A 144,179-nucleotide genomic window follows, 5' to 3' on the forward strand; every position below is an offset into this window, starting at 1 on the left:
TACCTTTTCCCTGGATCTTTCGGAACGTTTGATCTCAGAAAATGAGACGGCGGAAACTCCAGAAATTCTAGTTTGTATCCTAGAGACACTGTGGAGATTACCCATCTATCCTGAGTTTCCTCTCGCCAGACTTCTAAGTCTTCGCCCAACTCTGGGGGGGGGGCGCCTCTTCAAAATGAGGCTTTAGAATTCTGCTTTGCAGATTTCCGGCCCCAGGTCTTCTTCTGTGCCTGAGCCTGACCCTGAGGTTTTCCTCTAAAATCTGACGGTGGAGGCCATCGCCACTGCCTAGAGGCGGATCCCCCTGGCGCAGGGGAAAGAGTCAGTTTAAATGAAGGACGTTTATACTTTCATTTGATTGGCAGAAGAGTACTCTTCCCACTAGAAATCATTTGGATGTATTTGACCAAATCATCCCCAAATAGTCAATCCCCATGAAAAGGGAATTTAGTCAGAAGACTTTTTGCAAGGTGCTTCGGCTGACCAATATTTTTAACCACAGGATCCTACGCGTGTACTAGCACAAGCGCAAGGCGGGACACCTGGTGAATAGAGTCTTTCATGGCGTCTATGGGAATACATAATGCCTTTGGTAGTTCGGCCAAATCACGGGCCTGTTGTGCAGAGACCTCCTTAAGGGCCTGTCTAAACTTGTCCTTTAGGGACTGACAGATGCCTATTGCAGCGACTGCAGGCTGAGTAACGGCCCCTGCCAAGGAAAAAGAGGTTTTTAACAGGAATTCCAACCTTTTATCTGTTGGATCTATAAGCATTTGTGCATTGTCTACTGGGCAAGTTAGACTTTTATTCACACTGGAAATCGCAGCGTCAACTGCTGGTACATTCCATTTTTTGGTGAATTTTTCCTCCATGGGATAGAGAGCTGAGAATCTCTTTGGAGGGGGAAGTGCTTATCCGGGTGATTCCATTCAGCATAAATATGTTTTTCTAGTAATGCAGGTAGGAAAGGCATGAAAAGGCTGTGAAGGTTTTAAGGAACCTAAAGAAGAAACAGAACTTTCAGCTGACTCCGTTAAGGGTAGCTTGAAAGAGGAATGAACCATCTCCGTAAGAGATTGTACCAGCAATTTCTCAGATTGCGATGCTGAAAAAGGTCCATCCACTGTTGTCTCCTGCAAAGAGGAGTAATCGGTTTGCTTTTCCTCCTGATTGCCTGAGGGTAATATCTCATCCTGTACCCAGTACTGTTCCCTTGGTAGGGGGTCTGAGATGGGGGATCTAACACGCTTCCTATCCCTTTGGATGGAGGATGCGATTAAAGCTGCTAATCTTCCTTCTAGGCCCTGCAGGGCGGAGGAAAATGCATCTTCAGTCACGTATGCAGGTGCTGAGATGTGAGAAGCAGCTGCACCACCAATTGGTTCCAAAGACTCACCCTGGCTTGCCACAATTGGTATTTCAGGAGAGGATGGCAGGGTGGAGGCACGGCTGGAGTTCCCAGCATCTGGGGGTGGAATTTTTTATACCTTTTTTGTGGTGTCTTTTTTGGAAGTCGTAGTGCTAAGCACAAAAGCAGAGGCACTAAGTAAATGCACTATTTGCTGAGCAATAGTCTAGCAATACAATGCCGCTATATAAAGTTCAGCTTGGTGCTGAGTAACAATGTATTTCCTGTACTGGAAATGCCTGCATACATCCCTTACGTACCCCAGCGCTCCTGTGAACTGTGTGTCAGACTTCCACCTCTTCAGTTTGTATCTGATAGAGCTCTTTTTTAATGAAGCGTCTGTTTTTAAAAGCCTCAGGTGCGAGCTCTGCTCGCGTCCCCAGCGCCTGCGCCGTGTGCTCCACGTGGATGCTACGTCCCTTACATGGCGCAAGTGGAAGACTACATGAATACACATTTGGTTCGCTCACCAGTATAATCTTGATTTTATTGTTAATTGACCTTTCTATATGATTGTAGTAGATTTTTCTTGATATGTATATTCCTGTATATTTGTACCAATAAAATTGCTTTTTATTTTTACTCCGTTGCCTTCAAAGTCCCACCATTTCTTGAGGGGTTATTTCCTTTTCTCCTTACGTCAGGGATGGCGGCAACTCTTGTGACATAATTGGATGGTACCCCCTTTTTTGATCTTACATGGCGCAACGCCTAAGCCATGCCCCCCGCCACTAACCAGCCCCTCTCCTCTGTTTTAAATTGACACCAGTCTGCGCGCGCGTGGACGGCATTCAGGTCTGTGCAGACCCATAAGAGAGGAGGCTCTGTCCTCATATGTATGAACAGGGCTGGGGAATAAACTTTATGGCCATGTGGGGGATATTTCAGCCGTTTAGGCATGCAAAAGATTGTAGGAAAAAATACACACAGGGAAGCCGGGGGGGGGGGGGGGGGGAGAGTACCAACCACTGTTTGTACCCCCCAACCCCATTAGTTCCCTCAGGGGGGAGAAGAACATGTGCCTTGACCTGAAAAGGTGCTGCAAACTTTGTTCCTGATTAAAAAATCCCCCCTGCTGCTGCTGAGACCACACACCTGCTGTTTTAGCTGGACACTGAGCTGACTGAGAAGCAACGTATCAAGGTATGTGCATTTACTCCCTCTAGTGGAGCTTTAAAGGCATGACAACATTTTACTCATGGAAGAAACAACCATAGGTGAACTTTTTACAGTTCCTAGGCTTCTTCCCTTACCTTATCCTCGCTGCAGTATACTGCTGTAACAGACAGATCCAAACTTCACCCATCATGGCGGGCTGTGTTTAGCAAACCTTTGAGCTGGACATTTTATAGATAGGCAACGCCTATCCTCATATTATTAATTTGGAACCACTAATCAATAACTACTGCAGTAGGGAACAGACACAAAAGATACGCTCAGCATCTTTCCAAATAACTGTTCTGCTTTATTATGACGCAATTGAAGGTTTTTATACACATGATTACGTAGGTATCACATCAATATTACAATTGTACGTTTATGGTAACAAGGGGCGTTACATAGGCAGGCTAATTCTAATCAGAACTTGAAAGAATGCAAAGTACTGAAAACATTATTAGTGACGTGTGCACAGCGAGGGCAGTGTGCAATTCATACAAAGTAGAATACAATTATATACAGAACTTACAAATTTCCATTACACCTTCAAGGACCGGGTCCCATTTATAGGGGTTCCACTCCCTTGGACCTGTATTAGCACCCCACCAGGAAAAACTATAAGTAATGTAGCATGACCAAAGCCCTGGGTCCCGGGGTCCAGCCCTGCAAAGAGAGGCGTTACAAGCAAAACCTTGTGCTTCGTATACAAGGCCCGGGTACCATCCACCTTGGCCTCAGTGGCACTTTGGACGGATCCGTTCTATAGAGGCTGTTTAAATCCAGCAAGGATCCCTCCTGGAGCTTCTCAGAGCACATCTTCACTCGTGACCAACACCTTAGACACTGGCGAAAAAACTGAGGTACTGGAGGGGTTATATAGGGAGTGAGCTTCCTATATTGGGTATACCAGTGTCCATCACCTGAAGGTGACTATATAGCCACATAGTGATTACTATGGTGCTCTGTGTCCCATGATGTATGATAAAGAAAGTTAAATTTTGGTCGCATCTGACCGGAGCACATTCTTCCACATGTTTGCTGTGTCCAATACATGGCTTCTCGCAAACTGCAAACGGGACTTCTTATGGCTTTCTTTCAACAATGGCTTTCTTCTTGCCACTCTTCCATAAAGGCCAGATTTGTGGAGTGCATGACTAAAAGTTGTCCTGTGGACAGATCCTCATACCTGAGCTGTGGATCTCTGCAGCGCCTCCAGAGTTACCATGGGCCTCTTGGCTGCTTCTCTGATTAATGCTCTCCTTGCCCGGCCTGTCAGTTTAGGTGGACAGCCATGTCTTGGTAGGTTTGCAGTTGTGCCATACTCTTTCCATTTTTGAATGATGGATTGAACAGTGCTCCATGAGATATTCAAAGCTTGGGATATTTTTTTAAAACCTAACCCTGCTTTAAACTTTTCCACAACTTTATCCCTGACCTGTCTGGTGTGTTCCTTGGTTTTCATGATGCTGTTTGTTCACTAAGGTTCTCTAACAAACCTCTGAGGGTCTCACAGAACAGCTGTATTTATACTGAAAATTGATTACACACAGATAGACTATTTACTAATTAGGTGACTTCTGAAGACAATTGGTTCCACTAGATTTTAGTTAGGGGTATCAGAGTAAAGGGAGCTGAATACAAATGCACGCCACACTTTTCAGATATTTATTTGTAATAAAAAATTGAAAACCATTTATCATTTTCCTTCCGTTTCACAATTATGGGGCACTTTGTGTTGGTCTATCACATAAAGTCCCAATAAAATACGTTTTTGGCTGTTACATGACAAAATGTGGAAAATTTCAAGAGGTATGAATACTGCTCAGGGTAATGTGATGAAAACGAAATTCAAAGAGAAGGGTTACCCAGTTGACTTGATTGAGGAAGCGTTTATCTCTCAAATGGACTTGCTCCTTAAAATTACAACTGACAAGGTGAAGCAATCTGAGAACACGGCCAGATTTGTAACCACATATAACGACAAGTACAAGTCTATCTGCTTATTTGCCTTTCCGCAAATTACTTTTAGGAAAAAAATCGCACAGCAAAGAACATTCTAGCTCCCAGTAAAATGGCAACCCTGAACAAGAAACCTTTGTTCGATATAAGATCGTACTTTGACCATAAGATAGGCGTCTTTCAATGTCATAAGCTAGGTTGCCTGACTTGCCAGTTCATAACGGAAGGTAGTACAAATATTATGACAAACAATGGTAAAAACTTTCAGATTAAAAAATTCATTACTTGTTCAACTGAATTTGTGATTTATGTTCTACGTTGTTTGTGCAAGATGTTATATGTCGGACGGACTATACGTACTTTAAGAACAAGAACTGGTGAACACCGGAGGCTTATACACAAAGTGTGTGATAAACATAGCGTCCCATGTCATTTTGAAAAAAAAACATAAAAAGGATATTAAATGCCTCAAGGTTTTTACCATCGAGGCTATTCTGATGGGCACACTCACGGCCAATGAGAGATTTTCTCTCCTTTGCAGGAGAGAATTTTTTAGATTTTTATGATGGGGTCGCTTTCGCCCCATGGCTTAAAGTAAGCCAATTTGGATAGGGTCCGATTGACCTACCAGCGTGTCTTTAGAGTATGGGAGGGAACCATAGTATCTGGAGGAAACCCACACAGGCACAGGGGGAACATGCAAACTCCAGGCGGATGGTGTCATGGTCGGGATTCGAACCGGCAACCCTTTTTGCTGCTGGGTGAGGGTGCTAACCACTTCACCACTGTGCTGCCCATATGACTATTACATGCATTCATTTGTGTATGGGTCATGGGTATTTATTTTTTCCCTTTATCATGTTATTATTGTTTCTGCATAGGAACCATTGTTTTTGATTGTTTGTTTTCTTTTCATATATATGACAATCACCTTTATTGCTCCACAACAATAGATAGTTGCTAATTTATGGCCTTTTATGTCTATTCTGATGTTTATGAATTGTACCACTCATATGGAGCTTTTTATAGCCTACCCCTTCCTCAGGCTTGTAATTGGCGCCCTCTCTCTATATCTAGCTTCTGTTGCCGTCCTGGCCGTGACTTTGACAAAGCGCATGTGCGCGAAACATGTAAGTCACGGCAACAGAACAGTGGACGCCTACACAACTGACTTCAGGACACCTTTCCCCTTCATCTCCGGCACAGCAGTGACGTCACAGAAGGCGCATAGGCACGCTGAGAATATCGACCATGCTCGGCTTGGTTGTTCCCTATGGGGCCGTTTACATCACACAGGTTGTCTTTGTATCCATCCTGCTGACCACCATCCACCTGGAGCTGGCAGGCTTTGCCAGCTCCCGGTACGCTTCCCCTCTGGGAACTGAATTATCTCCCCTCCATTTCCTTGGATGGTGATTGATGTTCACACCATCTAATCGTTTCCCCCTTGACTGTTCAACCATTTAACTTTATGGAATAAATAGCACTGTTTATCTATACAGTACTACATTGGAATTTATTTGATCATTCTTTCAGAGCACTGCATTTTGTGTTTTTTTCTTTGACTGTTGCATCTCTTTCCATGCTGTGCTGGCTGCACTGGGTCTTATCCACTAACATATAGTTACATACTAGGTGAGGTTGAAAAAAGACACAAGTCCAACCTATGTGTGTGATTATATGTCAGTATTACATTGTATATCCCTGTATGTTACAGTCATTCGGGTGCTTATCTAATAGTTTCTTGAAACTATCGATGCTCCCCGCTGAAACCACCGCATGTGGAAGGGAATTCCACATCCTTGCTGCTCTTACAGTAAAGAACCCTCTACGTAGTTTAAGGTTAAACCTCTTTTCTTCTAATTGTAATGAGTGGCCACGAGTCTTGTTAAACTCCCTTCTGCAGAAAAGTTTTATCCCTATTGTGAGGTCACCAGTACGGTATTTATATATGTTTATATATGTTCAGTGCTTGTAACTTTTCCTCATAACTAATATCCTCCAGACCCTTTATTAGCTTTGTTGCCCTTCTTTGTACTCTATCCATTTCCAGTACATCCTTCCTGAGGACCGGTGCCCAGAACTTGACAGCATATTTTAGGTGCGGCCGGACCAGAGTCTTGTAGAGTGGGAGAATTATCAGGTTTTATCTCTGGAGTTGATCCCCTTTTTAATGCGTGCCAATATTCTGCTTCCTTTGTTAGCAGCAGCTTGGCATTGCATGCCATTGCTGAGCCTATCATCTACTAGGACCCCCAGGTCCTTTTCCATCCTTGATTCCCCCAGAAGTTCTCCCCCAGTGTATAGATTGCATTCATATTTTTGCCACCCAAATCCATTATTTTACATTTTTCTACATTGAACCTCATTTGCCATGTACTGTAGTTGCCCACCCCATTAATTTGTTCAGATCTTTTTGTAAGGTTTCCACATCCTGCGGAGAAGTTATTGCCCTGCTTAGCTTAGTATCGTCCGCAAATACAGAGATTGAACTGTTTACCCCATCCTCCAGGTCGTTTGTGAACAAATTAAATAGAATAGGTCCCAGCACAGAACCCTAGGGGACCCCACTACCCACCCCTGACCATTCTGAGTACTCCCCATTTATCACCACCCTCTGAACTCGCCCTTGTAGCCAGGTTTCAATCCATGTACTCACCCTATGGTCCATGCCAACGGACCTTATTTTGTACAGTAAATGTTTATGGGGAACTGTGTCAAATGCTTTTGCAAAATCCAGATACACCACGTCCACGGGCCTTCCTTTATCTAGATGGCAACTCACCTCCTCATAGAAGGTTAATAGATTGGTTTGGCAAGAATGATTCTTCATGAATCCATGCGGATTACTGCTAATGATACCGTTCTCATTACTAAAATCTTGTATATAGTCCCTTATCATCCCCTCCAAGATTTTACATACTATTGATGTTAGGCTAACTGGTCTGTAATTCCCAGGGATGTATTTTGGGCCCTTTTTAAATATTGATGCTACATTGGCTTTTTTCCAATCAGCTGGTACCATTCCAGTCAGTAGACTGTCAGTAAAAATTAGGAACAATGGTCTGGCAATTACTTGACTGAGTTCCCCAAGTACCCTCGGGTGCAAGCCATCTGGTCCCGGTGATTTATTAATGTTAAGTTTCCCAAGTCTAATTTTAATTCTGTCCTCTTGTTAACCATGGAGGTGCTTCCTGTGATGTGTCATGAGGATAAACACTGCAGTTTTGGTTACTGAAGCCCCTCGATTCCCTCATGAAGACTGAGAAGAATAAATCCAATACCTTCACCATCCCCCCATCCTTTGTAACCAGATGTCCTTCCTCATTCTTTATGGGGCCAATATGGTCTGTCCTCCCTTTTTTACTGTTTACCATGTGTCTTTCGTGTTCTATCTTAGCCGTCCTTATTGCACTCTTACATTTCTTGTTGCATTCTTTATAAAGTCTGAATGCTGATGATGATCCCTCAACCTTGTATTTTTTTGAAGGCCTTCTTCTTTGCTTTTATATGCATTTTTACATTAGAGTTAAGCCATCAAGGACTTTTGTTCGCTCTTTTAAATTTATTACCCAATGGCATGCATTAGCTAATGCCCTTATTTAATATGCTCTTAACGCAAACCCGTCTCTCCTCCGTGTTCTTTGTTTCTAAGATTGTATCCCAATTTATGCCTTCTAGCAAGGCTCATAGTTTACGGAAGTTGGCTCTTTTGAAATTCAGTGTCTTTGTATTCCCCTTATGTTTTCTATCTGTGTGATTTATACTGAAGCCAATTGACCTGTGATCGCTGTTACCTAAATTGCCCCGTATTTCCACATCTGTGATCAGGTCTGTATTGTTGGTAATCAGTAGATCCAGTAAAGCTTTATTTCTAGTTGGGGCGTCTACAATCTGACCCATAAAATTGTCCTGCAAGACGTGTAGGAACTGGCGAGCCTTAGATGAATGCACGGTTCCCTCTGCCCAGTCTATGTCTGGATAGTTAAAATCCCCCGTTATGATAACACTTCCCATACTTGCTGCTAATCCAAATTGTGATAGGAGATCTGACTCCCCTCCCTCCCTCAGGTTAGGGGGCCTATAGCATACTCCCAGTATTATTTTCTCCTTAGCTTCATCCCTTTGGCGCTCTACCCATAAGGATTTCACCTCCTATCTAGCTCCCTTAGTGATGTCATCTCTCACACTCACTTGTACATTATTCTTGATATATAGGCATACCCCTCCCCCTTTTTTACCCTCTCTATCCTTGCGATAAAGGGTATACCCTTAAATGTTTGCCAGCCAATCATGAGAGCTGTTGAACCAGGTCTCTGAAATTCCCACAAAATACAAATCCTCCTCGTACAACAGTATCTCTAGTTCACCCATCTTGTCGGCCAGGGTTCTGGCATTGGTGAACATGCCACGTAGTTTAGACCAGTTACATATTATCCTCTTATTGGGTGTTCCAACATCTTATCTGATTACTCCTCATCAGAGCACTTTACTTGGCCCCTAGACTCGCAGCGCTCCAGGTGTTCTGTCTTTTTTTCTACATAAAGATTGCCTAGGCTATAAGAAGACTGCCAAGACCCTGAAACTGAGCTGCAGCACGGTGGCCAAGACCATACAGCGGTTTTGCAGTACATGTTCCATGGTCGACCAAAGAAGTTGAGTGTACGTGCTCAGCGTCATATGCAGAGGTTGTCTTTGGGAAATAGACGTGAGTGCTGCCAGCATTGCTGCAGAGGTTAAAGGGGTGGAGGGTCAGCCTGTCAGTGCTCAGACCATACGCCGCACACTGCAGCAAATTGGTCTGCATGGCTGTCATCCCAGAAGGAAGCCTCTTCTAAAGATGATGCACAAGAAAGACCGCAAATAGTTTGCTGAAGACAAGCAAACTAAGGACATGGATTACTGGAACCATGTCCTGTGCTCTGATGAGACCAAGAAAAAAAACTTATTTAGTTCAGATGGTGTCAAGCGTGTGTGGCAGTAACCAGGTGAGGAGTACAAAGACAAGTGTGTCTTGCCTACAGTCAAGCATGGTGCTGGGAGTGTCATGATCTGGGGCTGCATGAGTGCTATCGCCACTGGGGAGCTACAGTTCATTGAGGGAACCATGAATGCCACCATGTACTGTGACATACTGAAGCAGAGCATGATCCCCTCCCTTCAGAGACTGGGCCGCAGGGCAGTATTTCAACACGAGAATGACCACAAACACACCTCCAAGACAACCACTGACTTGCTAAAGAAGCTGAGAGTAAAGGTAATGGACTCACCAAGCATGTCTCCAGACCTGAACCCTATTAAGCATCTGTGGGGCATCCTCAAACGGAAAGTGGAGGAGTGCAAGGTGTTTAACATCCACCAGCTCTGTGATGTCATCATGGAGGAGTGGAAGAGGACTCCAGTGGCAACCTGTGAAGCTCTGGTGAACTCCATGCCCAAGAGGGTTAAGGCAGTGCTGGAAAATAATGGTGGCCAAACAAAATATTGACACTTTGGGCCCAATTTGGACATTTTCACTTAGTGGTGTACTCACTTTTGTTGCCAGTGGTTTAGACAATAATGGCTGTGTGTTGATTTATTGAGGGAACAGCAAATTTACACTGTTATACAAGCTGTACACTCACTACTTTACATTGTAGCAACGTGTAATTTCTTCAGTGTTGTCACACAAAAAGATATAATAAAATATTTATTGATAAAAATGTGAGGGGTGTACTCATTTTGTGAGACACTGTAGCTCATGCAAATCCCTATTTACTGTAATAAACTGAAACTCAACTAAAATAAATAAACACAAATCATAATATGTATTCATCCTGTTACAGTCTATTTTTCTAGCCCAAATAAGGCCCGAGTTGAGAGTCTGAATGTCTGGTGTCACACCCCAGGTAGTAGAGGTTCTGTGCCTTGAGGTACCAGCTCACTGTAAATGGATTACAAGTACCTAAAAAAGGCTACAGTATAGTTTGTTACAGCCATTATAATTGACACTCGTGTTTAATGACAGACAAAAGGTCCATACAATGTTATAAGCAGTAGATGTTCATTATGTGTTAGATACATGTATTAAAGCGAATGTGCAGAGAAAAAAAAAAAATTATCTGCATTTAACAGTGGTTCCAGCCAAAAAAAACAAAAAAAAAAAAAAACTGTCAGGCAATTGTATAATGTGCTAGTATGCATTGCATACTAGCACATTATGGAATACTGACCTTAGAACAAAGCCCTCCTGCTGTGCGCTGTCACCGTTGAGAGGGCTGACACCTTCCCCCAGTCTATCTTCCTGATTCTGGCAGTGTGATTGGCCAGAGTCGTGATGACGTCACTCCAGCGGTTCTGGAACGAAGCCCTGAAGTTCCAGCAAGGTATACAGGACCTTCAGAGCGCATGTCTGAGCGGTGATGTCACTGGCTGCATATGAGGTGAATAGCTCCCAAATGGTGCATTCATTTTATGTCAGTGGTTCTCAACTCCAGTCCTCAGGACCCACCAACAGGCCAGGTTTGCAAGATAGCTGAAATACATCACAGGTGATATCACTTGCTGCTCAGTGATTGCAGTTTTCTAGTCTGCAACTCCCCAAGGTAATACTTAAAATCTGGCCTGTTGGTGGGTCCCGAGGACTGGAGTTGAGAACCACTGTTTTATGTACAGGTAAGCCTTATTATAGGCTTATTTGTAGGTAAAAGTTACCATCGCTTTAAGGCTGGAAAAACACACCTTTGGGATTTTGTAATCGAAATTAATGGAAATACATGTCACAACATGCATGTAAAGACGCACATTGAGTTTCGATTAATTTCAATGGTAAACATTACAAGGAAAAAAAAAAAAAAAAGAAGCTGTGTTGTCAGCAGGCTGCTATACCTTTCCAATTCTGTAGGTTGTGTACATCAAACTCCCCCCTTCCCAGTAATATGGTCAAACAATGCACCATTTAGTGTCCAGGATATTTGGTAAACATAAGCTATAGATTGTACTATAATTTATCAGATATTTTTGTCTTGCAGACTCTAGATCAGTGGTTCTCAACTCCTGTCCCCAGGGCCCACTAACAGGCCAGGTTAGCAAGATAACTGAAATACATCACAGGTGATCTCATTTGCTGCTCAGTGATTGCAATATTCTAGTCTGCATCTCCCCAAGGTAATACTTAAAACCTGGCCTGTTAGTGGGTCCTGAGGACAGGAGTTGAGAACCACTGCTCTAGATGAAGATTATTCCAACCTACCTTTGAGAAACCAACATTTTATCAATACAGCTTTTCTTTAATGTGCACTTTGTGATACATAAAAGCATATTTTAATAAACCAAGAGCCTGTGTTCTGGTGTTTTGTAACAATATATTCTGTTCACCATTTTATTTTTTTAAATAATTTACATCATTTTATATTAGTAAAACTGATTACAATTAACAGTGAACATAAAGAGAGAAGTTTCCAAAAACTTGTGTCTTGTTTAAAAAAAAAAAAAAAATGTTAAATGTGCATCTGGTTTTGTGCTTCTCATTTCACGAGATACTGCCTAGGAAGGAATGATACATAGGCTGCACTTGGCACAAGATGAATAAATAGCCTCGGCCTTAGACTGTAAACTGATTTAATTGTACATCATATTTTAACATATCTGTAAAATTGATATAAATTTCCAGTACAATATAGGCACATCACTATTGTTTTTTCCTTCAACTTATTGGAACACGAAACTAAATATTTTTAGCATTACAAAGATTGGCTACAGCAGGACATGGGAGTTAATGTGTGTGCAAACAATGTACAACATACAAATAATGGATTGCTATTTTAGAAACTAACAGTATAAAACACATATTTAATAAAAAGATTTTTCCATTTCTTTATAGCTATTATTACAGGTTTGTCTGAAAACATATCAATCCTATTGTAAATAAAGAGGTGCAGTGTGTACAGAAACATTGCTATTATAATCCGCAAAAAAAAAGCATTACATGGTGACTTAAAAAGGATTTTGGTGACAAGAATACATTTTCCACTCAGGCTTTGTTGAATTCTAGGCCTAAAGCATTCTGGGACTAAACAGCTCTTTATTCTTGTCCATGCATTATAGTCACTGCCACTCTGATCATCAGAGCACAGGGAGAGTTATTCCTGAAGATGGAGCAGAAATTTGCATTCATTACTTAACCTATCCTAGAATCTGGACAACTTCTCTCCACTTTCATGGCCCACCATATCCACCTATTTTACAAATAGGACTTATAGGTCTTTTCAATTACCTGGGTATGGTTTTCCACTCTGCCTCTAATTAAACTTGACTGTCATTTATGTCTACACTAACCTGTTCCAGGCCAACACCTGACTGGCTGCTATGAAGCATAAAACTACCATTTTGTGCTCTAGTAAAGTGTATATATGTTTCAGTGACTTATAAATCATGCATTCATGCATTTGGGGCCTGGTAAATTGTTAACTGTTTTCAGATGTTGAACTAGAGTCAAAATTGTAAATATACTGTCTGCCACCTTTGTGCTGATTACTCCCCATGCCCTGTCATGTCTAACATCCTACACCAGGACAAGTCACCCCAATAGGGGACACAAATTGCAAAAGAAATACTGCCACAAAGGACACTGTCTGTCTGTCTCCACGGGTAGTGTTCCAGACTTGTTTTGTCTAACCCTAAAAAATAAAAAGGAAGTGAGGAGAAATCTCCCTAATTGCAGCCCTGGCAATAAAATGTAGGCAGAGCTTGTAACCCTTCCGCATTCTATTCACAAAAAAAGGAGGGAGCTGAGCTTTAGTCAACATCAACTTGTGAAGTACAAAATGATAAGCAAGCCTGAGTGTTGCCATAAGGATTGTCCCAGTTAGACATTTCCCAGACACAGAGGACTCTGTGATTTCATCCGAGAATAGGTTAGCAGCCTATGCACTACACTGTCAATGTTTTAAGGAGAGAGAACTGCACTGAAGAAAACTGGCTGTTTTATAGACACACACAGAGTAAAAAAACACATTATAATTAGCTGAACAATCTAATATAAAGAGATATGCTAGTAAAACATGTTCCAATGGTGGGGATTTACTAAAACTGGTGCACACAGAAATTGGTGCAGCTGTGCATAGTAACCAATCAGCTTCCAGGTTTTATTGTAAAAGCTTAATTGAAATTGACGTTAGAAGCCGATTGGTTACTATGCACAGCTGTACCAGATTCTGTTTGCACCAGTTTTAGTAAATCTCTGTGAATGTGTCCATTTAGAGGGATCTGACTATACACATAATTTCTCTACACGTCAAGACAAAAAGTGTAAGACATATTTGTTTTTATTCAATGAACTAGGGCAAAAAAAATAACTGTGCTGATTTACAAAGATCAGTAATCTACTGCAGTTAATTCTAAGCCATCTCTTTACCTGACTGCAGTAACCTGAAATCTAACCGACTGTTCTGGATTACAGCACATTGTAAATCATCACTGCTTCCGGCACTGATTTACTGAAGTAACACAATTGTGGAGGACAAGGTCATGGTTCAATAGTCAGATGTCAAAATGGTTCTTTTCATATATTATAGGGTACCCAACTCAAGGCATGTCCATGCTTCAGAAGAAAACGTGAAGGGGAAAAAAGCCAAGAAAACATTCAGGATGAAGGACACATGTTTAGTCACTGCCATTACAAAGCTTCAGTAGGATTTTCCTGTAATCTCCAGATGTGTCACCCTATAAAAGAGAAGGAAAGATGTACAAATTGTTTCTATGCAGATTATCTCAAAAATCCCTGCAGGATAAAGATATATACATACAAACACACCTTAAAAAAATCCCCTTTCTTGCCATACTATTAGACCAAGTATAGTAGAGAAAAATAATTATTTTCAACCCCAGGGATGACAGTTCCAAAATAATTATCATTAAACAAGATTCATAGAACAGACTCACAATGTAATTGAAGTTTTGGAACATGATATAATTTAAATATAAGGACTTATTCTGCATATGCCTTTATGAACTGTGCTTTACCATCAATTGTTATGCAGCTTCTGGATTAACAGAAAAGGATCTTTGCAGTTACTATACAGTTCTAGTTTTTACACTGCACTGCTGTGTGCACATTTCAGAGTAATGTGTTAAAAAGGTTGTAAACCTCCACAGGGAAGTTGTACCTATAGGTAAGCCTAGAATAGGATACCTATAGGTATTGTAAATATCTCCTAAATGTGCGCCGTTCAGGAGATATTTACTGTTTACTGCGCTGATGATGTAATCGGCACATGCGCTCTGAAGGAACGGCCTCCCGTGCAGTTTTTCAGGCAAGTGTGCCGTGACCGGTGGCGCACGGGAGTGACATCACGCGCCTCCGGCCAGTCACAGAGCCGGAGTCCGCAGCCCCAGAAGGAAGACGGGCGAAGATGTATGCGGCCTGTAGCGGGGACGACGATGCATACTAGCACATTATACCTTTACTTTGCGGGGAAGAAGAAAGGAAGAAAAATCCACCAGGGTTTACTTCCTCTTTAATATCAATGCATACAAAGGTCTTACCGTGATATCTGTGTACAGTGACTTGCCATACATCCTCTTGTACTCCTGGCGGATATCCAGCAAATCTACTTCGCTACGGGATACCATGATACGAATCAGGGTTTTATCTTTTGTCCCAGCACCCTGCACACAAAACAAAGATAAGTCAGGTAAAAACTTTTCCTTACACACCACTGACTATATGACGAAACCATAGCATACTATACTATTTTCCCACACAGCACTGTCACATTTCTCGTTTAAAGCGGAGTTCCACACAAAAATGAACTTCCACTTTTTGGAATCCTCCCCCACTCCGGTGTCACATTTGGCACCTTTCAAGGGGGAGGGGGGAGCAAATACCTGTCTAATTTTGCTCCCACTTCTGGGCATAGATACCCGCGCCACCCACGGGTATCTACGCCACTCCCCCCCCCCCCGCTGTCTTTTGGGAGACACAGGAGACAGCAGGGACCAGTGGGAACGCGCAGCGCCAGTCGCGCATGCGCAGTAGGGAACCAGGAAGTGAGGCCGCAAGGCTTCACTTCCCGATTCCCTTACCGAAGATGGCGGCAGCACCCGAGAGCGGAGGGACAGATTGGCTTCGGGTGCCGGCTAGGGCTGAAACAACTAATCGATTAATCGGCAACTAATCGATTATGAAAATAATCGATTACTATTTTCATAATCGATTAATCGGCCAGTAACATAATGGGGTTAAAAAAAAATAAAATGAGCCCTTTATAGTACAAAAAGAGCAAATAATCGCTACTGTAAATACTTTCACAGTTCTACAGTAAAAAAATGAACCCCTTACAGTAGTGATTATCTGCTTTTTTTTGTACTATAAAGGGCTAATTTTATTTTTTTTAACCCCATTATTTTACTAAACGTCTTAGACCTGGTTCACATCGGTGTGTGTTTTTTGGTGCTTTTTGCAGAAACGCACTACAGTTCATTTACATGGTTTCCTATGGGACACGTTCACATCTATCCTTTTTTTCAGCCGCTGCATGTTTGGAAAGGGTCAGGGACTTTTTTTAAACGCAAAATTGTGCTTTTTTGGTTCAATATACTTCAATGGAGAAGCTGCAGAAAAGCATGTAATGCGTTTTTGCAGCAATTTGTGTTTTTTAATCTGCCCAACAACAAATTGGCCAAAAAAATGCAAAAACGCAAATTGCAGCAAAATCACGTGTGCAAAAATCAAAAAGCACTGCAGAAACAGATCACAAGCAAACTGCATAGGTGTGTACCGAGCCTTATGCTGGCCACACTGATCAATTTTCAGACGAGAATATTCATACAAAAAATCTTTGTACATTCGCTGAATGAAAGAATGCTGTTTGAAATTTTCACTTGCTTTTAACATTTCTGTTTAAAATGAATGTAATCTCTGAATGAAAACCACATACACTGTCTGAAAATTCCTTTGACCAAGAAGTTTTCTATTATTATTTCCAAATTTTCCCGTCGCTGTGGTTGAAAATGAACGTCAATTTGACCTCACTAACAATTAGAAAATCGAAAACGAACGTTCTTAAAATTACATTTCTTTTTTGAAGGAAGACATTGTTTGTTTTTTTTTAATACAAAAATTTGATCTCTGAGTCTGATATTTACTCTTTAATAGTATATACAGTATATCTCTTCTGTCTGTTATTCTCAGAGTAGATTAGAGATTTTGCTCTCTTAACCATATAGTTGGTTATTTATATTTACCACTGCATAGAGATATTTAAGAATAAATTGCCTTTTTTAAAAAAAAACTTTACATATTAACTAAAATTATACACCTCACTTATTTTTTTTGATGTTATTAACCGATTAATCGAAACAATAATCGGCCAACTAATCGATTATGAAAATAATCGTTAGTTGCAGTCCTAGTGCCGACATCGCGGGCGCCCTGGACAGGTAAGTGTCCATATTTTAAAACTCAGCAGATGCAGTATTTGTAGCTGCAGACTTTAAAAAAAAAAAACGGCGGAACTCCGCTTTACATAAAACATATTTTCTTATGCATAGCTAAAAAGTTATGCATAAGAAAATATGTTTTATGCATAGCTAAAAAGCTAGGCGATCAGGCTCCTGTATGGATAATATAAAGGTTCGTGAGGGATCTGTTAGATGGTAATAAATAGTTGAGGATATCTGTGCTCCAGTGAAGGATCTTTGTTTGGAATATCTTTGTGTGACTTACCTTCATTGCCTTGTAGAGTCGTTCTGCAAAGAATGCTGGTGTGTTTTTAAGGCATTTTACTGAAAAAGACAAAGTATGCTCAATCAGTATCCTGAATAGAGTTCTATGCTAAATGTGTCATGGTTATTATAGCCTTTTATAGACAGAGTTATCTGGTAATCTGAAAATGTGTACATGCCACAACAAATTACACGTTGCAAATATTTGGTATATAGTTTATTACCAACATGATTTATATTGTTGAAGCTAAAAAATAAAAAAAATAAAAAATGGTGAATACTGTTATTTATTTACAAAGAGACTCTGTCACAGGGGGGGCATTTAGAGGTGCACATACCTGTAGCAGTCCCCCCAATCCTTTCTGCCATGGCCAAAAGCCGGGTCCTTCTGCCAGGTACAGATCTAACTTCATACCAGCAGCAGATCACACCCCTACCACCCTAGACAGAGACACCTCTACATCTGTGCGTCAGTAACCCTTTGAGAATGCTTATATTACCAACCTACGAACCTAGATTTTATATATGGTTTAATACAAGTTTGAAATGTAATTCTGAAACTACTTTATTGGCTGTTTTACCGATATATTTTTCATACTGTGGTGATTGAGCAAAGCACAAACAAAATGGAAGATTATCTTTGAAAATAAACTTTGATTAACTAAAAGCTTCATTCAAATGCAGTATGATCCTTTATGCAGAGGCACATATTCGTGGATAATGAATATTCGTCCATTAAAAAAAACAAATATTATATGTAATACATCAGTAGAATATCTATTTAATTTAACAGTGTGTCCAATGATCATACCTTACCTTGAGAAAAGAAAAGAGACAATATGATCATGTAACAAATAAATACAACAGCAATGAATGGTGAGAAAAAGTCTCACACTAAGGGCTTGTACACACCGCCTTTAAATGGCAACGCTTGGCTCCTATTCCTGCTACCAGCCAAGAGTCCCTCAACACCTGCCCTGAATGTGGCTCAGTACAAATGTGTGCAGCTTCTATACTGTATGTAATGTTCAGGCTGCTCTGAATGTGGCTCAGAACAAATGTGTTCTGCTTCTAATACTGCATGTGATGTTCAGGACGCTCTGAATGAGGCTCAGTACAAATATGCTGCTTCTAATACTGCATGTGATGTTCAGGCTGCTCTGGCCATTTGCATTCAGTGGCCGTCTGTACAAGCCCTTACAGAACGCTAAGCAACATTCATAAAGCCAACTCCAGAAAACAGAATTTCTCTTTTTTGTCAAAACGACATTTCTATAGTTCTAATACTTATAATTTGGACACTGGCAATATCTTGTTTGGATTTAGCACAGACACTGCAACAGAGAGGGGGAGGATTTCTATACAGTTTCTATCCATAGATAGAAACTGTACACATAGAAGTGTCATAGCCAACAGCAGCCTCTGGTGCTAGATAGAAGCCTCAGAAGTTATAACTGCCAGGAGAGATTCATTTTAAAAGATATAATGTTCTATAACTTATACAATAGGAATGCAAGGGCTAATAACCAGCATACAAATGACCTTGGTGTTCTAGTCACACACACATTTTTCATTACTAAGAAAAGATGAATATAGAAATGATGCATCTTTTGGATCAGTGCTGGCTTTATAAAGGCCACTTAACATGTCACTACAACACTGCAAAATGGATTCAAAGTGACGTGAGTGAGCTCGGAATTACCAGATATCTTCAGGAAGCTTATAAACAATTAAGGAAAAAGGAGAAACAATCCACATTAGCATCAACAAAAGCTGTAAAGAGATCAGCAACAGCACAAATAGAAGTAACCAGAGTGCACAATATAATGATGATATTATACAGAAGGTAACAGTACATAAAAAGAATTGTATAGCAGGTGCACACAGGACAATGTAGTTATACAGAGACACAAATTCCAGACATATGGCCACAAGCTAAGCTTGACTGGCATTCCACCGCTCTGCAGAGTATTCGGGACGTCAAGTGGCAATGTGTAGAACTAGGTCAAGCCACTTACCTACTGCAACCATTCCTCTCTCCAGATCCCCAGACATTTCACGGCAGATGCTCTTCTCCAGCTCTCGGTTGTACGTTCTCTGGTATTCATAACACACTAAAATAAAAAAATTACATTCATTAGTTTTATACCTGTAATATATATTTTATACTCTATAATAATGATAATTTATCATCATTGTTCAAACCTGGATTGCTGAGGTCTAGTGTGTGGTTTCCCCTAAAAAGGTCCAACAATCTAAAAGATCACACTCCTCTCATTTAAAATAAATGTGTCAAAAAAGAAAAATACCCTCACTCATCGCCCTCATTCTGAGCCAAATACTCTCTAGTGTCTATACTTACCTTACTGCTCTGAGAAGACACACAGAACAGGGCTCAGCCCCACTCCCTCCTCACTCACTGGCTCCCGGCTGCTGTCTCTCAATGTCTGCCAGTATTTGTGTTGTATTGCTAAGGTAAGAGTTGGGGGGTGCATGCAATATTTTTTTATTAGCCTTCATACATAGAATATTAACTATTATTATAATACAGGGTTTATATAGCGCAACAGTTTGTGCAGCCCTTAACAAAATGAAGGCAGACATTACAGTTACATTACAATTTGGTACAAGAGGAATCAGAGGGCCCTGCTCGTTACAGCCTACAATCTAAGAGGGAGGGTCAATTGATACAAAAGGTAATAGCTGTGGGGGATGAGCTGATGGAGAAAGTAAAAACGTGCACTAGTTAGAAGTAGGATAGGCTAAATTTAAAGACAAGGGTTTTTAGGGATCGTCTATAGATGGATAGATTAGGGGACAGTCAGACAGATTGGGATAGGGAGTTCTAAAGAATGGGAGAAGCTCTGGAGAAATCATGGGGGCGAGCATGGCAGGAGGTGACAAAGGAGCTAGAGAGCAGGAGGGCTTGGGAGGACCGAACAGAGCGGCTTGGTTGGTATTTTATGACTAGGTTAATGATGTAGCTGGGGGCAGAGTTGTGGGTGGCTTTGTAAATTAAATTGTTAGTACTTTGAATTTTATTTGTTGGGTGAGTGGCAGCCAGTGGAGGGATTGGCAGAGATGGGTGGAGGACACTGAATAGTTGGTAAGGTGGATGAGTCTGGCAGGAGCATTCATTATGGACTAAAGGGGGGATAGTGTATGTAAAGATAATCCAACGAGGGAGTTGCAGTAGTCGAGGTGAGAGATCACCAGGGAGTGAATTAGAAGCTTGGTGGTGTCATTGGTTAAAAAGGGGCATATTCTAGAGATGTTGCGGAGGCTAAGGCAGCATGAATTGGACAGGGATTGGCTGTGGGCCTGAAAGGACAGTTTAGTCTAGGGTTGGACTAATAGTTGTGCCACTGATTGTTGTGCCATTGATCTTGACAGAGAAGTCAGGGGAAGGGGCATGTGGGGGAGGAAATATTAGGAGCTCGGTTTTAAATAGATTCAGTTTGAGGAAGTGGTGTGACATCCAGGCTGATATGTCTGTTAGTAAATCAGTGATGTGTGAGGAGACTGATGGGGTGAGCTGAGGGGAAGAGATAGATTTGGGTGTCATCGGCATAAAAATGGTAGCAGAAGCCATGGGAGACTATCAGCTGACCCAGGGAGGACTTGTAGATCGAGTATATAGTCCAAAGACAGAACCTTGGGGGACTCCAACAGTAAGAAGAGTTGTAGAGGAGGAGTGCAGTTGTAAGTGACACTGAAGCTGTGATGAGATAGGCAAGATTCGAAACAACGGAGAGTGCAGCCATGCAGACCAAGCAAATTTAGTTTTTTGAGGAGAAGGGGGTAGTTTACTGTATCAAAGGCAGCGGAGAGGTCCAAGAGTTAAGGCCCGTACACACGATTCGAAAATCAGATGGGAAAATTCCTACGACGAGCTGTCTGCCGATTTTCGGATTGTTAGTACAGTGCTTTCGACAGCCAATTTCACTTTTTCATCAGACAAAAGCTGGATGAGCAGAATAGTAAATTGTTGATGAACGGCAGCTCAACGTCTGATTTTCAGTTGGTCAGTACAGAAATCATCACACAAAAGTCGAAAGTACAAACACACATGATCGGAATCAAGGAATTTCCCGGAAGAGTTCAGTCTTGTAAACTACCAATCGTAATCTAGAATTAACATTCGTGATGCGGCAATTGATGAAATGTTGAAATGCAGCACACATTCTCATCTTCTTTAATGGCATAATAATGAAGCTGCTTTGCTGGCGATACTCATGTAGTTATGCCAAACGTATTTTAAAAGACATTTGTTTTGTAGTGATATAAATAATATTTATAAACTGAATTTACCAAAAGAAAATTATAGATGAAATAGTGGCGCTAATCCCCAGGTGGGCAGATGCCAGACACTCTTATCCAGCCAGTGAGCTGAATACAGACATGACTAGAAAAAAAGTGAAAAAACATATATTGCTAAATATCCCAAAAAGTAAAAATTAATATTAAATAAAATAAAAAATTCAATATGAGCTAATATAAATTATAACACTCAGTGACAGTGATATACAAATATATAAATCCAAGAAAAAATATATAATGAAAATTGAGCACAGTAAATATCTATAAAGTCCAGAAACCAATCAATCATGAAAAATAATCGTGAAAATATTTGAAGAAAGTCCAAAAAAAGGAGTGAGGGTGACTCCAAAACTGCTCAGCTGTGTTTTCAAACATCCACCACACCTCTGTGACGTGAATCCACTCCCTGCTGAAATTCAAACTCACCAGCTGTTAAGGCCTCTCACTCTCGTGTTTGGCCTGACAGAGCCTCTAACCCACTTACATGGGGGTTAACATGCGAGCATACACCTCCACTGCTCCATAGGAACACCGCTTTTCTCAGGTTGGTAGTATGACGTAAAAATAAAAGAAGCTCCAATAGTGTAATCTCGTTTAAAAGATTTAATCACATATAAAACAACTTGTATTGAACTCACATTTAAAATAAAATAACAGGCAAGTCACTTCACGGCAAATGGAGAACTCCCACAGCACAGCAAGCAATAGCAACTGAAATAACAACAGGCAGGCAGGCCACGGCGGACCCAGGAGGTGTGTGTGCTCACGTTCGTCTCACCCGTCCGCAGCACTCGTCCCTTCACTGGAACTCCGCTCTGTCCCCCTTCACTCCCTCCTCTAGCACTCATGTGAGATCGCCGTGTAGCTACGCCCCGACATGTTTCATCATAAAGATTTAATCATGGGGTTTGCACCTGGTTATCTCCAGTTTCCAATATAAATAATATTAATATTATGGTTGTTGTTTGGTTTTTTGGGGAAGTTACCACAACACCATTATCCCTGAGTTTTTATGATCAAAGATACAACTATGTTGGTGTCCCTGTTTTTAATGCAACTGCTTACTCCCAAACTGTCATTTGAAGATCAGGAACGATCTGAAAACCGCGAATCAACGATCACCAAACGTCTACCAACAAAAAATTAGCAGAAGGGGCCCAAAGGGTGTCGCTTGAGAAAACAACTCTCTCTTTATACATTTGTAGAACTTCACTACGTTCGTGTTTGTTGAACGACAATTTGCGGATAGTTAGTATGCTAGACAAAATCTTGCACACGCGCTTTTGACAAAAATCAGTCGCTCGGTCATACGACAATCGAACTGTGCGTACGAGGCTTAAGAGTACGGAATAATGACGGTTGGTTTTAGCTGTTAGTAAGTCGTTTGTGAGTTTTAGGATAGCAGTTTCTGTGGAGTGCTGTGGACAAAATCCAGACTGAAGGGGATCAAGAAGGTTATTCTCAATGAGGTGGGCGCTCAGTCGGTTGTAGACTAAATGTTCAAGGAGTTTGGAGGCAAAAGGGAGTAAGGCGATGGGTCTTAGACCCCATACACACTATTCGATTTTCTGCAGATTTTTGTCTTCAGATTTACCAAAACCATGTAGTGCAAGGGCCTGCCTGATTGCATACAAAATTAAAACTCATTTGACCTCATTTTATATGGTATTGGTAAATCTGAAGACAAAAATCTGCAGAAAATCTAATAGTGTGTATGGGGCCTAAGACCCATCGCCTTATTCCCTTTTGCCTTTAGGTTGTTAAGATTGGTGTGGTCCAGTGAGGCTTTTTTGGTATGGGAGTGACTAGTGCATGTTTTAGAGGGTTGGGGAAGATGCCAGTAGAGAGGGAAAGGTTGAAGATAGGAGTTAAAGAGAACGTATGAAGGTAAAAACCTTCCGCCTTTAGAACAACTTTAAGCAGCCAATTCCCAGCACTGTCACAGGGGAGCAGAAAGCATGCCATTTAGTAACCAATTGCTCACAATACACAGCACTTTCAATTGCTGGCTGCAGGTGCAGTAACAGGGATCTAAGTGGTGAGGTAACTACTGTAATGGTACAGACATCAAAGGGTCTATAGCACAGACTAGGGTGGCTTTATTTTCACTATAAAATGTACTATGTACAGGGTCATCCCTTTTGGGTCCCAAAGATTAGATCCAACAGAAAAACAAAAACGGCCAACACAAGAGGTCTATTTGTAGCACTAGAATGCTTCCAATTCAGCCATCACAAGAGCAACATCACTGTTACAGCAGGAAAAGTTACAATATCAATGTAACATTTCAGGTCTAGGACTGACCATTTTCTGATAGCTGTGGACTTGGAAATCAGTCATGCAAAGATCAATAAAGTTGGAGCGATTTCTGCTTTAATATTATTTGCTCCCATAATTTGTGCTGGCCATTTTCTGTTGCTGGTCCAAGAAGTATGACATATCTGCAATGATTATCTGGTGGATGTCTTGAAATACAACTGCAATACAGAGATAATCACTTTGCTATCTAAATTGGTTTTACATTTTAATCCCAATATGAAAATGATCATGAAAAAAGGCATACAGCATCATAACCAACCTTGTCTTATTTTGCTTAGTTTACCTAGGGTTTATTATTGCATCCACTGACACAAATGTTGGGGATCCCATCACTGCGTCCACTGACACAAATGCTCGGGGTTATTGTACTCCAAATTCTTCAATGTGCATTGTGATAAGCTTCAAAAAATGCAGTAGGACCAAACTTTCTGGGTGTTGAGGTGCGTTATAACCCATTCATTTTGAATAGACTGCCTAACTTGATGCAATGAACACAAATTCACTGCTATTGTGCGGCCCTCTGGAAGTGTTGGGAGCCACACCACACTTGAGATCTTCTATAATTTTCAAGTTGACCACCACTGTCCTAGATGGACCAAGTATCCATATTATTACCACAGTATTACCAGGTAATCTTTCCAGCTACCAAGAGATCTTTAGCCTACATCAAATGTCTGCAGACAATTTTGTCTCTCGATATAGAAGCTTCTGTGATTCATGAAATCTGCTCCTATTAACATTTGCTAAGCTAGAAGGCTGGCCATTGGCTAGGCTGTATTTGTAGGAGGAGTCAGGGCCATATAATCCCCCTCCTCCCCTGCATACTCATCGGCCAGCGTTTCCGGGTTAGAATAGCAGTCGGCGTGTCATTTCCGGTTCCAGGTCAGGCTTAGGACGGCGTCTCTGGCAGCAGCACGAACGATCTACCATCCATTCGGCGTGTCTGTAGGTCTGTATATTTTCTGGCGGTCTGTCCGCAAGGGGAGCTCAGGTCTGACACAATGCTTTTATCCCGGACCATGCATATGTCGGCTTTCCCGGGTATCGGACAGCGGGCATTTTTTCCAGGGAGGAGGCTCCTCTCATCTCCTGCTTTCCTTGGCTGGTGGCACGGCTCGGTCGCTCGAGTTCCGCTATGAGTGTTTCAGCAACGGTGCTGCGGTCTGATTAAGGTAGGTGTGGGGCCAGGATGGCAGGAGGAGGGGGAGGAGGCATACCAGGTGCTTACTATCAGAGGGTCACGAGCGCTGAGTTGCCAGGATCTGTAGGGTGGCTCTGTCATAATATGCAGCAGATCCTCTTACCTGCTGAGGCTTTTAGTTCCACAACTGGTGGCCTCATCCCAGCCTCATGGGCTGCCACATCACGCATATTCAGTACAGTGTCACATATCACAGCCTGGTCAGGCATGCTCAGTGTTGGTGTTTTTACAGTTTACCCAGTCACCATAGTCTGTAAACATTGTATGAAACTCCTTTCATTGCTTAATTTTTTTCTTACAAATATAGTGTGGTTATGGTATGTCATGGGGTTGTGCTGGGTTAATTGCCAGCCTCAACTGCACTAGGGTCCTTAGGTTGCAATTTCCGGCTTGTATTTTCCATCACTTGATTCCGTGCTTACTTCATGGTGTTGTTGCAGGTGGATTCTACACTTTTCATTCAGGAACGGCAAGGTGTGTTATGCGTGTCTTTACGCTCAGGGGTCATAGCTAAGGGCATTACATACCAGGATCTGTCACATCTACAGATCCGTGCGGGCTGAGGTTTCGTTTTTAATGATTGTAATTACAATCTTTTCACCTGCACAGCATACGTCACATCTGCACGTCACATACATTCCAATTTCTGCCTACCACGGTCTGTAGGTACCAAGCCCTGAGTGTTCGTTTTTAATTGCCTGTCTCAGCGCGGCAGGTTACTCAGGCTTGTTTCATACTCACGTAGGGGGTAACGGTCATTAGAGTCACTCATGCGCGGTTTCATTTCTCGACAGTACCACTCATCATTTCATAGTCATGGGTTAGGGTTGGTGGTTGGGCTGACTATATTTAGTTGGTTTTTCCACAGATTAAAACATGTCACACGTGTCGGAGAGTGACGAATTTGCCTTCATTCCTTCAATGCCAGTCAGGGGCTCAGAGCACTGAAGTACTCAATCTTTAAGGAACTGGACTATTCCTAAACTTATTGCTGAGCTCCAACGCAAGGGCATTTCATTCCCGGCCACGGCCAGGAAAGCAGAGTTGTTCAGACTTCTCTTTTCAAACCCATCTCAGCCACAGCCATCTACCAGTGCGGAGCATGTGTCATTGCTTACTTCACTGACTCAGGTCCACGCAGTGTTAAACACACTCTCCACTTCTGTTCAACAATTACAGGACAGGATGGATGTGATGGAGGCCCAGCCAGCCAGAGTGGAAGTTCCAGTAGCTCCCGCAGGCCCTGGGCCGTCCGGATCCTTCGTAGCTAACACCAGTGTACCACTATCTCTGGCCGTTCCTTCTCCGTTAACTGTACTGCCATCTGTATCTCCTGCCCAATTCATTCCTGCCAATCTGAAGAAAGACATTTTGGAAGGGAAAGACGTGAATTTGGCATCCCTGCTCATAGCGTCACAGGACCTTGTTGAGAACAAGGCTTATGATTGCGGGGAACTCTCAGTGGTCCTCAAAACCCGTGATCCTAGGCTTAACCGCAAGCTGAGCATTGCTGAATTTGTGCTCTCTTTTGGTATCTACAGGGATGTTATTTGTGCAGTCAGTCCCGGTAGAAGAGAGGTGCTGGACCTTTATCTCCACAAGGTGGTAGATCTGGCTCACAAATATGGTGGTTCCACGTTCTACGATTGCCACCGGTCTTTTCCGGCTAAGGTCGCTGCTACTTGGGCGCAGTTTCAGTTGGTCACATGTTGGAGCAACATTGACACTGAGCTGTTCTGTAGGCATTTTGCCAGTCAAAAATCTCCAACTTGTGCCAACTGTCAATCATCTGCCCATACCGCTAACTGGTGTCCTAACCTGGATCATCTTGTTTCCACGGGGTCCAACAGGCCGGGGCCCAGTGGTTCTTCCACAGGGCCTTCTGGTCGGTTTGATAAACTGGGTAGACCCATACATACGGTCTGCAATTACAACCAGTGCAGACTCCTTCATATTTGTGCCAATTGTTTCAGGGCACACCCCAAGTCTGCCTGTCCCATCAAGGCTTCTAGTTCCTCATGTCTGAGCCAGGTTAATATCCCTAGGTTAGAGTTCTAGTTGATCCACCACCCTTCCCCGGCTCTTGGCAGTAGCTTGTTGAAGGCTTTTCTGAGGGTTTTCACACAGGCCTCATTACCCTACCTTTGGAGTCGTCTGAGTGTGCCAATTTATTATCTGCTGCCTGCAATGCCCGGTTAGTAGATGAATTATTGAAGGACAAGTTAGCCAAGGGTTTCGTCATTGGGCCTTTTGTGTCTTCACCATTTAGCATGTGGAGGGTTAACCCCATTGGTGTGGTAAAGGTAAATTTTCCAATAAATTTTGTTTAATCTATGATCTGTCGGCTCTTCAATCATCACCTATACCTAGTTTAAATTTGCTCATTCCATCAGAGGAATTTTCATTACAATATTCTTCTGTAGACTTGGCCATTCAGCATATCTTACAGACAGGTAATTGCACATGGTTGTTACTTTGCCACGAAATTAACGTTTGTCTCTATGAGCAGTCCTTGGCTCTGTAATACATTTGCCTCAGCTCTCAATTCAAGCTTGTCTTCTCAGATGTGTGGCAAGGTCATTCATTACTTGGATCTTTTATTGTTATAAAGCCCGGCTCAGCCTCCCAGAGACCTTGTACCACTCACTGATTTATTCTTGGATCCTTAGCTGCCCACAAGATTGATGGGCCTTCCACCATGATTACCTTTTTAGGTATCACCTTAGGACACTATCCGCATGATCGCCAGTCTGCCTCAGGACAAGTGGGCCAGGATTCGAGGTATCATACACAGTCTGGTCAGGTCCTCAGTTTGCTCTAAGAAAAGACCTGCAGTCACTATTAGGCATGCTCAACTTTGCCATGAGGATTATTCCTCAGAGCAGGTCATCTGTGTATAGGCTTTTGCCCCTCCTTCCTCTCTACCAGGGCATGCAATTGCAGGCCGATGCTTGGGCAGATCTGCTGATGCGGGATCAGTTCTTGCATAATTGGAACAGGATCTCTATGTTCATTCATCTACCTATGACTTTGTCTCCCAGAGTTTTTTCAGCTGTTTTTGGGTGTCAGTGGTTAGCAGGCCCTTGGACCCCGGAGGTGTCAGACATTCCTGGGTTTGCCCAGTCGTCCCCACTTTTTGAAATGTATCCAATAGTGGCTGCAGCTGTCGCCTGGGGTCCCACTTGGTCTGGGCATACAGTGGTTTTCTTCACCGATAACTCAGCCACTGCTGAGATTATCAATAAGGGTAGATCTGAGTCTCTCCTGATAATGTCTTTCATGCGCAGGTTGACATGGTTGGGCCTCAGGTATAATTTTCATTTCCAAGGGGAGTTCATAAGTGGGGTCTATAATGTGGCTGCCGATGCCTTATCTCGTTCCGATTTCCGGCGTTTCTTCCAATAGCATCCAGAAGCACAGAGTCGGCCTGCTAATTAGGCGTCCGCCCAAGGCCTCGCACTCACAGGGGCCTCGCAGCTGCCTAATTTGCCTCTGCTCGATCACTGGACTGACCAACAGGCTCCAGGTGCCATCTGTAAAAGCCGTGCGGGCAGCCATAGGGCACACCAAGTCCATGTGAGCTGCTCCTTCAGCCCGCGCCGCTCACCTGGCCTCTATGTGTCTGGCTGGCTGCCTATTTGGATCAGGAGTCGGGCCAGGCGGCGGAAACTATCCCTGACCTATGACTGTCTGTGAAGGGGAAGGAGGAGCTCCGGTGGATGGATCCCATCCCAGCGCCTGCTGCAACCTGGCCGACCGCCCAGAGAGAAAGTGAGTGCCCGGCCGTGCCGCCCTCCTGTGTGCCTGGATAGGAGGAGCGGCGGGGACAGCTACATATGGAGGTATTGATCTTTCCATATTCCTCCTGCAGCCTCTGAATGATGGCTTCTTCTGCCGGCATTCATTGGCTGCAGAAATAATATGGAAAGATCAATTCCTCCATATGCAGCTGTCCCCGCCGTTCCTCCTATTCAGGCACACAGGAGGGCGGCACGGCCGGGCACTCACTTTCAGGCGCTGGGATGGGATCCATCCACCGGAGCTCCTCCTATCCAACTTATTTTACTGCCTGTGCCCCCTGGTTCCTCCCAGTTCTCCCTGCATACCCCCTCTGCTCCATGGCTCCCCCCCCAGTGTTCTCTGGTCCCCCGTGCTCCCCCACTGTGCTGTCCAGTCCCCCCCCACTGCTCCCTCATGCTCTCCCCACTCACTGTGCTGTGCAGTCCCCCATCCCCCCTGTGCTCCCTGACTCCCCCACAGTGCTCTCTGGTCCCCTCTGTGCTCCCTGGCTCCCCCCATGCTTCCTCCACTGTGCTGTCCAGTCCCCCCCACTGCTCCACGGCTCCCCCCCCCCCCACTGCTCCACGGCTCCCCCCACAGTGCTCTCTGGTCCCCTCTGTGCTCCCTGGCTCCCCCCCCACTGTGCTGTCCAGTCACCCCCCCACTGCTCACCACCTCCCCCCCCAGTGCTCTGTGTTCCCTGGCTCCCCCCACAGTGATATCTCCCCCCCCCACAGTGCTCTCTGGTCCTCCCCGCCTCCCCCCATACTCTCACCCCCAGTGCTCTCCGACCCCCCCATGCTCCCTGGCTCCCCACAACAGTGCTCTCTGCTCCCCCCAGAGTTCTCTGCTCCCCCCGTGTTCCCTAACCCACCCAGTTCTACCTGCAGCCCCAGTGCTCTCTGCCCCCTGTGCTGTCCAGTTCCCCCCCCCAGTGCTTTCTGCCCCCCCGTGCTCCCTGGCTCCCCCTGTGCTTTCAACTTCCCCTGTGCTCTCCAGCTCCCCCCTCCCCTTGTGCTTTCCAGCCCCCACTTTTCTCCCTGGCTCCCCCCCATGCTCTCCACCCCACTATGCTATCCAGCCCCCCCCCAGTGCGTTCCAACAACCCCCACCCCCCCTGTGCTCCCCCTCATGCTCTCCACCACACTGTGCTATCCAGCTCCCCCGGTGCTCTCCACCCCCCACCCTCCCTATGCTCCTCCTCCAGTACTCTCTGGCCCCTATGCTCTCCATCACCCCTGTGCTCTCTGCCCCCACCAGGCTCACCATTCCCGCCAGTGCACCCCCCTAATGCTCTCCAGTGCCCCCCAGTGCTGATCCGCCCCCTGCTCTCCACTCCCCCAGTGATCTTGCCCCCCACACTCTCGGCCCCCCTCTGCTGCTCTCAGCCTCACTCCCGTGCTCTCCGCCACCCCTGTTCTCTTTTCTGCCCCCTCACCCCTGGGCAGCTCTGCTAGGTTCCCCCCCTCTTTACCCTCCGGCTGCTGCGGGGGTCTCTCAAGCTGGGGAGCGGGGAAGGGACTGCTATCATGGGCTGCTCAGTCTATTTTTTGTCCCAGTCCGGGCGGGCAAGTTGAGCAGCGAGGCTTGCAAGGATCGATAGCCCTGGAGGGAAAAGAGCTCTAAAGACCTCCCAGAACTGGAGGAAGGCTGACTGGGGCCGGAAAACGAGGACGGGTGGAAGGTAAAGGTGACCAGGGACCACTTCATCTCACAGCAAGCAGATCCTCTGGAAGGAGCAGGGCACTGTTCCCACCCAGAATGAGAACGGACCCTGCCTGCTGCTGGCCGTCATGAACATCCTGCTGGCATGGAAGGTACCGTACCAAGCATCACACACACACACCTTCCCACAGACAGGCACTGCAGACTGGGACATGGGGTACAGGAGGGGCTGCAGACAGGGAGAGGGCTAGAGATCCCCCCCCCTTCTCTCTCCCCCCTCCATTTCTCTCTACCCATTCTCCCCCTCCCTCTCTTTCTCTCTCTCTCTCTCTCTCTTCCCCCCTCCCTCTCTTTCTTTCTCTCTCTCCCCCCCCTCCCTCTCTTTCTTTCTCTCTCTCCCCCCCTCCCTCTCTTTCTTTCTCTCTCTCCCCCCCTCCCTCTCTTTCTTTCTTTCTCTCTCCCCCTCCCTCTCTTTCTTTCTTTCTCTCTCCCCCTCCCTCTCTTTCTTTCTTTCTCTCTCCCCCTCCCTCTCTTTCTTTCTCTCTCCCCCTCCCTCTCTTTCTTTCTCTCTCCCCCTCCCTCTCTTTCTTTCTTTCTCTCTCCCCCTCCCTCTCTTTCTTTCTTTCTCTCTCCCCCTCCCTCTCTTTCTTTCTTTCTCTCTCCCCCTCCCTCTCTTTCTTTCTTTCTCTCTCCCCCTCCCTCTTTCTCTCTCTCCCCCCCCTCCCTCTCTTTCTCTCTCTCCCCCCCCTCCCTCTCTTTCTCTCTCTCCCCCCCCTCCCTCTCTCTTTCTCTCTCTCCCCCCCTCCCTCTCTTTCTTTCTCTCTCTCCCCCCCTCCCTCTCTTTCTTTCTCTCTCTCCCCCTCCCTCTCTTTCTTTCTCTCTCTCCCCCCCTCCCTCTCTTTCTTTCTCTCTCTCCCCCCCTCCCTCTCTTTCTTTCTCTCTCTCCCCCCCTCCCTCTCTTTCTTTCTCTCTCTCCCCCCCTCCCTCTCTTTCTTTCTCTCTCTCCCCCCCTCCCTCTCTTTCTTTCTCTCTCTCCCCCCCTCCCTCTCTTTCTTTCTCTCTCTCCCCCCCCTCCCTCTCTTTCTTTCTCTCTCTCCCCCCCTCCCTCTCTTTCTTTCTCTCTCTCCCCCCCTCCCTTTCTTTCTCTCTCTCCCCCCTCCCTTTCTTTCTCTCTCTCCCCCCCTCCCTTTCTTTCTCTCTCTCCCCCCCTCCCTTTCTTTCTCTCTCCCCCCCTCCCTTTCTTTCTCTCTCTCCCCCCCTCCCTTTCTTTCTCTCTCTCCCCCCCTCCCTTTCTTTCTCTCTCTCCCCCCCTCCCTTTCTTTCTCTCTCTCCCCCCCTCCCTTTCTTTCTCTCTCTCCCCCCCTCCCTTTCTTTCTCTCTCTCCCCCCCTCCCTTTCTTTCTCTCTCTCCCCCCCTCCCTTTCTTTCTCTCTCTCCCCCCCTCCCTTTCTTTCTCTCTCTCCCCCCCTCCCTTTCTTTCTCTCTCTCCCCCCCTCCCTTTCTTTCTCTCTCTCCCCCTCCCTTTCTTTCTCTCTCTCTCCCCCTCCCTCTCTTTCTCTCTCTCTCCCCCTCCCTCTCTTTCTCTCTCTCTCTCTCCCCCTCCCTCTCTCTTTCTCTCTCTCTCCCCCTCCCTCTCTTTCTTTCTCTCTCTCTCCCCCTCCCTCTCTCTTTCTCTCTCTCTCCCCCTCCCTCTCTTTCTTTCTCTCTCTCTCCCCCTCCCTCTCTTTCTTTCTCTCTCTCTCCCCCTCACTCTCCCTCCCTCACTCTCCCTCCCTCACTCTCCCTCTCTCTGTGCTGGGATCCCCCCACTCTCCTTCCTCTGTGGAATGATTCAGTGACACCCCCTCCCCATTCTCCCAAGGCACAGGGGAAAATCCTAGAGGGGTTGTCACCTTGCTGGGTCCCAGATTTTGTATTGGCTGCATATGTCTGATGGGTGAGAAGGGTGCCCTGGAAGTGGTGCTGATCGCCTGTGTGCTAGATCCACGCATCTTTCTGCAGCCATTTTTACTTGCTTGAATTTTTTTATATCCATTATGGGCGTGAGTGAGGCCTCGTATCTAAAGGCGTCACAAAGCCTAGAGTCGCCTCTGCAGAAGCAGATCGGGTGGGCAAGCCGGTTCCACTTTTGGCCCTGTTGAGATTGGATTAGGCGAACTCAGGGTGTAGGCGTTCATCCTGGTAAATGTGTCACTGTCCAGAAACACGCTCAGGGCATACAAGACAGCGTGGAGTTGTTTCTGTGGCTTCAAGTCCCACTATCTCTGCAACTGGGTGGGGGATGTTAAGTACATGATGACTTTCATGGCCTATTGTCATGACAAGTTGTCACGGTCATTTAACACCATTAAGCTATATCTTTCGGGTATTCAGGACTTCTTCTCACTTCTCCATCCTGACAGACCGTCCTTTTTTGCAGCTAATCCTACCAAAGCCATGCTCAAAAGGTATCCAGAAAACGCAGGGGAAACCAAGGGTGACACGTTTGCCTCCGTCTGATCTCCGGTCAGTTGTTCTGTGAACTAGGAGAGTTGATGTCCCTTTCACCCTTTGGGTGGGTCCCAGCCTGGTCCCCAAGGCGGCTGTCTTCCTCAGTTTCTTTGGTTTCCTCAGGCCTGGGGAGGTGTCCCGAGTTGGGCTTAACGCACCAGTACTCCTGAAAGGTAGTCTTACCAGGTTACCTGATCACTTTGCATTTCAACACCCCAACAACAAGAACCGGCAGTCAGGGCAGGATTTTGTGATCAATTACTACAAAACCAACGCTGTCTGGTGTCCAGTCAAGATCTTGGATCAGCTTACCTCCCTGTTTGCAGCAGCCCCTCTCGATAGCCCGTTGCTTCCCTTCCCCACACAGGCTCCTACTTCCAGTCAGTTTATCTTGCATGTTAGGATTCGGATTGCCAACTTGGGGTTGAACCCAAAACAGTTTTCGGGTCATTCTTTCAGGATTGGGGCAGCATCCTCAGCTTCCAAACAGGGGGTCCCATCCAATGTCATCAAATACATGCGACGCTGGCAGTCGTCTTGTTACAGTCGGTTCATTCCTGATCCTCATGTGGAGGTCAAATGTGCTTTTGCTACTTTGTTGGATTAATTATTTGTCATGTGTTGCGTTAAAATTCACATCACTGTACCTGGTTGGTGTCTCTTTTTGCCCTCTTTTAAGCATACTCTCACGGGCAACCATGGCACACCTCAGGTCGCCATTGGGTTGGGGTTACGTCTTCTCCAGTATCCAGACTGACTACAAAATAGGAGGCTGGCCATTGGCTAGCCTGTATTTGTAGGAGGATTCGGGGCCATATAATCCCCCCTCCTCCCCTGCATACTCGTCGGCCAGCGTTTCCGGGTTCCCTCCCACCCATTCCCCATTTTTTCCCCACATTCCATACTCAGGGTATGCCCTCTTTTAAGCATACTCTCACGGCGACCATGGAACACCTCAGGTCGCCATTGGTTGGGGTTACGTCTCCCCCAGTATCCAGACTCTGACTACGAATAAGGTTTTAAATAAGAATTACAGTTATTCTTTATTTGTCAAAACAGGGGTGCTTCTAATTACCTGCATTCAGATGTGCTCTGCTGCGTGTACAAAGAATGGCGTTAAATTTGGACTCATCGGTCCCCAGACGTTTTTCTCCTGCAGCATACAGCTCCTGTAAATACATTATTAACCTGTTAAAGAATAAATACATACAGCTGTGTTTATAAGTTTATTTATCCCTGGCAGAATTTGTAAGATGTGGCCACGTTTTTAAGGCCCCTTGCCCCCTTGCAGGATGTCTAGCCCCTGTGCTTCCAATCCCGGCATTTTAATGCACCTAAGGAGGCACAGGTGCACAGCCTATGGTAGGCTGAAATACGCTGTGGCTACACAAGGCTAAACGTTGTAATGAGTGGTACTCTCAATTAGCACGCTATGGCGTCCCATACATTAGTCCCTGAACGTATGGGGGGCCTAAATGCAAGTACCATTAATCACTTGCTACCCAGGCCAATTCTGACACTTCGCTCATACATGTAAAAACCATAATTTTTTTGCTAGAAAATTACTCAGAACCCCCAAACATTATATATGTTTTTTAAGCAGAAACCCTAGGGAAAAAAAATGGTGGTCATTTTCATCTTGCATGGTATTTGAGCAGTAATTTTTTAAACGCGTTTCATGCATTAGAAAACAAATTAAAAATCCCATAGGCGACGCTTTAAACATATTTATAGGTTACCCATTTAGAGTTACAGAGGAGGTCTAGTTCTAGAATTATTGCTCTTGCTCTAACGTTCGCAGCGATACCTCACATGTGTGGTTTGAACGTTGTTTACATATGTGGGCGCGACCTACGTATGTGTTCACTTCTGTGCGCGAGCATGCGGGGATGGGGGTGCTTTAAATTTTTTTTTTTTTTTATTGTTTATTTTAACTTTTATTATTCTATGTTAACACTTTTTTTTAAATTTATACATCCATTGTAATAGGAATAGTGTGTGACAGGTCCTCTTTACAGCAAGATCTGGGGTCAATAAGTCCCCAGATCTCGCCTCTAGGCTGGAAAGCCTGTGTAAAAAAAAAAAAAAAAAAAAAAAAACGATCCTGGCTTCCCAGCCGAGGCGGCGGCATTTTTTCAAATGCAGGAGGCCTATGCGTGATATCCTAACATCTGAAAGATCAGAGAGACATCCGGCCCACCAAATTCTCTATGGTAAACTTCCGGAATGATCCGATTTCTTCTCCCTCTCACCGATTGTACGGGTGAGCCGGGAGAAGCACCAGAGAGTGGCGGGAGGGGGGAGCTGCAGGCATCATTCAGATATCCCTATTATGACGTCGTGGTTAAATAGGGAGAGATATATAGATATATATATATAAATATATATATATATAAATATATATATATATATATATATATATATATCTATCTATCTATATCTATCTATATCTATCTATATCTATCTATATCTATAGATATATATCTATATCTATATCTATAGATATATATCTATATCTATATCTATAGATATCTATCTATATCTATAGATATATATCTATATCTATATCTATAGATATCTATCTATCTATCTATCTATCTATCTATCTATCTATATATATATATATCTCTATCTATATCTAGATATATATATATAGATATATCGATATATCTATATATATCTAGATATATATATATATATATATATATATATATATATATATATATATATATATCTAGATATATATATAAAACAGTATAAATAAATATATAAAAACAATATAAAAATGACATGAGCGTGTAGCCCAAACACTAGAAAAAAGAGCAAAAGAAGTTCCCCTAGCGGACTTTAAAGGCACATTTTTTAAGAAAATATTTTAAAAAAAGGTATGTAAAGTAGATAACAGTTTATTAGTTACAAAAAATAATCAAGTGAATCACATAGTTACAAAGTTAAAAACAAGGAATGCATTTCCATAAATATAGAAGTTGATACCAATACATGTGCACCCGACGCATTTCGGAGTTACTTATGCCTCCTTCTTCAGGGGTGATTGTAGGGTTTGCAACAAGAATTTTCTATATGGGAAATAATATGTATAACATAGACATGATGAGTGTACAATAAAGGAACGTAAATACAAAATCTATAGTTGTATGAGTCTGTATACATACACATTCATTTCTCTATTTACACTTACATTGGTATCTACGGATATAGGTTGTGCATTCCAGGACAAATTAAAAGAAACATAGATATGTTGACGTACTGTATGTATACAGACTCATACAACTATAGATTTTGTATTTACGTTCCTTTATTGTACACTCATCATGTCTATGTTATACATATTATTTCCCATATAGAAAATTCTTGTTGCAAACCCTACAATCACCCCTGAAGAAGGAGGCATAAGTAACTCCGAAACGCGTCGGGTGCACATGTATTGGTATCAACTTCTATATTTATGGAAATGCATTCCTTGTTTTTAACTTTGTAACTATGTGATTCACTTGATTATTTTTTGTAACTAATAAACTGTTATCTACTTTACATACCTTTTTTTAAAATATTTTCTTAAAAAATGTGCCTTTAAAGTCCGCTAGGGGAACTTCTTTTGCTCTAAACTCGAATTTAGGATGTGGCACAACAAGTAGATAATTGATCGATCAAATATTTTGTAAACACTAGAAAAAATAGCAACTAGACACTAAGCACTAAAAACACAAATCAGGGCAAGGGGGAGACAGCACAGACCTCTAGTGTAGTAGTAAAATCTAAGGCTTTATTAAAACAATGAAATAGTATATACTCACAAAGGTGATATAAAAAGCACATCTAGACCAAAGTAAAAAAGCCCAATGCATTACACAGCAATCCCACGAAAGGTGGATGGATGAGCAGTCATAGCGTCCGGACTGCTGTGGGGCCAGCTAACAGGGGAAGAGCTACACAGAATACTTGGCTTCTCTTCTCCTGCTCGGCTCCCTTGTACTATATGTGCTTTTTATATCACCTTTGTGAGTATATACCATACCATTTCATTGTTTTACTAAAGCCTTGGATATTACTACTACACTAAAGGTCTGAGCTGTGTATCTCTGCCTGCCAAATATTTTTGTTTCAGAAGTTTTCAGGGTTCTCTATGTGCTGTTTGCTCTATTGTAGGCAGGCTACTTTGAGGCATTGGTGCAACAAAAATGGCCAAAATGTCTGTATCAAAGAGATTCTAAAGATCTACTGAGCGGCAGCAGCAAACCTAGTGTGGACAGGGGATACTCAGGCCAAAACAGCCTTGCTTGTAGTACAGATGTGATGCAGTATAGAGTGAAAACTAGCTTTTCATGTTATGTAATGTTGTTGGTTTTTTTGTTTTTTTTTTTGGGGGGGGGGATAATACTTGTGTTGTATGATGCTCACCTGTACATCGCGTTGGACCAGGGACATGTCTACATTAGTGCTCTCATCTCTGTTGCCCTGTAAAGAAATAGAGCAAGTTCCCAATTTGAAAAAACACAACTTGATATTGTAACTATATAAAAAAATAAAATGTAATATTTTGCAGATTACCAGTTCTTAGATAGTGGCTGTATGCTGTATTCATTTTTTTAGCCTATTTTCTTTTATATTCATCCAATAGTCCTGCTAATAGCACAAATTCTGTCCCTGGGTGGCTTCACTCATTCCCTTACTTATCTATCTATGGAGGGAACCATGGATCATGTCACACAGGCTGAACTTTAAACATGTCTGCCTTTGTTCATTTACATTACATGGAGAATGGGGGGGGATTGGTATTTTACACAAAAAGATAATATTGTTTAATGCTTCCAGTTCAACTCACATGAGTTGACCGCGGCACTGTATTTTTGGAAATCAACAGGTATTTTTTATAGTTGCTAAAAATATTTTTTAGCCTGAAAAATTAAAAACAAAAAGCAGCCGTCACATCTAAGGACTATATATTACTTTTTTGTTCTTTTTACTTAAAAGGAAACCCCTCAAATCTGTATACTGGCTACCCATGCAGTCCTGCCGCACACACATTAATTATATGGTTTCCTGATAAGGGGATGATTATGATTTTGAACAATGAACTCCCTGTGTATAGCTTCCTTCGATATTAAATTACAGGCTCTCATTTGACTATTTCCATCATATCAAATAATTATCTCACTGCCTTCTTCAGTGTATGAACAAACAAGAGGTCCTCCCTGAGCCAAGTGTTCGTGCTTATGTCCGAATTAGGAGTTAAAAGTGATGGTGTAGGGGGCATCTGCCCTCTAAAGGTCTAGGGGTAATAGAGTGGCCCCTCTCCAGTAACACAGGAAATCTGCAAAGTCAGAAATACATATTGCAGATAGATGGTTAGACATCCAGAGATCACCAGGAGTTCAGCCATTATTTTAGTATTCAACTCCAGTGGCGGCCAGTGGTAATTTTTTTTGGGGTGGCTGCAAACAATACCACCCCACCCCAGTCGGTCGGGTCTGGTGCACTTACCCTGCAGCGCTTTTCCTGGGCTTCACCGGCGCCTTCCCTTGCTCAGCAGCTATGGTTTTCCCTTCCCCTTTGCTCAATGGGCATCGTGGCGGCTTCTGTTTCCTCCCTCCTCCTCGGCAGCCAATTGGGTCTCTTGTCTTTTCGGCCAATCGGAAAATAGGTCTCAGACCTACTTCCGATTGGCCGGATTGAGGATCAGCGTTTCAATAGCGAATATTCATTTGCTATCTGTAACACCTGAGTGGGCTCCTGGTGCAATGCTCTGCACTACGTTCCCACCCTATTTTAAAGCCTATTAGAGCCTGTGGCCCTAATCAGGTGCTTAAAAAAAAACAAAAATAAAAAAAACCCCCGCTGCTGTAATTCATGAGCCAGGCGTCCTGAAAGGGGCCAGACGCATGAATAGGGGGTGGCGGTGTCCTGTCAAAATAGCGGCCGTGGCTAGAGCATGGGGGTGGCGGTCGTGGATAGAGAGGGCGGCGCTCCGGTACCCCTAATGGATGGCCCGCCACTGTTCATCTCATTGATCTAAATTTTACCAAAGCTACATGTAAGTGTTAGGCACAATGGTACTAGACTTTAAACACTATGCTAAAAACCACAAAGGCCCACAATTATAGCTGAGCCAATGATTTTGTGGACTCAGTAATAACACTAAAACCAGTCACCAGTGCTGATATGATACAGGATATAAAGTAGTCAGCTCTGCTATTCTGGGGTGGATGACATGTCATTCTAGCAAGAGATGCAATAAATACCATTTCTAGATTTTCTCAGTCAATATGCAAATTGTACAATTACCTGACACAGGGAAACAAGTAGCCGCTCAAAGTGGCCAGAAGTATCACTCTTCAGTGCTTGCTCCAGGGTCTTCTTAAACTCTGAAGAAGAAAAACACAAAAAATAAAGTCAATTGTCATATAAAACCCTGATTCAAACTGAGAATGTAAGAGATTCAGATGCAACATGCCATTAGCCTTTCTGCTGTCCTCATTTATAAAGGGCAAGGATTTAAAAGGACCCTGTCACTACAAGGTTAATACAGAATTGAAGCCTGCCTGGAAAAGATGCTATATACTTACCCTTCTGGCAGTCCCTGTGTTCAGACTCCCCTGCAGGTATTCAACATTTCTAAATGTGTGAATACTTGCTCCCCCTGCTGCATGTTGTATATCGATCCCACTGGCTCATATGTTATTGCAGCACAGGATGAACCACAGCAAAGGAAGGGGACATGCCCAGAAACGTTGGCAAAACAAATATGCAGAGCCTGCCACAAGGAATATCCTATAAAAATGATCAGGAGTATTGTCATCACACAAGATCAGTTATAGGGTGGCGGGGAGAGCAAGGATCCAGCCTATAGTTCTAGCTGTACAGAGATAGCTGTGGCAGAAAAACCCCTGGTGGCAGAGCAGGCAAAGCTATTAGTGGTGTGGAAAAATCCTGGATGGTGACCACATGCACGCTGTGAAGAAGTCTGGGGAACTTCTTCTGGGTAGTCAATAGGGGGATGGCGGCTAGGCAATGCGTTTGAGGTGATCTCCATTCTCAAGCCTTATGCGTCTCCTAGCAACCATCCCCGGCCTCTTGGCTACCCAGAAAAAGCTCCCCAGACCTCTCCACAGTGTGCACAATGTCAGACTGTAGCCTCACCTTGCTGTGTGGCCACAATTCAGGATTCTGCAACACCGTTGACAGCTCTCTCCGCTCTGACACATTGTTTCTCTGCCATAGCGATTCCCCATACAGATCCTTGCTCTCCCCACCACCCTGTAAGTGATCTTATGTAGTGACACTACTCCTAATCGTTTGAGGATATTCCTTGCACCAGACTCTGATTATTTATTTATTTTTATCTGGTATTGTTTAAGCTTTAGGCTTTCTCCCGGCCATCTGATTGCCCTGGGTTGTGGGACTACCTTTTTCACCTCCATCTTGTCATACTCCTCAAGAGTTTGATTCCACCAATCTATTGCTTTTGCAATATTGTGATTATACCCAGAAGTGGAATCTGAAGACATGGCTGCTAGTAAAGTAAGTATATAAGATCTGCTTAGATGGGCACAGTGTTCATAAAGAGCAAAGCACTGATAATGATAATTAATTGCATGTATTGTCACTGTATTTATAAGATATAATCACTCACCTGTTTTGTATATACTGTTGATTTCATGTATCTGCTGATTTGTCCGAGATGCAAGAATTTCAATTAGACATTCCTCATCTGTACCAGCACCCTGGTGGAAAAAAAAATAGTGACCAATCCTGTGCACTGAACTCCTGCTATATTCACAGGACAGAGATTGCCACTTACTTTTATTGCTTCATAAAGCTCATATGCATCATATAAAGCTGGTGGTTTCATCATAGCCAGAATTGTCTTTTCAAAGTTTCCAGAGAGCTCAGACTTCAAGTCCTTTATCAAATCCTATCAACAAAGATGTAATAATACAGTTTACAGGAAAATGTAAAATACCTCTAGAAACTATGAATTTATGCAGTTACTTTGCCTTACAAAATAATTAAAAACTGATCACACCACAAGTAAATATTGCTCCACTGAGCGACCACCCCATTGTTGACAAACCAGTACAACAAATCTGTGATGATTTGGGGAGCCAAATGCTTCTATGCAGTCCATGTCTGAACTAATCATGCTAATTGAGCTTGTATACTAGTCGTTTTTATCCTGGGAACTACCATTTTAACCGCTAACTATTCACTGGATTACTGTAAGTGTTTAGCAAACTTTTCTCAAAATAAAATAGTTTTACGGTTTTACACTATGTGGACCCCTTTTTTCTTTCTTATTAGTCACGTCTGAGTAACACCAGGGGTTTGTTTGGCCAGCCATGTTACCTTCCTTTACGGTCTAACCTCTGAGGGATTCGCTTTGAGTGCTGGATCATTATTTAAACACCTGTCTAGACTCCTATACCGCTGAGTCTAGAAATCTGGTAAGCTCACATCCTGTTTATTATCACGGTGGAGGTACACCAGGTGGATATCCATCCAAACAATCACATTTCTTTGGACATTACATCAATGAACTTTTTTTTCATTTGTCACTATGAACTTTAGTGTTCAAGCACTATATGGACTATTTTTTTTAATGATTTACTTTGAACTTCATTTGTTTAGCGCTGCAATTTTTATTATGTATGTCTTTGCACAATTGGTTTTGTAGTGATAATGCAAGCAGCTTTTTTCACTTAGGTTATTATCACCTGCGCAGTAATATTTTTTATTTTTTGCAATATATACACACACTATCTATCTATCTATCTATCTATCTATCTATCTATCTATCTATCTATCTATCTATCTAATACATACACACACACTACTCTGATACCCCTAACTAAAATCTAGTGGAACCAATTGCCTTCAGAAGTCACCTAATTAGTAAATAAGAGTCCACCTGTGTGTAATTTAATTTCAGTATAAATACAGCTGTTCTGTGAGGCCCTCAGAGGTTTGTTAGAGAACCTTGGTGAATAAACAGCATCATGAAGGCCAAGGAACACACCAGACAGGTCAGGGACAAAGTTGTGGAAAAGTTTAAAGCAGGGTTAGGTTATAAAAAAAATATCCCAAGCTTTGAACATCTCACGGAGCACTGTTCAATCCAACATCTGAAAATGTAAAAAGTATAGCACAGCTGCAAACCTACCAAGACATGGCCATCCACCTAAACTGACAAGCTGGGCAAGGAGAGCATTAATCACTGTGGGGATGGTGTTCTTTGGGTGATGTGTTGGGTTTGCGCCAGACATAGCGTTTTCTTTGATGGCCAAAAAGTTCAATTTTAGTCTCATCAGATCAGAGCACCTTCCTCCATACATTTTGGGAGTCTCCCACATGTCTTTTCCCGAACTCAAAAACGTGCCACTTTGTTTTTGCTGAAAGTAATGGCTTTCTTCTAGCAACTCTGTCATAAAGCCCAACTCTATGGAGCGTACGACTTATTGTCATCCTATGAACAGGTACTCCAGTCTCCAGTCTCTGCTGTTGAACTCTGCAGCTCCTCCAGGGTTACCTTAGGTCTCTGTGCTACCTCTCTGATTAATGCCCTCCTTGCCCAGTCTGTGAGTTTTGGTGTGCGGCCGTCTCTTGGCAGGTTTGCTGTTGTGCCATGTTCTTTCCATTTGGTTATGATAGATTTGATGGTGCTCCTACGGATCATCAAAGATTTGGATATTTTTTTTATAACCTAACTCTGACTTGTACTTATCAACAACATTGCCCCTTACTTGTTTGGAGAGTTCTTTGGTCTTCATGGCAGTGTTTGGTTAGTGGTGACTCTTGCTTAGGTGTTGCAGCCTCTGGGGCCTTTCAAAAAGGTGTGTATATGTAATGACAGATCATGTGACACTTAGATTGCACACAGGTGGACATCATTTCACGAATTAACCACTTGCCGACCAGCAACGCAGGTTGGCTTGGCAAATCAACGTTACCTTATGTCACTTTTCTTTTCGGCCACTAGGGGTGCACGCGCCCGCAATGTGTGCCCGGAGCCGATGCGAGTGCCTGGCGGTCGCGAGCTCCCGTGAACGCTTGTGACAAAGCGAGAACCGGGATCTGTGTGTGTAAACACACAGATCCCAGTTCTTTCCTGGGAGAGGAGACAGATCGTGTGTTCATACTATGTATGAACACCGATCTCTCTTTCCTCCTAGACAGTCCCATCCCCCACAGTTAGAAAGACACATAGGGAACACAGTCAAACCTCTTGATCGCCCCCTAGTGTTAACCTCTTCCCTGCCAGTGACATTTACACAGTAATCAGTGCATTTTTATAGCACTGATCGCTGTAGAATTGTCAATGGTTTAAAAAATGTGTCAAAAGTGTCCGCCATAATGTCGCAGTCCCGATATAAATCGCAGATCGCCATAAATCTATCCCCTATTTTGTAGACATTATAAATTTTGCGCAAACCAATCAATATACGCTTATTGCGATTTTTGTTACCAAAAATAAGTAGAAGAATACATATCGGCCCAAACTTAGGAAAAAAATCGTTTTTTGATCAAAAAATGTGGGATATTTATTATAGCAAAAAAGTAAAAGATAGTTTTTTTTTTTTTTTTTCAAAATTGTCGCTCTTCTTTTGTTTATAGAGCAAAAAATAAAAACCGCAGAGGCGATCAAATACCACCAAAAGAAAGCTCTATTTGTGGGAAAAAAGGACGTCAGTTTTGGTACAGCGTCGTACGACCGCGCAATTGTCAGTTAAAGCAACGCAATGCCGAACCGCAAAAAATGGCCTGGCCATTGAGCAGCCAAATCTTCCGGGGCTGAAGTGGATATGTGACTTCTGAAGGTAATTGGTTGCACCAGAGCTTTTTATGGGCTTCATAAAAAAGGAGGTGAATACATACGTACATGCCAATTATCAGTTTTTTATTTCTGAAAAATAGTTTTATGTATATATTTTTCTAATTTTACTTCACCAACTTAGACTATTATGTTCTGATCCATCACATATAATTCAGATTAAAAAAACATTGAACTAAAGGCTGTAATGTAACAAAATAGGTAAAAAGCCAAAGGGGTGAATACTTTTGCAAGGCACTGTATATACTTACATACACCTACCTACCTGTTCTGTGCAATGGTTTTGCACAGAGTACCTCTGATTCTCCACTTCTGGGGTCCCCCGCCAGTGCTCCTAGCTTCTCTTGCTTTCCGAGTACTCCCTTAGCAAGCAGCTGTCTAGGGGTGCACTCGTGCAGACTTGATCCCGAAATAGGTTGTGTGTGTCAATTGACACACAGTGTTCTTTGGCCCTATCTCCCGAACCCTGGATTTAATTGATTTGCTTGACAGCAGCAGGAGCCAATGGCTCCCTCTGCTCTCACTGAGTCCAGGGCACAGTGCTGGGTCGTGATCAGGCTCAGGTAAGTATGTATTTGGGGGGGGGGGGGGGGTAGGGGTCTGCACCCAAAAGGTTTTTTTTACCTTAATGCAGAGAATTTACAACCACTTTAAAGAGGCTCTTCACCCTAGGAACAAAAAATTAGAAGTCAGCAGCTACAAGTACTGTAGTTGCTGACTTTTGATAAAAGGACACTTACCTTTCCAAGGATCCAGCGCCATCCTCAACCGGGCCAGTTCTTCATCGATCTTTGGGCCCGAGCACCAGCATGTTTAGTGTGGGAACCCATCTGTGATTCTTTGTGACTTCCTATGCAGCCTTCTGAGACCTGTGACATGTCCCAAGAGGCTGCTGGAGTGGATACCTTTCAAAACTAGGTACCCACTCACACAAAACAAAAAGTGCCAAAATTTGTAGAGGGGGGAGGAGGCAGAAACGCAGAACTTCCCTTTTTGGATGTTGAATACAATAGGATACTGTGCAATCTTGTTTCTTTGTGAAAATCTATGCAAAAGATTTTACCACGATTCTTTGGAGTGGGTTCATGAAATGTCTCACCCCCAAAAGGAAACAAGGTGGAATCAAATACGTCTATTCAAGGGACAGGTATTTGGATTAATGGTGTGACTAACTATATACCTTATTAGGAATTACACCAAGGAACATATATATTGATTCATGCAATAAAATGGGTCTACACAGCAATATAACAAACACTTGAAATTCTGGCAAAAAAACACCAAATAAATATTTGCTTATCCAACTTTGATGTATTCCATAGTCATGTGTATCTATAACCTAATTAAAAAAATTGATATAACCTGTTGTGTTGGCAAGCAGTAACACCAAACACAACCTATTCAAGTGTTCAGGAACACGCTGCAACTGCAAAGTAATGTGCACAGTTTTGGAATCGGGCAGCGAGCTATCACTGGTTGAGATAAAACTTCAGGAGGCAACATTGCATCCAAGCTACCTGTTAAATGTGTCTGAAAAGCAATCCACTGCATATCACTTTTTAGAGGGGTGGTAAACACACCACACATGTAAAGAGCCTTAAAAATAATGTGTCTAGCAGTCATCTTTATGTGAGGCCCATATCTGGATGTTGGGCCTTTGCAGGGAAGTGTAGTGGGTTAAAAACGATGTACCTGATTGATGGGAATGATAGCAGCAGTATTATTTCGGTTTCTTAATACCAAATACAGGTTTTAACATTGGACTCCGTGAACACCAGCCTAAATGTACCATTTGCATAGCTTATAGTTTTATAAAACAGTTACTGCAATATAGATGCGCAGAGACAAGACTAACTCCAGAATTACCTTTCCATAGGCAGTTTTGAAGGACAAGCTGATCTGCTGCCTCTGTTTGCTTGACCGGCTTCCAAGACATTCAATGATGGCCTTCTCATCGGTTCCTAACATGCCAAGGGTTTGATTAGACATCAGTTAGTTAAATGTGACATGACACTGACCTACACTCAGTTTGTACTGTATAGTGCCTTGAAAAAGTATTCATACCCCTTGACATTTTCCACATTTTGTCATGTTACAACAAAAAACGTAAATGTATTTTATGCGATTTAGACCAACACAAAGTGGCAGATAATTTTGAAGTGAAAGGAAAATGATAAAATAGTTTTCAAATTTTTTTACAAATAAATATCTGAAAAGCGTGGTGTGCATTTGTATTCACATGAGATGTTCAAAGCTTGGGATATTTTTTTTAAAATCTAACCTGCTTTAACTTTTTCACTGCCAGGTCCGTACACCGTACAGACCTACAGAAGTGCCCGCAGGTGGCCAAGTCCGTAGCCACCAACTTCCACCTAAAACTACTCCCCCCACTCTCCTTTACTAGCCCCTTCATCCCCCTTCAGCACTGATTACCCCCCACCCGATCCGACCCCCCCAGCAAACCCCATCCCCTGCAGCTACCATCATTAGGCAGCATCCCCAACGCTGTATTCTGGCCTAGGCCGAAAAGGCCCAGGTTTAGGGCAGCACTTTGCAGGGAGGCAGCATGAAAAGAGTCCCCGCCAGCTTTCACTACACTGTTAGTGTAGCACCAGTGTTATGGGGTGGACTGGGCTGAGAGGCAAATTAGTCTAGCGCCCCCATAAAGCTGCCGCACTGCTTCCTGTATGCGAGCGGGCGGCATTCCGCAACTGGGGGGGGGGATTGGGGGGACGCTCTGCTTATAATTTTGACCGTCCTATCATCCTGGACCACTGTGCTATATGTTTTCTGTTGCACCATTGGCATGCTTATATCTTCTTAGTCCTCTCCATAAAATTATCAGAAAATTTGTACTTAAAGTAGAACTATAGGCAACACCTTCTTTTATTCATTTTGGATAGACTAAGGGAGGGTTATAGCCCCTGTTAGTTTTTTTTTTACCATCCCTGTCCCATTGTAGAGATTTCCCTTCATTTCCTACCCCATAGCCAAACAGGAAGTGAGAGGAAATCTATGCAAATTAAGGGAATCCTTTGCCCCCCCCCCCACCAGGCCCTCAGAACTAGTGTCCCCACTTGGAAATTTCAGGGCAGGTCTTAAACAGCAAGGGGTGTGGCCTTGACAGGTAGGGGTGGATCATATTTAAATTAGGGGGTACACAAGTTTAGTAAGGCCGAGGGCAGCACAAAACCTAAATACACTACTGGGCATTCCTCCTCTTCCACTCCCGCCGGCTTCAGGTGCTGCATGGAGTTTGGGGGGGGGATCCAGATGTATCCCCCCCATCACTCTAATCGCCCCACATTCTGCCCCCGCACCCCTGGTCCATGGCCATGCCGAGCGGCATCCCTCCTTACCCCCCCCCCGCTGCCTGCAGCTTCTCCCTGCATTAATCTCTTAGGCTGGGGAGCTTGGCGGTGGGGGAGCGGTGCGGGTGGGGTGTGAAGTTGGCGCTTGGTAAACATGTGTTTACCAAGCTTCCCCCTGTAGTAGAGTGGGCGCAAGCAGCGATCACTATAGATCACTCCTAGATGTCCCACTGACAGCTGATATATAGTAACCGCGCGTGTTACTATGCATCAGACTGTCATTTTATGAATGAATGAGGAATCTCTATACGGATTCCTTATTTAATTCAAGTAAAGTGCTGCAGAGAAGAAGACAGAGAAGGGACTTTCTCTATCTCAAAAAGAGATATGGGTGACTGTTTAGACCTCTGATATTGATATCTCAAAGACCCCCCAAAAAAGAAAAAAAAATGGCAAAAAAAAAAACCATAGTGAGACCCAGTGACTTTTTTTGGGGGATGTCAACCCCCCCCCCCCCCAAGGTCTGCCCACACAGTGACGCGCCCCCCCCCCCACGGTGATGGTCTTCCCCCGCATTCACCCCAAATATTAATTTGCCATTGTCACAAGTGGTGGGTTTGGAGTGCGATGCTCTGTGCCCCAAGCCCAACCTTTTTCAAGCCAATTAGAGCCTCAGGCTCTAATCATGTGGCTTAAAAAAAAAAATAAAACTCATACAAATATATGAGTCCAGCACTCTGCAGGGGGGCGGCGCCCCAGCGCCCCAATGGACCGGCCGATCCGGATAAGAACACTTTCACATGGAGTGAATTCTGTCGAGCATATCCACCTGGTCAGCAGGGGATCTTTCTGCTGATTTCCGCAGAGCAGGCGGATGACAGGTCCGTGTCTGCTCCACTGATGCAGAGCGGACACGGAAACAGACAGCTATTCTCTATGGGGCGGTCGGATGGAAACGGATCGCCTGTCCAGTTCCATCGAATACCATCCGATCTGCTAGATGGATGGGGAATGGGATCCCCATCCCTCTGTTTTTAGCGGACTGGACTGGAGCGGATGCAGGGGGTATAAACAGACACATGTCCATTTACATCAGCCTCTTCATAGAGAACAAGGGGTGGTCCGATTGGGCCCGCCTAAAAAAACAGACAGGCATATCCGATCGGTGTGCTTGTGTGAAAGGGGCCTAAGGCCTTGTTCACACAGGGCATACACAGCGTACCTTTACAGGTATGCACAGGTGTTCCGTGCATCTCTGTGCAGGCAGCCCACATGCATGTCCCAGAGCTCACACTGTCTGCGTTCGGGGTCATTTACCCACATCCACACAGATGTCAGATTGGGAACAGCAGCTATGCATGTGCAGCCGTTGCATCCCAATTGATATAAATGGGACTGCCTGTACGGGGATGCATGGAACACCTGCCACATGTGAACGATGCTTTAGTAGGAATTTAGCAGGAATTTTGTAAGGTATGTTGTGTTTACATGCACTATTAATTATTTTAATGTATTTTTTGTGAAAATATTGTTGTGATAAACACTTGCGCAAATATCGCACTGCCTTAAAAATCAGTAGCACCTTCTTTTTATTCTACTGGCCATGTGCTTTCAGAAAATGTATGGTTTGGGGTGTCTTTCACAAATTCTGAATACTGTAAGGGGAAAATGAAAACCTTCAGATTTTTAGAGAAATTTGTATATTTACATTTTTGCGTACGATCGATTTTAACCATTTTGCAAAAAGGCGCAATGTAAAAATTACAAATATTTATGTATTAACTCCATACAGGTTAAGCTTTTATATTTAGTTGGAATTTAGCAGGGATTTTGTAAAATTAGCGGTGTTTTTAACGGCTAATAATGCTTTTAGTGTATTTAGCAAAAATATTGTTTTAATAAACATTGGCACAAATACCGCGGGCCTTAAAAAAAAAAAAAAAATCAGTAGCACCTTCAGAAAATATATGGTTTTGGGGGTGTTTTACAAACTCTGAAAGCTGTAAGTGAAAAATGAAAAGCTTCAGATTTTTAGAGAAATTTTTGGGAAAGTTTGATTTTTACCACTTTGCAAAAAGGCGCAATTTAAAATTTACAAATATTTGATATTTATTACCTCCATACAGGTAGCACCTGTCATATGCTTTCAGAAAATATATGGTTTTGGGGGTCTTTCACAAATTCTGAAAGCTGTAAGGGAAAAATGAAAACCTTCAGATTTTTAGAGAAATTTGGATATTTACACATTTGCGTCTGTTCACCGTCTATCACCATTTTGCAAAAAGGCGCAATTTAAAAGTTACAAATATTTGTTATTAATTAACTCAATACAGGTTAAGCCTTTATATTTAGTAGCAATTTTGTAAAATTTGCTGTGTATTTATCTGCTAATCATGATTTTTAGCAAAAATATTGTTTTGCGCAACTATCGTGGGACCTTAGAAATCAGTAGCACCTTCTTTTTATTCTACTGGTCATCTGCTTTCAGAAAATATATGGTTTGGGGGTCTTTTACAAACTCTGAAAGCTAGAAGTGAAAAATAAAAAAGCAAAAGGAAAAATTGCAAAAATGGTCTGGCCACCTGAGTGTACAAAATGGAGCACAGGGCCTGGCAGCGAAAGGGTTAAACCTCTCAACAACTTTATCCCTGACCTGTCTGGTGTGTTCCTTGGTCTTCAAGATGCAGTTTGCTCACTAAGGTTCTCTGAGGGCTTCATAGAACAGCCGTATTTATACTGGGATTAAATTACACACAGGAGGACTCTATTTACCAATTAGGTGATTTCTGAAGACAATTGGTTCCACTAGATTTTAGTTAGTTGTATAAGAGTAAAGGGGGCTGAATACAAATGCACGCCACACTTTTCAGATTTGTAAAAAATTTGGAAAACCATTTATCATTTTCCTTCCACTTCACAGTTATATTCCACTTTGTGTTGTTCTATCACATAAAATACATTTACGTTTTGGTTGTAACATGACAAAATGTGGAAAATTTCAAGGGGTGTGAATACTTTTTCAAAGCACTGTATGTGCAAATTTACAACCTCTCCATAAAACATGCGACAAGCGATGGAAGTAAAGCATGTTATTACCAACATTTGACAAGTTTTGACCTACCATAATTTTTTTCTAAATTGAAGTTGCCAGAATATATATAAGGGCCCTCCAATTGCTGGAATATTTACAGCATTTATAAAGCACCAATATAATGTGGAGCACCTAACATAAATCACTTATGTCCCTGTTCTCCATAGGAGCTCATGATCGAATGCTTCTACCACCCAGTCAAAAACACTCTGGGCTAATCTAGGAGAAAGTGAATTAACCTGCCAGTATGTTTTGGACTGTGGTAGAAACAGGGCCATCTTTAATTTTGATTGGGCCCTGGGCAAACATTTTCTTGAGGCCCCCCCTCCATTCTGAGATATACAAAAAATAGCAGGTAGACTCAAAATCAGTTTATTGCAGCAGATCACGCAGCGATTGCAATTGTTTGCCAGAGGTTACAGCCTATCATTACTGCTCAATGGCTGGTTTCTAGAGGTTACAACACATAATTTCTGCTTGGTTGCTAGAGGTTGATGTACATTATTAGCGCTCGCTAATTGGTTGCTAGGGGTTACAGCACATCATTAGCACTTACTGATTGGTTGCTAGAGATTAAAGCAGATCACTACTGTTTGCTGATTGGTTGCTAGAGGTTCATGCACATCATTACCTCTCACTGAGCAGTGGAGCAATCCCAAATAATTGAGCAAGTAAAGGGGCACATTAATATACATACTACAGGAGAGGTTCAGAGACTGCGAACATACTGCAGGAGATTACCAGAGACTGCGGACATACAGCAGGAGACAATCAGAGACTGCGGAAATACTGCAGGAGACAATCAGAGACTGCGGAAATACTGCAGGAGACACTTAGAGACTGCGGACATACTGCAGGAGACACTTAGAGACTGCGGAAATACTGCAGGAGACACTCAGAGACTGCGGAAATACTGCAGGAGACACTCAGAGACTGCGGACATACTGCAGGAGACACTCAGAGACTGCGGACATACTGCAGGAGACAATCAGAGACTGCGGACATACTGCAGGAGACACTCAGAGACTGCGGACATACTGCAGGAGACACTCAGAGACTGCGGACATACTGCAGGAGACACTCAGAGACTGCGGACATACTGCAGGAGATTACCAGAGACTGCGGACATACTGCAGGAGACAATCAGAGACTGTGGACATACTGCAGGAGACAATCAGAGACTGCAGACATTATACAGGGGATGGTCAGAGAACTTTCAGCAATGCACAGCTTTACAGTTAAATAACACAGCTCAGGGTTTAAACAGTCAGGCCTTTTATGGGTGTAAGGACATACCTGGCCAGCCAAACTCACTACATACATTCAGGACTGTGGGCGGGGCTTCCACTCTCTGCTGTCATTAAAGCAGCTGGGAGCTCCACTGATGCTTTGTTGGGGGGCCCACATCACCCCTGAATTGTCGCCCCGAAGACATGGGAGGATGTATTCCGCGCTAGCCAGCTGAGAGGGGCGGGGCCGGGAGCTCCACTGACGCTCTGACCCCGCCCACGTGCAGCCTGTGTACTGGGAATAGAGCGCCTGTAGTGAGAGCCAGTGATCGGAGTGGGAGTGTCATTGGAGCTTCCGGCCCCGCCCCCGGACCTCTGTATTCACCAGCCAGTATAGAGGGGGCGGGGCCGGAAGCTCCACTGACACTCGCACGATCACTGGCTCTCACTACAGAAGCTCTTTTCCGAGTACACAGGCTGCACGTGGGCGGGGTCAGAGCGTCAGTGGAGCTCCCGGCCCCGCCCCTCTCAGCTGGCTAGCGCGGAATACATCCTCCCATGTCCTCTGTGCGCTCTGCAAAGCTGTCATCGGGGCCCTAAATCACGGCTAGCGCGGGCCCCCCAACAAAGATTGGGCCCAGGGCAAGTGCCCCGTTTGCCCTGTGCTAAAGACGGCCCTGGGTAGAAAACACAAACACAGCAGAACATAAAAAGTCTATTAACAGCCTCCCTGCTGGGAACTGAACACAGAATTCTACAGCTACAAGGCATGCTTCTCCCACAAAGCCACACGTCCTTATCCCCTGGCCACATATGAGGACCGGACATGTCTTACTGTACATATATGCTCTGCAGGGGAGTCAGCCAGGTCCATGCACACAGCATCTCCCCCCATCTCGAAGTCCAATGTCAATGTTGCAACAGCAGTTCTATTCCCATATTCCTTGCATGATCAGGCATTTTTAAAAGTTATTTAAAAGCAACGCATTAAACAGCAGCAGACACAAGCTTGAAAAGCAGCCCTAAGCCGGTACCAGAAATTTCTTAAAGAGACCCTGCACTATGCCCACTGGCGACAAGTGACAAAAGTTTCTTCAAAGCCTGCCTCCCCACCTCCACCCTTATATTTATCCCCGCCCTATTAGATTGTAAGCTTTTATGAGAAGGACCTTCTTAACCCTTTTGTATTCTATTGTATTGTATTGTAACTGTACTGTCTCCCTATATTGTAACATACTCCACAAACTGTTGGCGCTATATAAATCCTGTATGATAATACTCACTATTGCATTGCTCCCCTGCTGCTCCTTCCTCAACCACAGCCACCACAGAATACCTGGTTCTTCCTAGTTATGTGACCTCCAACCATGATGCTTCGAGTACATGACAATGGGGGTGACAGCATCTTACCTGAAGCTTACACAAGGTATTTGGCAGCGGCCGTGATGGAGAAAGGTGTAAAGGGGGCCAGTTGTAAAGAGGAATGCGTTGATCAGGTGTGGGCTTTAAATAGACTCTGTTACTATGCCCAATGAACAAAATCTGCATGCTTTAATCATAAGGTAGTCACTGGAGGTGGGTGCTGAGACTGCTCAACAACAGCTATGAGATGTTAATGAGGAGAAATGGTCAATAGGTCACAGTTAATAATGAGCGAGTGCAATTTTAGTATTAAAGAAAGAAATGAAGCTGAAAGAGAGAAAGGACTATAAGAGCATAGAAGGTAGCTTGGTGGAAATAAATCCAGATAGTCCTGAGGATGGACCAGTATATGAAGGGATGACAACTGGACTGCCCTGTGCATTCCATGGTGGTATGCCACCACGGCATCAAGCAATATTTATATTGCTACTCTGCATTGCAGTACTGCACTCACTAGTTTGGAGGTGCCGTTATAGATTACGTATTGCATGATGCATGATGGGGTTGATTTACTAAAACTGGAAAGTGCAAAATCTGGTGCATAGAAACCAATCAGCTTCCAGGTTTTTTTGGCAAAGCTTATATGAACAAGCTGAAATTAGCAGCCAATTGGCTATCACTAGATTTTTCACTCCCCAGTTTTAGCAAATCATTCCCACTGCATGTGATTTTCCAACATTACAGAACTGGGTCTCCACCACATGAACTGTTCTTTTTTTTTCTTTATCAAGCAGTTTATATATATTGTGACTTAGTTCTATGATGTAAATAATTACATGGTGAAATTTTGGTTTTAGATGTTTTATTAGAATTCTGGCTATAAATGTTTTGATATTATAACGGAGTGCAGCTATCTCAAAATGTCTTCCTTTTTGCTACTTGGTATCTGCTTAGATATGGAGTGTTGATCAAGGACATAATGGCTAAGTAAATGAAAATTTATCTTCAGTTATTTGTGGATGTCAGTAGATTGAAAAACTCTCAGCAATTGGGGAGATTTACTAAATCTGCTGAAGCTGTGCATATGAACCAATCAGCTTCCAGGTTTTATTGTCAAAGCTTAATTGAACAAGCTGAAGTTGGAAGCTGATTGGTTACTATGCATGACTGCACCAGATTCTGTGTGCACCAGTTTTAGTAAAATCAAACCCATTGTGTCTTGTGGACTCCAGCAATGTAACTCCTCTCTACACCCTCTGTCACCTCCTACACGAGGTCTCACGCGGTCTCTAGTTTATATGATCTAGAATACTGCATGAGAAAAACAACTCCCCTGCTTGATATCATAATGCCAACTATTTTTCAGTCAGGTACTCAGGTGAGGAGACCTTGCCACTGGCCAATCCAAGACATAGTTTATCTCAGGATAATTTAACCAAAAAATCTAGAAACTTATGATGTACTTTAACATCTTACCAAATCCTTTCATGGCCTTTCTGAGCACCTCTGCATCTCTGAGGGGATCAAAGTTTGGTGCATCGGTAATGGTACCCTTTCCAGCCTAACAAAAAACAGAAATTTGTCAGGTCATTGTTTTATCCATGTTATCAAAGCAGCACGCTACAATGGGAGGGAAATTAAATGACTGCCTGCTTATCTATATACATAGAAAACCAGGTAATAGAAAGTGCATCCACTCCATATAAAGAAGAAATCTTCTCCACATTCCACGTCACCAATGAAGAGATTCGCCCTTTGATCACCAGAGATTAGCAACATCTCTCAGGCAGACAGCAATAAAATAGTATTTTCTGGCAGAAGGAACAGTTAAAACATGTGGATTTTTTCTAATTGGGTGCCTTCCGGGAAAATGTATTTTACTTCCTGTGTGATCACACCTGAACGTGATATGAAGTGAGACATGAGACATGAAGTGAGGAGAAACCTCTGTTATGGGGACACAAACAATAACTGGCTGACGAGTTTCAAGCCGAAATTGAAAAAAGAATGAAGTCATTCTCCATTAAATTAAAAGCATAGAAGGTATACTGCTGCTAATATTTTGGCAAATTTACTGAATATCTGTATGAATTCTTCTTACTGTTTTATAGGAAGAGAACAAAGAAGACCGTTTGATTTAACTGTGATTGTTTTGTGTTTTAAAGAAAAAATCCACTTTTGTTGAAAAGTGCCAAGACATAAAACAGTTCATTTCTCTAGCTGCTCGATTATTTTCTTCCTTGCAATTATTGCAACAACAACACTGTGTTTACAGACAGGCTTTCCAAGAACTCACAACCCCTTGGGAATGTCATTGGCTTACTGTTTGTTGCAAAAATCTATGTTAAAGATTAAATAAAATGACAGGCAGCACCTGCAATACCTTTATGTTTTGGTACAATATTTGATAATACAGTGCCTTGAAAAAATATTCATACCCCTTGACATTTTCCACATTTTGTCATGTTACAACCAAAAACGTAAATTTATTTTATTGGGATTTTATGTTATAGACCAACGAAAAGTGGTACATAATTGTGAAGTGAAAGGAAAGTGATAAATGGTTTTTAACATTTTTTACAAATAAATATCTGAAAAGTGTGGTGTGCATTTGTACTCAGCCCCACTGAGTCAATACTTTGTAGAACCACCTTTCACTGCAATTACAGCTGCAAGTCTTTTTGGGGATGTCTCTACAAGCTTTGCACATCTAGAGAGTGACATTTTTGCCCATTACTCTTTGCAAAATAGCTCAAGCTGTCAGATTGGATGGAGAGTGTCTGTGAACAGCAATTTTCAAGTCTTGCCACAGATTCTCAATTGGATTTAGGTCTGGACTTTGGGCCATTCTAACACATGAATATGCTTTGATCTAAACCATTCCATTGTAGCTCTGGCTGTATGTTTAGGGTCATTGTCCTGCTGGAAGGTGAACCCCCGCCCCAGTCTCAAATCTTTTGCAGACTAACAGGTTTTCTTCTAAGATTGCCCTGTATTTGGCTCCATCCATCTTCCCATCAACTCTGACCAGCTTCCCTGTCCCTGCTGAAGAAATGTACCCCCCACAACATGATGCTGCCACCACCATGTTTCACGGTGGGGAAGATGTGTTCGGGGTGATGTGCAGTGTTAGTTTTCCTCCACATATAGCATTTTGATTTTAGGCCAAAAAGTTCAATTTTGGTCTCATCTGACCAGAGCACCTTCTTCCACATGTTTGCTGTGTCCAGCATCGGGCTTCTCGCAAATTGAAAACGGAACTTCTGATGGCTTTCTTCTTGCCACTCTTCCATAAAAGGTCAGACTTGGAGTGAAAGACATATTCTCCCACATGAGCTGTGAATCTCTGCCGCTCCTCCAGAGTTACCACGGCTGCTTCTCCAATGAATGCTCTCCTTGCTCGGCCAGTCAGTTTAGGTGGACGGCCATGTCTTGGTAGGTTTGCAGTGGTGCCATACTTTTTCTGTTTTCGGACGATGGATTGAACAGTGCTCCATGAGATGTTCAAAACTCAGGATAATTTTTTTATAACCTAAGCCTGCTTTAAACTTCTCCATAACTTTATCCCTGACCTGTCTGGTGTGTTACTTGGCCTTCATGATGCTGTTTGTTCACTAAGGTCCTACAGGGCTTCACAGAACAGCTGTATTTATACTGAGATTAAATTACACACAGGTGGACTCTTATTTACTAATTAGGCGACTTCTGAAGGCAATTGGTTCTACTAGATTTTAGTTAGGGGTATCAGAGTAAAGGGGGCTGAATACAAATGCACGCCACATTTTTCAGATATTTATTTGTAAAAAATTTTGAAAACCATTTATCATTTTCCTTCCACTTCACAATTATGTGCCACTTTGTGTCGGTCTATCTAATAAAAACCAAATAAAATACATTTACGTTTTTGGTTGTAACATGACAAAATTTGGACAATTTCAAGGGACTGTAGTTCCACACAACTTAAAGTGATTCTAAAAGGAAAAAATGTATTAAAAAAAACAAAAAACAAATATGTGATACTTACCTGCTCTGTGCAATGGTTTTGCACAGAGCAGCCCTGATCCTCCTCTTCTCGGGTCCTCTGCTGGCACTCTTGGCTCCTCCTCCCTGCTGAGTGCCCCCATAGCAAGCCACTTGCCATGAGGGCACTAGTGCAGGCCCACTCCCGAACCACAATCTATTTACATACAGAGCACAGCTCAGCCCATTCACCTGCTCTCTCCTCACTGGCTCACTGGCTGTGATTGACAGCAGCAAGAGACAATGGCTCCCACTGCTGTATCTAAGCCAAAAAGGAGAGATACCCAGGAGAATTGCCACTCTTATGTACATCTCTTTATCAAGATTGGTCTCAGGTAAGTGTTGTTGGGGGGGAGGGGGGGGGGGGAACTGGTTGCAGAAGGTTTTATACCTTAATGCATTAAGGTAAAAAACCTTGAGACTTTAGAACCACTTTAAACCATGCCAGGGTTGTAACATTTCTTATACCAAACACATGGTAATTCCAGGAAACACTGGCATACCAATCTACAGTAAATAAAAGAAGCAGTTAGTGAATTGGATAAACAATTGGAAAATCCATATCCATATCTATAATATATATATATATATATATATATATATATATATATATATATATATATATATATATATATATATATATATATATATATATATATATATATATATATATATATATGACCTGGAGGGGATTCTTTTAATCAACAAAACTAGAATTTCACTTTTTTTAATCAAAGGTTTAGGCAAATAAAAATAAAAGGCTATTGTTTGCAGTGATAGTAAGTTGATGGCACATAGAATGAATTGGTTTCTACTGACAACAAATTAAAAAAATACATACCTTAAGTGGGGGAATAGAAGGGCTCACTGATGGCGGAGATGGGTATTGTGGTACGGAGGGATTAACTGCTGGAGCCTGTGGATAACTTGGAGTTGGTTGCTGACCAGGGTATGTTGCTGGTGGCTGACCTGGGGCTGGTGATGGCTGTCCTGGGTATCCTGTATCAAATCCAGGCATCCCAGGCTGTGGTCCACCCCCTGGAGCAGGATACATGCCAAAGCCTGGTGCTTGAGGCTGCTGTGGTGCCCCATAGCCGCCACCAGGTGCAGGGGGATAACCGCCACCAGGTGCAGAGGGGTAGCCGCCGCCGGGTGCAGAGGGGTAGCCGCCACCAGGTGCAGGGGGGTAGCCGCCACCAGGTGCAGGGGGGTAGCCGCCGCCAGGTGCAGGGGGGTAGCCGCCGCCAGGTGCAGGGGGGTAGCCGCCGCCAGGTGCAGGGGGGTAGCCGCCGCCAGGTGCAGGGGGGTAGCCGCCACCGGGAGCAGAAGGGTAGCCGCCGCCGGGTGCAGATGGGTAGCCTGCTTGTGGTGGGTTCATGCCTTCAAATCCAGCTGGTGGACCTGCCTATAATTTAAATAAAATAAAAATAAAAGTCAATATATTGTTGTTAGATACTAACGCGGTATTAAACTCAAAACCAAAAATGTATTATATTGCAGCTAACCAATCCTTAGATGTGGTGGCTACATTAATTTTTTTTAAGCTTTTTTCCCTCTCTGCTTTTACCTGGTGATCTGACCAGTAACACACCTTCTGTATTAGTGAGCTTTCACTCTGGATGAAGGAGCATAGGGTCACCTTTGGACAGCAGTAATGTTAGTCTAAGGGGAGGGAATGTTAGATGGACTAGCGGGTTTAAATACAGTAACAAATTGAAGCCAAACTCCACCTCACACTGCAGTTACACAAGTAGTTACAGCAACAGTTTTTATTCTTTTGGGATAAAGGTTTAACATGAATATATACAGTATCTCACAAAAGTGAGTACACCCCTCACATTTTTGTAAATATTTTATTATATCTTTTCATGTGACAACACTGAAGAAATTACACTTTACTACAATGTAAAGTAGTGAGTGTACAGCTTGTATAACAGTGTAAATTTGCTGTTCCCTCAAAATAACTCAAACACATAGCCATTAATGTCTAAACCACTGGCAACAAAAGTTAGTACACCCAAATTGGGCCCAAAGTGTCAATATTTTGTGGCCACCATTATTTTCCAGCACTGCCTTAACCCTCTTGGGTATGGAGTTCACCAGAGCTTCACGGGTTGCCACTGGAATCCTCTTCCACTCCCCCATGACCACATCACGGAGCTGGTGGATGTTTTTAGAGACCTTGAGCTCCTCTACCTTCCATTTGACGATGTTCCACAGATACTCAATAGGGTTTAGGTCTGGAGACATGACCAGTCCATCACCTTTACCCTCAGCTTCTTTAGCAAGCAGTTGTTGTCTTGGAGGTGTGTTTGGGGTTGTTATGTTGAAATACTGTCCTGCAGCCCAGTCTCCAAAGGGAGGGAATCCTGCTCTGCTTCAATATGTCACAGTACATGTTGCCATTCATGGTTCCCTCAATGAGCTGTAGCTCCCCAGTGCCGGCAGCACTCATGCAGCCCCAGACCATGACACTCCCACCACCATGCTTGACTGTAGGCAAGACACACTTGTCTTTGTACTTCTCACCTGGTTCCTGACACCCACGCTAGACACCATCTGAACCAAATACGTTTACCTTGGTCTCATTAGATCACAGGACATGGTTCCAGTAATCCATGTCCTTAGTCTGCTTGTCTTCAGCAAACTGTTTGCGGGATTTCTTGTGCATCACCTTTAGAAGAGGTTTCCTTCTGGGACGAAAGCCATGCAGACCAATTTGATGCAGTGTGCGGCATATGGTCTGAGCACTGACAGGCTGACCCCCCAACCCCTTCAACCTCTGTAGCAATGCAATGCTGGCAGCACTCATACATCTATTTCCCAAAGACAACCTCTGGATATGACGTGGAGCACGTGCACTCAACTTCTTTGGTCGACCATGGCGAGGACTGTTCTGAGTGTAACCTGTCCTGTTCGACCACTGTATGGTCTTGGCCACCATGCTGCAGCTCAGTTTCAGGGTCTTGGCAATCTTTTTTTTATAGTCTAGGCCATCTTTATGTAGAGCAACTATTCTTTTTTTCAGATCCTCAGAGTTTCACTGGAGGGAAAATGGCCAATTTTGGACATTTTGACTTAGGGTGTACTCACTTTTGTTGCCAGTGGTTTAGACATTAATGGCCGTGTGTTGAGTTATTTTGAGGGGACAGCAAATTTACACTGTTATATAAGCTGTATACTCACTACTTTACATTGTAGCAAAGTGTAATTTTTTCAGCGTTGTCACATGAAAAGACAATAAAATATTTACAAACATGTGAGGGGTGTACTCACTTTTGTGAGATACTGTAAAAGCTGATCATGTTAAGCATTACTTTCAGTGGTAAATGATACATTAACTGAAACATTTGCAAGACAGTGTGTTCTGTTAAAAAAAAAAAAAAAAAAAAAAAAACACACACAGATCTAAGAATTGGTAAACTGCAATCTAATAAATGTTTGCTTTTGGGTTTAATACTGCTTTAAAATTAAAAGATAAAATTATTAAGACTATAGGGCAAACATATCTAAATCTCCTTGTATAAAGGCAATGATAATGTTTATTTACACATACAAATAGATTTCATAAATATTTAAACCACCTCAGTTCATTTCATCAGTTAAAAGCCTATAGAGTAAATTATGATGCATTTGTGATACCTGAGCAATAGAGAGTGTCTTGTGATTCCTCCCTGCAGTGTTTCTATCTCATCCTTTACAAAACTCTGACACTGTGGAATTGATCAGTTAAAGGACATAGGGTTTGCACGTTGGATGAGTGCAGGACTAAGTAGCATTTGTTTTGAGTGGAGAAAACTGCTTTTGCAGCTTTGTTCAGGTTTTGGTAATCCTGGATGGGGCTCAGTTTCTTGGAGATTCCATAGTGTCTTGGGCAGGTGTCTGGGCTTTATGGAGGACCAGCAGGGTGTGTGCTCAGGTGTACACAGCTCCTATAATGGAGGTTTAGGAATACCTCAGGGCTCCACCCAAGAGAGACAGGAGGTCTCCTACAGGAGTAAGAGGCTGCATGTGGCAGCCAGAGTAGGATTGTCTGCAAAAGACAGATACCAGTCAGAAGACTAAGGCCAGAAGAGATGTGGGCGTGACAGTGAAGCTGTCTGCACTGAAGAACATATGGTCTGTATTACCAGTGCAAAGAGAAGAGGTACTTCGATTAAAGCCGAGTGAGAGCTTATGAGCCAGGTGGGCTAGCATTTTTCATTTGTGTATATTGCTGGGGAAGAACCTTTGTGTGGGAAACCATGTGTTATGGACTTTCCATCTTTCTTTTATTAAAAGTTGTCTACCAGGCCCTTAATATGGTTCTTGCTTGAAGTGAACTTACTTAAAAATGCATCTACCACTGAGCCAATAATACCCCATGTCACCATACTAAGTAGCATTGTTTCTTCTCAGAAACAATATGGATAAAGCAGGTAAAATAAAAGGTACAGTGTTGATGGGCTTTGAGCGATAAAATGCAGCTTGCTTTTGACATCTGTTTGGGAGGATTCTGCGGTCATTCAGCATTCATTGCAGGTATAATGGATCTGCAGTTGACCTCCATTTGACTTACTTCAAGCTGCTTTTGCATTCTCAAAGACGATAGATAGAGAGAGTGTTCTGACACAAACAAAAGCCTGTTGGCACTTGCTTTAGAAGACACCATATCACAAGAAAACATATCAGAGAATTATTGGCGTTATCCTGCATACAGGTGAAACGAATGTATTTTAGTTGATCTTTAACATAAAAACAGAAAATTGTATATTCACTTTTCCGTAATGTTCCTGTCCTGGCAGCATACATTGGGTTGTTGCTTTGCCTCTTTGCCCTTATGGGACCGTTAGTCTATAATGCTTGGCAAAAAGAATTTGGCTGCACACCACTGCCAGTCAAACAGTGTTTATTAGAACAATACAAGTGACTGCCACCAGCACATAGTACACAGACATGAATAAAGGATGAAGTGTTTCAGACTAACATTGTGCTTCTTCAAAACCAGGCTATAATGCTTTGCAGGATCTGACCGCAGCCATCAACTTAAAGTGGAGTTCCACCCACTTTTACAACTCTTCAGCATCCCTCACTAAACTGTGCACTGTAAACGAATTGGATATTTTAAAAATTTTTTCTCAGCACCTACTGTATATCTGCTGTATTCATTTTTCACTTCCTCCTCCCTGGCCGCGGCCCATCGCATCATTTCCTGTTTGCAATGCCTTCTGGGAAGGGGCGGCAACTTCCTCTGACACTGCCGTTGCTATGGAAACCTGACCTGAAACCTATTACACTGCTTGTGCTGCACTGAGCATGTGCGAGATCTGCAAGGATGAGATCCAGGAAGAAATACAGTCTGGCTTCAGATGCCCACACTTAAGATGGCCACAGCCTGCTGTAAGTTTATAAAATAACAAACTACTGCTATAAACTAACAAACCAGACCTTCGTTTACAGACTAACTTTACTAGAATACATTAAGCTTGTGTATTATAGGGGTATTTTTATTTAAAAAGTATAATTTCGGCCGGAACACCACTTTAAGGGTCGGTCCCTGTATGCTGCCATGAAGATGCACCAGGAAAGGAGGAGAATTAAGGACCGGTAAGTATAACATTTTCTGTTTCCCTGGTGCATGATGGCAGCATACATTGAGAAATAACTTGCCAGACTCGAGGGTGCACAGATAGATATGTTTTATAATGACAAGTATTAGGACAAGCCCCGTACAACAGATTTTCTGAATTCCACCATGATCAGCTGGGCCGGATCGATTTTGTAGAAAAAGATAAAGGTGTTCCTGGAGGACCAAGTCGCCTCCTTACATATTATCCTTGGAGAAACACGACAATACGCTGACCAGGAGGTAACCACTGCCCTCTTTGAGTGCCCTTGAGCCCTCTGGAACAAGAAGCCTCAGAGTATGAACCAAAGCAGCTTGTCCTTTTCTTAAACCATGTGGTACCATTAAAAGGTTATCTGCCTTCCTGAATGAGGCAGTCACAGACAAATAGGCTTTCAGGGTGAGGCCTACATCCAGCGGATGAAGCGACCCTGACTAGTTAAGGATGGGAGCATTACATCTTGACTGAAGTGAAAGGACGTAGCCACTTTTGGAATGAAGCGTTCTGAAGGTTTTAAGACCACTCTGTCAGAAAAAATACTCAGTAAATACAAATGCCTGCATGTGAGACACTCTGGGCTAAAGCTAAAGCTACTAAGAATACTTTTTTTAAAGTTAGGTCCCACATAGACATATGAAGGATGAAAGGAAGGTGTTGAAAGAGCTTTGAAAACCACAGCTAGATCCTACTTGGGAGAGGTTGGCTTCCTAGGTGGCCTCAACATTAAGCATGCTCTAATAAACTGGATGACTAAAGGTTCTGGGGGCCCACCTAACTCCTGTCATGGCCGTGAGAGCCGAGACGTGAACTTTCAAGGTATTTAGTCCTAGGCCTATATCCAAGCCTAACTGAAGAAAATAAAGGATTTTAGGAGGCGCTGGAGATCAGGGTTTTCTTTCAGTGAGTTTGGCAAGCTTTGCCCAGAGCTTTTAGTACATCTTATTTGTTCTGCTCTGACTTGCAACAGCGTGGCCCCCACTTCCTCTGAACAACCTTGATTTAACAGCCTCTGTGCCCTCATCATCCCCTGAGGAAGATATGAAATTCCCTTGTATCGACACATGTGGGGAAGGGGACAGGACGGCACGCTTAGCAGATCAGATGTTAGGAACGATCAGCATATCATCCCGTTACCGGCCGCTTTCTGCCATTCGTTTTTTACTTGATGTAGAATGGCGCACTGAAGCGCCTGGATATTGTGAGTACCCTGTGTGGGACCTGTTAATTTTTTAGTTCAATAAATTGCATAAGCATACTACACTATGAGATCCTTTTTTTATTGATTTACTGAGGCACATCGGCGATCGATCCAGATTCCCGGACGCACTGTTGAACCCTGCAGTAGTTCCAAAGTGTGCATTGACCAAGCTTAACAGCAAGGTCACACACCTTAAGGTGAGCCTTCATTACATGGGGGGGGGGGGGTACTGACTGAGAACACAGCATCTGATTATCGCATCACTTTTACAGCATACTGAATCGCATGGAGTGTGGAGCAACCTGTCAATTGTATCAATTTGAACTTTGCACAGTGCACTTAAGCACTTTTTTATAATTCCAGTATTTGGATCTATTTAGATTTCCACTGACTTATTTGCTTTAATATTTTTTACCACTATATAAATGCACATTGTCACTTTATTATTTGGCTATTAAGCACGTGTCTTTTTATATATTTTTCATCATATATTTTATACATTATTATTACCACGGTGTAGAGGATACATTTTTACCAGTTCAGAGGCTTTTTGCTTATACCTTTGATAGCGCAGCGTTCTTAATGCGATTTTAGTACTTTACATGGTTTATGAGACAGGTTTACCGCTTGCAGCTGATTCAAAATGGATTTATTGGTTTATTATTGTTAGTGGAGGCTCACAGGACGTTCTATATAATTTCTTGACACTCTGCCAGGAGACGGACATCGTCCAGGTAATTATGTACTCCTAACCCGTTCTCTCTCAGCAGCGCTATCATGGGTAGTAGTACTTTTGTAAATGTGCAGAGACCTGTCGAGAGGGACAGCAGTCCCAAACAATAGAAATGCTGTACTGGAAACGCCGCAAAACTCAAAGCTTTTTTAAAGCTTGTATCCAAAGAGACGCCACGGAGACCAGCGTAAAGTTTGTTAAGAGGCTGTACAGGCAGGACTTCCACCCAGGAGAGTTTAAACCTGGCTGAGGCAAACTCTGGTAAGGGATTTTCCCCAAGAGCAATTCACTCCTACAGGTGAGGACAAAACAAAGAATGCAGTGACCTGGATCCTGTAAAGCTTTATAATCTAAGTGGGGGACGGAAGCTCTATAATGTCAGGTGGGGGATGGAACCACAACCTAATGTATGCTGCCATGATGCGCCAGGAAATTTATTTACTAATTCCGAAAGTTATGTGTCATAAATGTTTAGGTGTACTAGTATAAAGCTTCTTTTTTTAGAAGGCTGATATCAGCTCTGGTAAAAGATGAGAAACCTAGGTTCAGAACTCACCATATACTGCTGAGGGTTGTACTGCTGAGAGAAGCCCGACACATCCAGCCCAATGGGAGCAGGGTTACCGGGCACTCCCCAGGGGTTGTTTCCTGCGATATGGAAATAAGCACAGAAAATGCTGGTTAATGCAAACTGCTTCAAATATAATGGTATGTGTATATAAAAACCATATACAGCAAATGTCCCTATAATTGCATCCAAACCTCCTACAAGGCCAACACAGTGTGCATACTGATTTCATACCTCCCGACAAATGCTTACTTTGAAAATGGGTGTAAAATAGTAGACTAGTATATACATCCCATGTAATCCTTGGCACACTGTCATGTCACTAAGGGGAATAGTGGATGCAGTCACAGGATTTGCACCCACTTTACAAACAAATTCACAATACCCATTTGTTATTGTAGCCTATAGAGAGGACAGGTTATGTACAAAACACTTCATCTCTCACTCTAACCCTAGAACCCTAGTCTGCCTTGCTTGTCCTATGACCAAGTGCTGAATGAGGCAATCAGCATTGTACTGGTGTGGAGAATGTTCAGGAAGGAAGGCCAATTTACTACAAAATAGACATTAGGCGGTACAGTGGATATACAAAGTCTGCACACCCCTGTTAAAATGTCAGGTTTCTGTGATGTAAAGAAAAAAAAAAAAAAAAAAAAAAAAACAAGACAAAAGATAAATCATTTCAGAACTTTTTCCACATTTAATGTGCCCTATAAACTGTACAACTCAACCGAAAGACAAAACTGAAATTTTTTTTTTGGGGGGGGGGGGTAAAAATAAAATAAAAATGTGGTGGTTGCAGAAGTGTGCACACCCTCTTATAACTGGGGATTTAGCCGTGTTCAGTTAGGAAAATCACATTCAAACATATATTAAATACACACCTTCCATCATTTAAAGTGCCTCTGATTAACCCCAAATAAAGTTCAACTGTTTTAATAGGTCTTTCCTGACATTTTCTTAGTCGCATCCTACAGCAAAAGCCATGGTCCACAGACAGCTTCCAAAGCATCAGAGGGATCTCACTGTTAAAAGGTATCAGTCAGGAGAAGGGTACAAAAGAATTTCCAAGTCATTAGATATACCGTGGAACACAGTGAAGACAGTCGTCATCAAGTGGAGAAAATATGGCACAACAGCGACATTACAAAGAACTGGAAACTCCAAAAAGACGAGAATAAAACTGGTCAGGAAGGCTGCCAAGAGGCCTATAGCAACATTAAACGAGCTGCAGGAATATCTGGCAAGTACTGGCTGTGTGGTACATGTGACAATCTCCCGCCTTCTTCATATGTCTGGGCCATGGGGTACAGTGGCAAGACTGAATCCTTTTCTTAAGAAGAAAATCATCCAAGCCTGGCTAAATTTTGCAAAAACACATCTGAAGTCTCCCAAAAGCGTGTGGGAAAATGTGTTATGGTCTAAAGATACCAAGGTTGAACCTTTTGGTCATGATTCAAAAAGATTTGTTTGGCGCAAAAACAACACTGCACGTCACCAAAAGAACACCATACCCAGAGTAAAGCATGGTGGAGGCAGCCTTCGTCAAGGTAGAGGGAGTAATGCAGTAAACAGTCATTATTTGCACAAAACCTGCATGCTTCTGCTAGAAAGCTGAACATGAAGAGGAGCTTCATCTTTCAGCATGACAACAACCCAAAGCATACATCCAAATCAAGAAGGGATTGGCTTCACCAGAAGAAGAGTTTTGGAATGGACCAGTCAGAGCCCAGACCTGAATCCAATTGAAAATCTATGGGGTGATCTGAAGAGGGCTGTGCACAGGAGATGCCCCTGCAATCCGACAGATTTGGAGTGTTTTTGAAAAAAAAAAAAAAAAAAGTCAGGATAGACACATGCCCCAAAAGACTGAGTGCTGTAAAAAAATGAAAAGGTGCCAAGTTTAAAGCGGAGTTCCACACAAAAATGGAACGTCCGCTTTTCGGAACCCTCCCCCCCCTCTGGTGTCACATTTGGCACCTTTCAGGGGGGAGGGGGGTGCAGATACCTGTCTAAGACAGGTATTTTCACCCACTTCTGGCACTCCCATGGGAGTCTATGCCTCTTCCTGTCCCTCCACGCTGTCTCCTGGGAAACACAGGTCCCAGGAGATAGCGGGGACCAGTTACGACGCGCAGCGCGACTCGCGCATACGCAGTAGGGAACGGGTGAAGCCGCAACGCTTCACTTCCCGATTCCCTCACCTAGGATGGCGGCGTCAGCTGCCGAGAGTCGAGCGAGTGATCGGCGTCGGCTGCCGACATCGCTGGACCCTGGGACAGGCAAGTGGCCATTTATTAAAAGTCAGCAGCTGCAGAATTTGTAGCTGCTGGCTTTTAATATTTTTTTTTTTTTTTTTTTAGGTGGACTCCCTCTTTAATTTTAGTTTAAGGGTGTGTACACTTGTACAACCATATTATTTACGTCTTTAATTTTTACTTCCCATAAACTAATGGCGCGTACACAGGAGCGGACTTTACGGCAGACTTTGCTCGGCGGACTTTTCGCCGGACTTTGTCCACCAGGTGCGCCGGACTTGCCCACACACGACCGGACTTTCCGGCGGGCTAAATCCGCCCATCTTTCCGACGGACTTTCGCCGGAGTTACGGCGGACTTTCAGAATGAACGGACTTGCCCACACATGGGCAAGTCCGTTCATTTTGAACGTGACTCAGGTGCGACGGGACTAGAAAAGGAAGTCAATCTTGCCGCTTTTATCAGCGAGATTGGCACCTTGCGAGCCCCGCCGCGGGTCATACCAGGCCCTTAGGTCTAGTATGGATTTTAAAGGGAATCCCCCCTACGCCCAAAAAACGGCGTGGGGTCCCCCCTAGAATCTATACCAGACCCCGATCCGAGCACGCAGCCCGGCCGGTCAGGAAAGGGGGTGGGGACGAGCGAGCCCCCCCCTCCTGAACCGTACCAGGCCGCATGCCCTCAACATGGGGGGGTGCCTTGGGGGAGGGGGGATGAGGACAAGGGCCCCTTCCCAACAACCCTGGCCGTTGGTTGTCGGGGTCTGCGGGCGGGGGCTTATCGGAATCCGGGAGCCCCCAGATCCCGGCCCCCCACCTTATGTGAATGAGTATGGGATATATGGTACCCCTACCCATTCACCTAGGGAAAAAAGTGTCAATAAAACACACTACACAGGTTTTTAAAATAATTTATTAAACAGCTCCGGGGGGGGGGGGGGGGGGGGGGGGGGGGCTTCTTCCGGCTTCGGGGGTCCCTCCGGTTCCTCTTCTCCCAGTGTTCCAGTTCTTCGGCCGCCTCCTCCGCTGTCTTCAGGCTGCTCTCTTGCGAGCGGAGGTCCGGACTTCTGGGCTTCTTGTCTGCTTCCCTCTTCTCTTCTCCAGATGTTGACACGACGCTCTCTCCGGCTGGACTGCTCTCTGAGGGCTCCGTTGTGACTTATATAGGCGGAGACCCCGCCCCCTTATGATGTCACAGTCCCTGGGCATGCTGGGACTGTGACATTTTAGGGGGTGTGGTCACCGAGGGATGTTGACCACGCCCCCTAAAATGTCACAAACTTCCCAAGAGAAGAGGGAAGACGACAAGAAGCCAATGTCCGCTGGCAAGAGAGCGGCCTGAAGACAGCGGAGGAGCCGGCCGAAGAACTGGAACACCGGGAGAAGAGGAACCGGAGGGACCCCCGAAGCCGGAAGAAGACCCCCGAAGTCGGAAGAAGCCCCCCCCCCCCGGAGCTGTTTAATAAATTTTAAAAACCTGTGTAGTGTGTTTTATTGACACCTTTTCCCTAGGTGAATGGGTAGGGGTACCATGTACCCCATACTCATTCACATAGAGTGGGGGGCCAGGATCTGGGGGCCCTCTTATAGGGGGCTCCCGGATTCCGATAAGCCCCCGCCCGCAGACCCCGACAACCAACGGCCAGGGGTGTCGGGAAGAGGCCCTTGTCCTCATCAACATGGGGACAAGGTGCTTTGGGGTGGGGGGGCCCCGCAGGGCCCCCCTCCCCCAAGGCACCCCCCCATGTTGAGGGCATGCGGCCTGGTACGGTTCAGGAGGGGGGGGGGCGCTCGCTCGTCCCCACACCCTTTCCTGACCGGCCGGGCTGCGTGCTCGGATCGGGGTCTGGTATGGATTTTAGGGGGGACCCCACGCCGTTTTTTCGGCGTAGGGGCTTCCCTTTATAATCCATACCCCGCGCTCGCAGCAATAGGAAAATTTGTTTTTCCTATTGCAGCGAGCGCGAAATGCAATACCCTGCCCTCGCGTCATATCTGGTCCGTTGGACCAGCATACACACGAGCGGGCTTTCCGTCGGACCAGCACACAGACGAGCGGACTTTCCGCCAGAAACTGAGTCCGACGGAAAGATTTAAAACTTGTTTCAAATCTAGGTCCGGCGGGCTTTTGGGAAAAAGTCCGCCGGAAAAGTCCGCCTGAGCCTACACGCGGTCGGATTGTTCGGCGGACTCTGGTCCGCCGGACCAAGTCTGCCGTAAAGTCCGCTCGTGTGTACGCGGCATAAGAGTTGTACAGTTTATAGGTCACATTAAAAGGTGGAAAAAGTTCTGAAATGATTTATCTTTGTCTCATTTCTTTTACATCACAGAAACCTGACATTTAAACGGGTGTGTAAACTTTTTATATCCACTGTATGTGCCACAGTTAATAAGGCAGCGAAACCCCACAGCCAGGAAGTCAAAAAGCTTCACAGGAAACATTCCTCAGATCAACCAGTTTCAAGCTTTTACCTGGCCAGTACCACACTCCCTGTATTAGAGGGCCACCACTCTGGATGAAGGAGCAGACAGCAGTAATGTCAGTCGGGGGGGGGGGGGATGTTAAATGTTCTAGCAGATTTAGATACACTAACAAACTGAAGTCAAACTCTCGCTCACACTGCAGTTACAGCAATAGTCACACTGGGGGGCTGCGCTGGCAGGACGTCAAAAAAAGTCCTGCAAGCAGCTTCTTTGAGGCACTCCTAAAGCGCCCCGCCCATTGAAAACGAAGTGCCCGCAAAGCTTTTAACCCTTTATTCGGGCACCAGCAGGGGTTAAAAGCACCCCCTCCACCCCCCCACCCCCTGCTAGTGCCCGAAAAGCAACACAAAAATGGTGGTAAAGTGTCGCCAAAACTAGCAGCACTTTACCGCCGACGCCCGGGCGCTGGCAGTGTGAAAGGCCTCTTAGATTGCTTGCGCCTGTGAAAATCACAAAATAAAGCTGTCCCTAGGCGACGCATTAAAAGTCTACAGGTTATCAGTTAGGGTTAAACTATAAATTATGGCCCTAGAGGTATTGCTCTCACAATGTTCGCAGTCATATCTCACATGTGTGGTGCTATATTTATATATATATATATATACACACACATATATATTACACACACAAGTTTGCCCTACACTGCACATTTAAAATGGGGTGTATACAGAGGGATGAAACAATGGGTGATTGGTTAACTGTGACCTTCACTACAGTATCCAAGGAATGACAGCTGTGAACCCCGAAGTGACGCAATTCATGTAGCTTCTGTGTTTATTAGTCGCAAGGGGAACGCCCAGATAACTTTTATCTAAAAGCCGTTTGCCAGCTGTTAAAAAAAAAAATCGATACCAAGCTCACGGCTGCAATGTACCTTAGTAGACAAGGGATTAAGCATTTACATCTTTTATGCCCCAGCAGACTCCGTGCAATCAATCAAGTAACATTTTATAGTATTCACCTTCACTCCTTCCCCAGCAGCTACATAAAAAGGTTATGTATGAAGGTGTGGGAAGGAGCAGAGAAGTGGGTCCACCAACACAATCCTAGAAGTAGAGAGCTATGATGTGCAAGGAATGGAAGAGGCTGTGTTAGGTAATGGACTCTTCTGAAGCAGTCAAATTTGCAAACAAGTTCAAAAGGCACATTGCAAGTCAATAAAAAATATTTATATATTAATATATAATGTTATTATTTTATGGAAGAAATGCCACAAACAAGCATACAAAATAATCAATTTTCTGTTCTTTCACCTGCATATTTTTAAGTGGTGGCAGGGTCTCTTTCAGTCCCGGTTCACACTGATGTGGTGCGGGATTCACAACGATTCCTGTACATTTCCCACACTGCATCACAATCACACTCTGTTCATGCAAACCGCTGCGGGTGTCAATGTTAACACCCCAACAACGGTTAGCAAAACGCACTGTAATTGGCTTTATCAGGTTTGCATGGGTTTGAACACCTCTTTCGTGCGGATGTGGTGCAATTGGAGTCATACGAAATGAATGGGCTCAAATCGTACTGCAAAGAATCGCATGTAATTTGTACAGGAATGCGGTGCGATTTTTGTCTGAACCACAGCCTGTTCCCCGCACCGCATCGGTGTGAACGGGGACTAAGGCCTGATTCACACCTTTGCATTTTACAGATTTGCACTACAGTCCATTTAACATTGTTTCCTATGGAACACATTCTGTAGTACAAATCCGCAAAATGCAAAAAGCACTAAAGATGCATAGGTGTGAATCAGGCCTAAAAGCGGAAGTAAAGAGCGGTGGGAGGGCCAGCATTTACTGTACCTTTTGGAGGTGCTCTCCTGTGTGCTGCAGTTACATTCTCTCAGCACCTCTCTTAATTTTAGCATATGTAAGATGCCGGGTGTGTACACTGTACTGTGCATAAGCTGCAGTCAGTGTACAGATTACAGGTTAAAAATAAATAAATAATTAAAACAAACAAACAAAAAACGCTAGCAGGTATGACAGGTTTTTCTTTTTGGCAAAAGAGACTATGTTTTCTAGACAATTGTTGCATTTTAGAGGTACTTCCATTTAAATTTCAATCAACAATTTGATCCCTCAGCCAGTACTAGCCCTTACACTAATATATTCAAAATTCAGAAAATCAGAAAGCATTTTCTACTAAAAAATTATAAACATGAAATTTTGGTAAAATGTTCAATACAAAGCAAAAAATGAAATGGAAAACCCAATTATAATCATTACACAATATAAGTAAATACGCACAACATTGCAATAGGAATATGAGATGCCTAATGCCTTACCCGTAGGAATAGGGGGAAACCCGCCCATTGAAGGATAACCAGGATAACTCATGGCTTTAGAGATGGCGCCTCAACACCTGAAGAGATAACATCAAATGTTACATGCAATACTAAATACCTTCAAACGTCATGTGTATAACAAGCATTATACTATAGGCCTAATTATAATCGATTATGTTGATTAGTTGTTTCAGCCCTAACCAGGGTGCACAAACAGGAAACATTGGATCTTCCTTTCTCACTTCCTCAACATCTAATGACCTCTGTTACTTCCATAGTCTGAAGTGCCCCCTTACTCTGGTCATTGGTAAAGTGCCCCCAATACATTGATGGTCGATGAAATGAACTTTTACATTGGTGGTCTGCAAAATTAACCCCTACATTGGTGTTCAGTAACTGGCTCCATTCATTGGTGATCAGTAAATTAGCCCCTTACACTGGTGGTCACTGAATTTCCCTCCGACTGTGGTGGTGAGTGGAAAGGTGCCCCTTTGTGTGGCAAGTAAGGTGCCCGCATAGGAAGAGAGAAGGTGCTGCGGCTGGCTTTGGGTTTTTTTCTCCCATCCAGTGTGGCTCCAAAGACATTTACCCCTAGGTTCTGCGTCATGTCATCACATGACATGGGATTTACTTTAATTAGGGAACTACCAATGTATTTAGCAGGTTGGCAGTCGTGCAAAGGTCCCTCAGAATCTGTGGGCCCTAAACGGCTGCCCCCAACCACTCCAATTTATAATCTGCCACTTATCTAAGTAGACTCAGCCAGGGCTATGCAGGTATCCAAAGTCAGGTCCTGAGAGATTGGGTGAAAGTTCTTTGATGTCTGCAGGCACCGCAAGACTAACAAGGCTACATACAGCAGAGATTGCCCCACATTCATAGAAGTGCTTACTTGCTCTATGCTCATTTAAAAGAACAAACACAGCAAGACACAGTGCGACAAATAGCACTGAGCAAGAGAACCAGTCATATTCTAGAACACAAAGTTTGATAGATACACAGAGAATCCAAGACTTAGGCTGGGTTCACACCTATGTGAATTGGATGCGGTTTACACCGTATCCAATTTGCATGACATTTTAAAATAAGTTCATTTGAATGAGGCTGGTTCACATATTTGCGTTGCATTCGCACTCCGCATTGCCCAAAAACATGTGCGTTTTCTGGGCATTGCAGTGCGAATTGCAAGCACATTATCTTCTATGGGAACGCATCTGGTTTCGCAGATGCAATCCTTTGTGAACAGGATAAAATCCTGACCTGATACTGATGCAATCCTGACCCGATCCTGATCAAAAACTGACGTGAAATGCTGAACAACTACTTTGTCAATTAGCTGTGAAAATGGAGCTTCAATTCGCACCGCACATGTGTGAACCCAGCCTTAAAGTTCTACAGGGAACACCAATAACAAGCTGGCGGCATTAACGGGTGGTTCCAGGACACAGCTGAAGCCACAATCCAGCTTCCTGGTTTTGTCTGCATTCTCCATATCTCTGTCATTACTTGCAGACACTCCTTGCAGCTCTGCTCTGAAAAGGCCTGGTGATGCCTTTGGGCCTAATGCACTTAGGGAGTGATCCTATGAAAATAGCTACAACAGCTGCCAACAACACTCCACTCCCACACACAAGCTTTGCAAACACACAAATACTGAACCTACCTAGTTACCAGCACCATGCAGCACAACTTTCCGGGAAGAGAGAGCGCACATTATACACACCCCTAAGATGTCCCCAGTTCTGGGTTTCATGAAGAATTTATAGACTAGAAAATGATCAGTTATAACCACAGATCCTTTCATATACTCCTATGCAGGAAAAGCAGTGGTAGAAAAGGAAACAAATACAATGATTTAAACGCTAGAAAACTAGTTCTGTACAATATAGACACGTGATCATCAAAGCATATGTCCAGCCAAAACCTTTTACATTTGTTTTACATAGAGAAGGGAAAGGTTAAATCCCATTGGGCTTATACGACATTCAGCTCTGTTAGGGCTCATTCACACTTGTGGAAACCCTTGTTGCCTCTCTGAAAAGCGATCCATGGTGAAATGCTTTTCACAGGGCGACTAAAACAATAAGTGAGGAGGTGACATATTGTTCCAGCTGTCTGTCAAAGTAGAACTATAGGCAAAACTTTTTTTTTTTCATTTTGGATAGAGTAGGGGAAGGTTATAACCCCTGTCAGATTTTTTTTTCACCATCTGTGTCCCATGGGGGAGATTTCCCTTCACTTCCTGTCCCATAGCCAAACAGGAAGTGAGAGGAAATGCCTGCAAATCAGGCAATTCCTTGGGGCCCCCCGGTCACCAGAACTAGTGTCCCCATTGGAAGATTTCCCCTCTATTACATTTCTGGGGACAACCCAAACGTTGGGATTTTCTTTTACTTTCAATGATGATGGTAAACATGACAAATCGAGAGGGTGAATCTCCCTAACGGGAGCACAGATAGCTATAAAAACCTAATAGGTGTTCTAATCCCTCTCGCTCTATCCAAAACTGGGAAAAAAAAAAAGTTTTGCCTTTAGTTATATTTTAACCCTGAAAAAGCCTGCACCTTTGCATCGCAAACACAGTCATTACATGCAGTTGTGGCCCCCTTAGCTTGTTTGTGTTCGGCAAGGGTACTGTCCAAAGAAAGCGACATGTGGTAGAACATTTGCCATGGCCACGCATGTGTACAACCTTGTCTGTCAGCTTACAGGGGGCATATCATGGGGCAGTAAAACTGCGGATCAACCACCTATTAGTCTGCCCTCCAGCTGCTTATGTGAATGAGCCTTTAGAGAGAGATTTACCCACACTTTGTCACATTGGATTAGGAGAAGACTAGAACCCGTCGGATTTGAATTGTGTCCCTGTTACAGATTTTCACTCATTTCTATCTGTGGAAACCGCTGCCAGCAGGACAGGAAGGAAGGAAACTTTCTCTAACAGCGCAGTAAACACAACACAGGAGTTCTAATCCTTTACCACTTTGTCCAAAACTATGAAAACTGTTTTTGGCTTTAAAAATGCTTTAAAGTGGATGTAAATCCTCTCTTATACCCATTGAAGTGAACAGCCTCAGATAATACACAGAAATGAACAAAATCTCCCTACATAAGTTTTACATGTATATCTGCTGTCTTCAGCCTTTTATACGCTTTAGAAAGCACACATTGCTTTCTTCCTGTTTCAGCAGTGGGAGGGGAGTCTGGGCATACACTGTGTGAGAGCTGATTGGAGGAAAGGCACCCCCCCCCTTTCCACATAGGCAGAGGAACAAAGAAACTTGCAGAGCTGTACTGTGAATAGACAAGCTCTCTGCTCATCTGTTGAAGAACTTGTCAGAAGTTATAATGCTGATAACAGAGGAATGGAGCAGCAGAAAGACACAGGCTTTGGAGAGAGATAAGTAAACACTACAGATATATGTGCCCAGGTCAGATTTCATGAATGGGGTTTACATCCACTTTAAATAATAGCTTTATTTATGAAAGTCTATACATCTGGCCAAAAGGAGAGGAAAAAAGGGATTGGATTCTGAAATAGGCACCATTTGGATCTATCCAACACTCATGCTTAAATCCACAACTAATCATAAGTCTCACAACTACAAATAATTCACCAGCCTTCTGCCCACTTAGCACCAGTCAGTGCAATTTCATGTGCGGTTTGCCGAAATATGTGCAACTTAATGCAAGTCGCATATGAAAGCACCAAAAATAGTGCAGGAACCTTTTCAAAGTTGGCGCAAGTTGGAGTTGCACCAATTTAAACAGTACTACAGCCAGAAATAGGGTGAGACGTCATGAAACTTTTATTTGTCAAATTGCATGACAAGTAGCACCGATGTGAACGGGGGCTAAACCTAAATGGATGCCAACTGCTACTACCGATAGCACTTAAAAGAGAAGTATTGGTTTTATTTCCCCCCCCACCCACCATTTATACTTACCTAGGTGGATGCAGCATCGGTCAGATGCTGCATCTGTCCCCCGGCGCCTCGGCACAGAAAACCGAATCGATCGAACATCACTGATCACTCGGTTTGCAGAGCTCCATGAGCAGAGAAATGCAGACTGCCGGTCACAGCTCTCTGCTCTTCTCCCTCCTCGCTCACTGGAGCGCTGAGCAGTAGAGGGGGAGGAACGACCATCTCAGGCACTCAGCGGCTCGCTGAGAGGCTGAGATGGGTATCAGTCCAAGCACCTGGCGGATCCAGACTTTATTGTAGGGATGGACAGTTTCCGTGACGTTGTCAGCTCTCTGCTGAAAACGGGTCACTGGAGTGCAAAACTAATTGCACCCCTGTAATCCTTAGGAGAAGCCCAGCCAAACGAGCTTTAAGCCTAGTACACACGATCTGCAAATCAGACGAAAAATACTGCTTTCAAATCAATTGTACAATAATCTGACCATTAGTACACAACCTTCGAGAACTGATCAATACAGTTCATCTGATATTATCCGAAAGGACAAACACGAAAATCGTTCTTGTACGATACTAGATCATACAATTTTCATTTAATACGGTATTTGTTCACAAAAAAAAAAAATCAGAAGAGCAAGACCACTCGGAAACGAAAGAATACCTTACAGTACAATACTTCCAAAGTTGTATCCTGTCCTATGAGAATTTTCATAAGTTTAGTAACCTCTTCATTTCTGATATGAGATTAGATTGCACAAAAAAAACCAGACAATGATTTGTCTGATATTCTCATTCATGTGTAGGAGGCTTAACACATACCTTATATGTATATGTCAAAGTTCAACATTGTTATCAGAACTGAAGATAAAACATTACACCCTTCCTGTGACATCCAACCCCACTGAGTAGCATTATACCTAGCTCTGCTCAAAGTTTTTTCTTCAAAACCAGGGGAAGAGACCTTGGAGAGGTGGAGAGCTACCTGAACTACATGAAAAAGAGGTCAAAGATCACCGGGGTGCAGAACATTTTTATAAAAAGATAACCCTATTAAAAAGTAAGGATTGATTAAAAACTAGAAAATATATAATACAAATATCACTGTAAAAATAAATACACACATATCCTACCTTTTTAGCTCCATTGTCAGAGCCATACAGATTTTTCGCTCCATTGTCAGATGGACAAAAAATAAATAAAAACCCATGATCAATGTATGCCTAGCTTTACTCACCAAAAATTGAAGAGACCTTGTCACCAACGTATAAAAATGCAGATTAGTACATTGAAAAATCAAGTATTCATATGTCTACTTGTCCTTTGCCCTGGCTTGAACATTTTTATTATTTACTTGCAGGAATCCCTTTCAAGTCTAACAAGTTCAGAGCCATGGAACTTGTTAGACCTGAAAGGGATTCCTCCCTCGCTCTGCCGGGTGGTGCTGCCTCTGAGGTCTGTGAGAAACAAAGGAGGGTTGTACAAATACATGGCCCAGGATGCAATGCATGCATGGTAAAAGGTTGTAAACATGCATGGCTATGGCAAACATTATACCCCATGTCATTTTCTATGGACAGTATCCTCACTGAAAGCAAGCCATTTAAGTGAATAGGGCTGCAAAGGCGTGGAATGCACGTTTGTGATGCAATGGTGTGCGCTTTTCAGGGTTAAAACAGTGAGGAGGTGACATATTGTCTCCCAGCTGTCAGTCAATCACCTTGTGAAAAGCATTCCACCATGGATCACTCTTCAGAGAGGCAGCAAAGGCTTCCACCAGTGCGAACGGAGCTGAAAGCAGTAGAAACAATATGGGATTTAACCTTTCCTTTCTCTATCTAAAACTAATGTAAAAGGTTTTGGCTGGACATATCCTTTGATGATCACGTGTCTATATTGTACAGAACTAGTTTTCCAGCATTTAAATCACTGTATTTGTTTCCTTTTCTACCACTGCTTTTTCTGCATACAAGTGTATGAAAGGATCTGTGGTTATAACTGATGAGTCTATGAATTCTTCATCTAAGGATGTGTATAGAAGGGTTCATTCATAGTATGTGTGGTGACTGGTGTCTTTCTGCACTTGATCAATGCCAGTCACTGCAAGGGCACATAGAAAACAAGCAGATTACCCTCCTTCCACTACAAACCTCTTCCTCCTAAACTAAAATAGCCCCATAATAAATCTGCCCCTCCCTTGCTTCCTGAAATGAACTCACAGACCTCAGAGGCACCACCCATCAGAGTGAGGGAAGGAAGCCCTTTCAGGTCTAACAAGTTTAGAGCCACACTGAAAGTAAATAATAAAAATGTTTAAGGGCAAAAAGTAGGCATTTGAATACTTGATTTTTTAATGCACTAATCTGCAATTTTACAAGTTGATGACAGGGTCTGTCCAATTTTTGGTGAGCAAAGCTAGGCATACATTGATCGTGGTGTTTTTTTTGTTTTTGTTTTTAATCAGTCAGTGGTCCGATGGAAAAAAATCGGAACGGATTCCCCCATCCACAAATATGAGGTGAATGGAGGAATCCTCCCCATTGAGGTATTATCTGACAGCAGGACTCCTACTCTGTCAGAATACACTGATCAAAGAAAAATTTACCAGCAGTCCCGCTCCAAAGAAATCGTTCATTAAATCAACCCCTCTTGAATGGGAACGACCATAGATGGATCGAAATTCTGCAGGTCCCTGCTGATTTTTGATCTATGGCCAGCTTTAATCTTCTCTTCTTCTAAGGCTTCATCCACAGGGGGGTACTTAAGCATACATCCGTGCAAAGGGCTGTCTTTGCCTGCATGGGATGCACAAGTGTTTCCTGCATCCCCATTCATGACTATTGGGATGCGGCAGTTGCACAGACAACCGTGCAGGTCCGTGTCCCCAAATGCAGTGTGTGTGTGTGTGTGTTCGGGGACATGCACCTACAGCTGCATGGCTGTCAGATTGGGACCAGTGGCTGTGTTTGTACGTCCCAACAGATGTGCCCAATAACTCCATATCTCTTTCCCATGAGGTATCAGCCACACTTAACCTCACTAAACTCCCAAAGGTATTTTTTGTATCCCTTCCTCCTCACCCCCTGTAGCATCCTCTCTAAGACACAGGCTCGCCCCCTCATGTACAATGCAGGGTTCATAGATCCACATAATGCGGGACAACCACCCAGAGCTTCAAAACAGAGCTGGAGCCTACTGGAGCCAGGGGTAAGGTAAGGGATACAGCCAGGGCAGGACTTAGGGTGGTGGGGGCCCCTGGGCTTGAGTCACTTTCAGGCCCTACCTTCTATACATTACCTTAAACCTTTAGTTTTCTTTTAAGCGCGCCACTCTGATACCGTTTGTCCACCATTACAACAAAAAAACAATGCAGACAGGTTTTCTCAACGGCAGTAAACGAGGCACTACGTAACTGCCAATAACCAATCAGCAAACCTCAAGATAAGAGTTTAAGGAATTTTAAGGAAAATAAACTATTTAAGGAAAAAACTTACATTTAAATGCTCATCGATGCAGCCTTGCACAGCGTCCATCTGCATGCTTGTCCAGTGTCATTTGCATCTATGTCAGTGTCATTTGCAGCCTTATCAGTGTCATTTGCAGCCTTATCAGTGTCATTTGCAGCCTTATCAGTGTCATTTGCAGCCTTGCAGCCTTGTCAGTGTCATTTGCAGCCTTGCAGCCTCCATCTGCAGCCTTATCAGTGTCCATCTGCAGCCTTGTCCGTATTATTTGCAGCCTTGCCCAGGCTACAGTTAAACTGCAGTGACTTGTCAGTGTCACTGCAGTTTAAATATGGCGCTGCCGAGATACACAGAGCCGGTCCTGTGTATCTCAGCTCCTGTTGGCTTTTCTTGGCTCCTCTCGCAGTCCCGCCCTATGATGGACATAACACAGGTCCAATTGCGGGACTAGGCGTGACTGTGAGCGGAGCCGAGCACCGACATACATAGCCAAGTGTACTCGGCTAGCTCCGCTCTCAGTCACGCACAGTCCCTGTGTTATGTCCATCATAGGGCGGGATTAGGCGTGACTGTGAGTGGAACTAGCCGAGTATAGTCGAGTACACTCGGCTGGGGCCCCCTATTGAGTGGGGCCCATGGGCTTGAGCCCAGTCAAGCCCAATGATAAGTCCGGCCCTGGATACAGCATATCTGTGAACCTGTAGATTAAAAGGAGAAGTTCACTTTTTGCAAAAAAATAATAAGTGCACATTTTTTTGCAGTTAAAAAATTGCATTTATTTTTTTGAGCCTGTAAAGCATTGCAACCGTGATCAGCAGATTGCTGGTGCCATGCAGGTCTCCAGCAGATCTGTCAATATACCTGCTTCCCGGTACATCCCATATGGGTAAGCAGATACATCTGAAAGGAAGCATGAATGAACTACCATGGTGCTCCATAGAGCCGTGATATTTCATTGAAAACTACAAGCTAAGGATGAGCTCCGGCGTGTTCGCACAGCCCACGTGCAGAGCCCACCAGGGAGTCGGCACTGCGCTAATCACAGGCAGTGAGACATTGTCCCAATGCGCAGCTGCAGAGATCGGGAAATGTCCCACTGCCTGTGATTAGCGCAGCGCAGACTTCCTGGCGGGCTCTGCACGTGGGCTGTGCGAACACACCGGAGCTCATCCTTACTACAAGCCGACAGCTGCAAAGGCTGCCAGACCTTGTAGTTTTCCATGCCCAGAGCCCTGTCAAGCAACGATAGAGCCCCACCCACTCCGTCACGTTTTTTTAAAAATTGTGACAGCTAGCGTGGAGGAAGAAGATCTCCGCTAGCTATCACAGCGGGGATCATGGAGCTGCGGGGGCCAGTCCATTCTTAACATGTTACACCCTGAATATGGGTGTAACATGTTACGAAAGGTGAACTTATCCTTTAAAGTGATTGTAAAGGAAAAAAAAAAAAAACAAACATGTTATACTTACCTGCTCTGTGCAGTGGTTATGCACAGAGCAGCCCTGATCCTCCTCTTCTCGAGTCCCCCGCTGCCGCTCTGGGCCCCGCCCCCTTGCAGAGTGCCCCTATAGAAAGCTGTGGGGGCACTCGTGCGTGCTCACTTGCGACCTGGCTCTCTGCGTCCATAAGACACACAGAGCACGGCTCAGCCCCCCTCCCACCCCTCACTGGCTGTGATAGACAGGAGCGGACGAGAGTGGCTCCTGCATCTCAGCCAATCACTAGTGAGAGACCCAGGAGATCCTTGGGTCTTGTGCACATCGCTGGATCGAGATCAGGCTTAGGTAAGTATTGTGGGGGGCTGGGGGGGGGGAGCTGCACACTGAAGATTTTTTACCTTCATACATAGAATGCATGAAAGTAAAAAACCTTCAGCCTTTACAACCAATTTAAATGAGCATTTAACCCTTGCGGTGCAGAAGGCCCCTCTTCCAAGGGTAGATTTTGTCTTATTCCCAGAGTTCCGCTTTAAAACTAAATTCCAGGGAGCCATAAAATCAAAATGTATTCTACCAATGTATTGTCTGATAATATTGATCTATCATTTATATTTACATACACTAATTAACAGTGATAAAAGTGGCACTCTGGGCTCAGGTCTCCATCGGTGTGTGCAGTGTTATCAGAACATGCATACAGTATAAAACAGAGGTGAACTAATCAGCAGCTGCTCCTTTTTAAATGTTCAAATCACAGGCTCCAAGGGATACATGGTCAGGCACTACTGCTTGAGTCTGCAAGGAGTGTGCAGATCTGGCTGTGCTGTCTGGTAGAAGTGCTTGGATCACAAGTCTAACTAAACAGAAATAAACATTTTTAGCATGTTAGGAGCTGGGCTTTAGAGGTCAGTTAGTAATAGCTTTTCTGTGCATTTACATTGAATTGTATGGAAGGATAGATGTAAAGCACATTTCTCAAGATATTTTACGTGAATCCATTGCACATACATCAAATATTTAGCTTGAGATCACTTTGTGATTTGCATTTATTCTCCCATATATAGCATGCATTGCTCAGTGCTTGGCTGATGATTCAAAAAAGTCTAGTGGTTTCCCTGAAGTCCAGCTTTATTATAGCTCTAGTATTACATGTATCCTTCACACATATGCATGGAAATACACGGCTCTCTGAATGTGGTGATAAGTGTTATATCACTGAACCCATGAAGAGCAAACCAAACCATTGCAAGCAAGAATCTGCATGTACACTTCTGAATCATGTGACCCCCAGATATCTCAACTCAGACCCTGACACAAAAGATTTGGATATTTCATATATTTGTCAGTCTTTTGTACGAATAAGAACCCTAAAGATTTACACTTTATACGTCTATAAAAAAAAAAAAAAACTCCTGGGCGGAATCTCTCCCACTTTACAGATTGTTCATGGACAAGGATGGCCATCCTTATCATTGGACACCAAGCCATTCATTTCAACACTCTTCACATGAGATTACAAGTGCATTAAATGCAGCAGCCTCAGCAGATTCAGAGCTGTCACTTAGGCCCGGCCATATGCGGTTCGATTTGAACCATTAAGCTCCCGTACACATCAGGCCGTTTTGACATGACAAATCGCCGCCTATTGCCGGCAGCGGCACCGTCCGAATCGGTGCGACACCGACTTTGTGGCGCTGCACCTATTCCCAAAAGTAGTTCCTGCACTACTTTTTGGGACTTCAATAGACATCTTTGCAGGGACCCGCACAGATGTCTCTGAAATTGCTCCTGAAGTCGGACTGAAATGCGGGTTTGAAATTTTAAACCCGCCTTCCGTGTGAACCTAGGCTAAAGTACAACTTAAGGCAAAAATGTAAAATAGAGTAGAGGGGGATTAGAACATTTATCAGTTTTTGTTGCTGCCTGTGCCCCCATTAAGAAGATTCACTCTCTCTATTTGTCCTGTTTACCATTATCATCGAAAGTAAAAGAACCCCAAATTTTGGGTTGTCCCCAGAGAAGTAATAGAGGGGAACTCTTCCAACGGGGTTACTAGTTCTGGTGACCTGGGGGGCCCCCCAAGGAATTTCCTTAATTTGGTTATGAAACAGGAAGGTAAATCTCCGCAATGGGACACAGATAGTGGGAAAAAAAAAAATAATGTGACTGGGGTTACAATCTTCCCATGCTCTATCCAAAAAAAAAAAAAAAAAAAAGTTTGCCTATAGTCCAATATTAAAAGAAAAGTATGGGAATATTTTTTTTTTTTTTTAATCCTTACCTAGGTGGAAGCAGCAATGGTCCAATGCTGCATCTGTCCCCCGCCAGCTCTAACACTGAGAACCAAGTGATTAAACAACGCCGCTCGCTCGGTTCTCACAGCTCCCTGAACAAAGAGCTGGTGACTGTCAGTCACCACGCTCCCCCCCCCCCCGCGCGCTCACTGGAGCGCTGGGTTGTGGAGGGGGCAGGAGCAGCCGGCTCAGGCTCTCAGAGAGGGATGCCGCTCCAGGCATATGGGCGGATCCCGAACATATGGTCATGATCTTGCCGAGCCTGTATCGGCTCTGTGACCTTAGCCGAGCCAAGCTTTGGCTGTACTTCTCCTTTAATGGGCAGGCTGAATGTACCAAGTTGATCGATCAACTTGGGTACAACCAGCCTGCTGGATTCACTTGCGATTATTGCAAGCGGCTGCTATAGCCATTTAGCGATAATCACTGGCTTCCCCTGCTCTTGGGAGAAGACAATGGCTCGACAGGAGGGATTCCCGCATCCACACTGTGTTGATGGGAGGAATCAATTGAATTTCTTCTCTGTATGGCCGGCCTTAGTTGACACTCTATGGTATTCCCCCTCCCCCTTTCCTGGCAGCTAGATAAAAAGGTTAAGCAGAGAGGGGAGGAGTAGAGCAGCTGGGCCAGCACAGACAGAAATTAGATACTCCCAGAAAATGAGAGGACTATGATGTTTAAGTAGGGAGGAAGAACTTTGGCTGTGCTAGGGAATGGACTCTTCCTGGAATGGTTGATTTCCTAGCAAATTCATAGGAATATTGTAAGTGAAAAAAATATTGTTTATGGAAAGGTAAAGCACATAAAAGTAACCTTTAAAAAAATACTTGATTCTTCTGCGGTTTTACCTGCGTTTTTTTATAAGTTGGTGAAAGGGTCTCTTTAAAGAGCAGAGTATTAATGGTACATACCTATGATGTGAGTCAGTACCATAGTACAGAGGTCTATCTGTATGGCCTTATAAACAGGAGAGACCTGCATGACTGCCAGCGTAACATGTATTCATGACTCACCCCCACAAGGTTGTATAAGCAGACGCAGAGCAGAGGAGGTGGGGATAGAATAGCATTACTGGTAAAGTTAAACTTACTGTAGCCACCCTTTGCATACAGAGTCATCTTCTGAAAGCTAATCTGCGGAAAACGACAAGGATTGCCAGACTTGTAACAACTTTCCCTAAAAATATACACGTGGCTGTCAGCTACTGGATGCTTCTGGGTACAGGAATATCAGCATTACTCTCCATAGCTACTACCTTCACAATGCTTTTACCAATCGATTCCTCCAAACCAAATACTTCCTCTCTGGAGCCGCACCCGGTGCCTTACAATCCAACACCTCCCAGAAAGAGGACTCACCTGAGCTCCAGCATAGGTACAGGTCTTCCTCTATGCAGACGCATACAACAGCCCACACCCTCACATGTATCATTTTAGGTAAAGAAGTTATTTAAGAAATCATCATTTGATGAAAGATGGTTTCCCTGAGAGATTGGTCATTGTAATCATTGTATTACGTCTATGGGTAAAGTAATGGTCTATTATAACATATGTATTTACAGTATTACAAAGTCTCATATCAGTAAACTATCACTGCCATTGGCATCCATGGATTTTACTTTCCTTTTCCCTGTATCCTTAGTATCATGTAATTGGATTGCAGAGGAACTTTAGTCCCCTGATAAATGTGTCCATTCCCTCCTCTTCCATGGCGCCATCTTATCTTGTGAGTGTGCCAAAAATATACTTTCAGTAGTCCGTGCAGTGCTAAATCAGGCAAGATCTTCACCTTCTAAGTACACTTCCCTCCAATCCAATTTGGATTTTCCAATTGCTTTCTGTCCTAATGACCGTTAGTCACCAGGGCAAATAGAGCCAGTAAAACTCCCTAAATACTGCAGTTTGGCAACACTTTGGAGAAATGTTTAAAATGAGTGTCAGCACTGCGACGGTTTCATCACCAGGCCATTTCCCTTACAGCGATCAGTAAGGCTCTGTTCACACCTAGGCATTTCATTTTCAGGCAGAAAGTCACATGATTTTTGCCACGATTTTGTACAGGTCAAAAGGTTACCAATGTAAAAAGCAGAAAATGCCTGCAATCTGCCAAAAAAGAAGCTCCGGTGCTTTTTTGAGCGACGGGCGTTTTTTCTTCAGGCGACAGAACGCTCAGATGTGAACAGGGGCCATTGAAATGAATGGGATTTGTCTCGTTGAGCGTTTTTAGAGCTGAGGCTTACTGCAGAAAAACTTCCAAAAACGCCTAGGTGTAAACAGAGCCCTAGGGGTTTAGAGTATATAAGAGAGACAGTATTACCGAATTCCTTCATCCCAGGAGATTAGTACTGATATGCAAGGAATCTGCTGATATAGTAAAAAGTAATTTACATGTATTAGTGGTACAACTAAGGTGATCGAATTCAAATCTAATTTCAAAGCAATATTTAAATTATATATAAAATAAAAACTAAATATAGTACGCCTCCACTTTGTAAAATTTGTTAAAAGAGAAATTTGGCAATGAAAAAAAAACAAAAAACAAAGCAAACATTAAAGCGGAGTTCCACACAAAAATGGAACTTACGCTTTTCCGGTTAACCCCCCCCCCCCCCGGTGTCACATTTGGCACCTTTCGGGGGGGAGGGGGGGGTGCAGATACCTGTCTAATACAGGTATTTTGCTCCCACTTCCAGGCATAGATACCCGAGCCACCCATGGGTATCTACGCGACCCCCCCCCCCCACCCCACCTGCTATCTTCTGGGATACACACAGGTCCCAGAAAACAGCAGGGACCAGTGGGATAGCGCAGTGCGAGTCGCGCATGCGCAGTAGGGAACCAGGAAGTGAAGCCGCAAGGCTCTCTCCTATTGAGTGCCCCCCTCAGTCAGCAGCTTCCTATAGGGGCACCCAAGCCGTGTCACAGCCCTGTGCGTCCATTCCGACACGGAGCCCCGACCGGCCTGCCCCCTCTCTCCCCTGATTGGCTGACTGATTTTGATTGACAGCCACGGGAGCCAATGGCGCCACTGCTGTGTCTCAGCCAGTCAGGAGGAGTGTCTTGGATGCCTTAGAAATTTGTGAATATCGCTGGACAGAGATAGGGCTCAAGTAAGTAATTAGGGGGTGCTGGGGAGGCCGCTACACACAAAAGAGGCCTGGTCTTCAAGTGCATTAGAATATTGTTTAGTGTCATTTTAACCACTTCAGGACCGCCCACCGACGTTATATGTCGTTAATTTGAAGAGGAAAGTCTTTGTTATGGCAGCAGCTAGCTGCCATAACCCCGTATCCTCTTCTTCAGCGGGCGGTCCGTTTCAAGTTAAAAGTGGTCTCTGCAGCGGATTCGCCGCAAGATCACTTTTATCGGCAGTGGGAGAGGGGCCCCCCTCCCGCTGCGCTCTGGTGCCCTCCGACGCTTATCGGAGCCGTCCGTAGCAGCGGAGGCGATCCATAGCCTGACATGGAGACAAGTAAGGGGAAGATAGCCTCCACCCGTCTCCATATCATTGCAGGGCGGAAGCGTCGTCAAAACGTCACTTCCGCCCATAGCTCTTGAAGACAATTTTTTTTTTAATTGCATTTTAGTGTAAATATGAGATCTGAGATCTTTTTGACCCCAGATCTCATATTTTAGAGGTCCGGTCATGCTTTTTTTCTATTACAAGGGATGTTTACATTTTTTTAAAGTACAGTGTAAAAATAAAAGGTAAAATAAGAAAAAAAAAAAAAAAAATTTATAAACGCGCTGTCCTGCCGAGCTTATGTGCAGAAGCGAACGCATACGTGAGTAGCGCCCACACATGAAAACGGTATTCAAACCACATATGTGAGGTATCGCCGTGTTTGGTAGAGCAAGAGCAATAATTTTAGCCCTAGACCTTCTCTGTAACTCAAAACATGCAACCTGTAGAATTTTTTAATATGTCGCCTATGGAGAAATATTGGGCTAACTTTACTGTTGTCTTACTTTTTAATTCAAAAAAGTGTATTTTTTTTTCAAAAAAAGTGCGCTTGTAAGACCGCTACACAAATATGGTGTGACAGAAAGTGTTGCAACGACCGCCATATTATTCTCTAGGGTTTTAGAAAAAATATATATATATATATATATATATATATATATATATATATATATATATATATATATATATATATATATATATATATATATATATATATATACACACACACACACACACACACACACACACACACACATATATATATATATATACACACACACATACACACACAGTATAATATATATTAATAAATGCCCCCTTTTTTTTTTACCTGCAAAAAGATGTACATTTATTATTTTTTTAAAAAGATGAACTTAGCCTTTAAGCCATTATCGTGCTAAAACTAGTTTTTATGTATCTCCTTACACAGAACTCTGAACAATGTAAACCAATGCTTTTCAGGGAGAAGAAATAGCCAGATCAATGTTTATGCGCACAGAGTTCTGTGTGACTGTAAGCACAGATTTGTGTGTAATTGGACACAGCCGATCAGCTTATTCTAGCCAAAATCATTATCTGAACACCACTGCCAAACTCGTGCCGTGTCCAATCACAGAAAAGGTCAGCAGGGGGCGTGCGCATGCTTGCCCCAAACCCAGAAGAGGGCTGTTGTGTACATGTATGTGATTGTGCCTGTACCTTCCACCCGCTGGCAGTAGATTTACTGTGAGGGGTCATCAGAAAGTTAATAAACAAAGTCCATTGCGCATTTAGGCCATACAAGCGCCCATAATGGCTGTACTAGGCTTGGCAAAGTGTGGAAGCAAACACAAACATGGGCCAATGTCTGTAGCTGGCCATAGATGGATAGAATTTTGAATGAACATTCTTAGGAAAAGAAGGTTCTGCCCTGGTTCACACTGGAGCGTTTTGACATGTGATTTAGATCAAATTCAGATCAAATAAATAATAAAATTAAATAAATAAAATAATAAGATTCAGATCAAATCGCATGTCAAATCGGCGGCAATTGCCAATGGTACCGTCCTAATTGGTACGATGCCGCATCTGTGGCACTGCACTGATTTCAAAAAGTAGTTTCTGTACTACTTTTTGCGATTTCAGGCTGCGATTTACTTTGACATCTGTGCAGAAACCTGCACAGATATCTCTGAAATTGCGTCCGAAATCGGGAACTGACATGCGGGAGTGAAATTGTGCTGAATGAAGCAGTGAAGTTCAACTGAACTCGCACTGCTTCATTCCCACAGCTCAGGGACCAGGGCTCTAAGAAATTTTGTACATTTTTAGTGGGTCATTTTTAGTGTTCATTTTCGACTGCACTGACAAGAAAACTCAAAAAGGAGCAGGATGGAAAATTTTTCTCAAACAAACAAATTTCTAACAGTGTATATATCATTTGCGTTTCATGAAGTCCATTCATTCCAAAATCAAATGTAGATGTTGACGTATTGATTTAAGAGCAACATTCATCCACATATGTTTTACTTTCCCCTCACAAGAATTACTACGTTTTATGTGCTGATGAACTTTTATTTCACTATGGACTTTCTTCCAGTTATTGGGGATTGTCCCTTCACTTTATTTGTTTTGGTTTATAACCACTGCCACAATTAAATAATTTGGTTTTATGCACTGGATATATGTGTACAGGGTGATAGTCTACCACCCTGTTCTTCATTACACTTAGCGCTGCAACTATATATATTTTCTCAAAATGCAAACAAAATCTTTTGAATGGCTTTCAAATGTTCTGAGAATTTTTATACAAGTGTTCCTAAGACTTTTCATTTGAAATTCTATCCATCTATGGTACTTCTTATCCCAGCCCATTATAAAAAGATGAAAAACTGGTGCTTTGTTGTCCTGTTGTATTTACTGCTGGCTACACTGTAAACTGCAGACAAACAGGAAAACAAAACACTTCTTATCTGCATTTATGTAGCAATATTATTACCACAACACAGACTTTTGTCTATTAACAAATAATGTTACATTTCAATGTCCTTTAGAAACTCCTTCTACCTGACATAGTTGGGATTCTGGCAGAACAGACTTGACAGGACCAGATAAAACATTCTCTGTGTCTGCCAGTTCTTCTGGTATGTGGACAAGATTATTGGAAATTTCACTGATACAGCCAAGTCACATAAACAGAGCCTTTTGCTACTTGGCACTTCCTCCCGTTCTAATGCCAGAAGAAAATGTGTAAGGAAATAAGCCTTTATTACATCACACCTTTTAACAGCAATGACGGGGAAGTTACTAAAACTGGAGCAAGCGGAATTTGCAGCTGTGCATAGTAATCATTCAACTTGCCATTCACAACTCTGCCCTGAGCTACATCACCAATCTTGTCTCCAAATATCACCCAAATCGTCCTCTCCGCTCTTCTCAAGACCTCCTGCTCTCAAGCTTTTGTACCATCTGCCCCACCCTATTAGAATGTAAGCTCTTCTGAACAGGGCCCTCTTAATCTTCTTGTATGTTATTGTATTAGAACTGTATTGCCTCCCTTTTATATTGTAAAGCGATGCGTAAACTGTTGGCGCTATATAAATCCTGTATAATAATAATAATAATTCAACTTGAAAGAAGCTGACTGGTTGCACAACTGCTCCAGCCTTAGCAAATTACCCTTACATCAACAACCATATTCTTCCATGTATTACACATGTTAGAAAATGAAAGTATATGTAAACCTAATCAGTAAAATTGGATGTAAACCTGATTCATGCAATTTGAGCTGGGCACATATCTGCAGTGTTTTCTTATCTCTCTTCAAAGCACTAAGTCCTGTGGCTTTCTCCTGTTGGTTCTTCTGTTATCAGCATGATAACAATTTCTCTGGCACAGGAGATAAAAGCAGCCTGAATTTTGTGCCAGGGAGGGAGCTATAAATAGATTAGCAGAAAGCTGCTTTAACAAGGACAGCTCTGAAAGTCTCCGCCTATCTGAAGGGGGGGGGTGCATTTCCTCCAATCAGCTGTCTCACAGTGTATGGCAAGAATCCACACCCACAGGTGAATCAGGAAGAGAAAATTCTAACAGGACATGCACATTCTAAACAGTATAGGCAGATGAAGACAGCAGATATACATGTAAAACTTATGTAGGGAGATTTCTTTCATCTTTCTGTATTATTATTATTATTATTATATAGTGCCAACAGTTTGTGCAGTGCTTTACAACATGGGGCAGACAGCAAACTTACAATACAAATTAATACAGAGGAATCAGAGGGCCCTGCTCCTTAGAGCTTAGAAACTAGAAGGGAGGGTCAAATGGAACAAAAGGTAATAACTGTGGGGGATGAGCGGATGGAGAAAATGAAAATACAGTTTGGTGTGGGTAGGGTAGGCTTTTCTGAAGAGAAGGGTTTTCAGGGATCTTCTAAAAGCTAATAGAGTAAGAGATAAAATCGGACAAAAAACAATGGTTAGTAGCGCTGTTGCTGGATTGAGATAGGTATAGTATACATGTCCACTGGGAATTTAGTCTTGAATGGAATAAAACGGTATAAAAAGAATAAAAAGTAAGTGGGAATTTAGTAAAAATCTGATATATTTGGGTAAGGCATTCCATAGGATTGGAGAGGCTCTGGAAAAGTCCTGGAGGCAAGCATGGGAGGATGTGACGAGGGAGCTAGAGAGCAGGAGGTCTCTAGAGCAACGAAGAGAACGATTAGGTTGGTATTTAGAGAATAGGTCAGTGATGTAGCTGGGGGCTAAGTTGTGGATGGCTTTGTAAGTAGTTGTTAGTATTTTGAATTTAATTTGTTGCGTGGGCAGAAGCCAGTAGAGGGAGGGATTGACAGAAATGAGTAGCAGACACAGAGCAATTGGTAAAGTGGATGAGTCTGGCAGCAGCATTCATGATGGATTGAAGGGGTGATAGACTATGTAGAGGTAAGCCAATGAGAAGGGGGTTGTAGTAGTCGAGGCGAGAGATGATCAGGGGGTAAATTAAGAGCTTTGTTGTGGTTAGAAAGAGACGTATTTTGGAGATGTTGCAGAGGTTGAGGCGGCAAGATTTGGACAGTGATTGGACGTGGGGCTTAAAGGAGAGTTCAGAGTCCAAGACTAAATCTAGAACCTTGGCATGCAGGGATGGGCTTATAGGTGTGGCATCAATTTTTGACAGAGATCAGGGGAAGAGGCACATGGGGGAGGAATAATTATAAGTTTGGTTTTGGATCGATTGAGTTTGAGGAAGTGGTGTGACATCCAGACTGATATGTCTGTTAGTAAATGAGCGATATGTGAGGAGACGGAGGGAGTGAGCTGAGGAGTAGAGAAAAATATTTGGGTGTCGTCAGCGTAGAGGTGTTTTGGAAGCCATGGGAGGCCAGCAGCTGACCCAGGGAGGAGGTGTAGATTGAAAATAGGAGAGGTCCAAGAACAGAACCTTGGGGGACCCCAACAGAGAAAGGAAGAGGAGAGGAGGAAGTAGAGTTGTAAGAAACGCTAAAGGTGCGGTTGGATAAGTAGGAAGAGAATCAGGGAAGAGTACAGTCACGGAGACCAAAAGGCATGGAGTTTTCTTGAGGAGGGGGTGAGCTTGTCTAGGGGGGGGTGACAGTTCTCCTTTAGCAACAAAACAGGAACATCTGCCAAGTTTGAGAAATGATTACCCAGCTCATCGATCGAACTCTGATCAACCCTCGGACATTAAAGTGGAAGTTCACACAAAAATTGAACCTCCGCTTTTCAGAACCCTCCCCTCCTCCAGTGTCACATTTGGCACCTTTCAGGGGGGAGGGGGTGCAGATACCTGTCTAAGACAGGTATTTGCACCCACTTCCGGGCATAGACTCCCACAGAAGTCTACGCCACTTCCCATTCCCCCGTGCTGTCTGCTGGGACACACGGGTCCCAGAGACAGCAGGGACCATTCGGATTGCGCAGCGCGACTCGCGCATGCGCAGTAGGGAACCGGGAAGTGAAGCCGCAAGGCTTCATTTCCTGATTCCTTTACTGAAGATGGTGGCGCTAGCATCCGAGGACCAAGGAACGGTTCGGCCTCGGGTGCCGACATCACTGGACCCTGGGACAGGTAAGTGTCCTTATTTTAAAAGTCAGTAGCTGCAGTATTTGTAGCTGCTGACTTAAAAAAAAAAAAAAAAAAAAAATTTGCGGGACTCCCGCTTTAATTGCAAGTTATCTTCCTCCTCAATTCTACCTCATTTCTTTGTGGCTGTATATTGTCTTTATTTTGTTCAAACATCTTTTTCTGTAAATATTTTATTTGCACCAATTTTGAACTTTTCATTATTAAAACCTTATTTTGAAAAGTTTTAACCTTGTCCCTAAAGCTCTTAATGGGTATATGTGATTGTTTACATACACTTTAAGCTGAACACAATGTCTTTTTAAGGCCTCATGCACACAGAGTTTAAAGTGGTTGTAAAGGTAGAAGTTTTTTATCTTAATGCATATTATACATTCTCCTGTGTGCTGAGGTGTAAAATCCCCAACGCTTTCTGGACCTGGGGAGCCACACATGCCACATACAGATGCCAATATAAGTGAAAACCTGTACACAGCCATGCTTGGTAAACTCCTATGGCTTTTGCATTAGCATTTACCCAAGCAGGCAAATAGTGTCACTTTCACATTCAGGGAGAAGCTCTATATGCGTATACGTGGGTAAATCCCGCGTAATTTAATTTTGTAATATTTAATACATTTTTTTTTTATCAGCCCTGTTGGGGGGCTTTGGTGAGATATCAGGGGTCTAAACAGACCCCTGACATCTCTCCTTTGAGACAGAGAAAGGGACTGAGGACAGAGTTCCCCAGTCCCTTTCTCAGCAGCTTCAGCGTTGAAGATGAATGGACAGGCGACAGTGGCTCCTGTTCATTCATAAACTGAAGCAGAGTAACACAGTTTAATTTGCTCTGTTATCCCAGGACACAGGAGCAATCGGTAGCGGATATATGTCCAATTCAGAAAAGGAAGGGGCTGGTAAATGACACATTCACCGGCCTCTTCCTTCGCTCTCCATCATGACATCCCCCACAGCAGAGTAGGGAGCCGACTGCAGGGGAACAAAGGGGGGCGGAGGAGGAGCACACAGCAGAGTGGAGGAGGAGGACAGGGGGCTGGAGGAGGAGGGCACGGTGGACATTGGGGGGGGGGGATTATCGGGAGCCGACTGCAGGGGAACAAAGGGGGGCGGAGGAGGAGCACACAGCAGAGTGGAGGAGGAGGAGAGGGGGCTGGAGGAGGAGGGCACGGTGGACATTGGGGGGGGATGATCGTGGGGGCACTGCGGCGGGGAACAGCTGTGAGCTCCGATCACCCTGTATGGCATTTCAGCTGACAGTCGCGAGAGGGTGAGGAGGAGAAGCGGCTGTCTGAAAAGCCATACAGGGAGATCGGTGCTTGCAACTTTTCCCCACAGCACCGATCATCCCTGGCTGTCAAGGGACAATCATCCACGTGTGCAGGGTGGGTCACAGTGAGTCCCCCCTTTGGGGGCAGTGTGCAGTGAACACCCTGCACACATGAATGATACGCCGCGGATTGTTACTGGACTGCACAGCATGTATAGCTGCAATCTGATGTAGAATGAACATCCAGACAAGAAAGCATAAAAATGGCTCGTCTGACCTTTTGGTGGTGCCTTTATGGACTCAACTAATATCGAATGGTTTTTCGTTTGAGTACCATGTCGATGTCTTGATTGTCGTAGAATGAACATTCTAATGTCAGAGCATGTATCTGGGGTTGGAGGCCAAACACATGCTGCAGGAGAAAGTCAGACATAGGGTACATGAGACCGGTAGAGATCACTGACTTTCCAGCCCCTTTACAAATCAATGTGATTTGTTATTGGGACGGACTGCTGGGGTCAGCACAAGTACCAGACAGTATTGTTTCATTAAAAGGAGAAGTGTGGGAATAATTAAAAAAATAAACCAACCTGCTGAAGCATCGGTCTGATGCTGCAAGCTGTTCCCCGCCAGCTCTAAGCCCGAGAACTGAGTGATCACATGACCACTGATCGCTCAGTTCTGGGTCCGCTCTGGGCGGGGAGTGGTGACTGTCAGTCTTTGCTCTCTGCACTGCCTCTCCAACGCATACTGGAGGGGCCAGGCTGGGGAGGGAGCGGCTGGCTTTCAGCAGCACACATCTGGGTGGATCCCAACATTATTATGGGATCCTTCCAGAGTCTGCAGTGGCTCTGTGACATCAGCAGAGAGCAGACTTTAGACCACTGTAGGCTGACTAGGTCACAGGAAAGCACAAATAAAATGGACTCCTGTCACACATAAGAGAAGTATGACCATAAAAAGGCTTAGGCCATACCTCTCTTTTATTCAATATAGAGAACACATAGGTTTGCAAATGATACCATTTAAAGAGGAATTCCCATTTTAAAAAATAAATAAAAGTCAGCAGCTACAAATACTGCAGCTGCTGACTTTTAATAATCGGACACTTACCTGTCCCAGGGTCCAGCGATGCAGGGGATAGAAGCCCCGCTCGTCTCCCCCTCCGTTTGGCGGTGCCGGCATTGCAACTGTGGGCGCACGGCTGTGGCTTCACAGCCGGGCACCCACTGCGCATGCGCAAGCGGCGCCGCGATTGGCCAATCAGTCATCTGGGACCTGTAATGTGTCCCAGATGATTGACAAGAGGGAGGGGGCAGAGCTGAGCCCTTCCTGCGCCGAGGGGAAGTGATGTCACCAGCCCAGGCACTGAAGGAGGCAGACTACGAGGGACCCCCTAGCAACAGCCATTTAGAGGCGAGTTAAAAAAAAAAATTCCAAATTTTTTTTTTTTTTTTTTTAAGGCACATACATGCATTTTTTTTTTGGGGTGGAACACCACTTTAACTTATATCTTTCACTGTTCAAACTAGTTTTTTTCAGAGGTCTGTCTGCATAAGTCATAAAGTAAAATTGCTAATCATTTTGCCTGATCAGTATGTCCCTAGTAGACACACACAAAAAAGGAAGTTCTAATAAATAATGTCCTCAATGTCAGAATGTAACCTTTGGTCCAGTTTCCTCTGCTGCTCAGCTATTAACATAATCTGCTTTTACAAAATAAACAGCCAGGAATTAAACACTTAGCAGAGTAAAATCACAACTGCATTTTGTGAGGCTTTACCTTCAATGATTTGGGTTTCAGCTTCTATAATGACTAATCTGATATTAGCTCTATTTATGATAAACATCTTTGTGGAGGAACTTCAAAGCAAGTTTGCTGAGATATACACTACATAAGGCCTCATTCACACGAGGCGGATCCGCTATCACGGAGCCCGCCTCGGTCTGCCTGCTCAGCGGGAGGTCTCTCCATTGATCTCCGCTGAGCCGGGGAATGACAGGTCCCTCTCTGCTCACTGAGCGGGGAGGGGCTTGTCAGGCGCGGCTGCTGCCTATGGAGGGATCGGCTGAAAACGGACAGCATGTCCATTTTCATCAGATCTCACCCGATCCGATAGCAACGGATCCCGACGTAGGGCCATCCGTCTGCTTTTTGCGGATCGGACCGGGTCGGATGTCAGCGGACATGTCTCCGCTGACATCCGTCGCTCCATAGGCTAACATGGAGCGCCCGTTCAGGTCCGCCGTCAAAGAGAGACCGGCCGAGAAGACAGCGAACAGGCAGGTAGGGGCATTTCATGGCAGAAGAGACATTGCCTGCTCGCTGTTTCTTACAGCAGAACTTAATTCTGCTTGAATGTGTTAGTTAAATAAATCTGTGAAAGCATCAGGGCCCTTTCACACAGGCAATAAAAATAGGAGGTTAGGTGGTATTTTTACTAATTCCTGACTGCCTATCAATGCCACTCAAAACTGTTACAATAGGGAGTGGATCGAGGTGTACACACTGCAGTGAGGCAAAAATAATGCTGCCTTCAGTTTAAGCATTGACACTTTGCAACCACCTCCACTCAAATCTAGTAAAACACGCCACAAATGCCGCCACATAAAGCGCACTGTAAACACACCTATGTCATTTACAGCTTGGTTGCAACACATGAAAAGTGATAGTTTCCCCATTTTAGCCTTGTTAAAAAAAAAAAAAAAAAAAAAAAAACTCACAGGGCATTTGAGGAGCAATGCCTAAGACAACTTGAATGCCTGTGCAACACGTTCAAAATGTGTGTTAATACGTGGTAAAGGCGGTGCTCACTAATTGCTGCTCACACTATAGCCGAAAGACAGCTACAGCGCGGACCTTAATTGCCGGGAGGGCGCCCATCGGTCCTTCACACAGAAAGCCGCGGCTGCATTTTCTGTGCCCACCAGTGTCAGCTGCCAGTGCCCACTGTGCCACCTATCAGTACTCACAAGTGCCACCTACCAGTGCCACCCATCAATGCCCATCAGTGTCTCATAATCAGTGCCACAGATCAGTGCTGCCCATCAGTGGCACCTACCAGTGCCCATGGGTGCCACCCATCAGTGATCATCAGTGCCTATCAGTGCCAACCATCAGTGCTTATCACTGCCTATCAGCGCCGCCTATCAGTGCCCATCAGCGAAGGAGAAAAATTACCTGTTTTCAAAATTTTATAACAAACTATGAAACAGTTTTGTTTTTCAAAAATTTCAGTCCTTTTTTGTTTTATTTAGCCAAAAATTTAAAAAAACAGCAGCAATTAAATACCACAAACAGCGACAATTTGAAAAAAACGCATTATGTTTTACTTTAAATATCCCTAAAAAACATTTTTTTTCCTCAGTTTAGGCCAATATGTATTCTTCTACATATTTTAGGTAAAAAAAAAACAAAAAAACACAATAAGCGTTTATTAATTGGTTTGCGCAAAAGTTATAGCGTCTACAAATTAGGGGATAATTTTATGGCATTTTTATTGATATTTTTTTTACTAGTAATGGCGGTGATCAGCGATTCTTTTATCATGACTGCGACATGGCAGACACGTCGGACAATTTTGGCGTGATTTTCGGACCATTCACATTTATACAGCGATCAGTGCGATTAAAAATGCATTGATTACTGTGTAAATGTGACTGGCAGTGAAGGGGTTAACCACTAGGGGGCGCTGTACGGGTTAAGTGTGTCCTAGGGAGTGATTCTAACTGTGGGGGGGGGCTATGTGTGACACTACATTGATTACCGCTCTCGATTACAGGGAGCTGTGATCAGTGACAGTGCCATTAGGCAGAACGGGGAGATGCTTGTTTACATTAGCATCTCCCCGTTCTTCCTCACCGTGAGACGATCGCGGGTATCCCTGCGGACATCGGGTCCACGGGACCCGCGATCATGGTCACAGAGGGGGGATATTTATTACACAAAAAGTAAAAAATATTGCGTTTTTTTCAAAATTGTCGCTCTTTTTTTTTGTTTTTGTTTATAGCGCAAAAAAAAAAAAAAAAAATATATAATAATAATAATCACAGAGGTGATCAAATACCACCAAAAGAAAGCTCTATTTGTGGGAAAAAAGGACGTCAATTTTGTTTGGGTACAACATCGCACGACCGCGCAATTAAAGCGACGCAGTGCCGAATCGCAAAAAGTGCTCTGGTCAGGAAGGGGGTAAAATCTTCCGGGGCTGAAGTGGCCAGTAAGCAAGTGGCTTAACATGTAACACTTGAGCGAAAGAGCCCTACACTATCCTCTCCCCTGACTGAATGCTGCTGTACAAAACAGGCTCCATTGTCCATACACAGAGTGGAGCCAACCTGAGGGCTAGTTCACACCAGATGCTTTCCAGCGTGTTTATAAACCAAATCCAGAATGCATGCACAGTGTGTGCCGTGTATTCCAATGGCCCTAGTTCACACCAGTGTGGTCAGTTCCAGCGCTTCCAACAAAAGTACCAACTGTTGCATTTTTTGATCCGGAACATGGGCCAGTTCACACCACAAATACGTCCTCCGGATCCATTCCGCATGTGTTTCTGCGTGCACTTTTTTAGCACATTTTTGATGCGTTTCCGGATGCATTCCAGATGCTTTTTTTCACTCTTTTTTGGGCCATTTTAATTGCTACATTTTTTATTTTCATCACAATGCTACCGGATCACTTCCTGTTTATTCCTTGGAAGTGTCCTTTGGTGCTGTGTAGCGAAGATGTCTGCACTGGCAGACTTATTCATGGTTATGGCCATGGCACTGCTCAGACTGCATGCCCGCAAGAAAAGGCGTTATCAGGTACATCCACTCAGAGCCCATCAGTGTTCAGATACAGCCTTCAGTTCTGTGCAGGAAAAAACAGTACAGTACAGTTCTGTGCAGGAAAAGAAGCAGCATGATGTACTTTTTTTTCTGGAACTGAAATGCACTGGTGTGAACTATGCCATTGGAACCCATGTTTCCATGAGTTTTTGAAAAAAAAAGAAAAAAACAAAAAAACAAAAACACAACACTGGATTCCATGTAGTGTGAACTGACCCTGCATCAAAACAAGTGCAAACGCATGTAAACGCACAATAATACACATTGTCCTGCATGTAAATAAAGATTAAGTGTAAAAAAAAAAAAAAAAAAAGAAAGATATGCGTGTAAACGCATATGGAAACACGCATCCAGAATGTGGATATTGTGGTGTGAACAAGCCCCAATGAAAAAAGCCTAAAATTTTTTTAAACAAATGCAGACACCACATTTAGGGATCATTCACACGGGCGCTTCTCTCCTCCAGAGACAGCTATTGGATCTCACAGTTATCACCATCCTGAAGCCAGAATTATTTTAAAGTTCAATAACCTGTGCAGTGATCTTTATGAATTGACTTTTACATTGATTTTATCATGAGGGCTGATAATAAAGGCAATGTTATAATAGTCATAGTAGTGGTATAATAACACTACTTATAGAGAAGGCCAAATATAACATGGTTTGAACCTTTGTGAATTGAGAAGAGATCAGGTGCGATATCACATAAATATGAGCAAGACAACAGAAAACTGCTTTGTGAACTGAGCCCAAATACTGTACTGTACTGTATACCAAAAGGCCACATGAAATGCCCACTGGAAACAGAGACAGACTGAGGACAGATAGCTCAATCTTCACAGGAATATGCCAGGAGAGCAATATGGGAGCTGCCATTGTTCACTTGTTTTTAAAGGTGCAGGCTCTGGGGCTGTCAATCTGGTCCTTCCTTCATCACTTGGTTAGTCATTAACGTTTGACAAATGTTCTGGGGTCCACTAACTGGCTAAATAGATTCAGTAGCATTAGGGCCAGAAACGTTTGCTGCACCTGGCTACAGGAATTGGGATTCCATAGGCACAGACAGTCTCTTTAGTGCTCCTGCTGCTGGCAATTTGCTCTAGTTATATAATCACCTGTGTGGCATGCTAAAAGGATGGATTGTGAAACATTATTGCCAGTTGCTGCACTTGGTACATCTTTATTACTACTTACTGTATAAGCACATATAACAGTATGTTGGCCAAGAATCACTAGTAATGTTTTGCAGTCAATTCTCTGATACTGAAGGAAGTCTCTCATTGCTGGACTCTGTGGAGCAGTCAGCAGAGTTACCATGCTGCCAGAAGCTTATCCAGCTCTGCTCAGCACAGGCTTGATTACATCACAGATTTGCACACCCAGGAAACCATGTAGATAAGGACAAAAACAGGCGCCTTCCTGACTCATATACAGGAAGTGTTTGAATTTAGTCACCATTAGTGGCGGCTAAGATGGAACATGAAAGACACATAGCGGAGGATAGCAAAAAAAAATCCCAAAAAATCCTTTAAGTATATAAACAGTAAAAAAGGGAGGACAGACCATATTGGCCCCATGAAGAATGAGGAAGGACATCTGGTTACAAAGGATGGGGAGATGGCAAAGGTATTGAATTTATTCTTCTACTCAGTCTTCAAGTGAATCAGGGGGCTTCAGTATTCAAAACTGCAGTGTTTATCCTCATGACAGATCACAGGAAGCACCTCCAAATAGACTTGGGAAACGTAACATTACTAAATCACCATGACCTGATGGCTTGCACCCGAGGGTCCTTAAGGAACTTAGTCAAGTAATTGCCAGACCATTGTTCCTCATTTCTACTGACTGGAATGGTACAAGCTTGGAGAAAAGATATATGATAGATAGATAGATAGATAGATAGATAGATAGATAGATAGATAGATAGATAGATAGATAGATAGATAGATAGATAGATAGATAGATAGATAGATAGATATTTGGGCGGCACAGTGGTGTAGTAGATAGCACTTTCGCCTAGCAGTAAGAAGGGTCGCTGGTTCGAATCCCAACCACGACACTACCTGCCTGGAGTTTGCATGTTGTTCCTGTGCCTGCGTGGGTTTCCTCCAGGTACTCCGGTTTCCTCCCACACTCCAAAGACATGCTGGTAGGTTAATTGGATCCGGTCTAAATTGTCCCTAGTATGTATGAATGTGAGTTAGGGACCTTAGATTGTAAGCTCCTTGGGGGTAGGGACTAATGTGAATGCATATGTAAAGTGCTGCGTAAATTGACGGCGCTATATAAGTACCTGAAATAAATAAATAAGGACCAAAATGCATCCCTGGAATTACAGACCAGTTAGCCTAACATCAATAGTATGCAAGCTCTTGGAGGGGATAAGGGACTATAAACAAGATTTTAGTAATGAGAACGGTATCATTAGCAGTAATCAACATAGATTCATGAAGAATCGTTCTTGACAAACCAATCTATTAACCTTCTATGAGGAGGTGAGTTGCCATCTAGATAAAGGAAGGCCCGTAGATGTGGTGTATCTGGATTTTGCAAAAGCATTTGACACAGTTTCCCATAAACGTTTACTGTACAAAATAAGGTCCGTTGGCATGGACGATAGGGTGAGTACATGGATTAAAAACTGGCTACAGGGGCGAGTTCAGAGGGTGGTGATAAATGGAGAGTACTCGGAATGGTCAGAGGTAGGTAGTGGGGTCCCCCCAGGGTTCTGTGCTGGGACCAATCCTATTTAACTTGTTCATAAACGACCTGGAGGATGGGATAAACAGTTCAATCTCTGTATTTACGGACGACACTAAGCTAAGCAGGGCAATAACTTCTCCGCAGGATGTGGAAACCTTGCAAGAAGATCTGAACAAATTAATGGGATGGGCAACTACATGGCAAATGAGGTTTAATGTAGAAAAATTTCAAATAATGGATTTGGGTGGCAAAAATCTGAATGCAATCTATACACTGGGGGGGGGGGGGGAGAGAGCCTCTGGGGGAATCTAGGATGGAAAAGGACCTGGGGGTCCTAGTAGATGATAGGCTCAGCAATGGCATGCAATGCCAAGCTGCTGCTAACAAAGCAAACAGAATATTGGCATGCATTAAAAAGGGGATTAACTCCAGAGATAAAACGATAATTATCCCACTCTACAAGACTCTGATCCGGCTGCACCTAGAGTATGCTGTTCAGTTCTGGGCACCAGTCCTCAGGAAGGATGTACTGGAAATGGAGCGAGAACAAAGCTAATAAAAGGTCTGGCGGATATTAGTTATGAGGAAAGGTTATGAGCACTGAACTTATTCTCTCGGGAGAAGAGACGCTTGAGAGGGGATAAGATTTCAATATACAAATACCGTACTGGTGACCCCACAATAGGGATAAAACTTTTTCGCAGAAGGGAGTTTAACAAGACACATGACCACTCATTAAAATTAGAAGAAAAGAGGTTTATTCTTAAACCATGTAGAGGGTTCTTTACTGTAAGAGCAACAAGGATGTAGAATTCCCTTCCACAAGCAGTGGTTTCAGCAGGGAGCATCGATAGTTTAAAAAAACTATTAGATAAGCACCTGAACAACCACAACATACAGGGATATACAATGTAATACTGACATGTAATCACACACATAGGTTGGACTTGATGGACTTGTGTCTTTTTTCCACCCCACCTACTATGTAACTAAATATGCAACTTATTTTGTCAATTTCTTTTAAAGTGACTTTAAAGCTATTCCTTTTTTTAATTATTAAAATAACAAACATGTAATACTTACCTGCTCTATGCAATAGTATTGCACAGAGTGCCCCGAACCTCCATTTCTGGACCAAGGCTCTAGGCTCCTCCCCTCGCGGCTTGCTATGGGGGGCCAAGCTGTGTACGACCACAGACACACAGCGCAGCTTGGCCTTGTCCCTGATCTCTCCTCACTGAAATTGACTGACCAGCAAAAGCCAATGGCCCCCACTGCTCTCAGTTAGCTTGTGAATGCAGGAAGAGAGAAGAGTGGGCCTGCCGGTGGGGTCAGCACTGGATTGAAAGTGGTGCCAGGTAAATATTTATGAAGGGGTGGGTTGGCACAGACAGTGGAAGTTTTTTTTTTCCTTAATGCATAGAATACATTAGGGTAAAAAAAACTCCTGCCTTTAGAACAACTTTAACATAAAATTTGCAGACTTGAATTTGAACTCTCTATGTTTTGCCTGAATCACAAGCCTTCATGAATCGAAGTATTTTTTGAAAAATAAGGCAATAAATACTGATGTATTGTTATGGCAACATATAAATAATTCTAAGGCTGGGTTCACACTGGTACGACATACGCTCCGACTTTGAGAGCACATGTCGCATGACGTGTGTAAATCAATTATTCCCTAATGAGAGCCGTCTTAACTGGCCCGACACAAGTTGGTCCGACTTTGAAAAAGGTTCCTTCACTACTTTGGTCTGACTTCAGCCAATTTAATATTATTGAAGTTGTATGCTTGTCCTAACCATCCGACTTGTGACATCTGACATGGTGATTACAGCAACAGTAAAAGGAATTTATGCCACACTGAGGTTGTTTTGATTGGTCAAAGGAAAATCAGACTCAAAGTAGGAGCAAAAACTTATCCTGTTCATTCAAGCCGGATGGATGTAGGACCGATGTTGCAGGGCAAAGTAGGATGACAGTCGTACAACAGTCCTGTCGTACCAGTGTGAAACCGGCCTGTTTTAGAACCAGGTGATTCTGGGATATGATGCCAATCATCTTCCATTTAGTGTCACACTGATTAAGTCACATTATAGTCATAAATAAAATTATATTCCTGGAGTACTAATGTGTAAAAATCTGGTCAGTAAGGCTTAATTCACACCTATGCATTTTTAGTGCTTTTTACATTTTGCAGATTTGCGCTACAGAACTTGTTCCATAGGAAACCATGTTAAATGGGCTGTAGTGCAAATCTGCAAAATGCACAAAAAAATGCATAGGTGTGAATAAAGCCTTATGCCCCGTACACACAAGCGGAATTTCCGTCGGAAAAATCTTGGATGGTTTTTCCAACGGAATTCCGTTCAAGCTTGGCTTGCATACACACGGTCACACAAAAGTTCTCTGAACTTTCGACCGTCGAGAACGCGGTGACGTACAACACTATGACGAGCCAAGAAAAAGAAGTTCAATGCTTCCGAGCATGCCTCGAATTGTTTCCAAGCACTTTTTTTTTTGTGGAATTGCATACAGATGAACGGAATTTCCAATAGGAACTTTTTCCAATGGAAAAATGGAGAACCTGCTTTCAAAATACGCCAAAAGCTCACATCGGACTTTTGCTGGCGGAATTTCCGCTCGTGGGTACAGGGCATAAGGCCAGGTTCAGACTGGTACGACACAACTGTTGTACGACTGTCATCCTACTTTGCCCTGCAACATCGGTCCTATGAAGTTTAACAGGTTATAAGGGACCAGGATTTTTTAATGAGAAAAAAAAAAAGCATCAACTCAACAGTTGTGTTTTTGGTGCAGGTCCATTGAAGTCTATTACACGCAAAATGCAATATGCTGCGGGGAAAAAAAAGTCTCTGACCCTTTTCAAAAACACAGCAGCTGAAAAATGCATAGATGTGAATGTGTCCCATAGGAAACTGTCATAAGAACTGTAGTGCGTTTCTGCAAATTGCACAGGTGTGAATCTAGCATATAAATCTAAGGACAGAAATACAAATTCTTTGGCAGGTAAATCCAATCTATGCATTTCATGTGTGCATTTAGCCATTTGCCTGGAATTCAGCTTTAAAAATCCTGTGTGGTTTATGACAGCACCGTATGCAATACCCCTTCTGGTGGTGGAAATGCTTTGCAGCATGAAGGCTGCTTTGTACCTGTCCTAGCCTGACTCCACCTCCCCTCCCCACAATGGTATGCCAGCCAGCCATAGGAAAGTAGCTGTCACTCTGCAGGATCATTCTCACTCTGTTAGGAACAAGCCTGCTGTACTGTATTTGGAAGAGAAAATAAACAAGACTCAAGGAAAAAAAAAAAAAAAAAAAGAAGAAGGAGTTTGGCTCTAGGTCAGGTTTCCCCTCCAACAGGAAAATCCGCCTGTGAGGTCACAATATGACTTTATATGGCTCTGCTGCACCCAGCACAACGAAACAAAGTCTAGAGGCAATAAACAGACGTGTAATAAAAATGGGATGTTTGTGAGCAAGTCTGAAAGAGCAGTACTGTACAGTAAATAATACAGCTGTGCAATAATACAACCAATAAAAGCATAAGCATGTTAGCCTATGGAGCGACGGACGTCAGAGGAGACATGTCCACTGACATCCGACCCCGTCAAATCCGCTAAAAGCAGACGGATGGCCCTACGTCCGGATCCGTCGCTGGCGGATCGGATGAGATCTGATGAAAATGGACATGCTGTCCGTTTTCATCCGATCCCTCCATAGGCAGCAGCGGCGCCTCAGTGAGCAGAGAGGGACCTGTCATCCGCCGGCTCAGTGGAGATCAACGGAGAGATCTCCCACCGAGCCGGTGGACCGAGGCGGGTTCCGTGGAAACGGAGTCCGCCTCGTGTGAATGAAGCTTAAGAGGCTCCTCTGTCCTCCACTCATTACCTGTATTAATGGCACCTGTTTGAACTTGTTATCAGTATAAAAGACACCTGTCCACAATCTCAAACAGTCACACTCCAAACTCCACTATGGTGAAGACCAAAGAGCTGTCGAAAGACACCAGAAACAAATTTGTAGACCTACACCAGGCTGGGAAGACTGAATCTGCAATAGGCAAGCAGCTTGGTGTGAAGAAATCAAACGTGGGAGCAATAACTAGAGAATGGAAGACATACAAGACCACTGATAATCTCCCTCGATCTGGGGCTCCACGCAAGATCTCACCCCGTGGGGTCAAAATGATCACAAGAAAGGTGAGCAAAAATCCCAGAACCACACGGGGGGACCTAGTGAATGACCTGCAGAGAGCTGGGACCAACGTAATAAAGGCTACCATCAGTAACACACTACGCCGCCAGGGACTCAGATCCTGCAGTGCCAGACGTGTCCCCCTGCTTAAGCCAGTACATGTCTGGGCCCGTCTGGGGTTTGCTAGAGAGCATTTGGATGACCCAGAAGAGGATTGGGAGAATGTCATATGGTCAGATGAAACCAAAGTAGAACTGTTTGGTAGAAACACAACTCATCGTGTTTGGAGGAGAGAGAATGCTGAGTTGCAACCAAAGAACACCATACCTACTGTGAAGCATGGGGGTGGCAACGTCATGCTTTGGGGCTGTTTCTCTGCAAAGGGAACAGGACGACTGATCCGTGTACATGAAAGAATGATTGGGGCCATGTATCGTGAGATTTTGAGTGCAAACCTCCTCCCATCAGCAAGGGCATTGAAGATGAAATGTGGCTGGGTCTTTCAGCATGACAATGATCCCAAACACACCGCCCGGGCAACAAAGGAGTGGCTTCGTAAGAAGCATTTCAAGGTCCTGGAGTGGCCTAGCCAGTCTCCAGATCTCAACCCCATAGAAAACCTTTGATGGGAGTTGAAAGTCCGTGTTGCCCAGCGACAGCCCCAAAACATCACTGCTCTAGTGGAGATCTGCATGGAGGAATGGGCCAACATACCAGCAACAGTGTGTGACAACCTTGTGAAGACTTACAGAAAACGTTTGGCCTCTGTCATTGCCAACAAAGGATATATAACAAAGTATTGAGATGAACTTTTGATATTGACCAAATACTTATTTTCCACCATAATTTGCAAATAAATTCTTTCAAAAATCAGACAATGTGATTGTCTGGATTTGTTTCCACATTTTGTCTCTCATAGTTTAGGTATACCTATGATGACAATTACAGGCCTCTCATCTTTTTAAGTGGGAGAACTTGCACAATTGGTGGCTGACTAAATATTTTTTTGCCCCACTGTAACTTTTTGTATAGAGTACTATATGAGAGATATGCAGGAGATGCTGTGGACCTAAACACCGTACTAGTTTTGTAATTTAGGCTTCATGTACACGGGGCTTTGTTCAACCTCTCCTGAACTATTTAACTTAACAGCTAGAAACCGGCGTCTAAAAACGGCCGTTTAGCCTCGTTTACATGCCGCGTTTGCGTCTAGAAGCGTGTGGTTTTCTGTAACAGCTGATTCCATATCACAGGAAGTGACGCTCGATATTCTGCCGGGTTTGACATATTTTTCAGAACACTGGCTATTATACTCTGAGAAACGCCTGGGGCTGTCAAAATACTCACATAGTGTGATTTCAGCTAATTTCCCGCCCCGCTCCTTCCGGCTGACACTTTCCCCTCCCCGCTCCTTCCGGCTGACACTTTCCCTCCCTTCTCCTTCCGGCTGACACTTTCCCTCCCTTCTCCTTCCGGCTGACACTTTCCCTCCCTTCTCCTTCCGGCTGACACTTTCCTTCCGGCTGACACTTTCCCTCCCCTCTCCTTCCGGCTGACACTTTCCCTCCCCTCTCCTTCCGGCTGACACTTTCCCTCCCCTCTCCTTCCGGCTGACACTTTCCCTCCCCTCTCCTTCCGGCTGACACTTTCCCGACCCACTCCTTCCGGCTGACAATTCCCCGCCCCACTCCTTCCGGCTGACAATTCCCCGCCCCACTCCTTCCGGCTGACAATTCCCCGCCCCACTCCTTCCGGCTGACAATTCCCCGCCCCACTCCTTCCGGCTGACAATTCCCCGCCCCACTCCTTCCGGCTGACAATTCCCCGCCCCACTCCTTCCGGCTGACAATTCCCCGCCCCACTCCTTCCGGCTGACAATTCCCCGCCCCACTCCTTCCGGCTGACAATTCCCCGCCCCACTCCTTCCGGCTGACAATTCCCCGCCCCACTCCTTCCGGCTGACAATTCCCCGCCCCACTACTTCCGGTTGACAATTCCACGCCCCACTCCTTCCATCTTCAGATTGCCAGATTAAGGCCCCTTTGACATGGGTGCCTCCACTATGTGGAATCTGCTTGCTCAGCGGGGATCTCTCTGCTGATCCCCGCAGAGCAGGCGGATGACAAGTCCACGTCTGCTCCATTACACAGAGTGGACAGTCCCGCTCACCTCTATGGGGCAATCGGATGGAAACAGACCGCCTAGCCGTTTTCATCTGATGCCATCTGATCCGCCAGACAGAAGGAAAATAGGATCACTATCCATCTGTTTTTGGTGGACAGGATCGGATGGTGGTGGTGGTGGTGGTCAGCGGGCATGTGTCCACGGACATCCGCCGCTCCATAAAGGACAATGCAAGGCCTTATCGGGTCCGCTTGAAAAACTGACAAGCGGACCCGATTGGACAGCCCGTGTGAAAGGTGCCTTAAACAACATCCTAACACATTGCTGAAATGGACCATAGTGCGTTCAACTATACATTTTGCACTATGTCTGATTTTTGTGACATTTTGGTGTGCTGGCAGCCCACTGATTTCACAGGGCTGCCTTAATGCCACATAACACACATCAATGCACACACAATGGAGAGCTGCACAAATGTAAATGGGTCCTTTCTCTTCAGGGAGGACTCTCTTCCCCAAACTATTTTGGACAATTTAATTCTCCCAAATTTGTGAGAACAGTTTGGGGAAGGCCCCCTCCTGTTCCAACATGACTGCGTACCAGTGCACAAAGCAAGGTCCATAAAGACATGGATATGTGAGCTTGGAGGAACTTGACTGGCCTGCACAGAGTCCTGACCTCAACCTGATAGAACACCTTTGGGATGAATTAGAGTGGAGACTGCGAGGCAGACCTTCTCGTCCAACATCAGTGCCTGACCTCACAAATGCGCTTCTGGAGGAATGGTCAAACATTCCCATAGACACACTCCTAAACACTGTGGATGGCCTTCCCAGAAGAGTTGAAGCTGTTATAGCTGCAAAGGTTGGGCCAACTCAACTGCAAATTGGTTCTTCCCCTTCAGGGAGAACTCTCCTCCACAAACTAATAAAAAAAACAAAAAGTGGCTGAGTCACCTACAAAAACCCCCACACTACAATCATTTGCATCTAAATACAGGCAGATGTCACTTGATGCAAAGGAGTGAAGGATCACATACTCTCCAACCTTTGTAAGGCTGGATTCACATCTATGCATTTTTAGTGTATTTTGCAGATTTGCACTACAGTCCATTTAACAAGGTTTCCTATGGAACATGTTCTGTAGTGCATATCTGCAAAATGTAAAAAGCACTAAATATGGGTAGATGTGAATCCAGCCTAACAGAGGAACCCTTGAAATAACTTCCTTGGCTCTGGGAACTCCCGATAATAAATGACTATATCTACAACTCTGGGAACCTCTGATTATAATTACTATATCTACAACTCCCAGGTGATTAGTGTGAAAGTGGCCAGGAAGAATTCTGTAGATTTGTGGTCACTGGGAAGAATCCCCCCCCCCTCCACCCCACTTACAGATAACTGATAAGGTCATTGATACTCATAGGAGAGGCAGAACCCCTAACAGCCTCTGGAGGAACCCCGGTGGTGAAAGAATGTGAAGTCGGCCTGTCACTCTGACATCGGCACTTACAATCCAGAGACAGATAATATGTCCTATTGTGTAACTACACACAACAGATACAACCAGGGGAGAGTTGTGACTTCCTCTTCTGGGTAACTGTTATACACAGTTCATCTATAAACTAGAAAAGGCAATGCTCTGGTAGCCAATAGGATTTCTGCTTCTATTCTGACCAACCTTGAGTAGAAAATCAATGCTAACACCTGACTGGTTGCTGTAAGGAACACATCCAGGCTTCCCTTCCCTTAGTTTAATAACTTTATATTCTATACAAACAAGTGTAAAGCATACTATTTATAAAAACAAGAAGTCACACCTTCCTCCCCCCTCAAATGTACTAAATAAGGGGGGGGGGGGGGGGGGTGTTACCAACAATGGAGCATGCTCAGTCTCCTGCAGCTGTGTATGGCAACCAGTTTCGAAATTCAGCTTGTTAAGTGAAATGTTGAAAATGAAAACCAGAAGCTGATTGGTTGCCATGCACACTGACCTACACACTATATATATATATATATATATATATATATATATATATATATATATATATATATATATATATATATATTTAATAATAATACACTGTATATCATAGGTGAACACTGACACACATGTATATAGTATATAATAGGTGAACACTGACACACATGTATATAGTATATAATAGGTGAACACTGACACACATGTATATAGTATATAATAGGTGAACACTGACACACATGTATATAGTATATAATAGGTGAACACTGACACATATATAGTATATAATAGGTGAACACTGACACATATATAGTATATAATAGGTGAACACTGACACATATATAGTATATAATAGGTGAACACTGACACATATATAGTATATAATAGGTGAACACTGACAAACCAGCTAGGACTGGCCTGCCATGGTCCCTCCCTGTTCTCTCAGCTCTGCCCTGACTGAAGCATTGAAGGCGATGTCATGAAGAAGGAAGAGTATGACTTGATGTCACACAGAGGAGATAGGAGGCAGTTGTGTTGTTGGTGAGTACAGGGAGAGGTGGTGGAGGAGATAAGATTACAGAGAGGTAAGTACACACACATACCTGAGTATACAGCCGGAGCTCTGAGTCCGCTATGTCAGCCCGGGACGGAGCACTGAGGAGGAACACACTCTGTACAGAGGGGGCGGGGCCTCTCACTACTCCTTCCACCCTGACACCCAACCCGAAACAGAACACACCCCACCCACTGGAGCACACACCCCGCCCATCGGAGCACACACCCCACCCACTGGAGCACACACCCCACCCACTGGAGCACACACCCCGCCCATCGGAGCACACACCCCACCCACTGGAGCTCACACCCCGCCCATCGGAGCACACACCCCACCCACTGGAGCACACACCGCGCCCATCGGAGCACACACCCCACCCACTGGAGCACACACCCCGCCCATCGGAGCACACACCCCACCCACTGGAGCTCACACCCCGCCCATCGGAGCACACACCCCACCCACTGGAGCACACACCGCGCCCATCGGAGCACACACCGCGCCCATCGGAGCACACACCCCACCCACTGGCGCACACACCCCGCCCATCGGAGCACACACCCCACCCATTGGAGCTCACACCCCGCCCATTGAAGCCCACACCCCACCTACTGGAGCTCACACCCCACCTACTGGAGCTCACACCCCACCTACTAGAGCTCACACCCCGCCCATTGGAGCACACACCCAGCTTATTAGAGCTCACACCCCGCCCTCAGGCATACATCCATGACACACGCTCATGTGCGGAGTGACAGAGCTCAGAGTGCAGTGACAGTGCGGTGTGATTGTATGGACTCATCGGGCTGTTATCATCACCTGACGTCTCAGGAAATGTCCGTTTGAGGAAAACTAAACAGATGAATATTATATTCGGTTCCTCTCTGGGGCAGCCAGTTTATTTCAATGGAGCAAAAAAGACAACTTTGGACATCGGTCAGGCTTGGGGAAGTACTTTATAAGCAGTTACAGAAGAGTTTTGTTCCTTTTGGAATAAGCCTAGGCTCACACCAGTGCAACCTCCCGCAGCATTTTTTACTGACAACACATGGAAAATTTACTGGCGGAGCACCTTTTTTTACTGGCAACCTGACAAATTACAGAACTCCTATTGAAATCTAACACAGAGAATATTTGAACAGTATAAACTTAATATGGAAACACTGACAATACCTATAACAAAGTAATGTGCTTGATTTATGCTTAAAAATTCAACACAGCATGAAATGATCAGCCCCTGATATGAACTGGCAACTGTAAAAAAATCACAGATTTTTACAAACTGTCAGTAAATTTACTGGCAGTTGGCAACCCTGATTCAGATTCAAAGTGAGAAAGAAGTCCCTGACCTAATTTTAAAAACATGCTGCATGGAACCATGCTGTTTAGTTTGGAATTGCACAGAGCAGCCGTGAACCTCCTCTTTTCAGGTTCCCCACCAGCGCTCCTGGTCCCTCCCCTCTTATCTGTGCCCCTATGGGAAGCGGCTTCCCATGGGGGCACTTATGCATGCTCGCAGGGCTGGTGCAAGGATTTTTGACACCCTAGACGAAACCTCATTTTGACGCCCCCCCTGACTCCACCCCCTTGCCCTGCCCATGCAGCCTCACTAGTGTCCATTAATGCAGCATCACCAGCACCCATACATGCAGCCTCATAAACACCTATAAATTCAGCCTCACCAGTGTCCATAAATTCAGCCTCACCAGTGTCCATAAATTCAGCCTCACCAGTGTCCATAAATTCAGCCTCACCAGCTCTCATAAATGCAGCCTCACCAGCACCCTTAAATTCAGCCTCACCAGCGTCCATAAATGCAGCCTCACCAGCACCCATAAATTCAGCCTCACCAGCGTCCATAAATGCAGCCTCACCAGCACCCATAAATTCAGCCTCACCAGCACCCATAAATTCAGCCTCACCAGCACCCATAAATTCAGCCTCACCAGCGTCCATAAATTCAGTCTCACCAGCGTCCATAAATTCAGTCTCACCAGCGTCCATAAATTCAATTCAAATCAGTGATTGGCAGATTATTATACACTATATCTGTATATACATTTTACAAACATGGATAATGCAATCTCAGTGACAGTGAAAACTTTTACTCACCAGGTGACGATCTGACTGGGGCTCACCTCTGCAGCTGTATACTCTCTCTGCATCCGATGACGTGACCCCAGTGAGTCCAAGCAGGCTCACCTGTCACTAAGCCCGGAGTGCCGACAGTGACTCCACTGACACCTGCCATTGTTCAGGAGGACAGGCAAGGCCAGGAGGGAGAGCGGCCTCCACGACGGGGGGGGGGGGAATCATGCAGAGTATATGAACACAGCAGGGCATTGGGCAGAGAGGCAGAGCTGGCTATAGCGGCAGTACATCAGATCGCGGTGGGAGACACAGACAGACAGGTCACTCACTGGCACTGATAATCAGAGGCACAGTGCCGCAGGGGATGTTTCCTTTCCTTCCTACATTCGATTCATTCGGGAAACACACATACACAGTTCTCCGCCACCGCTGCTCCTCTGACATTGTACAGAGGGACTCAGGAGCGGCTGCCTGTTGTGTTGCTGCTAGTTGCTGGCTGCAGAGGGAGTAGGATCACCAGTGGCCGGGCACGCCTAGGGAGATGTCTAGTCCACCTAGAGGTAGCGCCAGCTCTGCGTGCTCGCACCCAAGCCCTGCTGCTGCTTTCATTGACAGAGACAGTGGGACACGGCTTTCTTCTTGCCACTCTTCCATAAAGGCCAGATTTGTGGAGTGCACCACTAATAGTTGTCCTGTGGACAGACTCTCCCACCTGAGCTGTGGATCTCTGCAGCTCCTCCAGAGTTACCATGGGCCTCTTGGCTACTTCTCTGATTAATGCTCTCCTTGCCCGGCCTGTCAGTTTAGGTGGATGGCCATGTCTTGGTAGGTTTGCAGTTGTGCCATACTCTTTCCATTTTCGGATGATGGATTGAATAGTGCTCTGTGAGATATTTTTTTATAACGTAACTCTGCTTTAAACTTCTCCACAACTTTATCCCTGACCAGTCTGGTGTGTTCCTTGACCTTCGTGATGCTCTTAATTCACTAAGGTTCTCTAACAAACCTCCGGGCTTCACAGAACAGCTGTATTTATAGTGAGATTAAGGCTTAGAATGCATTAACCCTTTCATGCCTAAGCTTTTTTTCTGACATTTGTTGTTTACAAGTTAAAATCCATATTTTTTGCTAGAAAATTACTTAGCCCCCCCAAACATTTTATATATTTTTTTAGCAGTGACCCTAGAGAATAAAATGACGATCATTGCAATGTTATATGTCACACAGTATTTGCGCAGCGGTCTTTCAAACGCAATTTTTTTGGAAAAAAGACACTTTTATGAATTAAAAAAAAACAAAACAGTAAAGTTAGTCCAATTTTTTTGTACAATGTGAAAGATGATGTCACCCTGAGTAAATATGTCAACATGTCATGCTTTGAAATTGCGCACACTCGTGGAATGGTGGCAAAATACGATACTTAAAAATCTCCATAGGCGACGCTTTAAAAAATTCTACAGGTTACCAGTTTAAAATTACAGTTTTAAAGTTAAATTAAGATTAAGATTAAATTAGAGTTGTGCTAGAATTATTGCTTTCACTCTGCCGATCGCAGCCATACCTCACATGTGTGGTTTGAATACCGTTTACATTTGCGGGCGCGCAGGGCCGTCTTTAATATTGACTGGACCCTGGGCAAACATTTTCTTGGGACCCCTCTTCCATGCAATTTCGCTCTCCACATGTTTTGAGACATACAATAAATAGCAGCTAGACTCAAAATCAGTTTACTGAATCAGATAAGGCAGCGATTGTGATTGGTTGCTAGAGGTTACAGTGTATCATTACTGCTCACTGACTGGCTGCTAGAGGTTACAGCACACGTTATGGCTCACTGTTTATTTTCTATAGGTTACAGCACATGACATCTGTTTGTTGATTGGTTGCTAGAGATTACTGTACATCAATACTGCTCACTGATTGATTGATTGCTAGGGGTAACTGGACATCTATACCCCTCACTAACTGGTTGCTAGAGGTTCCTGCACATTATTAGTACTGCATATCCTTACCACTCAATGATTGGTTGCAAGAGGTTAGTGTACAGCATTACTGCTCACTGATTGGTTGCTAAAGGTTACAGCACATCATCTCCTTACTGCCTGCACACCATGGACTTGGGAGGTGAGGGGACCCATCAATAGAAAGAAAACTCCTAGGACTCCTGGGATCAGTGGCAATGCTGGGGGGGGGGGGGGGTGTTTGCAGTGGCAATGCTGGAGGGGGGGGTAATGGGTTCAGTGACAGTGGTGGGGGGATGGGATTAGTTAGGAGGCAGTACGCTGTGACAAATTCTGAATCATGTAGAGCAAAGCTGGAAATCTTTGGCAAGTATATAGCGGGGGATTCCACCAATGTAATTGGGAATTTACAATTACCACCAATGTGAGGGGGGATTTACGCTGACCATCAATGTGAGGGGAAATTTGCACTGACCACCATGTAAGGGGGGATTTTATGCCACCCACCAATAGAAAAGAGGGATTTCTACACTGACACCAATGTAATAAGAGCATTTACAGCAACCACCAGAGTAAGGGGGAATATACAATGACCTCCATGTAAGGGGGAACTTACACTGACAACCATTGTTGAGGAGACTTGTACTGACCACCAATGTAAGGTGACACTTCTACACTGGCAATCAATGTTAGGGGGGATTTACACTGACCACCAATGTAAAGGGGGATTTACACTAACCACCAATAAAGGGGGATTACTACACTGGCCACCAATGAAAGGGGGATTTACACTCACCACCAATTTAAAGGGGGCTTCTACATGGACCACCAATGTAAGGGAGGATTCGAAACTGACCACAAATGCAAGTTTGGATTTTTTTAACGATTACCAATATAAAGAGGAGTTTCTACACTGGCCACCAATGTAATGGGGATGTACACTGACCACTAATGTGATAGGAGCATTCACAGTAACCACCAATGTAAAGAGAGATTTACACTGATCACCAATGTAAGGGGGACCTTCACACTGGCCACTAGTGTGAATGAAAGGATTGTACACCAAGCACCAATGTAATGAGAAGATTTACACTGACCACCAATGTAACTGAGACCTTTAACCTGCGTCACATTTGTATGTGTTGGAAATACATGCAAAATCGCTTTCCTGACACCGCAGAAACATGCTGCCTTTTGGCAGATACACAGAAGTGCCATTAATTGTTAATTATTATTATTATACACGATTTATATAGCGCCAACAGTTTACGCAGCGCTTTACAATGTAGAGGGGGGACAGCGCGATTACAGTACAGTTCAATACAGAAGGGACAGGAGGGCACTGCTCGTAGAGCTTACATTCTAAAGGGAGGGGGTAGTGATACAAAAGGTAATAGATGCGGGGAATGATTTGATGGAGGTGGTTCGGGGACAGTTGTTAGGTGGGTGTGGGATAGGCTTCCCTGAATAAGTGAGTTTTCAGGGATCTCCTAAAGGTGGGCAATTTAGGGGCGATGACACCCTCATGCATCAGCTACATAGTTACATAGTTACATAGTAGGTGAGGTTGAAAAAAGACACAAGTCCATTAAGTCCAACCTATGTGTGTGATTATATGTCAGTATTCACGTATTCACATGCACCAAAATTCAGGGTGCCTTGGCACAGTGGTGTCACTAGCGAGGGGCAGAGGGGGCCATGGCCCCCCCAACAATATACTCCGCCCCTATGTGCCCCCCCAATTAAAATAAAGGGACAGTGGGACTGGGAGCAGTCTGGAATGCAGGGGACAGGGATGGACTGAGCCGCCATAGCGCTGGCTCCAGCTCCTCCTCCACCTGACTCCACTCCTGACCACTGTTTGCTAGAGCCACCTGGCGTCCAGCAACCAGTGACATCAGAGCCAGCATTAGTAGTTCTCTCTCCCCTCCTTCCCTTCTTGCGCCGGATGGGTGAGGAGACAAAGCTGATCTGCTCCTCCTCCGCCACCACCGCCACTGCTGTCATCCTGTGTGTGTACCACGGGAAGTGTGAGCACGTTAGCTTCACACTTGACTTCCCGCTGTACACACACAGCAGGAGAGCAGCAGCGGCGATGGTGGGGAGGAGCAAATCGGCTGTGTCTCCTCACCCATCCTGTGACAGAGAGGAAGAAGGAGGGGAGAGAACTACCAGGTGTTCTATCAAGAAATGGAGGCACTAATGGGCACTGATAAGAGGCACTAATGGGCACTGATAGGCAGCATTAATGGGCACTGATAGGAGGCACTAATAGGCACTGATAGGCAGCATTAATGAGCACTCACAGGAGGCACTAATGGGCACTGATAGGAGGCACTAATGGGTACTGATAGCATTAATGGGCACTGATAGGAGGCACTAATGGGCACTGATAGGCAGCATTAATGGGCACTGATAGAAGGCACAAATGGGCACTGATAGGCAGCATTAGGGACGAGCTTCGAGTTCGAGTCGAACTCATGTCGAGTCGAACTCTGTTCGCAAGTTCGCCGAACAGCGAACAATTTGGGGTGTTCGCGGCAAATTCGAATGCCATAGTCTATGGGAGAAATCAAAAGTGCTAATTTTAAAGGCTTATATGCAAGTTATTGTCATAAAAAGTGTTTGGGGACCTGGGTCCTGCCCCAGGGGACATGGATCAATGCAAAAAAAAGTTTTAAAAACAGCCGTTTTTTCAGGAGCAGTGATTTTAATAATGCTTAAAGTCAAACAATAAAAGTGTAATATCCCTTTAAATTTCGTAGCTGGGGGGGTGTCTATAGTATGCCTGTAAAGGGGCGCATGTTTCCCATGTTTAGAACAGTCTGACAGCAAAATGACATTTCAAAGGAAAAAAGTAATTTAAAACTACTCGCGGCTATTGCATCGCCAGTCTGACAATACACATAAAAGTTCATTGATAAAAACGGTATGGGAATTCCCCACAGGGGAACCCCGAACCAAAATGTAAAAAAAAAAATGACATGGGGGTCCCCCTAAATTCCATACCAGGCCCTTCAGGTCTGGTATGGATATTAAGGGGAACCCCCGGCCAAAATTTTAAAAAAATGACGTGGGGGTCCCCTTAAATTCCATACCAGACCCTTCAGGTCTGGTATGGATTTTATGGGGAACCCCGCTCCAAAATAAAAAAAAAAAACGACGTGGGGTCCCCCCAAAAATCCATTCCAGACCCTTATCCGAGCACGCAACCTGGCAGGCTGCAGGAAAAGAGGGGGGGACGAGAGAGCGCCCCCCCTCCTGAACCGTACCAGGCCACTTGCCCTCAACATTGGGAGGGTGCTTTGGGGTAGCCCCCCAAAACACCTTGTCCCCATGTTGATGAGGACAAGGGCCTCATCCCCACAACCCTGGCCGGTGGTTGTGGGGGTCTGCAGGCGGGGGGCTTATCGGAATCTGGAAGCCCCCTTTAACAAGGGGACCCCCAGATCCCGGACCCCCCCCTGTGTGAAATGGTAATTTCACTAAAAAACTGTCAAAAATTTTAAAAATGACAAGAGACAGTTTTTGACAATTCCTTTATTTAAATGCTTCTTCTTTCTTCTTTCTTCTATCTTCCTTCATCTTCTTCTTCTTCTTCTGGTTCTTCTGGTTCTTCCTCCGGTGTTCTCGTCCAGCATCTCCTCCGTGGCGTCTTCTATCTTTTTCTCCTCGGGGCGCTCCGCACCCATGGCATGGGGGGAGGCTCCCGCTCTTCTCTTCATCTTCTTCTCTTCTTCATCTTCATCTCTTCTTCTCTTCTTCATCTACTTCTCCGGGCCGTTCCGCATCCATGCTGGCATGGAGGGAGGCTCCCGCTGTGTGACACGTCTCCTCTTCTGACGGTTCTTAAATAATGGGGGTGAGGCCACCCGGTGACCCCGCCCCCCTCTGACGCACGGGACATGACGGGACTTCCCTGTGGCATTCCCCGTGACTTTACAGGGAAGTCCCGTCAAGTCACCGTGCGTCAGAGGAGACGCATCACACAGCGGTTCTTCTAGCTCTTATGGTTCTTCCTCCGGTGTTCTTGTCCAGCATCTCCTCCTTGGCGTCTTCTATCTTCTTCTCCTTGGGCCGCTCCGCACCCATGGCATCCATGGCATGGGGGGAGGCTCCCGCTCTTCTCTTCATCTTCTTCTCCACTTCTCTTCTTCATATTCTTCTCCGGGCCGCTCCGCATCCATGCTGGCATGGAGGGAGGCTCCCACTGTGTGATGCGTCTCCTCTTCTGACGGTTCTTAAATAACGGGGGGCAGGGCCACCCGGTGACCCCGCCCCCTCTGACGCACGGTGACTTGACGGGACTTCCCTGTAAAGTCACGGGGAATGCCACAGGGAAGTCCCGTCATGTCCTGTGCATCAGAGGGGGCGGGGTCACCAGGTGGCCCCACCCCCGTTATTTAAGAACCGTCAGAAGAGGAGACGTGTCACACAGCGGGAGCCTCCCTCCATGCCAGCATGGATGCGGTGTGGCCAGGAGAAGTAGATGAAAAAAAGAAGAAGAGAAGAAGATGAAGAAGAGAAGAAGATGAAGAGAAAAGCGGGAGCCTCCCCCCGTGCCATGGGTGCGGAGCGGCCCGAGGAGAAAAAGATAGAAGACGCCACGGAGGAGATGCTGGACGAGAACACCGGAGGAAGAACCAGAAGAACCAGAAGAAGAAGAAGATGAAGGAAGATAGAAGAAAGAAGAAGCATTTAAATAAAGGAATTGTCAAAAACTGTCTCTTGTCATTTTTAACATTTTTGACAGTTTTTTAGTGAAATGGTAGGGGTACTTTTGTACCCCCTTACCATTGCACACAGGGGGGGGCCGGGATCCTGGGGTCCCCTTGTTAAAGGGGGCTTCCAGATTCCAATAAGCCCCCTGCCTGCAGACCCCAACAACCACCGGCCAGGGTTGTGGGGATGAGGCCCTTGTCCTCATCAACATGGGGACAAGGTGTTTTGGGGGGCTACCCCAAAGCACCCTCCCAATGTTGAGGGCATGTGGCCTGCTACGGTTCAGGAGGGGGGGCGCTCTCTCGGCGCTCTTTCCTGTGGCCTGCCAGGTTGCGTGCTCAGATAAGGGTCTGGTATGGATTTTTGGGGGGACCCCACGCCGTTTTTTTTTTTAATTTTGGCACGGGGTTCCCCTTAAAATCCATACCAGACCTGAAGGGTCTGGTATGGAATTTAGGGGGACCCCCATGTAATTTTTTTTTTTAATTTTGGCCGGGGTTCCCCTTAATATCCATACCAGACCTGAAGGGCCTGGTATGGAATTTAGGGGGGCCCCCACGTCATTTTTTAAAAAATTTTGGTTCGGGGTTCCCCTGTGGGGAATTCCCATGCCGTTTTTATCAATGAACTTTTATGTGTATTGTCCGACCGGCAATGCAATAGCCGCTAGTAGTTTTTAATTACTTTTTTCCTTTGAAATGTCATTTTGCTGTCAGACTGTTCTAAACATGGGAAACATGCGCCCCTTTACAGGCATACTATAGACACCCCCAGATACGAAATTTAAAGGGATATTACACTTTTATTGTTTGACTTTAAGCATTATTAAAATCACTGCTCCTGAAAAAACGGACGTTTTTAAAACTTTTTTTTGCATTGATCCATGTCCCCTGGGGAAGGACCCAGGTCCCCAAACACTTTTTATGACAATAACTTGCATATAAGCCTTTAAAATTAGCACTTTTGATTATTCATGTTCGTGTCCCATAGACTTTAACGGTGTTCGCATGTTCGAACAAACTTTTTTCCTGTTCGCATGTTCTGGTGCGAACCGAACAGGGTGGTGTTCGGCTCATCCCTAGGCAGCATTAATGAGCACTGATAGGAGGCACTAATGGGTACTGATAGGTAGCATTAATGGGCACTGATAGGATAGGAGGCCCTAATGGGCACTGATAGGCAGCATTAATGAGCACTGATAGGAGGCACTAATGGGCACTGATAGTGCCTCTTATCAGTGCTCATTAATGCTGCCTAATGGGCACTGATAGGAGGCACTAATGAGCACTGATAGGAGGCACTAATGGGCACTGATAGGAGGCACTAATGACCACTGATAGGAGGCACTAATGGGCACTTATAGGCAGCATTAATGGGCACTGATAGGCAGCATTAATGAGCACTGATAGATGTACCCTAACCAAACACTGCCATGAAGACCAAGGAACTCTCCAAACAAGTAAGGGACAATGTTGTTGAGAAGTACAAGTCAGGGTTAGGTTATAAAAAAATATCCAAATCTTTGATGATCCCTAGGAGCACCATCAAATCTATCATAACCAAATGGAAAGAACATGGTACAACAGCAAACCTGCCAAGAGACGGCCGCACACTAAAACTCACGGACCAGGCAAGGAGGGCATTAATCAGAGAGGCAGCACAGAGACCTAAGGTAACCCTGGAGGAGCTGCAGAGTTCCACAGCAGAAACTGGAGTATCTGTACATAGGACGACAATAAGCCGTACGCTCCTTAGAGTTGGGCTTTATGGCAGAGTGGCCAGAAGAAAGCCATTACTTTCAGCAAAAAACAAAATGGCACGTTTTGAGTTTGCGAAAAGGCATGCGGGAGACTCCCAAAATGTATGGAGGAGGGTGCTCTGGTCTGATGAGACTAAAACTGAACCTTTTGGCCATCAAAGAAAAAGCTGTGTCTGGCGCAAACTCAACACATCACATCACCCAAAGAACATTATCCCAACAGTGAAACATGGTGGTGGCAGCATAATGCTGTGGGGATGTTTTTCAGCAGTCGGGACTGGAAAACTGGTCAGGTTTGAGGGAAAGATGGATGGTGCTAAATACAGGGATATTCTTGAGCAAAACCTGTACCACTCTGTGTGTGATTTGAGGCTAGGATGGAGGTTCACCTTCCAACAGGACAATGACCCCAAACAAACTGCTAAAGCAACACTTGAGTGGTTTAAGGGGAAACATGTAAATGTGTTGGAATGGCCTAGTCAAAGCCCAGACCTCAATTCAGTAGAAAATCTGTGGTCAGACTTAAAGATTAATAATATAGGTATCCTAAATGTTAACGCCCTTCAATCAAAAATACCTCCACTGCGCCACCAAATGATGTGAAACTCAATACAAATGTGATTAAGTGAATAATCTCATATATTCTCCTAAATATAGAGAGCTGCCCCTTTAAACAAAATACACATAAATACTATTTGATCTCACATATCTGTACACCCAAACGATCCCTCTTACAGATATATAAGAAGAAATAAGAGGCGCTCTCACCCTCCCAGTGCAAACTAATTAACACAAAAAAGTAATAAACTTAAATCTACTGTATGTTACAGAATATGCTCTGCTACAAACATATGCAAGTGAACCCAATGACATCCACAGTAAATTGCACACCAAATATATACATATAAATACAAATCATTTCACCATGTGTTAGAAGTGAAAAAATACCATTGGTGTACTACAATAGTCCATATAGTGTGAACAAAAATCAGTCCAAAATGATGTGACAAAAAATAGTGATAAAAAATAGTGACAAAAAATTTAATTAAAAACTGAAATCTTGATATGTGAGTGACCTCCGCGTGTCTTCCACCTCACCACCGTGATACGTGAATCCACTCCCAATAGAAACACACTCACTGATTCCTATTGCCAGCACTCTCATGCACGGCAAAAATCGCTTGTTTACCACACTCCAGGGTAATCAGATAAATTCGATGTCCCACAGTGTATGATAGAATCGGTCCACATGAAAAATAATGAAGTGCTCCAATAGTGTAAACCAGCCCAGCAACTTTATTAAAACCACTACAATCTTTAGAAAATCACTCACGTTATAAATGATTCAAAACAACAGAAAATACAGTGCAGCTCACAGCAACTTCACAAATGACACTAATGGACTAATGAACAAATGACACTAATGGTCACGGCGGACCCGAGGTGTGTTAGTGCTTAGACTTCCGATCTCACCCCTTCCTCGATGGTACGCCGTGCAATCGAATCACCCCTCCTACGGTGCGGCTTTCATCGTTGCTCGCCACACATCACAGCCACGCCCCCGACATGTTTCGTCATAGATTTGACTTAATCATGGGATTGGCTGTATGGGCTGCCACTAGTTGCTCCAGTTGCCTCCTGGTGAGTGCAGCTGCAGGGATCCCCCTGGTACAACCCCTTCAAGCCGAGAATGCATATTTGCGTAAGGTTGGCGTGAAGGGGTTAAGGTAAAAAACCTTCTGCCTTTACAACCCCTTTAATGCAAGGAATGCATTAAGGTAAAAAATGTTTAGGCTTTACAACCACTTTAAATAAATATGTCAGTAGTAAATGGTTTGGCTCAAAGCTCAAACTGCTACATCTGCAGTACAGGTTGTTATTTTGAAAAACAACAGTCTTACTGGCTAGATTGCCAGATGAAAGAAAATAATGAAATAAAAGCTTAAAAATTAAAACGAATGCAGCCATCACATCTAAGAATTGGTAAAATGCAATATAATAAAGGTTTGCTGTTGGGTCTAATACCTTTTTAATCACTTCCCATCCAGTCCATGTACATAAACAGCTGGACAGGAGCTTAAGCAGATGTGGGTGAATGTACCCATACATCCTGTGCATCAGTGGCTTGTGCGTGTCTCCTAGATCACACACCGGCAAGCCCAGAAAGCACTGTGTTCCTTGGGCACAGCATGTCACATGACCAGGTACAGGCCCAATAAAATACAGCGCAATAGTAAAGGTATGGTGAAGGTGTTTCTCCTGTGTCTACCAGCATTTTGCCAGTATCTGATGTCCTGTGTAATGATTATTTGCCTGTTTTCTCAAACATGATTCTGCCTGCTGCCTGGATCAACTATTTGCCTGCCTCCTGAACTAAGAGAAGGGAAGCCTGGATGTGTTCCTTACAGCAACCAATCAGGTGTTAGCATTGATTTTCTACCCAAGGTTAGTCAAAATAGAAGCAGAAATCCTACTGGCTACCAGAGCATTGCTTTTTCTAGTTTATAGATGTTACAATGGTTGGAGAGTATGTGATCCTTCACTCCTTTGCATCAAGTGATATCTGCCTGTAATTAGATGCAAATTATTTAGCATTGGGGTTTTGTAGGTGACTCGGCCACTGTTTTTTTCTTTTTGGGAAGAGAGTTCTCCCTGAGACCCCTTTCACACTGAGGCGAGGCAGTTTTCAGGCATTTTAGCACTAGAAATAGTGCCTATAAAGTGCCTGAAAACTGCCTCCCATAAAGCACCCAATGGGTGCTTTAAAGCGGTTGTATACCCGCACAAAAAAAAAAACCCTGCAAGGCAAAGGCATAATGAGCTAGTATGCAGCATAAACTAGCTCATTATGAAATACTTACCTCAGAACGAAGCCACCCGTATCAGAGCCCGGTCCACGCCAAGGGAGCTGACATCTTGCCCTTGGCGTGTCTTCCGGGTTCGCGGCTCCGGTGCTGTGAGTGGCCGGAGCCGTGATGACGTCACTCCCGCGCATGCACGTGGGAGTTTTTCTCCTGGCAAGGCCCAGCAGCATCTGCCGGACCTTCAGCCGGGCATTCAGAGCGCATGCACCACGGCTGCATGCAAAGGGAATATCTCCTAAACCATACAGATTTAGGAGATATTAATTTTACCTACAGGTAAGCCTTATTATAGTGTGTTGTACGTGTTGTACGTCACCGCGTTCTTGACAATCGGAATTTCCGACAACATTTGTGTGGCCGTGTGTATGCAAGACAAATGGGGATGACCCTTTCCTGTTCCAACATGGTGCGCGGTCATGCTGGAACAGGAAGGGGCCATCCCCAAACTGTTCCCACAAAGTTGGGAGCATGACATTGTCCAAAATGTCTTGGTATGCTGATGCCTTAAGAGTTTCCTTCACTGGAACTAAGGGGCCAAGCGCAACCCCTGAAAACAACCGCACCCACAGCATCTTGTCAGTGCCTGACCTCACAAATGTGCTTCTAGAAGAATGGTCAAACATTCTCATAGACACACTTCTAAACCTTGTGGACAGCCTTCCCAGTAGAGTTGAAGCTGTTATAGCTGCAAAGGGTGGGCCAATTCAATATTGAACCCTGCAGACTAATGCCACGTAAAAACGATCGGACATTCCAACAACAAAACCGTGGATTTTTTTCCGACGGATGTTGGCTCAAACTTGTCTTGCATACACACGGTCACACAAATGTTGTTGGAAATTCAGAACGTCAAGAACGCGGTGATGTACAACACGTATGACGAGCTGAGAAAAATGAAGTTCAATAGCCAGTGCGGCTCTTCTGCTTAATTCCGAGCATGCATGGACTTTCGTGCGTCAGAATTGTGTACACACGCTCCGAATTTCCGACAGCAAGTTTTGTTGTCGGAAAATTTGAGATCCAGCTCTCAAACATTTGTTGTCGGAGATTCCGACAGCAAATGTCCGATGGAGCATACACACGGTCGGAATTTCCGACAACAAGCTCACATCAAACATTTGTTGTTGGAAATTCCGACCGTGTATACGGGGCATTAGACTGGGATGTCATTAAAGTTCATGTGCATGTAAAGGCAGGCGTCCCAATACTTTTGGTAATATAGTGTATCTCTAATCTGTAAAGTGAAGTTCCAAAAATGGAAACCAGCAGAGGAAAGCCAGTCAGTGCCCTCTGAGGCAGAATCAGTTAGGGCACTTTCACACGGGGGAGTAGGGGCCTTGGCGATAAAGCGCTGCTATTTTTAGTGGTGCTTTACCTTCGTTTTAGCTGCGCTTTTTGGCCACTAGTGGGGTGCTTTTAACCCCCGCTAGCGGCCAAAAAAGGGTTAAAAGCGCAGCTGCCGAAGCGCTTTGGCAGCTTTGGCCATTGATTTCAATGTAATGTGGGTAAGTGTGGAGCTAAAAGAAATCTATTTGTGCGTTATTGAGCAAAGCCTGACAGAATGGACATCTGAAAGACAATATGCGCAACAAAGTGTATTAATGAAACACAAAATTAATCGTATATAAGCTCATAGCTAGGCACCAATAAAGGTGAGAGGTGCAAAGTGGGAATAAGAGCAATCTGTGCGATAAAGTGTGTTAATATAACACTAAAAAAGGACCGTATGTAATCTGATAGCTAACCACTAACAGAAGTCCCTGTGAAATAGTTGAAGGACGTAATCAAACGGTGAGTTAACTAAATCATCTCAAAAGATACAGTGACAAAAATACATAATAAACACGTGATAAGACACATTAGTAACATGGATTGCTATCCGTCCTAAAAACCCGGCATGAACGTATGGGTAACTGACATAATTAAAAGTCAAACATGTATAGGAAGATAGGCATCTGGGGATGTGACTGGGACCATCAACAGTGACCGAGAGCGGTAGTGTAGGGCCCTTGGATCCAGGGATGGCATCCACAGGATACGGAATCCGACTTATATGTGAGAGGGATAGGAAGAAATACCCTTACCGGAAATGGTGGACTCCCGAGCCAGCGGCTTGGGAGTCAGACAAGCTTGTAATGGAGCAGGAGGGCTGATTCCACGGCTGCTGGAGGCGATGAGGAAAACTGTGGCACTCACCAACCGGACCTCTCTGGTCTCAACGACTGGAACTGCTCACAAAAGCACTTGCTCCATGAAGTGGGTATAGGTCCTCAAATGAGATAGGGATCAAAAAGAAGACTTCCCCATAGTGTAAATCAGCTGTCTCCTGGAACAAGATTTGCTGTCTCCTGGCCACCTCTGACCCCTTGATGAGAACTTCTGTCTCCCTCACTGGGAGCGATCTTCAACCTGGGGTTGAAGATCGCTCCCAGTGAGGGAGACAGAAGTTCTCATCAAGGGGTCAGAGGTGGCCAGGAGACAGCAAATCTTGTTCCAGGAGTCAGCTGATTTACACTATGGGGAAGTCTTCTTTTTGATCCCTATCTCATTTGAGGACCTATACCCACTTCATGGAGCCAGTGCTTTTGTGAGCAGTTCCAGTCGTTGAGACCAGAGAGGTCCGGTTGGTGAGTGCCACAGTTTTCCTCATCGCCTCCAGCAGCCGTGGAATCAGCCCTCCTGCTCCATTACAAGCTTGTCTGACTCCCAAGCCGCTGGCTCGGGAGTCCACCATTTCCGGTAAGGGTATTTCTTCCTATCCCTCTCAGATATAAGTCGGATTCCGTATCCTGTGGACGCCATCCCTGGATCCAAGGGCCCTACACTACCGCTCTCGGTCACTGTTGATGGTCCCAGTCACATCCCCAGATGCCTATCTTCCTATACATGTTTGACTTTTAATTATGTCAGTTACCCATACGTTCATGCTGGGTTTTTAGGACGGATAGCAATCCATGTTACTAATGTGTCTTATCACGTGTTTATTATGTATTTTTGTCACTGTATCTTTTGAGATGATTTAGTTAACTCACCGTTTGATTACGTCCTTCAACTATTTCACAGGGACTTCTGTTAGTGGTTAGCTATCAGATTACATACGGTCCTTTTTTAGTGTTATATTAACACACTTTATCACACAGATTGCTCTTATTCCCACTTTGCACCTCTCACCTTTATTGGTGCCTAGCTATGAGCTTATATACGATTAATTTTGTGTTTCATTAATACACTTTGTTGCGCATATTGTCTTTCAGATGTCCATTCTGTCAGGCTTTGCTCAATAACGCACAAATAGATTTCTTTTAGCGCCACGCTTACCCACATTATATTTTTGTTACAATTTGTCTGATTGTTGTGTTGGCTGCTCTTTTCACATTTTTTTGGTTGGCGCATTATTAATTTTTAATTTTAAGCATTGATTTCAATGGCAGGGCCGTTTTAGGAGCAGTGTATTCACCGCTCCTGCAACGCCCTGAAGATGCTGCTTGCAGGACTTTTTTTCCCGTCCTGCAAGCGTACAGCTCCAGTGTGAAAGCACTCGGGCTTTCACACTGGGATGGCAGGGGAATTGTTTTTCAGGAGCTTAACAGACTCTATTTTTAGCCCTTTATCGCCTAAAAAAAGCCTCATTGTGAAAGTAGCCTTAGTGCAATTGTCCCATAAGGTGCCTGTGGGTCCTCCAGCGCTAGCCTAATGCAATCCAAGCAACGTGTATGAAGTATGAAGGCTTATGCCTTGTTGGCCTCCGATATTGGAGAATTTTGAGTGGAATATGGTGGGATAAATCTTGCTTTCCTCTTCATCTGAGGTCAGGTGGTAGGTTCAGTGGTAGAAGGTGCTCCTCAAGAAAGTCCAGCCAATTTGGCACTTGGGTGACCTCCAGTTCTAGGAGCTGAGACAGTACAGTTGGGAAGGGAGTGACGTCTGACCCAAACAGATGTTCCCCCTAAAAAGCAAAACCTACCAACAACTTTTTATAGGGTAACTTTGCTGACCAACATTTTAGCCAATGGATCCTACATATTTGTACAGATATACTGTAAGTCCTAAGCGGGCAACTTGCTGAATGGAACTCTTTAACCAGTTAAGGACCAGCTGCCGCAGTTGTTCCGTGTGTACGGCAGCTGGTCCGACAGAAGCTGGCTGAATGGGCATGACCAAAAAAGGTCTGCTGATCAAAATCCGATCACTGCTCTCAGCCCTTGACCAGTCCGTTCTAGCCAGGGGCCGTCTCCCTGTCAGAACACAATAGCTCAGCGGGGGGAGATCCGATGTTAGTACAGCGGCTCCTCCTGAGCTCTTCAGTTTTTTTTTTCGTTCAACCCGCTGGGTTGAAGAAAAAAACTAATAGTGTGCACCAGGCTTAAGGCTCTGGCAGAAACCCATAGCTGCTACTGACAGCTGCAGTGCAGCCCTGACCAAGGCAAAGTATGCCTTGAGCAACAGCTGACTGGAACATCATCCACTGGGTATGTAAGGCTCTTATTAAGAGGAGAGATTGCCACATCCACTGAAAGCATACTCCGCTACTTAGTGAATTCTTCCTCCAGTGGGTATAGCTGAGCAAACCTCTTTTTTTGTTTTTTTTAAAGGTGTTTATTTAGATTTTTTATATTGTACATACAAAGCAGAGCAGAACTATTGCCATCCAAACCAAAGAGTTGGCATTAGTGTCGGCTCCGCAGAGCCCCGCAATATTAAGGAACGAGATAATACATGTAGCACCCTTGTCCTAAACTGGGCTGCTAGTAAATATAGTTGTGCTAGGTGGTAACTAACCTGGCTAGTTTTTTGTCTTGTTCAATGTTTTTTTCTCCTAAGCTTGAGTTTAATTGTAGTCTCTCTCTTCTGTCAATAGGCGGCACTGTTGCCTTTGGCATTAGCATGCTAGATTACAATGAATTCAGGTAATGAGTAAATATGTCATCTCAGCCAATCAAAAGGAGTTTTCTTTGGCCGCTGAGCATGCTGTGATAGTCTGTTTATTTGGAAGGAGTCAGGTGGGTGTGTGGAGCAACAGCAGAGGTGTAGGCCTGAAGCCTGAGGCCTAGCCAGGTGTAAAGGGGCTCAGCCCGAGGAGAGCCTGATCGTTGCCAGGAGGCATAGGAGAAGAAGTTGCCAGAGGGTCAACCACTCTTGTTGTCGGAGGCAGGTGTTAAAGGGATGGAGTTCTGAAGGAGTACCAGAGCAGTTGCTTCACTAGCCGGGGACGGTGAAGTAAGTGGGAAAGCTTCAGTAGAGACTCATCCAGGAATACATGGGTAGCTGTGAGCAAAGCTTGAAGGAGTACAGTGGGTAACTATAAGTAAAGCTTGAAGATAAGTACAGTGGGTAGCTGTGAGTAAAGCCTGAGGGATCCAGTGGTTAGCTGTGAGTCCGAGGAACCCAGCGGGTAGCATGGGTGAAGCTTGAAGAGTACAGCAGGTAGCTGTGAGTGAAGCTTGAGAAGTCCAGCTGGTAGCTGGGAGCTAAGCTTGAGGATCTACAGTGGGATACTGTGAGCTGAGCTTGAAGATCTACAGTTGGATACTGTGAGTAAAGTTGTTACTATAGGAGACAGCAGTTGCCTCAAGATACAGATTGCTGCATTTAGCTTAAAGCCCCTTTTTCTTTATTGCTGTCTGCCTAGTTCTATTTTTGGTCTGTGGAGTCTGCCAAGTTGCTATTGCATTTGCCTAAGGGTGTCCTGTGCACTACCCCTCTCTCCCCCTATTTTTGTTAAGAGAAATAAATCTCTCTTTGTTCATTTTTAAAAGTGACTGGTGCCCATCTTTCCATCTTACCCTACACCTACCATGCCTATTAACCTGCACCCCGAGGAGGAATGTTGGCTCTTCCGGCCTCTGGAGGTCACCACCAGGCCCTTGGAGGTTGGGGACTGCTACATACATATTATACCATCCATAAATGATCACATTACAACCGATAGAAAAGCTCAACTGTATAGTACACATGGGTGCGGGCATTCAGTAGCAGCCAACAACAAAAAGAAAATGAATTTAACTCTGTCGGTTCTACAGTGGAATAATGCAGTAACAACAAAATAAGCAAAAAAGTCCTGGTTACATACTCTCCCCACAAATGAACTTTGGTCCCCCAAAGTTGTGAAAGGCAACAAGAACTAAGTATGAATTAGTTAAACACATTACCTGGGAATTAAATTGATCTTATGACATTTCCTGTCAAACACATTAGGTAATAGGAACTGCCACCAAGGTGAAGCAGTGGCCCTTTCCTCTGGTGTGGTCATAGGTAACAGTGACATACCAGAGGACTGACTCAGAGTTTCAATAATCTTTTCTGAGCTATTGCCCTGTGAGTGATATGCAAATTTGACCTGCTGTAAATATCTTTTGACCTGCTGTTCCCTGGGTTCAGGTGGCTCTGAGATAAAATCTTCTTGTTCAGGCTTTGGCGACTCTAAGATGATGGGTTACTGGAGAAGGCAGTGAAGAAGGTGTTGAAGATAATTCTGTTTTTTCTTCAAAGAGTTCTGTAGATGCCCCTGCCTCTGAAACCCTCATTTTCTTTTTCCACTTGGGTTTGTGGTATGAACTCCGGAGCTTCAGCTCTAAGCACACAAATTTCCTCCCGCAGCAGAAGTGGATGGAGTAGCATCCATAGACTTGGATAACCACAACCAATCCACTTCCAAATCATCATAAATGTCATCTTCTTCAAGATCTTTTTCAACGGGTGGCAGTGGTTGAGACCTAGTGAGTGAAACTTGTCTGGAAGAAGACAGTCTGGGCAATGGCATCTCTATTCCTATTATTGAAACAAAATCCTGCGCTTATCCACTTAACTAAAATGTGAAAAACGTGCCAAACTCACCACTACAAAAAAGTGGTTAAAATTTTTTGGGGAAATAATCAAAACAAGTGTGTGTATATAATATATTTTGAAAACTAAGAGAGCCGTCACCCAGAAATGCTGAATATAGGACTCAAATGGTTAAATAGGTAAGTGACCAGGTGCTATTCTCAAACAAATAATCAATGGAAACATACAACATAAACTTTTAGGATGTGTTAAACTTTACAAACAAGTCTATCAATGTGATATATAAACATATACTCCAAAGTGATAACAATCCATTTGAAAGAAAGATCCCAGTGAGCATCACGCCTCTTACCAGAGACTTTGGATCTCAGATCATAGAGATCAGATTCGCTTAATGTCGCCATACATCCATGTGGCTCTCAGAGCAAAAAGGATATCATCCAAGGTGGGTTCAGCCTTATATTCATCCAATCAAATGTCTATTCCTCAGCCAAGCACACGAAAAGGATCCTCAATATTTGTCATGCAAAGGAATAGGGGAGCACTTCATAGTGTAGTATTTTAAAACATCTTAGTTTATTGCACATAAAGTTGCACTTACAGTTATGAAGATTTAAAACAGTGGATAGTAAAACCAAACAAGCACAGCAACGGACCTTAACAACTGGCTTGTACGTGCAGAGGTCACAGATGTGGGTCCATCCGACGCGTTTCTCCATAATTGGCAACAACTGGGAAAGGAGGCTATTCTTGCAGGTACCCTGACGGCTTCACTCAGAGGCAATAAATGGTTTTAATGCCAGGTCTTTGAAGGCCCTCTTCTCCCATCAGGATGAACTTGGTAGACAGGAAGTCTAGGCAATTGTTTGAAGATGACATATTGCATACATTTCTTAACAACACATTGTCTCCCAGCTGTTAGGTCATATACCTGAACTTTCAGGTGGCATCAGAACCTTTTCAAGATCTCTCATAAGCTGTCTTTAAGTTCCAACGGAGCCTATCCACATAGCCTCTGAGTTGAAGCTGGCGTTTCAGCTATGGAGATGCCAAAGGCCAAATCCACTGGCAGACAAGCTTCCCTCCCAAACATGAGTCTATAAATAGAATAGCCATTTGTATAATTTTCTGTACTATTGTAAGCATGCCCCACAGTGGAGATGTGCCTGCTCCAATGTTGTTTCCTTTCTGCAGAAAGGGTCCACAACATGTCAAGGAGCGTACGATTAAACCTCTCTGGCTGTAGATCCCCTTGGGGGTGGTAAGGCATTGTTCTCGACTTCTGAATGCCCACCACGTCAAATGACTGTTTAATGAGCCATCCTTTTAAAGTCTCTTTTTTGATCAGAGTGGATTCTCTGGGGCGGTCCATAATGAACAATGTTGCAGATTGTTAATCTTTCAAGGCATAACGAGTGAAATGATTAGTCACTAGCAGAATGTTCCCTTGACCACTTGTAGCCGCATCCAGGCTCAAGAAATCAATGCACATACAATGGAGCAGCTATGAAAGGCAGAGTCTTCCTTTGGATTCAATGAAGGCAGATGTGACAATAAGTTTCAACGTCAGCCTGCATACACAGGCAACAGAAGCGATCGCTGACTAACTTGATCTTAATGTTCTGTCAGATCCTAAATGTCTATGTTCATCATGTAACATCTTCAGCACTGTCCCCCTATATCTCTCAGGGAGGAACAATTGCCATCTTTCTTCCAGCTCCTCCAAGGAGTCCCTTGGACCACCCTGTCCCCCCTCTGCAAACAATCCAACTCCTTATGGACTAATCAGGTTTCCTTCAGAGAGTGTGCAGCTAATAAATGTTCTGGGTGACCATTATCCAAGGCTTCCAAAATCAAACTGCTAAGAGAATCTTCTTATGTTCCTTCCTCTGGTCTTTTTTATAGAAAGTTAGCAAACCCTTATTTCTTTGGGATGCCAGCAGCGACTCCAGTGGCTTCATCCCCTGTTGCCCCTCTAGCTCTATACTCTGTTCATGGACACAAAGCCTGAACTCTAATTGAGTCCATCGTTCTTGAAAGTCTCAGAGTCGTAAAGTATCCTCGGTAATGCATCAGCCTCCCTATTCTTAAATCCAGGTAGATATTTTAAACTGATAAGCAACCCATATAGTGCTGCCAACCATCGATGTCCCTTGGTATCCAATTTGGCTGAAGTAAGGACATACAGTATGTGAGTGGGTTCTTATCTGTTTTGACAGTATATTCTGCCCCGTACAAGTACTTTTTCACCTTATCCACAGCTGCCTACTTCAAGGCTAAGAATTCTAACTTATGGTAGGGTAGTTTTTCTCAGAAAGCGTAAGACTTCAGCTCACATAAGCGGCAAGTCTCATAAGTCCATTAGGTTCTTGCTATAGTACACTACCTAATCCTTCTCTGCTAACACCGACATGCAGTTCATAAGGCTTGGCTGGGTCAGCATAGGCCAATACACAGGCATTGGTCAAATTCCATTTCAACTGAAGAAAAGCCTGTTCACATTGATCAGACCATTTTACCTCAATTTCCTCTCGGTCTTTCTAAGCCTTCTGGTTTGATAAACTTTTTTTGAGGTCTCTTGCTCTTCTTCATCTTCTTTGGCTGGCAGGAACTCGATGAGGGATTGGGCTATCTTTAGGAACCCTTCCACCAACCTCCTGTAGTAAGAACAGAACCCCAGAAATTATCTCAGCTCATTTACATATCAGACCTGGGCTAGGTTGTGACGACTTTCAAATTTTTAAGGTCAGTGGTCACTCCCTCAGCAAAGACAACATGCCCAAGGTAGAGACCGATGGTTGATAGAATTGGCACTTCTCAAGAGATAATTTCAACCCTTTCCCATGAAGACACTTCAAGACTGTCTCCAGTCACTCCTTATGCTCTTCTAAAGTCTGCCCAAAGACAGTGGCGTTGTAGGAGTTTCATGTTGCCAACAGTTTTCTCCATCAAACGCTAAAATGTTGCCAGGGCCCCAGTCAAACCCACTAGACAAACAAAAGCGGTTTTCTCTTGATTGTCAGGATGCATGGGAATCTGATGGTATTTTTAGGTCCAGCACACTGAACCATTTAGCCCCCAGTTGACATTGTAGATTCTTCTATTCGAGGATGACATACTGATATGAGCTAGTTCTTTTGTTGAGAGTGTGATGTTTACTGCACATTTTCAAAGACCCATTCTTTTTCCTCACCACTATGATGGGAGAGGCATACGGACTTCTAGATTCTTGCAATACTCTTGTGTTTACATAATCTTGTGTGTGTCCAGGTAACAGCAACAGAAGGGTTAAACTGCAGCGCGGGAAACAGAGAGCTGCAAGGGTCTGCCCAACAGAAGGAGTCATTGCCACAGAGTCAGTTAGCCTGGGAGTGTGGGCGGAGCTGCCGCCCACGATTGGCCAATCCGGAGAGCGGGGAGGAGCTGTGACATCACTTCCACCTCCTGGTGTAGTCGGGAAGAAGCTACGTGTGAGGTGTAGCAAGGTGGGGGATGCTGGAGTTAGCTGGAGCGCCGGGAGTGCTACACAAGGTGGTGGAGAGCCAGGCTGACTAACTGATCTGCAAGTCTGGCACTGTGCAGCAGGGAGGACACAGAATACATCAGTCTGGTATGTGGCAGATGCCAATGTGTGACTGTGAAGCTGCGTGCCTGGGGTCAGTGTGGTCATTGCTGGGAAATGCTGCTATCCAAGCAACTGACAGCTGAAAATCCAGTATGTTCCTTGGGAAACAGGGTTTACCACAGAGATGCCTATGTCCACTGTCTCTACTACTTCTGGGGAAGACAGACGTGCACCGAGGGCGCCTCTCAGGCTACACCCACACAACCTTCTGCCAAACCAGGGAGACCCACATCTCTATGGTACAGAACACCCAGCTAGTCAGAGCTGGGCAACAAGTGCAACAGCAGCGGCCATCAGCAGCCATTCCCATGACTCATCATCTGGCTCTTAAAGCAGCAGAGGAGATCCATCCAATCCAGAGGCCAGAATCCACAAGTTCTTCAGGTGAGGAGAGGCCGGGGATCATTGATGTAGGGTCACCTAGCTTTCAGAGGCCGAAGAAGGAGAAGATTCTCCATGTTCTTACCAGCCAGATGACAGCAGTGACAAAGGGGCTTTCCTTGCGCAAGGAATTTGGGGTTTTGTGAGGCCTATGCCAACAGGGTCCCTGATCTATCCCCTCCTCGAAACTACGCTTGGGCTCGACCACAGAATGAGGCATACATCCTCCTGATTAGGAAAGCCGAGACCATGTATGCCCCACCTGGGAGAGGTGACAGGCAGAAGCTACCAAAGTTCTGTCTACAGAGACTTGTGCAGCGGAAGGTCGCAATGGAGTATGTGTTTGATTACCCTATGCTCCTAGGGAGATAATAGAGGAGATAGAAGTCAAGAGAGTTTCTTGGTGTGAGGAAGAAGTCTGGGACTTCATGTTCATCCCTAAGCACTATCGCAACAAGTCCAAACCTCAGCTTTGGGAGGAGTTCCTGTCGGTCAGAGAGAATTAGAGTCTGGGAAGATCCATTCACATTGACCGAGTAGTAGTCGGACGGCCTGGGAAGAAGAATCTAGAGTGGCCCAGCAATATCTGGGGTTCTGATGGGAAAATAGTCCAGATACCGCACCCAGATTCGTACTGTTTAGTCAAAGTTTCATTGAGTTGAAAGGCTATTGTGCTGGAAGCCTCTGAAAAAAAAAAAGGAAAGAAGAGTATTAGTTCATTGTTCATTGTTGCTGTGCCTGAACAGCTGTTGAAAAAAAATCATCTGTTCCAGGTTGCTCATGTTGTTATTGGGGCAATCCCCCAATCCAAAATCCCCTTTCCCCTCTATCCTTGCAAATCAAAGGAGGGGCATCTGAAATTCGTTCTATCATCTGGTAGAAAAAGCTTCTACTGCAGAGGACTTCTCCTGTTTGAGCCAGGGGCTGCTACCTAGAGGGGGTAAACCCCTAGTTGCTAAAAGGGACACTTTGCAAAGATACTTTACTTACTAGACACTTTGCGAAGATCTTTTGGCCAGTGGGCCACTATCTGTCACAAAGTCAAATTGTGAGAGCTGCTGCAATGTCAAAGGGCAAATGCTTACTACCTTTATTTAAGTGATACGCTGAGGGAAGGACTTCCTCTGCTGAATGCTTCCTCAGCTCAGCTGGTCCCTTTGTGTTGGTGCCTTAATACAGGCAAGTCATTGTTGAAAGGCTTGGGCAATGGCTTGCTCTAAGAAGATGTGCTTTCCCTGATGCTACAGTGGTGATGTTGCTATTGGTATCAGAGTGGACTCCACATTTCTTATGCTGGGTTGGGTTTGACCTGGCAAGGGTCCGAACCTAAGAAACCAGGCACTTAAAGAGGTGTTCCACCTGCAATTTTTTTTTTTTTAAGTCAGCAGCTAAAAACACTGTTGGGGTCACAGAGAACTAAACTGCTACATTCTGACCCAGGGTTAACAGCATGTTCCAGCGCTCCAGCGATCATTGATGTAGGGTGTAACAAGCCACTTCCAAAGTCAGGGTCCCTGGACAGCCTCCAGTATAACAATCCCAGGCCATCGTAGTCAAAGCCTTCCATGTGGCTGTCATCCGCTGTCCATGGGCACACTTGGGCTACATACCACTGGAGGGCTTTGTAGCTCTCGTCCAACCGCATTTCTGCCCGGATCAGCCTGCTTGACTCGGCTGTCCACTCCTGGTTCGGCTGTTCCCCCAAAAACAGCATTCGCACTTCATAGGCTAGGTCTGTCACATTTCTCCCCTTTCGGCAGGAGACTGACACAGGAGGGGACCCCAGACGGGTTGACTCCGAAGTTAGTCAGTAGTTCCAGTCCTCTAATGCCTGTACCCACACAGTACCCCAAACAAATTGTTCCAAACAAAGTATTACTCACCCAGCCAACCTCTGCCTCTCTCAGAGAACATATCTGCCGCTGGGGAGAGGCCTGGACTGGCCCTTCTCCCTGGAGTCCTTTCTGCCGCTGGAGAGAAGACAGGGTGTCTGGGCTCACTCCGTCATGCTGTTGTGGATCTGGGCCGACTGCCCAGCATCCCTGGGGTATACAGGTGGAGACTGAAGTCCCATCCACCTTCACAGGACATCCATCCTCTGTTAGTTGAGGGCAGAGTCCAGCATTACTCGGCCCTGTTGCCAGCCCTTCTGCAGGAAACCCCACACCATCTGCTCCGGCTAACTGTTGGGGAGGGATGACGAACACCTCCTCTCCCTTCTCCCCCTGTATCCTGATCTGCTGCTGGGACGTGACCACCTCCTTCTCACCCTGAGCCTCTGGAACCGCCGCAGGTGTAAGGCAGAGATCTTGGACCCTCTGTCCGGTTGCCAGCACTTCAGCTGGGGAAGTTCCTTGTGACTTCACAGATACTTCTGTTGGTGCTGGGCAGAGCATAGTGAAGTTTGGCCCTAATAACAGCTCCTCTTCTGCTGGAGGCTCACCAGGTTGTTCTTCCTCAGCAGAAAAGTCTATCAAATCCCCTGTCTCTGCAACTGGTGTCTGGGAATAAAGGTTCACCATCTCCTCTCTGTGGAACCCAGAAGATGCTATCAGTGCTGGGCAGAAGTTAGCAGAGCTCTGCCCTGTTGTCAGCACTTCAGGTTTGGGGACGGCAATCTTCAGATTTTCCACTGCTGATTCTCTGGCATTCTGCTGGACAGGCACATTCCTCCATCCAAGATCATCCAATGCAGAAACAGGTTCATCAAGGTCAGACAGCACTTGCTGCATCCGCCATAAGACCTCCGCCTCCATAGCTGCGGGTGCAGGTTGGCAAAGCACACCGTTACTCTGCCACATTGTCAACTCTTCAGCCAGGATTTCAGAGTTGTCAACTGGTATTTCCTGATAGTCCCAGGCAAAGGGAGCACCACCCTGCTGCTGAGCAGAGTCTAACAGCTGTTTGTAGGCAATCTCCAACTCCCATTCCTGAACGGTCAGACACTCCAAATCTTCCAGTGCCCAGTGCACTTCTGAGACATTCAGTCTCCGCTCTCTGTGCTCCATTATTTCCTCCAAACGCCACTCCCGATCACTTCCAAAGTCAGGGTCCCTGGACAGCCTCCAGTATAACAATCCCAGGCCATCGTAGTCAAAGCCTTCCGTGGGGCTCTCATCCCCTGTCCATGGGCACACTTGGGCTACATACCACTGGAGGGCTCTGTAGCTCTCGTCCAACCACATTTCTGCCCGGATCAGCCTGCTTAACTCGGCTGTCCACTCCTGGTTCGGCTGTTCCCCCAAAAACAGCATTCGCACTTCATACTGCGACCAGTACCTCACATGGACGGAGGGGAGAACTTTTCCCTGGTGTCGCTGCTCACGGGCTAGCGCTTCCTTCCAGAGCTCACAGCGGATAGAATCAAACCATCCTAGCAGGACCTGCTCTGATACTGGTCCTCTGTGCTGTATCTCCTCTCACAACCTCCTTTTGAATTCCTCATCCATGGTGGCTGGTATTTCTCCTCTCCTGCTATCCTACTACCTTGGATCCACGTGATGGTTTGGATGTGTTCACGGCAAGGAAGCACGATCCCACCATTCCCTCCACGGCTCTCAAGTAAGTCTTTCAGCGTGGCTCTCCTGCAGGCTGGTTTGGAGTGTCCCAGTAACTGGAGAGCAAATCCCACTGCTGCCACCAATGTAACGAGCCCCTTGCTCGCTCGGTTCCACTCTCCCGACACTCCTCTGCAGCTATAGAATCAGATTGCAACGTCTGATGGTTCGGTCATCCAATGCTCCGGGATTAGAACTTCAGCTATGTGCCGTTCTAACCCAGTTGTGATAGCTCAGAACAAACACCAGGCAGGCTGTATGTAAGTTCAAACAGGAATCTATCTTTATTGACAAAATACAGGCTTTTATACACTCAAAGTGGAGGTGCAGACCTCCTGCTCATATTACTCTAACAATACAGCTGTAACCTAATTAACCTAATTAACATGAGCTAATTAACTAATCCCTTTAGACAGCCTAGATGACTCAGACATGACCGTTAGGCCAGACTGGCCGTCTTGTAGTTCAGAAAATCCAATCAACATTTTCACAATCAACATAGACTCTTCTTCACACAATAACAGAGTTAATGAACACAAATAACAATGGGGATCTGATGACTCTTAGATCCCATAGTAGACTTATTTACAATACACATTTTAGCAGACAATAGACAGACAGGTGTTGGAATTTACATCAGCATCTCCTAACAGTATCTGTCCCAGCATTATGAATCAGCCACTATTCCAATATGGCAAATCCAGGGTCCCCAGACATACAGCTCACAAAGAGCACCGTTCCCCCAAATGCAAGGGCCCCCAATCGATCGGCAAGAGGCTAGCATGCAGTCCCCTCCAAAAGTCTCTTTCCCGACTAGGTCTGTCACATAGGGTCACCTAACTTTCAGAGGCTGAAGAAGGAGAAGATTCTCCATGTTGTTACCAGCCAGATGACAGCAGTGACAAAGGGGCTATCCTCGTTCATTGCGCAAAGAATTTGGGGTTTTGTGAGGCCTATGCCAATAGGGTCCCTGATCTATCCCCTCCTCAAAACTACACTCAGGCTCGACCACAAAATGAGGCATACACCCTCCTGATTAGGAAAGCCGAGACCATGTATGCCCCACCTGGGAGAGGTGACAGGCAGAAGCTACCAAAGTTCTGTCTACAGAGGCTTGTGCAGCGGAAGGTCGCAATGGAGTATGGGTTTGATTACCCTATGCTCCTAGGGAGATAATGGAGGAGATAGAAGTCAAGAGAGTTTCTTGGTGTGAGGAAGAAGTCTGGGACTTCATGTTCATCCCTAAGCACTATCGCAACAAGTCCAAACCTCAGCTTTGGGAGGAGTTCCTGTCGGTCAGAGAGAATTGGAGTCTGGGAAGATCCATTCACATTGAACGAGTAGTAGTCAGACGGCCTGTGAAGAAGAATCTAGAGTGGCCCAGCAATATCTGGGGTTCTGATGGGAAAATAGTCCAGATACCGCACCCAGATTCGTACTGTTTAGTCAAAGTTTCATTGAGTTGAAAGGCTATTGTGCTGGAAGCCTCTGAAAAAAAAAGGAAAGAAGAGTATTAGTTCTTTCATTGTTGCTGTGCCTGAACAGCTGTTGAAAAAAAATCATCTGTTCCAGGTTGCTCACGTTGTTATCGGGGCAATCCCCCAATCCAAAATCCCCTTTCCCCTCTATCCTTGCAAATCAAAGGAGGGGCATCTGAAATTCGTTCTATCATCTGGTAGAAAAAACTTCTACTGCAGAGGACTTCTCCTGTTTGAGTCAGGGGCTGCTACCTAGAGGGGGTAAACCCCTAGTTGCTAAAAGGGACACTTTGCAAAGATTCTTTACTTACTAGACACTTTGCGAAGATCTTTTGGCCAGTGGGCCACTATCTGTCACAAAGTCAAATTGTGAGAGCTGCTGCCTTGTCAAAGGGCAAATGCTTACTACCTTTATTTAAGTGATACGCTGAGGGAAGGACTTCCTCTGCTGAAAGCTTCCTCAGCTCAGCTGGTCCCTTTGTGTTGGTGCCTTAATACAGGCAAGTCATTGTTGAAAGGCTTGGGCAATGGCTTGCTCTAAGAAGATGTGCTTTCCCTGATGCTACAGTGGTAATGTTGCTATTGGTATCAGAGTGGACTCCACATTTCTTATGCTGGATTGGGTTTGACCTGGCAAGGGTCCGAACCTAAGAAACCAGGCACTTAAAGAGGTGTTCCACCTGCAATTTTTTTTTTTTTTTTAAAGTCAGCAGCTAAAAACACTGTCGGGGTCACAGAGAACTAAACTGCTACATTCTGACCCAGGGTTAACAGCGTGTTCCAGCGCTCCTTTGAGAGTCTGGAGGCTTTGGATTTCCCAGGATGTGCTGAAGGAGGAAGTGATCGGCGCGGTAGCCACCACATGCGGTTTGCCCATGTGGGGGTGCCAGGATCTGGTGAGTAGGGAGTCAAAAGGGGAGCACAACAGTCACCCATCACTTTGCACAAGGATTGGAAACAAATTCAACCACAAGTCACTTTGAATATTGCACAAGTTACCTGAAAATTGTGTTATCAACGCTCATATAAGTTTGGACTGCCTTTTAATATACATATTTTTCATCAGTTGTTGCTTTTTTCTTCTTTTGTTTTTGCACTGTGTTCAGTGAAGTTTTTTAAAGGACAAACCTACCACTTTGAGTGTGGCTACAAACACCTGCATGTGTTGATTTTTATTTGTTCATACTTATAAGTCCAAGAGGAGACTCTAGGAATATTTACTTTTATATCAACACAAGGGGTGTGACCTGTCTCAACCTGGAACTATACACCAGCAAGCCTCCATCCTTGCATATATATATGTATATATGTAGGGTTGTCCCGATACCACTTTTTTAGGACCGAGTACAAGTACCGATACTTTTTTCAAGTACTCGCCGATACCGATACTTTTTTTTTAATGTCACGTGACAGTGTTTTTTTTTTTTTTTTTAACAGTGCTTTCTTTTTTTTGGGGGGGGGGGGTTGAACGGTGTACGTGTGTGTGTTTTTTTTTATTTACAATTTTTATTTTTTACAATAATATTTTTTTTATTCTTTATTGCAATGTGTGTTGTTTTTTTTTTTTTTGTTATTTTTTTAATCAGCCCTGTTGGGGGGCTTTGGTGAGATATCAGGGGTTTTAACAGACCTCTGATATCTCCCCCTTGAGACAGAGAAAGAGACAGAGGATAGAGATTCCCCAGTCCCTTTCTCTGCAGCCTCAGCTGCACTGAGAATGAATGGAGAGAAGACAGTGGCTCCTCTCCATTCATAAACTGACACATTGTAATCACAGGAGATTACAATGTTTCAGTTATGTGAATAGACAGAGTCAGCTGACTCTGTCCATTCACAAAGGAAGGAGGGGGAGGAGGGCGGAACGGAGGGGGAGAACAGAGGGGACAGAGAAGGAGAGGGGAACGGAGGGGACAGCGGAGAGGGACATAAAAGGAGAGGGGAACAGAGGGGACAGCGGAGAGGCACAGAGGAGGAGAGAGGAACGGAGGGGGACAGCGGAGAGGCACAGAGATGGAGAGAGGAACGGAGGGGGACAGCGGAGAGGCACAGAGAAGGAGAGAGGAACGGAGGGGGACAGCGGAGAGGCACAGAGAAGGAGAGAGGAACGGAGGGGGACAGCGGAGAGGCACAGAGAAGGAGAGAGGAACGGAGGGGACAGCGGAGAGGCACAGAAAAGGAGAGAGGAACGGAGGGGGACAGCGGAGAGGCACAGAGAAGGAGAGAGGAACGGAGGGGGACAGCAGAGAGGCACAGAAAAGGAGAGAGGAACGGAGGGGACAGCGGAGAGGCACAGAGAAGGAGAGAGGAACGGAGGGGGACAGCGGAGAGGCACAGAGAAGGAGAGAGGAACGGAGGGGGACAGCGGAGAGGCACAGAGAAGGAGAGAGGAACGGAGGGGGACAGCAGAGAGGCACAGAGAAGGAGAGAGGAACGGAGGGGGACAGCGGAGAGGCACAGAAAAGGAGAGAGGAACGGAGGGGGACAGCGGAGAGGCACAGAGAAGGAGAGAGGAACGGAGGGGGACAGCGGAGAGGCACAGAAATGGAGAGAGGAACGGAGGGGGACAGCGGAGAGGCACAGAGAAGGAGAGAGGAACGGAGGGGGACAGCGGAGAGGCACAGAGAAGGAGAGAGGAACGGAGGGGGACAGCGGAGAGGCACAGAAAAGGAGAGAGGAACAGAAAGGACAGTGGAGAGGCACAAAGAAGGAGAGAGGAACGGAGGGGGACAGCGGAGAGGCACAGAGAAGGAGAGAGGAACGGAGGGGGACAGCGGAGAGGCACAGAGGAGAGAGGAACGGAGGGGGACAGCGGAGAGGCACAGAGAAGGAGAGAGGAACGGAGGGGGACAGCGGAGAGGCACAGAGAAGGAGAGAGGAACGGAGGGGGAAAGCGGAGAGGGACATAAAAGGAGAGGGGAACGAAGGGGACAGCGGAGAGGCACAGAAAAGGAGAGAGGAACGGAGGGGGACAGCGGAGAGGCACAGAGAAGGAGAGAGGAACGGAGGGGGACAGCGAAGAGGCACAGAGAAGGAGAGAGGAACGGAGGGGGACAACGGAGAGGCACAGAGAAGGAGAGAGGAATGGAGGGGGCATGGAGGAGGATGCAGTGACAGTCAGCGGTGAGCGATCACCGCTGTGTGTCACTAAGCAGCTGAAAGCCGGTGTCTTGCCGAATAAGTTCCCTCGGCGGATAAGTTCCCCCCCTGTACTGCGCAGGCGCAGCGCCTGCGCAGTACGAACTCCTGACATCCGCCGGAGATAGCCGAAGCTCAAGATCGACAATCAGCTGTACACGGCGCCTGCGCCCTGGGTCCAGGTTCCTTCCCTACCATCCAAGTGGACCTAGAAGGGGAACCTAAAAGAGCCGAGCGAAGCGAGGCCGTGCCCGAAACGTGGCGAGCGAAGCGAGCCCGCGAGGGGCCCTCTTTCAGCCGCCGTGTACAGCTGATTTTCAGCTATTCCGCTTCGGCTATTTCCGCCGGATCCTACTGCGCAGGCACAGGGCCTGCGAAGTAGAGGGGGGAACTTATCAGCCGAGCGGAACTTTCTCGGCAGAACACCGGCGGGGGGAGAATCTTGTAACTCCCCCATGCGCCGATCACAGCTGTCTTCTAGGTATCGGCAGAAGCATCGGGAGCATTTGCCCGAGTACAAGTACTTGGGCAAATGCTCGGTATCGGTGCCGATACCGATACTAGTATCGGTATCGGGACAACCCTATATATATGTATAAAAACCAAAAAGGGAGGGTAGGAATGGGACTTTAAATAAGGCCTGTAGGTGTGTATAATAATATAAGTATATCGCATGAAAAGAACCAGAATGTCACAGACCCCTGGGGGCAGTTCATGGTAGTGATATTGAGAGAACATAATTAGGCAATATAATAAAGCATTTATAATGTAAAAATACAATCATGAAAATTCAACATAAGTTAAAATAGTCATAATACATTTAATAATAGAGAATTGATCACTAGAACATGATTTGTGACAAACAGTAAAATTCATGACAGCAAAAGAATACAATTCAGACAAAATAATGTATACAAAATTCACATAATTAGTACAAATAAAGAACATGATTGGTTGGGATTGATTGGAACAAGCATAACTTGGCATCACTAGATGAGCACTCTACGCGTTTCATGGCCTTTCGCCAATCGTCAGGAGTTAGATGCATGCGTTGTACTATAAAGTAATGAAATATGGAATTACTTTAATGGTTAACTAGGTATTAAGCCCGAAGATGAAAAGTAAAAAGTGATGGCTTTGTTACTTACAAAATGGCCCTTAGATGGAAAACAGTTCCAGGGGTGGAGTTGTACAGGGGTCTGGTAGGAGTGCTCTCAACCGGGACTGGGGTGGGGAATAACAAGATGAAATTCAGAGAGGACACAGCCACAAGGGCGGGTCGACGGTCACTAAGTAAGTGTGTAAGATGCATACTGGATTCAGGGTTAGTATTTGATAAAATCTGTGTGACAATGGGGAGAAAAAAGATATTAAAGAAAGGAAAGAGAAGGAAGTGCGAAGGAGGTATAGGGAGAAATGAGAGAATAGATGTGTGAGAAAAAGTGTATGTTGAATGGATAAGTGAATTGGGTAAATGGATGAAGGGTCTAAGTGGGTATGTGAGGTTAAAAGTGAAGGTACGGGTATAATTGAGTACAATTATATATATGCCTATAAATAGGTATAATTACTAGGAGTATCCCAGTAGTAGTATTAGTGGTAATAATAAATATAAATAATAAACGTGCCCCGCCCCCGGTGTCAGGGACATCTGTGGATGGTAACAGGTTGTTAACACCCACTGTTTTGGCGGAGGGAGGCAGGTATCCACTAGTGTGTTTAGCAACATCTGTGGAGCTCTGCCGCCCCTCCCACATGCCAAATTCACGAGATATATATGACGCTGGCGGGGACACATACCCAGAGCCAGGGGATCCCCATCCGGGAGTGGACCGACGGTTCACTCTGCCCTGATTTCATCTGAGGAGCAGATCACTTCAATTTCCATCTATCCATACACGTAATTGAGAACCTTGTCCACTCGTCCTCTCCTTTATTTTTCCACCTACACTGACATACACACATGCAT

The 144,179-nt window shown here is 44.5% G+C and overlaps 1 protein-coding gene across 1 annotated transcript; it reads right to left on the reverse strand.

Moving 5' to 3' along the window:
• Positions 1-12,107: 12,107 nt before the first annotated feature.
• Positions 12,108-110,031, reverse strand: LOC141106222 (annexin A4-like). The gene is made up of 15 exons (XM_073596810.1): positions 109,901-110,031; positions 71,997-72,073; positions 64,957-65,048; positions 57,705-58,268; positions 54,320-54,404; positions 45,717-45,811; positions 40,824-40,937; positions 40,656-40,746; positions 39,308-39,387; positions 37,424-37,480; positions 34,080-34,173; positions 19,249-19,344; positions 17,232-17,290; positions 15,050-15,172; positions 12,108-14,227 (listed from the first exon to the last, which is right to left on the reverse strand). The coding sequence occupies exons 2-15, from the start codon at positions 72,046-72,048 to the stop codon at positions 14,168-14,170; spliced, it is 1,662 nt and encodes a 553-aa protein (XP_073452911.1). The 5' UTR covers positions 72,049-72,073; positions 109,901-110,031; the 3' UTR covers positions 12,108-14,167.
• Between the last annotated feature and the right edge of the window lie 34,148 nt (positions 110,032-144,179).

Source organism: Aquarana catesbeiana, linkage group LG08, assembly GCF_042186555.1.
Source record: "Aquarana catesbeiana isolate 2022-GZ linkage group LG08, ASM4218655v1, whole genome shotgun sequence".
Lineage (NCBI taxonomy): Eukaryota > Metazoa > Chordata > Amphibia > Anura > Ranidae > Aquarana > Aquarana catesbeiana.

Coding starts and splice junctions, on each gene's coding strand:
- LOC141106222 (XM_073596810.1), bottom strand. CDS start 72,048: ATGAGTTATCCTGGTTATCCTTCAATGGGCGGGTTTCCCCCTATTCCT. Junction 40,938..45,716: donor TCAAAACTGCCTATGGAAAG/GTAATTCTGGAG, acceptor CTTTGTTGATAG/GATTTGATAAAGGACTTGAA. Junction 19,345..34,079: donor CAGAGCACATCTGAATGCAG/GTAATTAGAAGC, acceptor TTTTTATTTTAG/TGTGTTATGAATACCAGAGA.